This window comes from Marmota flaviventris, chromosome 12 (assembly GCF_047511675.1).
Source record: "Marmota flaviventris isolate mMarFla1 chromosome 12, mMarFla1.hap1, whole genome shotgun sequence".
Lineage (NCBI taxonomy): Eukaryota > Metazoa > Chordata > Mammalia > Rodentia > Sciuridae > Marmota > Marmota flaviventris.
The window spans coordinates 31,554,767-31,691,133 of NC_092509.1; the positions used below are offsets into that span (position 1 = coordinate 31,554,767).

At 42.3% G+C, this 136,367-nt stretch overlaps 2 protein-coding genes and 1 pseudogene across 3 annotated transcripts; all 3 read right to left on the reverse strand.

Annotated features, from left to right (window-relative positions):
- Positions 1–2,430: 2,430 nt before the first annotated feature.
- Positions 2,431–3,929, reverse strand: Ptf1a (pancreas associated transcription factor 1a). Its single transcript, XM_027928437.3, has 2 exons — positions 3,152–3,929; positions 2,431–2,731 (listed from the first exon to the last, which is right to left on the reverse strand). The coding sequence occupies exons 1-2, from the start codon at positions 3,927–3,929 to the stop codon at positions 2,529–2,531; spliced, it is 981 nt and encodes a 326-aa protein (XP_027784238.2). The 3' UTR covers positions 2,431–2,528.
- A 32,663-nt stretch (positions 3,930–36,592) lies between these two features.
- On the reverse strand, positions 36,593–37,127 carry LOC114087180 (large ribosomal subunit protein uL11-like; annotated as a pseudogene).
- A 6,228-nt stretch (positions 37,128–43,355) lies between these two features.
- On the reverse strand, positions 43,356–81,211 carry Msrb2 (methionine sulfoxide reductase B2). Of its 2 annotated transcripts, none has more exons than XM_071599848.1 (5): positions 81,058–81,211; positions 75,044–75,153; positions 70,223–70,299; positions 61,555–61,702; positions 43,356–43,520 (listed from the first exon to the last, which is right to left on the reverse strand). In XM_071599848.1, exons 1-5 carry the CDS (start codon positions 81,161–81,163, stop codon positions 43,515–43,517), a joined length of 447 nt encoding a protein of 148 aa, XP_071455949.1. In that variant the 5' UTR covers positions 81,164–81,211; the 3' UTR covers positions 43,356–43,514. The 2 variants fall into 2 exon arrangements, with proteins under 2 accessions (XP_071455949.1, XP_027784356.1); XM_027928555.3 differs by lacking the exon at positions 43,356–43,520 and adding an exon at positions 59,696–60,460.
- Between the last annotated feature and the right edge of the window lie 55,156 nt (positions 81,212–136,367).

Consider the following 136,367-nt stretch of genomic DNA (forward strand, 5'->3'; position numbering starts at 1 on the left):
TTGGCTTACTCAATTTTATTTTCATAGGCATTTTTTTTTTTAACTTGGAAGAAAAGTGTTGACTTAGAAGGACTGCTGAATACCTGTCAGTCAAACTGCCCCCACAAGGTCTTTCCAGTGCCAGACTGTATTTGCTGGCCAGAGATGCCTCAGGCCAGAGGCTCTCCAGCCTGGCGCTGCTACAAGGACGGCGGCTCCTGCACCCAGTGCAGCTCAGGCCTCCCTGACGCCAAAGTAGACTCTGAAATGATACGTTTGTTCTGCTTTTACTGCTGCATTTTTTTTTAAAAGAATTGCTACACTAGAATGAATGGATTATGAGTAAATAAAAAGAAACTGTCAGTCTCTTTGAAGGTTGTGCTTAAAGGGACTTGCCAAGTCAGGGCACAAGAGTGACAAGATAGAGACCCTGGTGTTTTGCATGCTCAGCTCGGCTCTTCCGCTTCATCTGCACCGCACTAAAGGATGTGTTGATGCATTGAATCACAAAAAAAGTGGCACGCAAAATAAAAGGTGCCACATCACAATGATTGTAGTGTTTTAACTACGAATTGCCACATCACCCAATCCAAGGAAATGCAGGTCTACACAGGCAAAGAAAACGATACAACACTTCCATAACTTATAATTAAGTTGAAGTCTGCCTAACATTTGACTTTCTAATGAGTGTAATGAGATTACATGCCTGATGGAAGCATTTGTGCAAAAGCAACTTTCGTGTTTAATGAGGCCCTAATACAGGACAAAATTGAATTATTTTCTCTCGTTCTCAAATTCTGTCTCCTGTGTGAAATCATCTTTTGGGGGAGGGGGCCGAGAGGACGCGAAGGCTGGAAGGGGTGTGAGGGTCCATGGCCAAGGCCCTCCTGGGAGCCTCGCGACCCAGAATCTCCGCATGTCTGGCCAGGCCGCGCTGCGGGGTCGGGCTCGCGGCCTCGCTTTAATTGCTCTTGGACGAGGGCCATGGCACCCGCGGCGCGCGGGGAACCCCTCGGTGGGTCTGAAACTAGGTTAAAGCAATTAGCATGCTGCCGGCATATTGTCCTTCCGCAAGGCCATGGGTACTGGGGGCGGTTCGCGATTGTACCTTGACTGACCAGGGGGACGCTAGGCTACACAGGAGCAGCTCGCCTTTGCCGGGCCTGAGCAGGGCCTGGGCAGCTCCAGGACCGAAGTTTCACGAAGAGGTGCGCGCCTCCTGCTCTGCGCCCGTGCGCTCGGGTCCTCACCATCCGCAGCCGCGCCACCGGGCTCTGCCCACGGGTGAGAGCGCTGGGGCGGTCGCCGCGGTGGATGGTAGCTGGAGCCCAGGCTTCCAGGGTCTTCCAGCTGAGCGACCCCTGGCCTCGCCTCCGCTTCTCCCGTTCGCTAGGGGGCGATCCTGTGCCCTCCGCCCCAGGCTTGTGTTCTCTCCAGATCTCTGGCGGAGGAAGATTAGGTTCTGGTATAGGCAAAACCAAGCCAGTTTTAGAAATAACCTGTGGATGTCGCTCAGTGGTAGAACGATGATGGCCTAGCATGCGTGGGATTGGATTCCATCCCCAAGCACCGAAAAAAAAAAAATCAGTTGTAGATATGCCAGGCAGAGTAGGCTCCTTCCTCCCTTACCTCGAAAACCCTGAATTTTGTTGGAAGCCCCCACCCCAGATATTCCCCCGGATCTCAATACCACCGCCTGACCCATACCCTCTGAGAGGAGTACGCCTGAGTTTCAAATATCTGATGCTGCAACTGCCAAAGGATGAGTGGCAGGGCAGCTCAAGAGCAACCCATCCTCCAGCCATGGAAGCAGAAAGACCCCTTCCCTTTCCCAGCCCAGGAATTAGCTCCCAATTTCCACCAGACACAGCGCCTTCACTTTTATACAATACGATTAGGCAGAATGAGGGTTATTTTGGGTAAACCAAACATGACCTGAGCCTCAGCCTTCCTCTCTGAAAAGTGGGAATAACAAATCCTATCACCTATTTGCCCCAAGGGTATCTGAAAGGTAGGCTAAATGTTACTATTTGGGGCAGATGATACAGAAGAAGGGCTGTAATGGCGAATTGGAGGTCATCTAAATAAAACACAGTTTCCTACTTGATAGCTACCTTTGAGTTTCTGATTTAGTTTTTACCAAGTTAATTATTTTTAATGACATAGTTGCCCCCGTCATGTACTAAACAAATAACTTGTAGAAAAAGGTGTCAATAGCATTTATTAACAACGCTTAGAAATAAACTGTATTTGGCAATAAATAAGCATGAAGTTTTCTGACCAGAGTTCTTCCAACAACGCAGAGTTCTGCTAAAGGTGCTGGGGGAATCATCCGCTATTGCATATTTTTAGAAAATCAGGATAAATTATATAAATTATATATATAAAGAGATCATCTATTTCATTAACTCAACAGGATAATAAATAGATAAATAACAGTTGATTGCCATTAGAAAAATTTGATTCTTAAATTACATTTACATTATAGGTATTTACATGTACAATATGCACAGAGACATAATCAGATCCTCAACCAAATATGAATTTTCTCAGGACACAAATTCAAAGGGCGGTTCGTTTTCTATGTTGTTAAATGAAGATTTGCTGTTGAGTTTTCTGGGGTCCTCTGGGGTCCACACTTTGGCTGTTCGGATAATATTTTGCTCTTTGAGTTGTTTTTCATCAGTCCACGAGAGAGAGTGTCCTGCAAGGGGAGGGAGACCATAATCCGGATCGCTAGGTGAGGGAGGCCCTAGGGAGGTGAAAAGAGAAAACAGACTGTGAATATCCAATTATATTCCCAGAGGCCCCCTCCGACTTTCAGGATGCCCTCATGTGCAGACTGAACAGGAGTCTCACAGTCATACTAGAACCACCCTCTTAGTCCACTTCTCAAGCCCCCAGCGCCCGCTCCCCGGGATCTTAGAAGCTGCTGGTGTGGCAGGGACGCTTGTCTTCCCAGCAGCAGTCAAAGCGTCAGGTGTGTGTGTGGGTGGGTGGGGGGAGGTACGCGAGAAAGAAGCTTGTGCTCCAGGTTGCCAGTGCCCACCGTCCATCTGCCCGCCCATCGGTCCCTCAGTCTGCTTGTCAGTCGGTTCGCCCTGCCTTTCCTGGGCCTTAGCGGGCCGGTGTCAGTGCCCCTCTCCCAGACCTGAGATGGGGACGCACTTACTGGTGCCACGATGGCAAATGATGACTTTCTGGGCCTGACTGCCCGGGCTGTCCCCGCCCAGGCGCCCGCCGCCGCCGGGTCCCCCGCATCCGCCTGCGCCGCCACCCCGCAGCGGCAGATCCGCCTGCACGAGCTCGCTGAGGAAGTTGATATAGCCGATGGCCAAACGCAGTGTGTCCACCTTGGAGAGGCGCTTTTCGTAGGGTAGCGTGGGGATGTGCGAGCGCAGCCCCTCAAAGGCGTCGTTGATGGACTGCATGCGCCTCCGCTCGCGGACGTTGGCCGCCTGCCTCAACTGCTGCAGCTCAGCCTCAGAGCGCACACGCCTCCTCCGCCGCGCTGCGGCCGCCGCCGCACCACTCAGACCACGCAGCCTAGCCCCTGGAGACAGCACGGCAGCCGCGGCGCAAGGGTAGGCCAGGCAGGAGGGCGGCGAGCCCGGCGAGTAGGGGAAGCCGCCGGGGGGCGCCCCTGTCTCGCAGCAATAACCGCCGCTGTCCTCAGGCTCGCCGGGACCCCCAAGGGGCGGCGGGGCGAGCGCGTGCGGGGCGACCGAGGGCGCGGGCTGCAGTAGCAGGCATGCCCCGTCGCGGTAACAATACTCGTGCAGCTGGTGGCTGAGGAACTCCACCTCGGCCTGCTCGTCTGCCAGCAGCTCATCGCCGTCCTCCAGAGGGTCCCGGGAGGACTGGTCGGTAAAGAAATCTTCCTCGTCAAAGTAAGCGGACGGGAAGGCGTCCAGGGCCCCGGGGAAATGCTCCAACAGCACTGCGTCCATGCTGTCCGTGGCCGCGGGCCAGGGGGCCGGCAGGATTGCCTAGGGTGAGGCTTTGTAAGTGCTGGGTTGTCGTGCTCTCTGGTCCGGCTGCCCCTCCTTCTGGGCCCTGCGCTGGGGGCGCGCGGCGGCAGCCCGACTGCCGGCCCCCGGGCCTCCCTGGAGTGCCCGCCGCCGCGGCGCTCTGGCTGGCGCCCGCGCTGCACTAGGGAGGGCTGGGACCGACTTGCTGAAGCTGAGGGCCGGCACGCGAGGATTCTTATAACTACATCCACAGGCGCGTGCCAGGGACCCGCTGCGCCAGCCAATCAGAGCGCGGGGCGCGGTGGGGAGGGGGCCGGGAGGCCCCGGGCGGTGGCGGCGGGTGCGCTTTCCTTCTTTTGGGAGCTCCTGGGGCGAAGGGAGGCGGGGTTCGTCCCGCTCCTCGTCGATTATTTTGTACTTACCTTCCCAGAACGCAGCTCCGGGGACACCTGTGACCCGCAGCTCCCTCCACCTGTCCCCGCGCACTCCGCACCGCAATGCCCAGTTCTTCTACTCCGGGGCTAGGGTTGTGGCGCGCAGTCATAAAAGATCCTAAGGGTGCAAGAGTTGACCCCCATCGGTGTTCGGTCTTCTTTTGGAGTCCAAGCAGAAGCCACCCACAGCCTGAGCAATTAGAGCGGCTGCAGTCAGGAGCTGGGAGGGTGCATTTCGCCATCCCATACCCGGGCGCGCTCGGAGCTCGGGCATGGGTTCTATTGGGGGCTTCTGTCCTATCACCCGGCCTTTCAAGGACTCTTGTGAAGTTTTCAGGATGTTCTAGTGGGGTTGGAAGGCAACCTGATCCCATTCCTAAAGAGCGCAGACTCAGCGCACTGTCTAGGAGCGCGCCTAGGGGACTCCGCTCTGGGCCGGACCAGCCTCCCTTGCCCTCCCCTGGGGCGGGGGGTGGGGTGGGGGAAGGGGAAGGGGAGAGGAGACACCGTTGCCTCGGAGAGCAGCTCAGTGGGGCGCATTTCTTCAGAGAGCAAATCGAGACCCTAGGGGTTCTGAGCCATAAACTCGGTACAAAAGGAGTCAATTGAAGCTCCTGCTCCGGAGCAGTCCGAAGCGAGGGCATTGAAGTTAAAGGGCAGAGTGTAAACCATTTTAAAAGCCTCAGTCTCTCACCTTTCTGACTGGCCACCGGGACCATTCCTCAGTGATTTTTTTTTCTCGACCTTTACACACACGCGCGCGCGCGCGCGCGCCCGCCGTGTGCAGTCTGCTCTAAGACATTTTATCGCAGGCTGTAGTGCAACTTGAATTCCTCACTTTAAGAGCAACAAAGAAACACTTTCAAGGTCGGGCAATTCCTATTAAAAGCCGGGCTCCAGTGCCATCCCGGAGAGTTAAGAAGCGCAGCTTCAATAGAGCAGCGGAGGAGTTGTCTTCCAGGGTCAGACACTTCCTATTTTAGACAGTTGTTGTAGCTGAGGTTTCTGTAGGTTATTCAAAATCCCTTCAAAATCCAAGCCCATGCCTCTGAAGAACTGTTACTTAAACACAGTTTACTTTCTTTAACTCTACGGCCAAAAGATATATAAGATTAGAAGAAGGAGAGGTTACTCTTCCTTGAACTGTCAAGAACCCCAAAGGTCCACTATTTTATAGCAGCTTTTTTTCATGTGGTCTTGTCTCCTTTACAGTGTTGTCATTGTCCATAAGTGGATGCAGATATGGTCCAAGTTTCCTGTGACAGAAGCTGAGCTACAATTTTCTTAATTTCGATTCCTCTTTGTGGCCTCAAAGGGAAGGAAGCTACGGGGATGTTTAGGGATGTGTGTAATGACCAGGGATCTAGCCAGCTGCCTGCGGTTGTGTACCCAATTCCTTGTACATTGGAAAGGTCCTCTCCTGTCCTCACTTGGTTAGAATACAACCAAATGGATCCATTTGACGACTTGCAAGAGTAACAGCTAGCCTGAATTCAGCACCTTATCCAAAATATTGATAAGCACTCACCAAAGAAAAGACTGACTTTGAGCCTACAATGGCCCTCTTTCATTGACTGAGAGATCTTCTCTGGTGGCCTAGGTGGTTCTCAAGAAAGTATGTTTGGGTCATGAAAATGGAGGAATGGTACTGGGAAGCTTGGGAGCGAGTGCATGTGAGTATCTTCTTATTCGATGTGATTACAAAATTGTCTTACATATGTTTGATGAGTTTATGAGAGAGTTCCAGAAATTTATCTTGGACACCCAGATGAGCTAATGGGAAACCAACTGTCGGTGGGAAATGTTGCTATCTTATGAGGTTGGGCAGAGTTCATTTCATGTTGGGAACTCTGGGCATCTCATGGATGAACAGAGTAGGAGGAAGAAAGTACTCGTCTGTTGTCCCCATAACATTCCCTCCTCTTTTTTTCTCCTCCCTACTCCTGGCTCCAGTATTTTCTCCTGGAGAACTGCTGGCTGTCTGCAGACTTGTCTCCTTGGGAAGCTACACAAGCCCTGTAGACAGACAGACACATACACACACACACACACACACACACACACAGTTCTTAAGTAAGACATGATCGTTCTTTTCTTTAATAAAAAGAAGAAAGACTTCTCTGATAATAAAGGAAATTTTCTCTGGGTCACTGGAGGTCAAAACAGTGTGGACCGGCTGCCCTCTGCCACTCAAAGCAACAGGTTGGGTGAGGAAAACACTGGAACTGAATGTTATCTTTCCCTACTAGTGGCCCCAACTCTCATTCCAGCCCTCCCTCCACACCCCAGGATCCTCTGGGCAGTGGGGGATCATGCGGAGGACTTCTGTTGAAAGGTACCGGTTAGCTTGCACACAGGAAAAGCTGGTCTCAGAGCTGTAAACTGCTCCATTCTCTGCTAAGCTCACACTTCCCTTCCTCTCCACTCTGTCCTCATGAGAGATGTCCCCTAATCTTGTAAAGAACCCCTACCTCATTCAAAGATGACATCCTTTCTGCTGAGATGTGCAATGGAGGGGACTTGGTTCCCCTAGTACCAAACCCTGGTAAGACCTTCAAGACTTTTTCAAGCCTTTCCACCGAGGTTCATTGCCAACCTGTTATCCTGGGCCTTGTGGACTCCCATACCTCCTTTGGGCTGCCTCAACCCTCTCCTGGGTTCTTAGTTCCAGGAAATGTCCTAGCAAGGGCCACTGAGGTTGAGCCTTGATCTCTTTCTCTCTCTACCTCCCCCAACCCATGACCAGTCCCAGTTCTCTCTCTTTCCCAGGAGTCTCAAGGACCTGAACATGTGTTCATTGTTTTCCAGCAGACATTTCTGAGCTTCTAGGAGTAGTGATGGTAGGGTTAGAACCCAGGGCCCTGGTCCTTCCTCAGATGGATCTGGGCAGAGACCACTAGTGAAGCAGGTACTTGTGGTCATGACTCCCAGTCTATTTCTAGCTTGAAAAATGGATCCACAGCAGGGTGTGGTGGTGCATGCCTGTAATCCCAGCTACTCTCAGCTGAGGCAGGAGGACTGCAAGTTCAAGGTCAGCTTCATCAACTTAGTGAAATCTTACCTCAAAAAAAAAAACAGGGGGGGGGGACTGGCCCCTACTCCTGGCTTCACTGCATGGGCCACAGCACTAATTGAGATCAAGGAATGATAACAATTAAGTGAGAATTTGCTAAATGTGTGGTTCCCAGAGTAAGACAAAGTATGCTAAATTAAATGTGGGATCGGGAACAATCTCTATCCACTATATATGGATGACTTTTCCACTTGGAAGAACTACTCTGATCATGTGATCATGTGGCATTTTCTCCCATCCCAGAAATGACTGGTATAGATGATGTTGAACTCTTGGTTGGTGCTGAGGATCAAACCGGGGATTCATGCATGCTAAGCACACACTATACCACTGAGTTATGTCCCCAGCCCTTTGAACTCTGCTCCCTCTCTGTTCTCACCATACTTGATCATATTCTGAACTATCTCATTTTATCCTAAGATCTATCTCAGAAGGAAAATTTGCTAGAAAAGATGAAAAAATAAACATGATGGACTTTCAGATACGTTTACATCCATTCTCACAATTCTGCAAGCTGAAAGGTGTTCTTTCTGAATCAACAGGTGACTGATTGAGGCTCGGCCTTCCATCCAAGGTCCTGAGCAGGTCAAACTCAATGCTGGGTTTGGTTGACTCCATAACAATATGTGTTACATGTCATCCCTCTGCCCTTTGTCTCCAGACTTAATGTATTTTGTTTCATGTGATTTTCACATTTCTCAGCTCCTACGTAAATCCTTTGAGAGAAATGAGGCAAGGACTTTCATCATTTCCAAATGGAAACAGATTGAGAATGGCTGACTTGCCCAGTGACACAGCTGGCACCAGGGGCCACGGGTGCAAATGAATGGACTTCTAACACAAGGGAGTGTGAGGTGGGGTGTCTCCACACCATATGGGAGGGTTTCCTCTGACATCCTCTCCATTCTGGGACTGGTCAAGCTAAAAATCATAGATAAAGCTGGGCCATGTCCTATTGGTGGGTGAGGACAGGTGGCACATGGCTACCTTGAGATAGAGCAAGTCCAAGGCTAAGCGCCCGCTTCCTTCCTTCTTGCCTTGAGTTTCTCAGTGTTAAACATTAATCATTAAAAGGAGAAACACCTGAATGCTGATGTAATGATCCAAATAAGTGTTTTCCATCATGTCAAAGTTTACAAAGCTCCTGAGCTTTGTCCTTCAGCCTTGTTATTCTGGAAGGTGCTTGAACTTTCGAAATGTAAACACTGCCCGTCATTATTATCAGACTTCTGCATCTTGGCCTCCAGAGTGAGCAGTGGAAAGAAAAAGAAGAAATTCAACAAAAACAGGAATTTATCCCCTTCTCTTTCTTTTCAAAGGTGTGTGTTTTCTCGCTTCACATCCACCAGTAGGGCCATTAGTGAGTTGTGTTAATTCATATAATGGAATATTCATCAGTCATGAGGTGAAATAAACAAGATGCTTTGCTAAACTAGCATGGTCCCACCTGCATTTTAAGAAAAGGACCGTGAATATCTGCCAGTGCGTCTGTGTACTCATCAATATCCCAAGAGGAACACACAAGATCCTGGTGGCATTAATTGTATCAAAAAAGGAAATGGGTAGTTAATGCATTTTTCATTGTGTACTTTTACATCTTTTGATTTTTGAAAGATGTGAACATGTACTCAGGAAGTTTTTAAAATTTTTAATGAACTTATTATTTTTAAAAATATTTATTTTTTAGTTGTAGTTGGACACAATACCTTTATTTTGTTTATTTATTTTTACGTGGTGCTGAGAATCGAACCCAAGGCCTTGCACATGTTAGGCAAGAATGCTACGGCTGAGCCACAACCCCAGCCCAGTGAACTTAATTTTTAAAAAAGAAAAATGTTGGAGTTTATGGTGTCTTCATATAGGTCCTGGAGGAACCTTCCAGAAAGACTGAATATTAATTTGTGCCATTTCCAACAAGTATCCTTTGATAGGCAGAATCATCAAGGGCTGGCAGGGACAGCCAGGCACAGGGTAGGTCCCTTGGGTAATTAACTTCTGCATGATGTGCGGTTAAAATGGGATGACATGGGATGAAATGTTATTTCCTACATGAAATCAACAGTGAAAAAAATTCAGAAGGATTCAACAATATAAAGGAAATTTAAAATTACTAATTACTCATGAAAACGACCTCATGTTCTACATTGTTTGTGGTTCTACAACCTCCAGGAGACTACTGCTATCATTTTGGTCTGTTTTCTTCCATTCATTTCTAGTTCTGTTTCTTGTATTTTTTACTTGATACCATCTCCCCATCATTTCCTCCATATCTGTACTGACAGGTTTTCATGGTGGCAGGATGGTTCATCATATGTCTTTGCTGTTGGATAATTTTGTTTTCACTTAGCACCACTCATTCCATCTGGGACTCACAGTTCATTCAGCTCACGTAGGAAACCTCTGTATTCTATATGTGTTCTGATCTTATTCCTTAACTGGTAGGCCATGATTTTGTTTTCCCTCAGAATTGTTCCACTTCTTTCCACTCATATCTGTGGTCCTGAAGATGTTAGGGTATTGCAGTGACAGTATCATTGTGGCTTCTTTAAAATCCCAGCTAGAACAAAAATGTTTACTCACCTGGGTGAATTTGTGCTTTAAAAGAATACATTGAATAATGCCTGTTTATTTCAAGCAGGGAAAGCACCCAGTATTATTTAAGAACAACAGATTTTTTTGGGGGGGGAAGTTACTTAAGACCCTAGGCACCAGTTTACATGTGTGAGCTTTCTAAGACATAAGGACCCTGTGAGTCCCTTCCTGTGGCTCAGGTTTTGTCACCCTAGTGTGCCTCTACTCCTACATATGCAAAAAGAAATTATAATATTTCATTTGATTATTTTGAGAATAAAGTGAACTAACAAATATAAAACATTTAAGCAGCGCCAGGCACCCAGTTGTAGCTGCTCAGTTAGCTGTTTAGTGATGGTAGATACTTAGTAAGTGGTAGAATGGAAGAGGGTATATAATTGGTGAGAAATAGGAACCTCCTTAATTGGACAGCTGTTCTTGTGATTGCCCACCTCTAGCCAACACCCTAGATTTCAGTGGACAAATAGCAACAAATACATCAACAAATGCTGAGCTTGATGTGCCACAGACATTGAATGCAGTGCACGGTCCAGCTCCTCTCCTGTCTTGAGAGCCATCAGGATTAGGTCACTTCTGGCTTTTTGCTAATTGTCATGGCTCAAAAGTACAGCCTGGAAAAGTAGTCCACGTACACCATCCAGCCCCTCAGAAAAGCAGTGTAGGGACAGAGCAAGACTTCAGCTTGGCAGGGGCATCCAAGCAAGCCAATCTTTCTACTTCTCTGCAGTGTCCCTCTCTGAGCCACTGCTAGACACACACCAGGGCTTTGAGTGTCCTTCTCATTCTCATCAGCCCTGCAGAGAAGCCAAGAGTGTTTTTCTCATCTGGAAGGAAAAATAAGCCAGGCTGGTTGTAGAAAACAATCGCATCCCCGTCTGCTCATTTTTCAGTAGTTTCCTCTTCACAAGGGGACTATTTCCATAACAGGATGGGTTTTCCCGGACCTGTCATTCCCATGGACTTCTCATTTTCTAGAACTCTGTTTCTTAAATTAAGACTGCATAACTTCATGAAAACAATTTCTCACTTTTGCAACATCATTTAGATGATGATCTTTAAAAACAATGACGATAAAGCATGAGCATATTCTGGCCCATCTACAGGACACCTTCTAACCTGTCCTGCCATTGGATGTGGGGCCTGACTCTGAGTTCACACTTATGCTTCAGACCGCAGTGGAACCAACCGGGCTACTGGAATTGGTACAAGCTAAAGAAATACACTGATATCATGCCTATGCCAAGAAAACCAGAGGACCACACAGGTGAGATGACAAAGCAGTCATGGTGGTTGAATTAAACTGGGAGTAAAGAGTGAATCATCACATGGACTGAAGACAGGGACCAACATTGTGTCAACTCTGTAAGATGCATGTGCCATTATGACAATGTCATTATCAGCTGTCACCTTGAGGATAATTTGAATTTTATTGATTAGATATTTTATTTTCTGTATTTGGGGGTTTGGCAGTTGCATAAAAGCAATGCATATATATTTTATATGTGCAAATATTTAAATGATTTCATATTAACAATAACTTACTATGACACTGAGGGCCCATAGAAGTTTTTGCCTGTTTTTGAGGTGTAAGGTATTGTATCAAGGGCCTTTTTATGTGCTAGACAAGCACTCTACAGGTGAGCTACATCCTCAGCCTCATAAATGGTTTTATTGGTCCATGTTTTGTTTTTCTATGACAAAGGTGGAGATTTTCGAGATAAGCACATGCACATGTATGTGTCAATACATGCATAAATACATAGCTACATATGTTAATGGCACAGTTTAAGAAACACTGTTCCAGATGATTATCTAAGACACGTGTCTGGCTTCAGGAGTTAGAAAGCAGGAAGAAGGGCAGGAAAGTAGAAAGGAAGTGAGGTGAGAGAAAAGAGGAGATGCCAGAGGAAGGGTCTCAAGGGTAAGAAACTCACATGGAAGAGTGGAGGTTGGAGCCATGTGGACCTTGGACTCCCACGAATCTGAAGTCACATTCAGCATCCGCTCCACCCCTTATGGCAGTTTGTTCCTGGATACATTATTTAATCTTGCTGAGCTCATGTTTCATTGGCTAGGGTGATGGAAAGAAGTGATCAGGTCCATCTGAAGGACGGCTGTGGAAAGTCAATGAAGTCATGCACATGGGCATTCTGCATCCACAGCAGGGACTCCATGCCACTTGCCTTCCTGTTTCCCTGCACGGGGTGGTTAATCTCTGGGTTTTTAAATGTCTATAAAGTGCAGAAGAAAAAGGCTTCCATGGGCAGTGGTATCACAGGCCTGTGAAGAGCTCAAGGCATTTTTCTCCTTGAGCCTCAATGTCTATGTAAAAGAGTCACCGTGAAAATGAGTTGTCTCCAAACTTTTTTGGCTGCACACCTTGTACTATTTGGGGTAAAAGTTCTGGCTTCTGTGACAAATATCTAAGAGAAGAGTGATGGGAACACAGAGGGTCTTCAACTTAATGGTGGTCTGACTCACAAATTCCTAACATTAGGCTGCTATGAAAGCAAGTCACATTCAGAAGAAACTGCACTTTGGATTTTTATCTTTTTCCAGGATAGGAAAACGTGGTGCGATACTCTCAGTGTGGGGCAGTGGCAACCAGGAGCGTTCAACCCATGGGATTATGAGGGTGAATGACAGTGATAGTCCTGTGTGGACGGCTTTCTGGGTGTTGTGTTTGGGGGTTTTGCACCCTATCATGTCTACAGAATGTCCGTGTGTGCACATCACTTTGTTAGACAATAGGCTTTTTGATGATTTTGCCCAACTCTTGTCCAATGCAAGTATCCTGAACATGTTTACAGCAGGCCAGGCTGAGCTACAGTGTTTGGAAGGTTAAATTGCATTAACCGCTTCTCTGACTTAACTATATGTTCGACTCATGATGCATTTATCAGAATGAAACCCTACTGTAAGTTGAGGAGCATCTGTATAATATTATGTCTCTCTCATATAATTGTCTGCGCATAACAAATCCAAAGTTTATACGGTGGGGGTTGGAGAACTAGCTTCCCTGTAACTTGTTTTTCTAAAATATGGCTTCTCATCCCTCAGTCCAATATGGCTGCTACTGCTCTTACCATTGTGTCTGCATCCCAGAGGAAGAAAAGGGCATCCTCTTTCCTCTTTTGGAATATGACCTAAAGGTCGCACTCATCATGGCTAGTCATATTTCATTGTTCTGCACCATTGTATGACCACAGCTAGTTTCAAGGGAAACAGACCAACATAGTCTTGAGCTATGTTTCTAATTAAAACTTGGAGCGTTATCAAAAACGCTCCATCCCACCCCCTACAACATATAAGATATTTTGCCATGAGAGCAACAGGTTTCCAAGTAGCTGAGCCTGACATAGCTAATTACCATTTTTGAGTATGTGCTCTTCTGATTCCTATATACACTTATGCGTTTAAAATAGCATACAAATAAGACTCTGCTAATACATTCGGTACATTTTTACACATGTGCAAAAAGAAATTTTAAGAAGATGAGTAAAAATATAAGCAATGTTCTAACACTTTTCCTGTATCCCAGTAGAACACCTTGGAGCTTACTAGTTCTATATAATGCCAAGCAATTGCTTAAATCTAATTTTAAGTCTTGTTGATTTGCATTTTTGTATATGAAGTTATAAGCAATGTAGAAATACTGAGGACCAGTTCTACACATCTAGATTTAAGTCTTAATTCATTGACTGATCCCTTTAAGAAATGTTTTAAGCACCAACTATGTCCAAGATACTATGTTAAAGGTGAGGGATACAGAGATGAATACGATGTAGTTGCCATCCCTGAACACATCCCTGGGGTAGGAGGTGAGAGGAGCAGTTAATTCTACTCCAGTGTAGTAAGAGGTGTAGTTGAGACTCTGCCTGTAAAGGGGTGATGTGGAGCTGATGGTGTAGCTTAGTGGTCTATCATGTGATTAGCACGTGTGAGGCCCTGGGTTCAATGTCCAGCACCAGAAGAGGGGGAGGGGGATGACATCGAGCTGAGTTAGTGCTGGGGGAACATGACGTCAGAGGAGAGAGAAAAATGTGAAACTAAACATCTTTTCCAAAGCCCAGAAGTGTGCAGTAGCCCTTGGACATTACGCTCTCCAATTCAAGTGACACCCAGGATCAGTGCCTTTCAAGAAGTCTTTCTGTACCTCCATCCCCACCTCGGGCAAGGAGTGGCCTCATGATGACCACATGGATACCCCACCAAGATCCATGTCTTCAAAGAATACCCCGTGCTCCAAATTATCCTTTTTGCCTTCTTTAAAAGCTGATTATTTCAGGGCCATTGATCCCAGCCAGAGGCCATAAAAGGACACATCTGCTCCACTAAGGTACGAGCAAAACACAGCAACCAAACTCTCTCTCTCTCTCTGGCACTTGGTTAGTACCCTTGAAAGGTAATGCCATAAATCACAGGAATGAATTTGTTTAAGGGAGCCATTGTGGCCCTCCTGCATTCATTTGAAAGCATTTGTTGGTGGGTGGGGGGCAGCCAGGGATTTTTCTCATGTCCCTTGAATCTCACTTTTATTTAGCCTTTGCCAGACTTGGAAACCTGTTGCTCTCATGGCAAAATATCTGTGTTCTCACATGCCCTTGATCCTTGGTGTCTTTTTTTTTTTTTTTTTTTTAGAAGCTTGGTGCTTGCCAGACTGGAACACAAACCCACTGTAAAAATCCATGGTGGAGCTTAGGGATACATGCAGCGAAAAGGGGTGTCTTCACTAGAGCCAAAGCTGCATGGATTTGAGATCTCCCTACCTTGATTTAGAAAGGTACGAGGGATAGTTTGTGTTGTTGTTGACTTTAGGTGTCCCCAGTGCATCAGGGGCACTTTGTCTCTTCAGCCTGACAGGTTTGAGCAGAGAAGAGAGGGGCAGGGGCTCACAGTGCACCCTTTGCATGCTTCACAAAGTTACTAGTAGTGACTAGAAGCTAACAGGAAAAGCTTCTAGAGAGCTGGGTGGGGTAGCGGTGGGCACTGACACTCCAGTCCTCCTTCTAGATGGATGAGAGCTTGTCCTTCCCTACATGTGACTTGCCCCACGGGGCTTCTGGAAGCCAGTACATAGTATGCTCTTGCTTCTCCTACAATGGCTGTCCAAAAGCTTGACACCAATGCCTGTCAATAGGGACCTCAAGGGACTGTGATGATCAGAGTCTCTCTGCAAATCATCAGAGAACAGGCAAAGGCTAGAGACAGACTGGTTGTGTGAAGCCACCAGGCTTTGAGGGTGGCTGCCATGGTATCACCTGGCCTGTCTGATACACCTGTGCTGTGGCACCTTGGTCGCTGCACACCCCTCGATACCTATGTGCACTGGTTTAACAACTTGAACTAATTCAAACATCAAATGGGGCTTGAGGCATGGGGTACACAGACCTACAAGGGCAGAAATGTAGTAAGGCTTTGAGAAGGCAGCAGTGCCCATGCTGCACGAACAAGTAATTCTCTGATGATATCCATCCTCTTCTTCATTTAGTAACAGAAACCCAGAATTTTAGCTCAGCACAGGGCCACCCAAAAAACAAAACAAAACAAAACAAAACAAAAAATTTCCTAACTTACCTTGCATCTCTATGTGGCCGTGAAACTAATTTCCAACTAATGGGTAGTAAACAGAAGTAAGGCTCATCATTGAGACTCTGTTTTTGAAAAAGAAATACATGTCCTATGTTGTCACTTTCCCTCTTTTCCCTTGTTGGAATGCTGAGGCAATGGGAGGAGTAGGAACAGCCATTTTGAGCTATGAGTTGAAAAGCTACATGTTGAGGACAGAATAATTACATAGAAGGAACCTGAGTGTCCGACATCATTTAGACCCCATGCCAAGCCTCAAGTATCTATTCAGTTGTGTGTAAAATCCTATCATTTATATCAATATCAATATTTATACCTATCTACCTATATATTATTTTTATTATGCAGAAGTCAAAATTGTTTCCCAGTTAACACACCATGACCTGGAAGGGTGTCCAGATGTTCTCTTCATCTATTTTGTGCTTCTTTCTGTTACCTTGTACCTCTTCATTCTTTTTATTTTCTATGGAAAGCTTTCTATGCTTTCCAGTATTTGTAGAGAAAATAGAAGTACTAAATTCACTTGTGCAGCACACATTTATTGAGTGCCTATTTTGTGCTGGAAACTATAATAACAACTAGTGGCATATCAATGATTGAAACAGATCATTTGTGGGAGGGGTGCAGGAATTGAACTCAGGGGCACTCGACCACTGAGCCACATCCCCAGTCCTATTCTTTATTATATTTAGAGACTGGGTCTCATTGAGTTGCTTAGCACCTTTCTTTTACTGAGGTTGGATCTGAACTCATTATCCTCCTGCCTCAGCCTCTTCAGCAGCTGGGATTATAGTCGTGAGCCACTACTCCTTGCTCATGCATCAGATCATTTTTTAATGGAGCTTCCAGACCAGTGAGAATGCAGAGCAAAAATAGAGATAAACTTGAAACAAGGAATGATTATTATGAATGATTATGATTATTATGATTATTATTATGAAGAAATAAAGGGAATTATTAAGGATAAAATAAAGAGATAAGATAAGGATGCAAATGAATATCCTCAGTTTAGAACGACGAAACCCCTATATCCTGTGTTATGGAGGTTGGCATTATATAGACAAGTCATTTCCAGAGTGGATAACCTCTGCTGGGATTATGGGAAGAAAATGTTAGAACTATCATTTATATTTTTATTTCATTTTCTTAAATTTGCAGCTTATGTATTCTTTACAATGCACAGGATTGAGTAATACAGTAGCACGTGTTTATAATTTATAAATAATCAGGGAATGAAAAACCACGAAAGATTTTAAATGGGGGAGCAGCATGCTAAAGTTTGCCATTTAGAAAGGCTATTTCGGCTGCAATGTGGAGAATGGATGGGCACGGAGCAAGACTGCATTGAGGAAGACCCATCAGGAGAGGAGCTGAGATTGCGGTGGCCAGCTGGCTGGGCAGACTGGAGCAAGATTTTGGAGAGAGACCTGTGACTACTGACTGTGGGGCAGTAAAAGAAGTGATAATTATTTATACAAGAAGTAAAAAATTAGACCTGGGAGTCTGCTTTTGACATGAAGACAAATGTTTGAACTATTTCTGCAATTTTAGGCAAGAAAAGGTTTGTAAATTGTCCTTAAATTGGGGGAGATGGAAGTTACTGGCAAGAATGACTAAAAAATTTCAGTGTGAGTGTGAGCTGAATGCAGAGTGTTGCGTACTGAATCCAGGTGAGGAGACCCAAGCAGCTAAACTCCCCCTTCTTCTCTCAATCTTTTTCAGAAACACAATCATCTTTTTTTTTTTTTTTTTGGCCATCCCTGGCTAACTTTTCTCTTTATGAAAATGACTCGGTTTTACTCAGTCAAAAGCTAATGATTAATGACACAAATAAAGTACTGATGGAGTCGGGCATGGAGGAGCACACCTGTAATCCCAGTGACTTGGGAGGCTGAAGCAAGACGATTGCAGCTCAAGGCCAACTTCAGCAACTTAGCAAGAACCTGTCTCAAAAAAAAAAAAAAAAAAAAAAAAAAAAGAAGGAAGGAAGGAAAAAAAATAAGTGGGGCATGTCTGTAATCCCAACTACATAGGAGGCTGAGGCAGGAGGATCATGATGGGAGGCCAGCATGGGTAATTTAGTGAGACCCTGCCTCAAAATAAAAAAAAAATATAAAAGGCTGGGTGTGTAACTCAGTGGTAGAGCACCCCTGGGTTCAATCCCCAATACCAGAACACAAGAAAAGTAATGTGGTGGTGACAGAGAAAAGAAAATTACCAGCTAAATTAGACACCTTAAGGAAACCTCTAGAACCGTTGGAAGTTCCTTTCAGACACACACAGAATTTGTCTTCTTCATCCTTTCTCACGTTAGCACTGAAAATCATCAAACACTCTTCCTATCAGGGCAGTATTTTGTGTACTATTTTTCTTTCTCAGTATTTGAATCAGGAAAGCCCTTGGTTCAGACTTCATTCACAATCTCCTCCCTAATAGGAAAAGCATTTTGAGGTTTTGAGTTAGAAGGCAACTTGAGGGGTTGAGTTCTTGGGCTTGCTCAGCCTTTCTGGGCAAAGAGAAGCATAGGAGTGACCCACTGAGGGCGTAGTCGCTGCAGCTTCCTTGGTTTCTTCTGGGCAGAGGGTGACTTGCGTTGGAGAGGGGATCACGGCTTTACACAAGACCAACTGCTAAATTCGTCCAGGATCCGGTCCATCTTTGCGTAGAAAGACAGACAAGGAGAGGGTGGGTCTATGTGGGAAGTTTATGACTCTCCGCTTTATTCTCTTCTCAAACAATCCATTTCAGACTCCCAATCTTTGGTCTTTTCACCATCCCTGGTCCAACTTCTCTCTTTAAGAAAAGCACTCAGCTTCACTTAGCCAGAAGGTAATGATAGATGGCACAAAGAAAAGTAGTGATGGCCTTGCACAGAGAAACAGACAAGGAGATGATGCATCTATCTGGGAAGTTCAAGTCAAGTCAAGGCAGGCCGCTGGAGGACCAAACAACTCAACATGTGGGCAAAAATGCCCCTTCCCTGACAGTACTGGCCAGGATCTTTCCTTTAAAACTGTGTCGGGGCTGGGGAGAAGCCCCAAACCACTCCAGACTGCCTTCTCCATCAAGCGACACCTGCAAATAACCTCCGGGAGGCCTCCCTCACCTCGCTGCTTTCTGTATCAGTCCCCAGGACCTCCTTCTACATGCCAGGCTTGGCTGCTATGGCCGCAGAGGAGCCAGAGGCCACCGCAGGAGTGGCGGGCGAGCCTGGAGCCCCCTCCCTGCCCGCTCCCTGCCGGCCCTCCCTCCCCCTCCCGGGGCGATTGTAAAGCAGACACCTGCAGCACGGGCGGCCGCTGGGGCTTCCCGACACAAGGCGCTGGTACCTGAGCCCTTGACTGGTAATGCACCATAAACGTCTCCTTTCAGGCCCTTTCACAACTGCAGCGCGGAGGTCACCGTGTCTACAAACCCCTCTGTGTCCTCCACGTCTCCCGGGGCCCGGCGCCCCGGCCTCCAGCCGCAGAGTACGCCGATCCGTGGGAATCCCAACACTTGTGCTCGGGCTAGGCCGGCGGGGCGGGGGCGGGGGACTGGGACCACCCGGCCCTCCCCCGGCCGGGCCTCCTGCCCGCCCCGCCGCTGGTTCTTAGAGCTCAGTGAGTGGAACGAATGGGGTGACGCGGTCCGCAGACGCTCGCGGAAATCAAATGATAAGGCTGGACCGGACCCCTTCCTCCCCGGTCCTGCGGCCAACGCCCACTCCGCCCCCAACATACAACGTGAGCTCCTGGACTGCCATCACTGGGCCCCAGCCTTCCTCTCCCTCTTTGGTCCCTTCGACAAGGCGGCTTTATTCCGTTTGGGCCCTCGAGCAGCTAAAGTCACGACTCCCTGGGACGCGATCCTGGCCTTGGGCCGGCCCCTGCTTGGCGCACCCAGTCATCCCAGGTTGTACCTTTAGCGCAAGTGACTTTGACCACGCTTGGGGCTGTCAGCAGGTATGCGTGTTCTGGGCCCGCGTTGGCGCCAGAGTCGCTGTTGCAAAGGGAGCGTCGCTGGCTGCAGGCGGTGGCCAAGCGGCCATTATCCGTCTCACAGACGCTGCAGTAGTGTGTGGGTCCTGCTTTACCGCACGAGGTGCTGATACGCCTAGGCGGATTAAGGGAAAGGTGTTCCAACATTTCCCCAAATTGGGATAAGGGGTGCCAAGTATCTTAGAGAACACCAAGTGTCCAACTCTTGGGCTATCCTGGCTCTGGAGACAGGCGGGAAGGGGCACAGCTTCCGAGAACTGATTGCGCCAGGGACATACAAGGGGCTGGCAGAGGCCACCCAGGCCTGGCGGGCAAGCCGTGGGTCACGGATAGAGTTGGCCCGAGGGCAGGGGGATGGCGGCGGCGCCGGAGCGAGCGTGCAGCCCAATGCGGGTGCTGCAGCGCCGCGCGCCCCCTCCCGGGGCCACAGGGTAAGGGGGTTACCTGGGGAGCCGGGCTTTGTCGGCCACGCTGGCTCTCCGCTGGCCCCAGAACTAATTAAACGCCTCTTTTGGCTGGGGAAGCCTCGAGTCGGACGGGGGTGGGACCGTGTGGGGGCGGCATGTGGGCACAGGAATAATCAGCCCCATTCTTGCGCTTCTACAAAACCCGCAGTGCAGCGAGAAGTGAACAGCGGCCGCCTGAATGGAGGTTTCAAAAGGCGACACCTGCAAGCGCGGCCGGTTGCGAATTGAATGGAGTCAAATGCGGCGCCCGCTCGTACCTGAGCCGCGAGCTATTAGCGTCAGGCACGCCCGGTCTCCCGGGCGGGGAAGCGCGCGGCCCTGCCGCCCGCGCTGAATGTGGCAAGCTGCGGCGCGGCCGCTCCATGGGAATGTCGCCACTTGTGCTGCTCGCGGTCGGGAGGGGGTGCGCTGCCCTTTCAGAGACAGACACAATTAGGCAAAATGCTCAATGAACATTATAAATGATGTGCGATCGCTCTGCAGATTGCCTGGCAAATCAAATTATATGGTCGCTCGCGGGCGATTTCCATGTGCTTTAAAAACTTAAACAGGTATTCGCCCATTAAATTAAAAAAAAAAAAAAAAAAGGCCAACTCAGGGATTCTGGAAAATAACAACTGAAAGACTCGGTGTTGAATATTCACACGTCCCCTTTGTTAGCGATTGACTTCACAATGGGCTTGGGAAGGGGGTGAGTTTGGACGAGACACATTTTTTACTGTCTTACATACTGCAGAGGAAGGCACCAGAAGTTTGCATTTATTACAACTCACAATTACAGTGAGACTGTCTTTTTTTCTTTTAAGACTAAAATTCTTCTCAAAATGAATGACTTGAAAGCTACTGTCATTCTAATCAGATGGAAGAAACATTCTAATCAGATGGAAGCACGCCCGGGCACACTTGGGGAGGGGGTAGGGAGAGCCCTGCTCTTCTCCCTGGCACTGACTGTTAACCCGCGAGGGAACTGGGGAAAGCCTTGGCTCCGCGTAGTCAATTCTCTGGGACTCCAGAGCGGCCCTGCGGTTCCTTGGCTGCCCACAAGTTTCCCTGAAGTCTGCCGAGGTCCGGGAGGAGCAGCCGCGCTCACAGAGATAGAGGAAGCAGCTTTCTGGGCGGTGCACCCAGGGAGGCTTTGGCACCGACTCCAGGGCCACCCTTGCTCCGCTCCAACTTGGCGGAGCTCTGCGTCTGGAGACCCCTCGGAGGAGAAGTGGCAGCTGGAAGCTCCTGAAATGTGCGGACCCCTGCAGACGCCAGGAGTTGCGCCGCGGGCTAGGGTCTGTCACCGAGCAAAGGGCAATGTCAATTTTGGCTTCTGAAAAAGAAAGCAAGGAATGGCAGCCATCCATGGCCCCACGTCCCCGCTGACCTCCATCTCATTTTCGATTTTCTACTCTTTCGGTTTTCAGATAATTGAGCTGGAGGAAGAGGTGCAGACTTGCGGACCCTGGAAACAGTCAGCAAATAGTCGTATCTAGCCAAGGAACAACAAACTGAAAAGATTGGAAACCCCGCTTTATTTATTTATTGGCTTATCTTTGTCAATGAGTCATTGTGTTATTTGGGGCAAGTGTGAAACTCTTAGGCTCAGTTTCTTCATCCATGGCATGGGAATCATTGTCTGATCTGTTTTCCTCACAGGATTTTTATTACTTTAGTTTTGGTAGATTGTTACTGGGATAAAAAGCTGTTTGGAAGAGCCAATCGCAGAAAACCAGAGTCCTGAGCATTGTGCTCCTCCTTTGCGGTTTCTGGGTCCTTGCATGGCAATCTCTCTGCAAGAGGACCATGGCAAGAAATGCTCTTCCTGCCTCGCGGTGCAAGAGTGGCTGGGTTCCTGAAGAGTGAGGAGAGCAGAACTCAATCAGCATACAGCCCATTTGGTAATGTGTATTTGTGTGCATGCGTGTTCATGTGTAAGGGAGCATCTCCAATAAATTGAACATTTTCATCTCTCCTTGTGAAACACTTTTCTTGCTGGTAGCAATGGCCACTCTGTGAAGAGCAATAAATAAAGTGCAATTCGTGAGTGGGAAAAGCAAGTTTCTTTAAGAAAGAATATTTATTGTAATTCTGTACATGGGAAGGTTGTGGGAGCCCAGGCAAGCCAGGTGCGCTGGCCTTGGTGCTGAAGGTAAGGCGGTGCCTGTGGAGGCAACCTCCTCCAAACTGTTAGCTATTGGCTGAAAGAAACTAGGTCACACCTTCTTAGCACATCTTGCCCTGTGTGTGCTTATCACCTTCGTGTGTGGGTGCGTGTAAGTAAAATGGAAGCAGCATACTAAAGCATACAGCATGGAATAAAAACACATCCTCAACATAATTTAGTTAATTGAATGGATATTTAGACATTTTCCTTTCAATCATCTTCATAACTTTCTTATTAAATTCATTGTTTGAAAAATTTACTAAACAGTGGTCTTACAAAGTCTTAAGAATGCCTGAATTCTTTCTAGTTTTCTTTTCACCATTTTATTTAAACATTATTATAGAAAAGTTTGGATAACAATTTATCAAAGCCAAAAGCTCTTCAATGAACACTACCCCCTGGTGGTATTTCGGTTTTTCCACTGCCTTTGGGCCCAGAAATGAGGCCTTTCCAGCTCAGTTCAAGGCCTGCCTCTGTGACTTAGTGAGACCCTGTCTCAAAATAAAAATAAAAAGGGTCAGGTATGTAGCTCAGGGGTAGAGGTAGGCCTTGAACTTGTGATCCTCCTACCCTAGTCCCCCAAGTAGTTGAGATTACAAGTGCACACTAGTGCATCCAGCAACATGTGATTTTAATTATTGAGTTTATTCTAAAATCTGTGAGAAAACTCAGTACTGGGTTAAATGATGAAGCCTTTCATGAATGTCATGACATTTTCTGTCATAATATAATATTTAATAATTACAATCTATAAACTGCTCATACAAAATAGATAGTAGCATATGCAATTATACTTCACTAGAATAAGAAAATAAGTAAATGAGAATGTTTGACTTACATATAGGAAAAATGAGATATAACTGGAATTTAGTTCTCTGTGCTTGCCAGAGATTATCCAGTTTTTGGCTCCGAACTCCCCAACAGCCAATACACAGGGGAAACACAATAAATCTGGTTTCTCACACAACAACTATGGGTGGGACTGTCACTTGATAGAAATTCTTCCATTTGTCCCCAGAAAATGATGTCTTCTATGGTGACATCAACAGTGTTCCTAAAACAAATAGATCTGAGTTCATGGTCTAGCTCCTCTTTGTGTCACTCAATATAGCCCTACAAAATCCTCTTTCTCTGAATAAGAGTAAAGTTGGTGAGAAAAAGACCTGGAAAATACCAGGCTCAGCCACGCCCCTGTGGGATGTTGGAATCTGAGTGTGTGTGGGGGGGTAACTTGGGAGCCCTTTCTCTATAATTATTACAGCTTCTGAAAGATTTTCAAAATTACTCTGAAGACTGAATCTGATATCTAAAGTAAGGTCAATGATAATGAAAATCCTTGGGAAAGAAAAGTGTTAGTTATCCTTAGTGCTGGAACCATAAAAGCCATCTCGGTGCCCAGCTTTAGGATTCATGAAAATCGAATGTTTCAACTTGTTATTTCTTGGTCCCAGAGCTTCTGATTCAGTCTAAGAAACATCAGGGGGAAAACACACACACACACACACACACACACACACACACACACTACATATATACGATTTTGGAAGAAATATATCATTTTCATATGCATTTACCCTATAATAAGGTCACTAAAATTTTTCTTTTTCTTCTTGGATAGAGCTAAACTAAGGTTTCCAGCCTCCCCTGCAGCTATGTGGGACTGTAATTGAGCCTTGGCTAATAAATACAGGCAAAAGTGATATACATTAACTCTTTAAAACCTTAAAATACTTTATGTAGTCTTTTTCTCTTCTTGTCATTTGCTAGAAGGTACAGAGGATCCCATTAAGGACTCTGAGATCTTGATTAATGGGATAAATATTCCCTTCATAAGTGATGGAGGGAACTTGGGCTCCTGAATGATTGTGTCATTCACCCCACCTATACAACCTGCCAATGCACATTCATCTGCAATCAGCAATAACTAAATATTTATGTCATTAAGCTACTGAGATTTGGAGACTGTTTGTTACAGCATCTAGCTTTACCTAACCTATTATACCAGATGATTTAAAAACAGTCCGAAGGGCTGGGGTTGTGGCTCAGTGGTAGAGCACTCGCCTGGCATGCGCGAGGCCCTGGGTTCAATCCTCAACACCACATAAAAAAAATTAAATAAACAAAATAAAAGGTTGTACAACTAAAAAATAAGTATTTAAAAAAATAAAATAAAATAAATAAAAATGGTCCAATAAGCACCTTTGGGAAAATACTTGACAAAACTGTCAAGAGGTACATGATTCAGTCTTTTGGCAACAATACTTATGATTCTAGGAATGACTAAAATGGTAAGAAATCCAAGTAAAGTGGTAATCCAAGTGAAGGCAAAATTCAGGGTAAGTGTCTCTTTAATCACACCCCAATATAAATGCTGCTTTCTCATAAAATAAATGGGAAGTTATGCTTTCTAATTTCTTTCTCCTTCCTTCCTTTTTCCCCTCCCTCCCTCCCTCCCTTCCTTTCTTCCTTCCTTCTTGTGCTGGGGATTGCACATCAAGGGCCTTGCACATCAAGGCAAAGTGCTCAACCACTGCGTTACCCCCTCAATTCTTCTTATTTTATTTTGAGACAGGGTCTAACTAAGTTGCCCAGACTGGCCTTGAACTTGTGATCCTCCTGCCTCCACCTCCCAGGTAAGACCCTGTCATGTCAGAAGCATGGCTTACTTCCTAGTTTGAAGGTCTCAGAACCAGGAAAGTTGATGACATAACTATCAGTCCAAGGATGAAGGCCTGAGGACCTTTAGGTGTAAACCCTGGAGTCCAAAGGCTAGGGAGCCTGGCATTCTGGTGTTCAATGGCAAGTGGAAGAAGAGTGTACCCAAGAGCACCAGGAGACAGACACATTTGCCTTTTCTCTGATCTCTTTGGCCCCTGACTAATTGGGTGGTGCCCACTTACTTGAGGGCAGATCTTCCCTACTCAGTCCACTGACTCACATACTAATTTTTTCCAGAAACTCCCTCATGGAAATAACCCCAAGTAATGCTATATCAAGTTTCTCTGTATTCCTTAATTCATCAAGTTGACCTAAAGTTAACTATTACAACAGCCAAGTTATGCATCTCAGTGGAAAGATATACAAAATGATGTAAGCTCATTTTTATTGATATCAGTAGACTAAACAACAGTTCTGGAAGAGCTGTGCTCCATACAACAGACCAACTGGCTCACCTCTCTAAGAAGCTCTTCTACACAGACCGAGGATTGACCTGTTTGAACACTCCTGAGCTCTGGTCCTGAATGAAGGACACACCTTATTTAAAGAGCCTTTAAGTGCTATATTTTCTAAGGTAACACCTGGAAATATGAAAAATAATGTACACAAAAAGCTTTGACACAACATTATTTATAAATAGAAAAAGATTAAATAATTATACAATACTAAATGTTACATAGTATTGCATTGTATGAATGGACTACTATTTTTCATTGTTCCATAGATGTTTCCAATATGGACTGTTATGAATAATGTCGCTACAAACATTCTTGTACATCTTAGTCCAAATGTAGAGATTTTGAGTATGAACATAGGAATGGACATTTTGGGTCACAGAATGTGCATACCCTTAACTTCAGTAGATTTAATGCCAAATTCTTTTCCAAAGTGGTTCTAACAGTTATGCTCCCATGATCAGGAAGCATGTGCTTTAACTCCATTTGGTCCATAAAAGGAAATTCCAGGGGATTTGCTTTTAGCCTTTTCTTTTCCAGGTACAGACTAGGGAAAGCCTCTATATCAGATCATGGGATTCTCCAAGGCTCACAGTGGATGCTGATATTGCTGGGCATTTGCCAGGCCAGAATCTAAGCTGATCTTGAAGTGAATCTCCCAATACAATAGGGGGAAAACTCTTATCACCCACAGAGCTGGAAGGCCCAGAAACAACCCTTGGATAAGGTTACATACTGAAGGGGTACAATTCTTGAAATATCTTTCCAAAATTCACAATCTGGAGCCTGTAGGAAACTATAGACATGGTAATGGGACTACAGGTGAGCATCCCTAATCTGAAAACTAAAAATCCATAAAGCTCCCAAATCTGAAAACTTTTAAATGCCGACCTGATACCACAAGTGGAAAATTCCACACCTGACCTCATGTGATGGATCACAGCCAAAATGCAGGCATATTAAAAATATTGTATAAGATTACCTTCAGGCTATGCATATAAAGTACATATGAAACCCAAATGAGCTTTTTGTTTATGCTTGGATCCTGTCCTAAGGGATCACATTATGTTTATGCAAATATTCAAAAATAAAAAAAATCTGCATTCCAAAGTACTTCAGATAAGATTTGCTTATCTGAAATATGGCAGATCTATACTGAATTCTTTTCATATATTATCTCATGCATGTTCAAATATATTTCTTTGAAATAGGCATTAACGTTCCTGTTTTACAATGAAGACTCTAAAACTTGGTTGAAATTGTGCGAGGCCTTTGGAAACTCACTGTTTAACCAAAACTATTTAATTCTTTAGAGGATCTCTAAATGGTTCTGTGTTTTTAATACTAAAACGTAGAGAAATCAAACATTTACTGAGAATAAGACTGGGCAGGATTTCTGAAAGTTCCTGGCTTTGTTTTGGCCTGAAGTTCTATGGACTCATTATGACAGTCCTGGCAATTTCATGCCAGTCACAGGTTTTGGTGGAAAGTCCAACATATCCTGATTAATAAAATTTAGAAAATTAGTTTAATTAATATATGAATACTCTCTTAAGCCTTGGGGTCTGTAGGGTTCCTGGCTAGGAAGGAACCAGGAAGGTCTATCAGGAAGAACATGAAGACTCTTGGCTACCCATGAACATGCCCACATCACCTGCTCCAAGACCTCCTTCTCTAAGCCATTCTGTGTTTCCTAGGACAGGCTTTCACTGATGGTCCCATGTGAGATTTCACCCCTGTATTTTCAGGGCACAGATGCCTTAGCAGCATCTGACCAGTCTGTTACACCAGTATGAAAGAAAGATTATAGAGGTAGCAAATGCCACTTCTTTAAGAAATATATTTTGAGAGGTAGAGTGGATATCACCAGATGATCAGAGGAAGACTATGAGTTTTCTGTGCCTGCCATAGCAAGTTATCACAAGCTGGTACTTGATGCCGTACAATCTATTATCATTCAGTTCTGTAGATCTGATATCTGACCTAGGTCTTGATGGGGATAAAACTGATGACGCAGGGCTGCATTCCTCTCTGGAAGCAGTGGGGGATAATCAGTTTTCTTTCCTTTTCCAGTTTCAGGAGATTGCTCACACTCTTTGGCTTGTGGCTCTGCTATGGTCTGAATGTTGGAGTCTCTCCAAAATTTATATGTGGAAACAATCCCTACCAAAATGGTATTGGGAGTCTTGGGGAAATGCTTAATTCATGATGGCCCTTATAATAGAGATGGAAAGAAGTGCATTTGCCCCTTCCACCATGTGACCACATAGCATTTGCCTTTTCCTTTCTATCATGCAAGATGCAGCAAGAAGACACCATCTTGGAAATAGTGAGCCTCATCAAGTCTACTGGTGCCTTGTGCTTGGACTTTTCCATCTCCAGAACTGTGAGAAGTAAATTTATTTTACTTATAAATTACTTAGTCTAAGGTATTCTGTCATAGCAGCGGAACAGATCAAGACAGACCTTCTTCCTCCATCTGCAGAGTTACTGACAGCACATCTCCCTGAGATTTTTTTCCCCTAGTCACATCTCCTACCTCTCTCCTGCACTTTTAATAACTCTGTGATTGCTTTGGGCTGCCAGGTTCATCCCAGAGAATCTCCCTATCTTACTGTCAGCTGATTAGTAACCTTAATTCCACCTTCATCCTTAATTTCCTTTTGCCATGTAACCTAGCATATCCACATGCTCCAGGGATTAGGGCATGGACCATTATCTCCCTACCATAAGCCCTTAGTTACAGAATGGTTGATTCTTGAACCATGGGGCTATGGAGGACACCCTTGGTGCAAGTAGGGAAATATAGGAAGCTGAATATCTGGGGTATAAGAACAGTTTTCTGTCCCCACCTCCATTACCTCCTATTGAGGCAGAGTGTAAGTGATTTCAATTCTGGAAACAACATCCTTGAGTTTTCTGAGCTCCGTGAACTTCCAAAGAGTTCCAGAAAACAGCTTGGCTTGTTGTTGAGACACTGGTTTGCTAAGTACTTCTTCATGGCTTCATGGTATTATATTTGAACCCTTCTCCCCTGGTATCTCAGGAAAGATATATTAGTCAACTTTGTGTCAATTTGACAAAATAACTGAGATAAATGACTTAGAAGAAAGAAAGGTTTATCCTGGTTCATGATTTCAGAGGTTTTGGGCCCTGGTCACTTGGCCCTGTTGCCTTGAGCCTGTGGCAGCACAGTAAGTCATGGCAGGAGCATGTGGTGAAGGAGGCCTCTTCACCTCTTGTTGGCTGGGAATCAAGGAGAGAGAGGAGAGGGGGCTGATGTATCAATATTCCCTTCAAGGGCATGTCCCCAATAACCTAACTTCCTCCCACTAGGTCCTGCCTCTTAACAATTTCACCACCTTGTGATAGCCCTACCTTGGGGACTGGGGACTGGGTTTTTAATCTGCTTGATTAGAAATGTAACAACTGCTTGCTTCCCACATATCATTGATATGTGGGCCTTTCGAGGACATTCAAGATCCAAACTATATCAAGAAATGTTTTTCCACCCCCAAAGGGTGGAAAAACTGAAACACTGGAACTCGACAGAGTTGTAACAGCTTACATTGGTGCTTCTATATGCCAGATATCAGGCTTGAGCCCTTGTCATTCATTGTCTCAATCTCTGCATAAGTAGATACTATTATAATGCCAATTTGGAAGTGAGGAAAAGAGACACATGGCTTCTACACTGATCACCACAATCCTGCTGTCACGACCCAATGAGGAGGACCAGGAAGAAGACCTGGGCACATATGTGCTTTTTCTAGCCAATGCATGTCATTGGAGGTTGCTTTTCAGTTGTGCTTCCTCAGCTTTTGCTAAGCTGCCCTGAGCACATGTGGCTGTGTGCACTTCCCCTGCCAGCCTGGCCAAAGGAAGCAAGCAGTCATTACATTCCTAATTGAGCAGATTAAAAATGCCAGTTCCCAGGAACCGATGGCAGCAGTGCCCTCCGTGCCACCTGGTCCCTCTGAGGCCCCAGCCATGCAGAGAGGGGTGGGAAGTCGGGGATGGCCAAGGGATTTAGCTCTCCTTTGTCCCCAACCTCTCTTGTTTGGGTAGGGCTGCATCTGTTGTGGGGGCCGGCTGTCCTGCAATGAGGCCAGTGTGGTGGCCGCTTCTGCCTCCTGGTCTTGTTGGCACAGGACCAGCCTGGCCTGGATGGCACAAGCCTCGTGCCCCTTGGTGGATCAGGGTGGTCAGAATCCTCAAGGACGTGTCTCCAGATCATACATCTGACCCTTCTTGATTCCCACTTGTGGTTCTTCTCAGGATCTTTCCTTCTGGAATTTCTATGCAATGAAGGTGCCGTGTCAGGCTGCTGCCCACATCGACATCTGAGTTTGTTTCATGTTTCAAGTTTTTCATGTGTTACCTGACAACTTTCTGAAACTTGTCCTACCCTAATGGAGACACTCCTCACCCCAGTGCTGAGTCCTACAAGGAACATAAGGAATTGGTGATTTATTATTCTTTGGGGGCTGAATTATAGCCCAAATCAGTTTAAGCTGATTTCTAACATATATGGGGCTTTGGTAGAAATAGTCAAAAGGTCAGAAACTTCTGAGCAACACACATAAATATAAAACTAAAAGTTTTATTGGCTTTGTTGAAAAATAATTTCCCATGTCTCAATTTTTGTCTTCTGGAACAAAAATTTGCAGTAGCATATTCTTTAGCTATTTTGTTGGTAAATCTTTCATGCCTTGAAAATTTGATATGCTTTCTCCCTAAATAGGAACTATTTAGATAGTTTCATTTAAATTAAGCAAATAATCATTTAATAATTGCTTACATAATTCCGTTTTCTTTCTGACAGGAAGCATAAAGGAAAAATCAAAATTGAGTTAACAGTAATAATAGTTCTTCCTGTAGTTTACATTTTCCAATCTGTCCTCAGGTTGTTTTTGGTAAGGGAGGAATGCATATGAGGAAAGGGAAACTCGATATTTTAGGGGCTAAAAGGAGTCAGAGACTGTTTTATGATACAGAAGCATAACTGGAAGGTTTTAAGAAATAGCACACCTATCACTATGTTGACTTTCTTCTTTCAAATCCATTGATTCCTGGCTCGCCCAGCCTCACTTCCTCCTTGGCTGGTATGCCCACAGGAAGCCTGGCAATATCCCTTTCCAACCAGTGGCTCCAAACTGGAGGGACCTCCCTACCTATTTAGCTCCAGTGACTGTTGTGGGCTTGCACCAGAGAGAGGAGTCACAACAGGCCTGACCCTGAGGCCTGATCAGATGACCACAGGCCATCTCCTGATGGGTCTGCCTTGGTAAGTAACAGCCCTTAAGATGTCAATTTTTTATGTCTATTTTTCTTAATAGTGTATTTCCTATTTTGTTGTCTGTTTTCCAGAGTTCCCAGTACCAAAACCTCTTATAAACTACCAGAAGTAAAATCAGAAAAGGACAACCTTCAATTCAGCATCCGGACTCTCCTGGCAGCAATGTCCCAGCACTGTCATTATGAGCTTTTGGGAAGCTGAGTCCTCCTGTCAGCCCACTGAAAGTTGGAGAGCCGTGACTCTCCCAATCTGCACTCAAGAGATGGGCTTGTAGGTACTGGAGCTGGGTCCTATGTGGAGCTGTAAGCATTCATCACGTTGGTCTGAGCCCTTTGTCTCAGCTGATTATCATTTTTAAGAAACTATATTGAAATATAATTAACAATTTATCTATCTGAAGTGTACAAGTCAATGGCTTTGAGTATATTTAATATATTTATTATGTACTATAACTATAATCACAATTTTAGAACATTTTTATTACCCTCCCAAAGAAACCCCACAATCCTTAGCTGTTACTCTCAGCATCTGCCTTTCCTAGCTTTGGAAACTACTAATCTACTTTCTATTTCTATATATTTGTCTATTCTGGTCATTTCATATCATTGGAATCATGAAATAATATGTGGTCCTAAGTGACTGGCTTCTTTCATCTTTTAGCTTAATATTCATCCATACATGGATGTGTCAACAATCAGTGTGTGCTGTTTAAAGTTGCTAAGATTGCAGGAATTTGTTATGCAGCAATAATAGAGAACTAATACAGTTTGAAAGTTCTTCACATAAACAGTCATGACTAATATGAATTTTACACATTCAAATAAAACTTTTCTTAAGTCAATAAGAGTCAGTGTTATTCCTTTTTTTTTCTTTTCTAGATAATATTTCCATTACACAGATATGCCATTTCAGCTCATGGACATTTGGGTTGTTTCCACATTTTGGCAATTACAAATTATACTGTTGTGAGTGTATGTGTACAAGTTTTCATGTGAATGTTTGTTGTTTTTTTTTTTTTTGGAGGGGAGCATATATCAAGGGGTAGAATATAGTAACTCTGTTTAACCATTTGAAGAGCTGTCTACCAGACTGTTCTCCAAAGCTCTGCACCATTTTGCACCACCAATGGCAGGTACGTGGGTTTCAATTTCTACACACCCTTGCTGACACTTGTAGTCATCCACATGAGTGTTGAGTGTTATCTCATAATTGTTTTGGTTTGCAGTTTCCTAATGATCAACGATCATGTGTTCTTTGATCATTTGGGTGTCATCTTTAGGAAAATATCTATTCAGTTTGCTTATTTGAAAATTGGGTTATTTTCTGGGTGCAGTCACGCACACCTATAATCCCAGTGTCTAAGGAGGCTGAGGCAAGAAGATTTCAAGTTCAAAGCCAGCCCCAGCAATTTAGCGAGGTCCTAAGCAATTTAGTGAGACCCTGTCTCTAAATAAAAAATATAAAGGGCTGGGGATGTGGATCAGTGGTTCAATCCTCACTACCAATGAAAGGAAGGAAGGAAAGAAGGAAGGAAGGAAGGAAGGAAGCAAAGAAGAAAGGGAGAAAATTGGGTTGTCTTTTTCTAATAAAGTCACAATGATTTTTTTTTATATATTTTAGAAAGGAGGGTTTTTGACATTCTGTGGGTTGTCTTTTCAGTTTCTCGACATCTTTGAAACAGAAGTTTTTAATTTGGATGATGTCCAGTTTACTTTTTATTTTCTTTTTTCTTATGGTGCTGGGGATTGAACCCAGGGCCTGTGCATGCGAGGCAAGCACTCTACCAACTGAGCTATATACCCAGCCCTACTTTTTCTTTTGTTGATTGTGCTTTTGGTGTCATAGTTTAGACACCATTGCCCAAAGTTATAAACTTTCATGCCACCATTCAAAAGGTTTTCCTCTCCTCCATACTATTGTCATCCTCTAATTCAATGAGCAGATGACATCTGTCCTCTGAGAGTGCTGAATAAAATGTTGGCTAGCACAGACTCAAGTACCAAGTGTGGCAGAAACACCTCACTTCCCATAACATCCCTATTTGCTTCTCCCCCTCCATTAAAGTGACTTGTAGCTATGGGCGTGGATGCCCAGCAAGATCTCATTTTCCAGCAGTTCAATGTGGCTATGTCACCAAGTTCTCCTCAGAGTTGGGGCATTTAAGGTGGTGAATGCGCCTTCCTACACCCTCTTCCACCTTCCTGTCAGGTGCAACCTGGACCCAGTGTGGTTCAGCCTCAGTCACACAAAGCATAAGGCCCCTGGGGATGGCAAGACTCTTGAATGGAGGAGTCCGATGTCTCTGGATGACCACATGGAGGAGAGCCACCCTGTGATCCAGAATGTTCACCCTCCACTATTACATGAGTCAGCAGTGTTTTTGATCCTTAAGTCACTGTATTTGGAGGAGGGTAAATGTCTTGTTCCAGAGGCTTAGTCTTTGGTCCTACTCAAGACATTGATGTAATTGACATGTTACTCTGATCAAGGTTTCATCAATTGTGAGCTAATCAGGTTGAACATGAGGCTCTGCCCTCAGCCTCTGGGCTCAAACTCCACTCTCAGCTTACACTACGAGACTGTGGGTGAGTTACTTAATCTTCCTTACCCATCTTCCAGGTCTTCTTAGTTTTATGCAGGTAATAGGAGTACCTGTTATCTGGTTCAAAGGGCATTTCTGCGGATTGAATGAGTTGACACATAGCTAGTACTCAGAGCGAACTAATGCACCAGAAATACTTGCTAGCTCTTAATTCTAATTATTATACACCTTGTTCGAGATGATATTAATTTCATAAACATTGTTTGGTTGTACTATTTGCCCTGCACCCTGGTAGGTTCTGGGACTAAGACAAAATTCTTTCCTCAAGGAGTTGACAGTTGACAAGGAAGTCAGAATTAAAATAGCTGTACCACAGAATTGGAGCAGAAACATGTTTCATAGTGTGTGGGGTCTTAGAGAAGGATCCATTGCTAACAGCTGTGGATGGAACATCGAGGGTGGGTATCAGGAAAGAGGGATAATATTTTGAGAATATGGCTGAAATTCAGATGTCATTTTTTCTGGCAGTTCCTGGACCATGGGCTGCCCACACAGAGTAAACACCAAAGGGCACTGGACAAATTTCCTCATCTGTTTGAAGTAGGACAGAGTGGGGAAGTCACATTTGCCTGTACAGTTCCCAAGACAGAGCTATCTGGCATCCCAGTGTAAAAAGAAAAATTCACTGTCAACTTTCCCTTTTAAAACAGATGTTTAAACCAGCTGCAGTGTCATTTGCTTATGATCCAGAGACTCTGGAGACTGAGGCAGGAGGATAGCAAGTTCAAGGCCAACTTGGGCAACCCAGCCAGACCCTGTCTCAAAATAAAAAATAAAAAGGGCTGGGTTGTAGCTCAGTGGCTAAGCCCCCGTGGGTTCAAGCCCCAGAACAAAACAAAAAACAAAACAAACAAAAGAAATGCTTAAAAGGTTAGTCGAAAGTATATAAAAAGCAGCCAGCTCAGTCTGGTCAGGTGGTTTATAATCATAAACCCCCGGCTGGCCGGTAGACTTGGCTGGGTTTATTCCTCACGGTGTATCCACCATATCCCTTTTCCCCTAAGTTTCCATCTCTAATTATTCTATTCTCTTTTATTTTGACAATCATCACATTTTATCTAAACAATATTGTCTGTTTAATGTCTGTAAAGTAAGACAATACGGAATGTACATTTCTAATGCTATGATTACTTCTGATTTTAAAAAATGTCTTGGGCGGCTGGAGGAGGGAGACAAGAAGAGGGTAGTTCAAGCAGAGACCAGAGAGGAAAAACCAAACCGACGGCGAAGGCGCTAAGGCAGTCATTTGGCTCCCTCTGGTGGAATTTTTCAGAATTACTCATTCCCCCAAGACAACCCCGTCTTACGTAAACTCACTAGTTTGGAAAATAAGAGAAATGCAACCACACAGTCAATCAGCCCCAAACCTTGGTTCTATGCTAAGGGTGGGGGATTGGCTAAGGACTTTAAGTCAATCTGGCGGATCTAACTTAAGGGATAAAATGAATTCGACTCTTTGCAAAAAGAGGAGGCATTTCCGCAATATTCTTATGTTAATTTTGGTAGCTACCATCAATCCAATGCCTTGGTAAAAACAAAAAGCCCATTCATCTCAGGCGTAGCACTCTCCCTCATCCCTCGCCCCCCAACGAAGCGCTCAAAAGACTTGTAAAGGTGAAGGACGCCCTCTGTTGGATTGGATAAGTCCCACAGGTAAGGTTTTTGTACCCCCCTTCCCCCCACCCCTCGCCTTGGAAGTCAAAGGAAATAGAAACCTGAGCTGGAGCTATGGTTCTCAGCTTTTTAGGATTCGTGGGTCCTCCCCCATCACGTGCTATTAACTAATAGCACTTTATTAACTAATAGTACTAATAGTACGTTTATTATTATTATTATTAGTAGTAGTAGTAACTTTATTAACTAATAACTATTAACTAATAACTATTAACTAATAGTACTAATAGTACGTTTACACTTGGTTAATACAATGTGTTTATTAATAAAAACACACTTGAGTTAATGCATACTTTCGCGTTCCGTTAACCGTGTGCGCGCACCTGCGTGTACAATTTCTACACTCCAGCTGGTCAGTGGGCTTTGGCTCACCGAGGTTTCCCTGCGCTGGGTGTGGAAGGAGACACGTGGCTTGGTGGCTCAGTTCAGCTCTGCCGGTGCACTGCGATGCCAGGATTCTCTGGAGTCCAGAGAGCCCGCCCCCTAGAGGACAAAGCAGGAGCCGCAGGATTCCGCATGTCTCCACGTTTCCGTTTCCCGGTGGAACAGCTCTATTCCTCGGCGTGCCCCCTTGACCAAAGGTCGTTTCCCTCCTGTCTTTTAATGACGCTACATTCATTAGTGTGACTTCACTTGCCTCGAGCTCACTGCTCTTTGTGATGACAGAGTCACGGGACGTTGGGGGAAGAGACCTTAGTTTTTTGGATGCATCTGGCTGCCCACAGACCTCCGGTTCAGTGGACCGTGCTCTGAGGGGCATTGGAGGCTGATTTCTCGTGATACCTCGTCTCCTCGGCCCCAAGGGGCCTCCTCTCACCTGACTGCGCAAGGGTGGGTGGTTTACAGCAACTCAAGGTCATTTCACCAGTGACCTCATTAACCCAACTCTCTGGGGGTCTCCACTTAGTTTTTGTTTCCTTTCCTTCTTTCTTTTACTACAACAAATTTTGTTATAGCGAACAAAAAAGAGTCTTAGCATGTGTCTGGAGCCTTCCATCCCTTCTCCTGCACCAGGTACAGGGCTTTCGCTGCTTTTTCTGCTGCTCAGGAATCCGCCTCAATCTTCCCAGGGTGAAACTTGGGGCTCGAGCTGCTGCTCCGGCTCCCAGGCAGCACACGAGACCACGCCCTCCTTCCCGCTCCTCCCCGCAGCCCGGGAGGCTGTCGAGCTGGCTCCAGCCTCTGCCTTCTGCTGCTCAGGCCTGGCCCACCCAGACTTGCCCCAACAGCTCGCTCCCTCTTTACTCAATCTCAGCTTCCCCAACTCTACGGCTTCTTTAAGGTACAACTCTTTTTTTTTTTTAATGCAAAAGATGACTTTTCATTTTCACAAGAGCAGTTGAGAACTGATTAATGGTCAGGATTCCTTCAAAGACTTTATGGGCCATGCCCCATAGATTGAAGGGGGTTAGAGTTACTTTCCACGCACGTCCATGTGGAACTAATTTTTTTTTTCTGTCTAAGAATATTCAAGCTTTCCAAGTGTCTTTTCTGAGCTCATCTCATATAGGGCAGAATTTGTGACCAGAATACTTTACAGGTTCTGTCACTGGGGCCCACACTGACCACCCAAGCAAGGAGCCAGCTCATTCAAGGATGCAGCCCACTGGTTGTCAGATGATCCTTTATTAAAATATTCTCCCATGTACTTCTTAACTAGCTGGGCACTCCACTGCACCACTATAGATGTCATCTATGATGTCATGAGGGTGGTGGCCATCAACATTACAGCCCACAGACTGGGTAGTCCCCAGAATCTCCTTAATGGTTCCAGAAAGTTCTCTGGCTAAAGATCAGTGACGCATCTGTCGTGCAATGTTGACAATTTCATCAGAAGTGATATTACCACTGTGTTTAATGTTTTTCTGTTTCTTTCCATCTCTTGGTGGCTCCTTGAGGGCTTTTGTGATCAGGGCAGAGGCAGAAGGTACCACTTCAATCTGAGCCTGTCTGTTCAGAATAGTCAGTTTCACTGTAATCCTCAGACCCTTCCAATCACCAGTTGCTTAGGCAACATCATCACCAAACTTTTTGGGAGACAGACCGATCTCGGGGGGTCAGGGCAGACGTGGCACCGTCCTCCCGGCTGGTGCACCTCAGGTACATGACTTTGATTTCACTGGGGTCAAACTTGGGTGGCATGGTAGGGGTGGCTGGTGTCAAATGAACCCCGATTCTGGATGACCAAGAGAGTTGCACCTTGACCTCCTCTGAGCCGAAAGCTAAGGTACAACTCTTAATTGGACTGTTTTTAAAATTTGTTAAAAACTAAAAGCAGATAATATCAAGCATTTTGCCTTTTTAATATATTTTTAGTGATCCATTCTGAGTTGTAAATTGATCTCAAATTCAAAAGAGAGAAAGATTTTAAAGTAAATGCACTCTTTATATTTTATGAATATATATATATATATATATATATGTACACACACACACACACACACAAACACGCATATATTAATACATATATTTCAACCAAAAAGGTTGAACGGGAGAGGAATTTTTTTGATTTATCACAGTATGAGTTCTAGCGCTTATTGTACCATAAAGAACACTGGCACTGATTAACAGTTTAGTGATTCACAGGTTTCTAGAACACTCCTAGATATCCCAGCATAAGGATATAGGATTGAGAAGACTCTCCAGAAATCTCAATCATATTGGCCATATTCCTATATTTGGAAATTGTTCTGGAAACACAGTTGATTTACTCTCAAAACTATATTTTTTGCTTTTTCAGAAGTGACCCTGTTGTCCATCTCAGTGATAAAAGCCCAGGAATTATTCCAAAATGGAAAAGAGTGAGTCAACGGGGTTGGAGGAGGTTCTCCATGGACATGAAGATCTCCAGCTGGGGTGCTCACCACCAGGGCTGCAGGCAGGGTCCTGCTATGGGGACCCCACCCAGCTGGCTATACCCACTGTTGGGCCTGGCCAAGGCCTGGAACCACGGAGGGCAGGTGTGCCCCCACTTGCTGTAGGTCAGATGATAAATCATAGAACAGCAACAAGCCTTAGAGTCAGAGGGGCCACCTGATATCTTAACCATGCCCACCCTCCATCACCCCCTGAGGATTCTCTAACAGACAATTAGAGTCATTGATTTTAGTAGCCACAGTCATGGATCATGGTCCCTACAAGGACGTGAAGACAGGCTGTCCTGGTAGCAGGCTCCAGATTTCTGGCAGGGAGCAGAATTCACGGGCCTGCGCATCTCAAGGCCTGGCATTCAGGTGTGGCGGCAGAGTCCTGCCCTGGAACAAATCTGCATTCAGCCCAGTGACTGGCAAGCCAGCAAATGCTACTACAGTAGGCACTTGAAGTCCAGTGGGAGTCCAGAACCGGGTGTGCTGAAGGACGGGACTTGTGTGTGTACCTGCTTGTCACTGCATCTTCCATCCATCCCTCTAGGGCTCAAGCACCTGTTGGCCACCCTCATATTATTTCCATTCCTTCAACTGACAACAAATAGCTGTGGGACCTCAGGCCAATCCTTAATTCCTCTGGGATTTATTTTCTCCATCTAAGAAAATTGAAATTAATCATAAATATCCTGTTCAGTACTGTATTTTGTTTCAACCAGACATGAATAGTATGCATATAACGAGCTCTAGGTGCCATTATACTTCAGGCACTGTGCTAAAGCCACCCATTATATTGCATACTCTTTCCAGTAATCATCTGAGAGAGTCCATCATGTTACCATCATCCCTGATTTTACATACAAGGAACTGGGGCACAGAGAAGCTAAAGAATCTTCCTAAGGTCACACCAGTCAGTACCAGAATCATAATTTATACAGCAGCTGGTTTTAGAGGCTGAACTTCAACCACCATGAGACAGGGAAGGGACAATGTTAATCCTGTTTCTCTCTGAAAGAACAACCCATGGCTGCACAGCTAGAAAGAGGTGGGTCTCTGATTGAAAACCAGGGTTTGTCTGAAAATAAAATCCACCTCCCTCACTGCCCTGCTGTAATATGGCCCATGTGCTGTCTATAATAGCAAATTCTTGGAAGCGTAAATGGAAATGTCCAATGATGGGTCATTTGTTGAATAAGCAGTAGTATAATCATACAAAATAATATGCCTTAAAGTGATATGGAAAGATGTTTATATGGGAAGGTGTTCAAGACACGAGTATAAAAAGCAGTTACAAAACAGTGTGCAGCATATTTTTATGCGGAAAAGGCCACAAGAGAGAAAAATGAAATACAATTCTATTAGATCAGCAGCATTGGAAATGTTCTGACCATGCCGAGGCTGATGGAGATGTGTGGAAATGAGGACTTTCTCCCTGAGGGAGGGAGTGTGTGTTGGCAAAATTACCTTGGAAATCAACTTGGTGATCTTAAAATGCATATGCCCTCCAACCTAGCAATTTCACTTCTCAGTTTCCATCTTTATTTAAGAAGTGTTCAAGATGGGGCTGAGGGTACCGCTCAGTGGTAGAGCATACTCAGCATGCCTGAGGCCCCGGGTTCAAACCCCAGCACCAAAAGGCATAAAAAAAAAAAAAAAGAGATACAGAAGGAAACTTGTATGGGGGATTTTCTTGCAGCATTGGTTGTCATAGTGAAATACGGGAAAAAACTTAAATTTTGACAATAGAGGAATTAATTAAAATGTGATATATTGATACAACAAAATACCACACAGCTGTTTAAACAAATCAGTCAATCCCACATGTAATTACACAGAGAGATCTGAAAAATGTAGAGTGGAAGTAATAGATTATAGATCAATATGCACAATGATTACCGTTTATGTAGATAACACACACACACACACACACACACACACACACACCTCTATTGCATTCCCATTTACTCATTCCACTGGTGGGTTAAATTCTCTGCACTTTCTGTATTAAACTTTTTCAACATCTCCTCCCAAGTGTCCTTTTGTTTTTACAAAATCAAAGTATGTACTTTTTTGGGGAAAAAATGGTCTTCCAATATTCATAGTGGCTAACTTTGGGGGATAGGATAACAAAAATTTAGATTTACTTTTCTTGGAATTTCTAAAATGTTCAAATTGAACATCTCTTACCACTGGGCCACAACCCCAGCCCCAGAGGTGGAACTCTTAGATTAGATCATGAGGGTTTTAACCCTATCAGGGGATTAATGCCTTTGATAGGTTAATAATTATTTTTTTCTTCTGGTACTGGGGATTGAATCCAGGGGTGCTTTATCACTGAGCCACATCCCCAGCACTTTTTAAAATTTTGAGTCAGAGCCTCACTAAGTTGCTGAGGTTAGCCTTGAAGTTGTGATCCTTCTTCCTTAGCCCCCTGAGTTGCTGGCATTATAGGACTTGCACCATCACACCCAGCTGGACTAATGATTTGAATGGCCTATTAGGAGGTGATGGACACTGTTCCAGGAGGTGGGATGTAGTTGGAGGTCACTGGGGGCAAGCCCCAGAAGGTGTGTTCTATGTTTCAGCCCCCCCCTTCCTGGCTGCCATCAGCTGACATGCCCTCCACCATGATGTTCTGCGCCACCTCAGGCCCAAAGCAATGGAGCAGTTGATCATGGACTGAAACATTTGAAACCAAGAGCCAAAATAAATCTTCCTCCTGTTCTAGCCAGTTCTTTCGCTGCTGTGTCTAAAGGACCCAACCAGCACAACTGCAAAGGAGGAAAAGTTTATTCAAGGGCTCACAGTTTCAGAGGTCTTAGTTCACAGACAGCTGGCTCCACTCCTCGGGGCTCAAAGTGAGACTGAACACCATGGTGAAAGAGTGTGGCAGAGGGAAGGCAGGTCACACAATGATCAGGAAGCAGAGTTTCCACTTTCCAGACACAAACACATATACCCCAAAGTGACGCCCCAATTCACACCTCCTCCACCCACCACTTCAGATAATACTCAGTTAATCCCATTAAGGGATTAATTAACTGATTGGGTTAAGACACTCATTTCTCCTCTGAATCTTCTTGCTTTGTCTCAAATGTGAGCTCCTGGGGGACACCTCACATCCAAACCATAACACCTTTTTTTTTTCAGTTTTCTTTTCAGTGATGAAAACAGATTAATACAGCATCTAAATGAATTGTTATCTAAACTAGGCTATTCTTGAGAGAGAAAGGACAGTTGCTGTGGATCAGGATTATCCCAGGCAAGGGACATGAACTCGTCCTAACTATGACCACTTGGAGCATTTTACCCAGCACATAACTCAGGTTGCCATCTGTCCAATGGTCAATCATCCAATGAGTATTTAGGAGTGCCTACTGAGAACCAGGCACAGTGCATGTCCTGGAAAAAAGCAGTGACCATGACATATTTAGGTGGTCCCCACTGAGCCCATCACCTCCACCAAAAGGATCAACGCTGTTTGTGGAGACTCCTCCCTGGCTGGTAAGTGTGTGTGTGGGAATTTGGCCAAGGAGGAGCTGAAAAACCATACTGGGATGCTCATAGCCAATCAAGAGGGAGGACTGCTGTTAAATAAGTGACTACAGTTTATGAATTGCAAGTGTAGTAAGTGACTGGCAAGTCCAGGGTAGATAGCAGGAGGATCTGACCTGGTTCAGGAGATCACAGGTTTTTCCCAAGTAAATGAGTTGAACTGAGGCGTAAGGAGCAAGAGGATTTAGCCTGAAAGACAGAGGGAAGAGGTGCCAGGCAGAGGCCCTGCATGGGCGAAAGCACGGAGCACTGTGCATCCATGGATCTGGTGTGGCTAGAGAATAAGACATGCAGTACTTGGCTAACTTCTCATTTCTTTTTTTCACATCCTGTTCTTGAAGACCACTCTATAAGCCTTTTACACAGCACCGAAGGCTCTCTGAAGGTCTGGGGTAAGGTGATCTACAGGCACACTTTGACCTGGGAAATGCACAGGAAGTGGTGTCCTGGACAGGAAGCAGTCTTAACAGAATCCCTTCCTAGTGCTGGTGACAGGAGAGAAGCCGCCTGTGAGACCCAGCCCTCCTGGGGGAGCCATGCTGCTGCTGGGTTCAGCTGCTCAATCCTGGGATGGCAGCTGTGTTCCGTCTGGGTCCTCTGCACATTTTTATGAGCACACTTCTTTTGATATCCAAGACTCCCTCTTGCTGTTTCCTGGGTTAGGGTTTTGTATTTCAAGTGACCTAAAAATCCTGTGTATGGGGGCAGAAGGGCAATGGGGCCCAGTCCACAGGGACAGCCAGACAAGGGGACAGCAAGTGCTGATAAAAACAGGCGTCTTACCTCTGCGTGGCTGGCTTTGCCATTTCCCCCTGGGTACTAGTTTCCCTCTGGGTTTGGCCTTGACTGTGTGTGCCATGATCTGGTAAGGTTGACCTGCCATGTTTGATTCATGACACTTAACTGGATGGAGACAGAGCGTCCAGCAGAGGGATGAGCAGAACTCCAGGAGCTGGCACCTGCATCCACATACTGATACCCACACTCTCGGTACCATTGCTGGGTACGAGGACCAGCTCTACAGTCATCGTTCCCACCTAGCACCAGGGTGGGTTACAGGGGTGGGCTTTGGAGAAAGGTTTGTTAATGTGTATTACTTATTTATCTACTGAATTTTCTCCTTTTTATTATTAAATAAATACTTTCCCCATTTTGTCTTTTTCTTTTTAATGCTGTTGAATAAAAACATGTTGCTAAATCTTTCTTGCCTCCTGCCTTGACCTCCAGGCAGTATCTCCGAGAGGGACCATTTATGGCCTCTCTAGCTTTCCTCTGCCCGTGGTTCATGACCTCACACTACCCTGATTTTCCCCCTCCTTCTTTTGCCAGTTCTTTGTACTCTCTTGTGGGATGCCTCCTTCTGCCCTTCACTTAACTGTTCAGGACCCCCAGCTTTTACCCATGGCTTGTCTCATCTGCTCTCCCCCCAGGGGATGCCCGTCTTCCCAGACTTCCATTATCCAGTTACCACTATGAGCTGATGACTCCCATGTCTATGGCATCACCTTAGATCTCCCTCCTGAGCTTCAGACCCATATGTCCAAGTGTCTGTTAGAAACCTTTCCCTGGGTGTCTCCCAAAACTCCAAACTGGAGAGAAATCACCATCTTCCTCCTTCTCATAATTCTCCTTTTTCTCTCTTCCTTAAATTCTTAAATGGTCCCACCAGTCATCCAGTTGCCCAGTTCAAAATCCTGAGTTCCATCCTTGACTCCTCCCGGAACAATTCCACACATTGAGACAATCAATGAGACCGAAGATTCAGCCTCCTAAACTTCTCCAGTACCGTGTTCTCCACCCCACACCTGCAACCCCAGTCCAGATAATGCTCATCTCCCTCTGGATTATGCCAACACTCTCCTACATCATCTTCCCATGCTCCCTTCCAACCCATCCTCACTATTAACAGAGTTATTTTCTAAAATATGCAACCTGATCAAGCAAGTCCCCTGTTAAAATCCTTTAATGGTTTCCGATTATATTCAGGACAAAATCCAAATTCCTAACACAGTCTGCCTGATTTGCTCACCGGCTGAACTCTTCAGCCTTTATTCTTCTCGCTTCTTACTTGGTGCTTTTCCTTCAAATTGAGCAGGATCATTGTATTTCATTAAACCTGAAACATTGTCAACCATAAGATACAAAATTATTTTATGTGATATTAAGAAAAAAATTATAAGGCATATCAAATTTTAAAGATAATGAAATGGGGGGAAATATGGGCTTGGTATTGATGAAACACTGTTCTTCCATTAGCTCCATGAAACCAGCTTCAATCCTACCTGAGCCTTTCCATGTACTATTTCCTCCTCCTCCTTCTTCAGGCTCACTTCACCTCTCATAACACAAACACTCTCTTTTTCCTGTCATCAGCAAAAATTAAACATTAGGGAAAATTCATCTACTGTACCCATATTTTTTTTTTGGTAGCAGGGATTGAACTTAGGGGCACTTAACCACTGAGGCACATCCTGAACCCTATTCTGTATTTTATTTAGAGACAGGGTCTCACCAAGTTGCTTAGGGTTTTGCTATGTTGCTGAGGCTGACTTTGAACTTGAGATCCTCCTGCCTCAGCCTCCTGAGCCACTGGGATTACAGGTGTGCACCCCACACCTGCCCCAATCTTTCTTTTGTCTTCTTTTTTACTAAAATCCCATTTCCTTACCCTCTCCAGTCAAAGTTTGCAAGGGATCTTGTTGATTTGGGGTTTTGACAGGAAGCATCCTTATTCCCAAGGCAAGGTCTCTCTGGAATCTCAGCTGGATGCCACAGGTATTAACAACAGGTAAGGAAGTCTCTCTCTCCTCTCTGATAGGTCTGGAACTCCAGTCTCTCCCCGAATCCTTCTCGGTCTGCTTCACCCTCAATGCTACAGAGCAGCTCTCTGGTTACCAAGCCAGTAGCTTCCACAATGGGGGAGCAGTGCTTTTCACATGTGCCGCCTGGTCCCCACCACACCCTCTCAGTGGCACCATTTTGCACACTTCCCCCCTTCTGTTGCTCTTCTCTGCAGATTCCAAACATTTCAGGTCACCCAAGTCTTGCATTATGATCTCTGCCTCCTCAGCTCAGCAAAATCACCATGTTCTGCTTAGGATCTGTGTCTCTTCTGTGTCATGTGTAGAAAATTAGTTCTATCTGGAGTTTCTTAATAAGACTCCTTCAGATGCCTGCTTGTCTTTTTGTGATGTTCCTTACCTAAAGCCAGTTTAATTTTTTCCTTTCATAGTTCTTTTGTTCTAGGTAAGTAACTCGTTATGGATATATAGACAAATAACTATGTTTTAAATTACTCCGTTCTGGGTGGCTATGCCACTGAATAATATAAAATTAGGTCCACTGTATTTGTCCTTTATTGCTTGAGGATTGCTTTTTAAAATTTAATTTAGTTGTATAATTATGTGAACTATTGCCACGGCTTCAAAGACAAATCTACAGAAGAAGGTTTATTTGAACAAATCTTCCTTACTAGATGAATAGCATATTACACACACTTATCTCCATTTTGCTTTTTTACTCCAATTAACAATGTATCTCAGAGTTCTCTCCATAGTGTCATCCTTCATTTCTTCTTATATCATTAGGAAATGCTCCATCTGGGGCTAATCTACTGATGAACACTTGAATGGTTCCTTGACTTTCAAATTTACAAACAGTATTGCAATGAATATCTCCTTGTACATTCTTTATAAAAAAAATTTGCCAAAATACCTTCAGCATCTATTCCTAGACGTGAAATTGCCCTCTATAAGGGCTGTGCCATTTTGTATTCTGACTGGTGATTCACAGGAGTTATCTGCTTTTTCCCTGGTGTTACCAATGAAGTATGTTAGCAGACTTTTAGACTTGTGCCAACCTCCTAGGTGAGAAGTATCTCAGTGACATTTCAATTTGCCTAATGTAATTTTTACCATTGAAATTAGAATAAAGGTAAGAAATGTTCTGTCTGGGGGCTGTGGTTGTGGCTCAGTGGCAGAGTGCTTGCCTAGCACACATGAGGCACTGGGTTCGATCCCCATCACCACATTAAAAAAAGTAAACAAAATAATGATATAAAAATATTTTTTAAAAAAAGAAAAAGAAATGTTCTGTCTGGCTTATTTTCTCTTGCGTTAAGCAGAAATAACCTTCCCAGATACACAGGCTACATCCAGGTTTCTCTAGCCTGTGGCTACAACATGAAAGTCCATTTACTTTTTGTGTGTATATGTGCGTGCATGTGGTGGGGGGGAGGGGTCCTAGGGATTAAAGCCAGACCCACATACTAGGCAAGTGCTCTACTACTGAGCTACTTTGCCGGCTACCCACCCTTAATGTCCAGATTACAACAGACAGGACTGTGGTTGTAGCTCAGTGGTAGAGTGCTTGCCTAGCATGTGCGAGGCACTGGATTCGATTCTCAGCACCGCATATACTTAAATAAAACAAAGGTCCCTGGACATATGTATATACCTTGAAAGTAACATACCTTGAAAGGAACACAATCATCGTATTACTCCCAGGTGTTTGGTGGGGTTTCCAGAGAGGAACCCAAAGGCAGCCACCACCAGCCAATGAATAGCCGTCACCACTTGCCAGCCCATTTCCTCTTCCTTACAATATAGCGCCCCCTGGCGCAGAGTCTCTAGCTCTGAGGATGCCTCAGTGGGGTTACTTCTGCCACAGGAAGGCGGCTTCTGTGAGACCACCAGTGCTTACCACCTTAGCCAACGTCCTTGGAGATAATGGGATAGTGTGAAGCCACCTGAAAAGTCTGGGAATGGTTGTCCTCAAGGCTAGGCTGTCCCATACCCCATTCCCCTAAAGTGTCTCCTGAAGAGCTCAGACTGTCTGCTTCTGGTTTCTGATCCTTATCTAGTATTTCACAGAGATGTTCATGAAAAATCTTTCTTGGCTCAAATCCCATCCAAGGGGCCAGAGGAGAACTGAGACCCTCTTGAACTCCACTGAGCACAAGTCCCCCTGGGTATCCATGGGGTAAACAGACCCAGGGCCACAATGAGTCATGAGAAAGGGTCTGGACTACACCAGCAGCGTCAGGTTAGCCAAAGTGTCTTGTCACTCTGGCCTTTCTGATCCTCTCACTAGCATACAGGCCTGCAATTAAGTGATAATGGTAGAGCAGGCACCAACAGGAACTAAACTTAAGCCAGTTGAAGAGGAAAAAAACAGCAGAGAGTAGATAAAATTACTTGAAACTACACTTAAATGTAAAATCATCTTTGAGTGCAAATGTTTACAAAACAAATAGTAGGGATTTGAAAGGTGAGTTTTTGATGGATATACTTTCAGAAATTTACTCAGAAACAAAAGGAAAATTAAGAACTCATGAAAAACACTTTAAGCAAGAAAAGTAACAGTGATTTAAACAAACTTGAAAAATACATGCCTTAATCTGGAAACATGTTTTAAAGAAATATACAAAATTTAGAAATTAGCTCTACAACTCAAATGTTACCATTTCTCCCCATATTTAAATAAATCAATAGTAAGGTTTTAAAGTGCTCCAAGACACATAAAGGTTGCTAGAAACTTTTTTTTTTTTAATTTTTACTATCTTCTTCATCACTTGGTTATTCTGTTACAACCTATCAACCTATTCGCTTATTAATGAGTCAGAGCCACTTTTGGTAAGTGCTAACTTATGGAGGGTCCCCGGCCTCCTGGTAGTTTATTGTCCATGGCAAAATCATGTGACATGTACCTCAGCATTCTGTGTGGTTAAGCTTAGTTTCAGTTTGAATTTTATCAGCCTACTGAAGACATTTTGGTGAGAGTGGTGCAGAGGGTTGTATGTTAACCAGATCCCCAAAGTGACTTGGTAATAAGGGATCCTCAGGGTGTTCTCTATCCACCTTGTTTATGGATTGCCCAAGGTACCCTGCCTGACCCCAGGGGAAAGATGTCAGGGAGAAGCTCCATCCATTGTTCTCGTCCTGGGATGATCATTTAATACAGGGTCCAGGGTTGGCAAATGTCTTCAGGAAATGGAAATTGTCACTGCAGACCTTATAAAAGGTGATCCTCTCTCCTATTCGTAACACAGACCTGGGGGCCGGTAGCAGTGGGCTCAGTGTCTTCTGGGGATGTTTTTCTCCATTGTACTTCATCTTGGTGGTTCCTCAGTACCAATCCCCGCCTTGCCCCTCACTGTTTCAATCCTATGCCCTTTGGATGCACCTGTGGGGCCAAGAGTGAGGCAAGAGGTGCATAGGATACAAAATTTAAGATACTCTCAGGTCTGAGAGTGAGTGTCTCTCCTGCCCATCCTAGTGGTAGCTCTGCTGCAGGAACCCAGCCCTGATGGCCAGTGTCCCAGCTCCTGGAAGGTAGGTGGGGAATGAGGTGATGCAGGACAGTCACCCACTCATGGGGAACATCACCTTGTTTTCTGAAGCTCTCAGAGAATCTTGGCTGTCAGACAGAAGTCATTAAGACCATTCCTCTGCCTCAAATCAGGGTCATACTCGAACTGTTTTGCAGATATAAACAGCTTGCTTTTCCAAAAGAGAAACCACCTAACTCGACTTCTACCCATAAAATAATGCTGGGGAGAAGCCGGTGTGAGGACTTAGGAACCTGGGGTGCATGACAGTCGCCAGCCAGTGAAAGCTCTCTGGGATTTAGCTCCGATCTGCAAACTCCACAAAGGTTGTGCTCTGTGACTTTTCATCCCTTTCTACCTGGGTTGCTTCATAGTTCTGAGTCTGCAATGGAACCGTACTGTTAGGCAACGAGCATCGTGGGCTGTGGCTGGGGTCAGAGAGAAAGCAGTCACACCTGACATTTGCCCTGGCCAAGTTCTTATGAAGATACCAGTCCTGAGCATTGGAGATGGGATGGCTGAACTGGGGATCCTGAGTAGCACCTTCTTAGGAGAAGCAGCTTTCCAGAGTTCTATTCTAAAGTTAATGATGCACTAATGAGGGCTGAGAGCTGCTTTGCCTAACACTTAAGATGCCGCAAAAAGTCTAAGGGCTGTGAATTAGTGAATCCGGGTGCTCAAGAGCAAAGCAGCACCCTAGACTGTGAAATCAATCAAGCAGCCATGTTTATAGCAAAATGTGGAAAATAGATTATTTTAATTGCTAATTGTTCTTGAGACCCCTACCAAGATTTTTTTTTTTTTTAATGTGGCCTACACGTTCTCCTCGGCAGGCACAGTGAAGGAATTATAGTTTATTCAGAGGCTGCCACGATGCTGATTGAAGTACAAAGAGGAGTAATCAAGGTTGTTGTTTTTTTTTCATATGGCTTTTAACATTTACAAAGAAAATGATTTCAAGGGGTACACGCTAGAGAGAAACACGTCTGTAAACAGTTTCCAATCAGCAAATACTCCGATTACAAGGAATATTCCCTCCACCCTCTCTCCTACCAACCCCCACACCTCATAATCAGCATCTAAATGCAACATGAATTATTCTTTTGTTCCTAACTCAAGGAAGGGGATGAAGGGTCAGACTTAAGGGCATTCTGTGCTCTGAGACTCCAGGACCACAACTTGGATAACTTCACAAAGGCAAGTCACCACACAGTGACAGGCCAGCAGCCTTGAGGATGCCTCCAAGGTGAACAGAGGAGAGGCTGCAGGGACAGACCTCCTCAGAGGGGTCCCACACACGCCAGTTTCCATCTCTGCTCCTCAGACCTAGGCTGGGGGCCTCAGGGAGTGTGTTTTAATGTGGGTGAAAGTCCAGAGACGCGAGGAGAGGAAATGGGACAGGTGTGGAAAGCAAGCCTGTGGACCACCCATTCTTTATGCACTCTGCATTCACATGCCTTTCCCTTCAGTCCTGAAGCCCGAGGGGTGTCTCAAGGGACAGCCTGCCATGTCACCTTGGGATAGATGGAAGAATCTGGAGGTCACTGTTGTGTAATGGGTTTCAACCATTCTTACATCATTGGGGATGGACGATGACGTTAGGTTCTGTTCTGGGGCAGAGTCGAGACATGATGACCTGTGAGGCCCACCCATAGGAAATTTTAAAAATTGACTTCCTTAGAAATCCCTCAGAATGGTGGTGAGTTCCGAAATACCTACAGGAAGAACACCTTCGGGGGCCATTGACCGGTCTACAGACTGAGGTCTCCTCCTTCTTAAGGGCACCACTGCCTGTTGGACCTGTTTTAACCTCAGTGACTCAGGACATTAGCAGCTGTGCATCCAAGCTCCATGATTTTATTTTTAAAATCCGAAATCACTGTTTCCAAATTAACTCATATCTGCCATTCCCCTTGGGATGCTGCACTGCTTCTCGTTAACTCCCTTGGCTGAGGAGAAACCCATTTGGGCGGCTTCCTGGTGAAACATCTTGTCACAATTGTCCTTACTCCACAAGTCAGGGAAATCCTGTAAAGTCTCACCAGTGGGGAAATACACCCATCTTGACTGTGGCCTCAGGGACCAGCAAGATGACCACAGGATGGGTCCATGGACTCAACGGCTCCTCTGTGAGATGAATTTGGACCAGGCCATTTGCCTCTGTATAGTACGCCCCCACAGGAAGACTAGAAGCACGATGCCTTATAGATTCCTTGGAATCAGTGACGATCTGATCCAACAGAACTAAAAACTTCTAGACCTTTCTCTTCTCCTTAGTGTAATTACTCTAGTAAAAGAATAAAGCTCTCTTTGGAGAAACGATTGAAGGAATTGTTACCACCCTTAAATACTTAAAGGATATGGGGGATGTCCCCAATTATCTCCTTTAGCTCACCATATTGGAAAGAGCAGATAGGTCACTATACTTGTTCTGATCTAATACTGTTCCCCTCAGTAGCTCCTCTTCAGCCATACTGTCCCCTCATTGTTCCTAAAGCATTGCATGCACACTGTCCACGAAACTTTGCTTGTGGCTCCCTCTACTGGTATGTCCTTTCCTTGTCTATTTGCATGGCTCGCTCCAGCATCTCCAAGCCTTTTCATGAAAACCTTCTCAAGGAGTTCTTCCCCTGACAAACTTATCTAAAACTGAAATCCATTCAACAATCCCTACCTTTCCAAGCTTAATTTTTCTCCATAGTATTTAGCACTATCTCAAATTTTATTATATTTCCCAACTTATTTATTGCCTCTCTCCCCTACTAGAAAGTAAGCTCCCCATAACATCAGGGTCTCAAAAGATTTTCTTGTGTTGCTCACTACATTTTCAGCACCTCGAACAGAGCCTCATGTATGGCAGGTGCTTCATAAATATTTGTTGAATAAGTGACTCCAGCATCTCAGGATGCTTCAGGTTCCCACTGCCCGCCTCAATCTACCCGAAAGAGCTCCCTTATTTCCTGTAGGTCCAGCAATGCAACTGGAAAAGATAATTTGCTTTAGGCAGGTTTTATTTTTGTTCTGTTTCAAACTGGAGGGTCCTTTGAAGAATCTAATTCATTGTCCTGATCAAAGTGAAGGCTGAGCCAGGTGCAGTGACTCATAACTGTAATCCTGGTGACTCGGAGGCTGAGGCAGGAAGATCTCAAGTTTGACAAGTTGGAGGCCAGCCTCAGCAACAACTTAGCAAGACCATGAGTCAAAAATAAACGAAGTAATTAATTAATAAAAATAAAAAGAACATACTTTATATACAACCAGAGATATGAAAAATTGTGCTGTATATGTGTAATAATTATTGTAATGCATTCCGCTGTCATTTATTTTTTTAAAAATCAATAAAATCAATAAATAAAAAATAAAATAAAATAAAAAGGACTGGGGATGTAGCTCAGTGGTAAAGCACTCCTGGTTCAATCCCCAGTAATACATACACACACTCACACATAAAGTAAAAGCTGAATTATTCTTTTAACATAGTGTTGAATTCATTTTACTAATAATTTGCTTAATGTTTTTCACATCTAAGGCCTTAGACAAAACTGGTTTTCAAATCCCCTTCTTTTGTGTTATCTTCTACCATGACAGGATTTGATGTCATTTGTTAAACTATTTTCCCAATGTTATGGTGAGATTGCAATAAATTACCAACTCCATCTTAAAGCAGGAGATGGAACCATCTTTATACACCAGCTGGTGGGCCAAGAGGCAGGCTGCAAGTCGATACCTTTTGACCTCCTCCAGGGTTTTGAGTACACCTTTTATACCCTTAAGTAAGATGTGTCAGTACATTAGTCATAAGTGGCTATTGCTATGATTCAAGACCATAAACAAACATCATGAGATCTAAAATCATAAACAGAAGGAGAAGTGTACTAGTTGAGTAAAAGTTAAAGAATGGTTACTAACCTGTAGACAATCATTCTCTGACAGGGTACATTGTCCAAGAAAAATGGGAATCAAAAAGAGAACAATCTTATATTGTATTGTATAAGAATTTCCATTTTGTGTTGCCAAACATGCTATGCTAAGCAACTGTTGATGGGTACAGAAGTGGGGTGTTCCCATGGGAGAAGCATTTCTTACACGACACGGAGTCTCAGGGTAAAATGGAGTCTGTTTGGTCATTGCCCACATAGTCTAGCCCTTAACACCAAATATTAAAATTGCTTTCTTCCTACTACCAAGCTACATCCTCAGCCCTTCTCATAGCAATTTTGATAAATGGATATTTTCTGCAAAAATCATGTATTTTATCCATACTTTTCCATGGAGCTCTATTTAAACAGTACAATTTTCCATATTTATTATTATACCCCATATTTCATTTCTAGTTTTAATTCATATATTCTTTTCTTCTTGATTAAAATTATCAGAAGTCTGCTTTATTACTGCTTCTCAGAGATCCAGTCCTTTGATGTTTTATTTTATTTATCTAATTTATTAATGTCTCTTTTTGCCATGTCTTTATCCTATTTTCCTTAAGAATACATTATTCTTTAAAAATTTCTTTAATTGAATCTTTTACTTCATCTATTTTCTTTTGTAGATAAAAACATAACAAATACCATATAGGGTGCGTTGTTTTGGGGTGTGTGTGTGTGTGTGTGTGTGTGTGTGAGAGAGAGAGAGAGAGAGAGAGAGAGAGACTAGGGATTGAACCCAGGGGTGTTCTACCACTGAATTACATCCCTAGCCTCCCCACCTTTTTTTTTTTTTGACCCAGGGTCTGGCTAAGTTGCCCAGACTAACTTCAAATTTGCAATCTTCCTGCCTCAGTCTCTTAAATAGCTGGGATTACAGCATATGACACCACACCTAGCTTTTTCTTTCTGTATTATCAGTGCTAGTGATGGAACTCAGGTCCTTTAATATGCTGGGCAAGTGCTCTACCACTGAGCTACATCTATAGTCCTTTATATTTTTCACTTTGAGACAGGGTCTTACTAAGTTGTCCAGGCTGACCTTAAACTTGAGATCTTCCTGCCTCAGCCTCCTCAGTAGCTGGGATCACAGATGTGTGCCACTATACCCAGTGATATCCTACATTTTTTTTCTATCACATGGGGAAACGACTGTACACTACCCACATATTGTGTTGTTAAATTATGATGTTTGGTAGGTCCAGGGTATTAAATGCATATTCAAATGATATTTTTGATTCATGGGGTTATGTTTATTAGAACATAACCCCACTGAAAACCAAGGAGCATCTGTACTGGCAAGTAAGAGTCCTACTTTTCCACTTGTGGGTATAATGACCGAGATTCCTCCAACTCCTGTGCTCCTATAGAACAACTGCAGACCCTGGGCACTATATGAAAGCAACCATCAGCAGTACTGCGAAACAAACAGAAGCAGTCTCTGGTGAAGAACTTGAGCTACCTAGAGGGAAAAGGGTGGTGGGGAGCTACACAGTCAGTTCTCATCTCTCCAGACCTTATCTTAGGCCGAGTGGGGTCTGTGGGGCATCAGGAGGCAAGCAGGAGAAAACCCTGCAGCCTGTTTGTTGGGTCTGGAAAACCAGAAGTGTGGAGTCAGGAAACTGTGAACATTAAAAAGAGAAGGGGAATCTTACAAGGGGAAAAGATAGAGCAAGGATTCCAAAATTTAATCTGCCCACAGCTCTGAGCCATGAATTATGGATCATGAAATAGACTCAAAAGTATCCCCGCTAAAGACAGTGGCAACCACAGACAATGTGAATGGAGACGGAAGCCTCTATTCAAGAAAAACAGTTGGAAGTTCAAGTCCAGCTAAGAATAGTTCCTGCTACAACAAAAGAGGAAAAAAACCACATGTTTTAGAGAATAAAAAATCCATCATATCCACAAATTAACCTTTATACTACCCAGGATACTATCCAAAATTACATGATATATGAAGGAAAAAAAAATTTAACACTCTGAACAGAGAAGAAAATCAATCAAGTCTAAACCCAAGATATGAAATAACACAAAACATGTCTTCAGTGAATGAAAATGCCAGGAGAGAAATAGGAAGCCTCAACAAAGAAATAGAAACAGCAAAGAAGAAAATAGAAGTTTTAGAACTAAATAATATAATTTCTGAAATATTTTTATATGAAATAAAAAATTCACATAGACTAAAAGCTGAAAGGCTACAACAGAAAAAAGAATAAGAGAACATGAAGAGAGATCAATAAAAACTACCCAAGGTAAAGAAAAGAGGACAAAGGTACTGGAAAAAAAAGAAAAGAGATGAACAGAGACCCAGTGAGCGGCTCGATGATATCAGTGGTAAAACGTGTACCTGGGATACCAGAATAAGAGAGGAGAAAGAGTAAAAGACCTACTTGGAGAAAAAAACTGAGTTTCCTAGATTGAATGGCAGATGAAAATTCAGACACAGAATGCAGTAAATAAAAAAATAAAAGCACCCACATCAAGGCCCATCTGTTGGTCCTCCAAAATTTGTATGTTGAAACTTCATTGCAAGTGTGAAGATATCTGAAGAGAAATGATACCAGGCAGAAAAGCATTAGAAATATAAGTATCTGACTAAATGCAAAGGAAGTTTTTTTTCTTTCTGTACTTTAATTCCTTCCATAAACCATGTTTAATAAATAATAAATACATTATGAAATAAATATAAATATAACACAGTCTATGGGATTTAAAATATATGCAGATGCCAGGTATGGTGGCTCACGCCTGCAATCCCAGCAACTCAGGAGGTTTAGGCAGGATAGTTACAAGTTTGAGGTCAGCTTGGGCAACTTAGTAAAACCCTGTCTAAAAGAAAATTGTATGCAGATAATTATATATAAAATCTATAAATAAATAGGGATAAAAACTAACAGAGATGTGAATTTCTAAATTTTATGTGAATTAGTGCGTTACTCATTGTAAGTTCTCAATAAAAAGATTATCTAGCTATCTATCCATCTATCTATCATCTGTCATCTGTCTTTGGCAGCCAATGTACAGTTGTCCCAAATGCAACCATATCAACGTTTGTAGTAAATGTTGATAAACTATTTAGTTAAGAGGCAGTATTTCAGTCGGCTTTTGCATCGCTGTGAGCCAAATAGCCAACAAGAACAACTTAAGAGGAAGAAACATTTATTTTGGCTCGTGGAAGCAGAGGTGAGGCACATCATGAGGTCCACAGAGGAAAGATGCTCAGTTCATGGCAGGGTCAGGAGATGGTAGCTGGGGGGAGCCACAGGGAAGCTGCAGCCTTCCAGGGCATAGCACCAGGGACCCACCTCCTTTAGCCATTCTCCACCCACCCATATTCCAGCTAGGATGGACTGAGTAGGTCATAGCTCTCACAGTCTAATCATTTTACCTCTGAATATTCCTGCATTAACAGGAGCTTTAAGTGGGCCACTTCATATTCAAACTGTAATAGGCAGATTGCTAAATGGACTAAAAGATAAAAATAAAACCCAACTATATAATGCCTACAAGAGATAAAATGTAAATATAAAGATATGGATAGTGTGAAATAGCCAAGTGTGGTGGTGCCTACCTATAAGTCCCAACTTCTGGGGAGGTTGGGACAGGAGGATGAGTTGAGGCCAGGAATTGGAGGCCCAGCCTGGGAAGCATACAAAGAACCTGTCTCAAATAAAAACAGCCACAAAAAAACAGACAGTTTGAAAGAAAATGGAGAAAAAAAGCCATATTGTCACATAGCAGATAGAGGAGGCTGAAGTGGCTATATTGATATAAATTAGAAATGGATTCAAAACAAAATATGTTCTGTGTACTTTCACATGGTGAATTTTATGTTTTGTGAATTATATCTTAATCAAAATGTATTACTAGATAATTTCATTACTTCATAATGATAAAAGGTTCAATGTCAAGGAAGATACAACAATTAAAATTTGTATGTGCCCAATACATGAAGCAAAAAGCTGACAGAATGAGAGGAAAAGAGAGAAAAATCTACAAATATCCCTGGAAATTTTCACATCTCCATTCTCTGTTAGAACAGTTAAGACCAAAAAAAAAAAAAAAAAATCAGTAAAGACACAGAAGTTGCTGAGAGCCATTGCCAAGTAGGAATGACACATGGCAATTTCTTTGTCAGCCTACCCAATGTTGCTTAGAGGAAGAACTCTCCATATTGACCCAGGTCATTTGCAGTGACATTGCATGTAAGGTGACCTTGCTCAAGGACCAGGGCGGATCCAGGTTTAGGGTGTATCCTGCTGGGATTAGGGAGTATCCCGCTCCTTGGGTTTAGGGCGGTTCCAGGTTTAAGGTGTACCCTGCTGGGAATAGGGCGTATCCTGCTGCCTCAGGCGCCCAGCTCCTTGAGTTCCCCTTGAGTTCTCGCAGGATTCAGAGAGTATTTGTGATTTTGGCCCAGAACGTGGATTTGCCCAGAAACGTGTGTAGAGTGCTGGTGTGAGTTCAGGAATAAAGAGTTGCTGTTTGAATCTACAAGGTGTGTGGTGGCTCGTGATTTTGTGCCCAGCCAGACTGTGGCAAGAAGTTCTGAACATTTCAGAATGCTACCCAAGAATAACAGAATAGATATTATTTTCAAGTGCACCTGGAGCACTTCTGTCAGGACAGACCATACTGTAGGCCAAAAAACACATCTGAAAATCTGAAAAATTTTATATCATGCAGGCTATCTATGTTCCCCAACCACAATGGGATTAAGTTAGAAATAATTACAATGAGAAGCTCAGGAAAATCCCAAATATCTGGAATTTAACATACTTCTCCATATTTACTAGGCCAAAGAGGAATCATAGAAAATGTTAATATATCATATAAACATGATGATGAAAATATACATATCAAAATTTGCGCAGTGTAAGTAAGGCAGAGTGCATTGGGAAATTTATAACTTTAAATGCTCATGTAGGAAAAGAATAAAAGTATAAAACTTGATGTTCTAAGTTTTGACCTTAAAAAATTACAAAAGGAAGCATAAGTTATTTTTTTGTTTTATTTGTTTTTTATTCTTTTACTCTCTTCTCTTCTCACAAAGAAATGGATCATTGGTAACTTCAGTCAAAATAGCATGTAATAAAAAAATGTCCTAGGCCAGGGGTCACCACCTTTCTGAAAAGGGCCAGATGGTAAATATTATAGGCTTTGTAAGACTGTCCTGTCTCTGTTTTAACTGCTCAACTCTTCCAGTTTAGTACAAACACAGTAGCTGTGTGGCACAGGTTTGTCATCTCCTTCTGTATCTTAGTTTCTCATTTACAAGGAAGGATGGTTAGTTCCTGAGGATTCATTCTATAGATGGCTGACTCCATAGCTTTGGGCCCAAGGTGAGGCATCATGGCGGAATGGCGTGTAGGAGAACATCTCAGGATATGGAAACAAGAAAGTAGAGAGAGCAAGAACCATAAGTTGTATCCAAAACAAACAAGAGGAACAAAAGAATAAAGAGTAGAAATCAACCGAACATAAAACTGAAAACAATCAAATCAAAAGCCATTTCTTTGGGAAAAAAAAAGATCCAATAAAATTAATAAACTTTTAGGGCTGGGATTGTGGCTCAGGAGAACATCTGCCTGACATATGTGAGGCACTGGGTTTGATTCTCAGCACCACTTATAAATGAATGAAAAAAATAAAGCTCTATCAACAACTAAAAATATAAAAAAAATTTAATAAACTTTTAGCTAGATGAATCAAGAAAAGAGAAGATATGAATTCCCAATATTAGGAATAAATGAAATGGTCTTACTGAACCTCCCTTCAGAGAGTAAAAGGATAAGATGGGAATAAGTCTGACAATCTAGATGGAATATTTAACAAAACTGACTCAAGAAAACTTGACAGCCCTATATAAGTTAGAGATTTAATTCATAATTAAAAACTTTCCACATAGAAAATTATAGATTCAAGATAGCTTCCCTGATGAATTCCATCAAACAATGAAGATAAATACCCATCTTGCATAAACTTTTTTCAGAAAATAAGAGGAAGCATTTCTAAACTCATCATTAATTTGATTACAAAATCAGAGACATCACAAGAAAAAAGCATTCAGAGCAACATCACCCATGAACACAGATGTAAATGTTCTTTAAAATACTAGCAAATAAGAATCAATATTATGTAAAAAGGATGCTGTATGCCATATTCAAGAGAACTGTATCTCAGAGTATAAGACTGGTTTAACATCAGAAAATCAATCAATGTAATTTACCAAGATAGAATACAGAATGTTAAATCATATCATTATTTCAACATATGCAGGAAAAAAAAACATTTCATAGAAATCAATATTCCTTCATGATAAAAATCTTTCAACATGTAGAAATAGAAGTCCTCTGCATCTGATTGTTCATCTATGAAAAAAATCTACAGCTAACACTACACTTAAGAGTGAGAGGTTTGATGTTTTCTAAAATCACAAATGAAGCAAAGATATTCACTCTGTGTTGATTTAACTTTGTACTACAAAGCCCAGGTAGTAACTAAGGGAGGGGAAAGAAAAAAGCAGATTAGAAAGGGAATGGTAAAAGTGTACTATCTGCAGATAAAGTGTGTGCAGAACACTCTAAGGCACCCGGGTCCGGGGAGCAGGGACGAGGATTAATAAATCAATTTAGCAAGATTGTAGGACACAAGTTCAAAACAAAAATTAATTGTATTTCTATATAATGGCAACCAACAATTAGAAAATGAAATTTAGGTAAATCAATTTAAAACAGCATTAAGAAAATTAAAATACTTTGAGATAAATTGAACAAAATGTATGTGAGACCCAGATGCTGAAAACTACAAAATATTTTTCTCTCAAGTAGAAAAACTGAAGGAGAAATGAAGAACTCATGGATTGGGGATACAACATTTTAAGATGTCAATTCTCCCCAGATTAATGAAGATTTTTAATGCCATCCCAATAAAAATCCCAGCCAAATGTTTTGTAGACATACAAACTAATTCAAAAATTTAGAGTTGGGGATATAGCTCAGTTGGTAGAGTGCTTGCCTCTCACGCACAGGCCCTGGGTTCGATCCCCAGCACCACAAAAAAACTTAATTCAAAAATTTATACGAAAATGCAAAGGAACTAGCCTAGCCCAAATCCCTAATTTCAAGATGAGCAATTAAGCTACAGTCAGTCAACACAGCATGGTGTAGCGCCATCAGGCAGACATATTGATGGAATAGAACAGAGTTCAGAAATAGAGTCACATTTATATGGAAATTGATTCTTGATAAAAATGCCAAAGAAATTAAAGAAAGATTTCAAGAAATGGTGCTGGGCAACTGATTATCTATAGGTATTTTTAAAAATTTTCCAAATTAGAATTTCATATCCATGAAAAATATTCTTAAAAAGTAAAAGGAGAGCAGAGACATTTTCTCTCCAACAAAAACTGAAGAAATTCATCACCAGGAAACATGAACTAAAGGAAAAATAAAAGTAGTTCTTCAGGTAGAAGAAAAAATAATCCCATAAGAAAATAGAATTTGGGAAAAAATAAAGAACAACAAAAAATGGGAAAATAAGTAAGTAGGAAAGTATCAACTCTACACTTAAGTAATAATTATTACTAGTCATTGAGTCTAAAACGTGTGTAAAATTAAATACATGGAAATAGTAACATAAAATGTGGAAGAGTGCTCATGGAATTCATGTTCTAAGGTTAGCATTCTTGGAGAACCAAGAAAAGCTATGATTTGCACATAATAGTAACAAGGTAAGGGAGCATGTTGTCATTTACAGAGCAGCCACTAAAGAAATGTCAAAGGATGTATAATAAGGTAATGAGAAGAAAATGGAATAATTGTTTCCTTTCTGCTCATAAAATCATATAAAAGATAATCTCATAAATACTTTTACTAATACCTTATCTGAGACTCTCAATTTGTGAAATACTTGAGTTGCTGTTCCTCTGGATATACCAAATGTCTACTAAGGTGTGTTCTGGTTCTTTTTTGTCATATTAATTGAGAGCCATGTCTATGAAAGAGCAAATTCACAGACTTAGACAAAAAGCAAACATCAATATCAGTAAATATTTTATTTGAACATTTAAGGTTGAACTTTGTAGCCAGAAGGTATAAAGATGAACATTCTTCATAATCACCAAAATCTAAGAAAAATCACATTGGAACTGATTTGTGGGTAGTGAGATTGGAAGAACTTTGAGATACTCAAAATTCTGAAAGAAAATTACACAGCTCATTCTTCAACATGTCCCTCCAAAGCACAGCTCCTCCCAACCCAGCTCTTTCTTCAGTGCTGGCATTTCCATTCCTCTGATCCCATATCTTCCTTCCTCTTTTCACTTGATCCTTTACCTACACATGTCCATGAAGGACTTCACTGCAATGGCAAGTTCAGGGTCATCATGAAAGATCTTTTTGGCCCCAAGTCCATAAGTTCCTGACATCCCCCAAGAGTCCTGCTCTGAGGTCCCACCCAAAGCCTATGGAAGCCAGTTGGTGGGAATGGCTGCCCCCGCTGTCATTTTGTAAAATTCCAAAGTCCAAGCTTGAGTCAGGTTTGAGTTGATGCCAGGTGAGTAAGAGAAGCTGTGACTCCCTTCGGGCAACCAGAAAACTTAGTCTAATTTAGAGTAAATAAAACAAACCATCCACCTGAATTATGAAAATCAAGGATATACGTGGAAGAGTGGCCAAGCAGGGACTCTTAGAGATGTCAGTGTTCGCTTGGCTTGAACTTGAGGGCCACACTGTTGATGCAAAACCTCTGTCCTGTGGGTGCAGGTCCATCAGGAAACACATGGCCAAGATGAGCTTCACACTGCAGCACAGAGAAGCCTTCATCACTCCCAGTGGAAACAGAGCCCTTTACATAGAACTAGACAGATAGACCCCGTGTGCCACCGAATTCCAGAGTCTGATATCTTTGTGTCTGTCACATCCAAATTTGATTAACGCATGGAATAACTCAGGACACAATAGTGGTAAATAGTCCTACTTTACCAGTAAGAATGTGTGCCAACTATCAAATTTATGCCTTGATTTACTCATCTATAAAGTAGGGATGATAATTATACCTATTTCATAGAGTGTTGTCATGATTAATTAAGACAATGTACAGAAAGCAGCAGCACAATTCCTGGTGAGTACTGAATAATGTTGCTGTGGACAGGGTATATATATATATATATATATATATATATATATATCAAAACTATGCTATCTGAATCTACTTGCCTCTGACATTTTACAAAACCTGGGCCTCAGAAGATGAGAGCACCCAAAAATGGCAAAATGATTTTTCTGTCTGGATTTAAGTCACTCCCTCCTACGAGGCTCCCAGAGGAGTAATGTGCTGTTGTCACCTGGAGTATCCCTTTGCCTGTCAGTGACATACTTCAGAGTGGGGAAGGAGATAGAGAGATGCCAACCACATGGGCTTGCCTGCAGCCTGTCCCTGCTCAAAAGAATGTGACCTGCCAGTTTTTCAGACCCTAACTCTGTTCCTATCTCTGTGGAAGGTGAGAACCAGGAAAGGCCACTTGAGAATGATGGGAGAGAGGGGTTGGGCATGAGTTTCTGCTAATATATTCTTCTACTATATTTATTTATTTATTAAGTATTTGTGATGCTGGAGACCAAGCTCAGGGCCTATCACTTAGCTGTACCCCCAGTCCTTTTTATTTTTTATTTTGAGACTGGGTCTCACTAAGTTGCTAAGGCTGGCTTTGAACTTTCGACCCTCCTGCCTTGGCCTCCCAAGTAGCTAGACAGGTGCCATAGTGCCCAGCTTCTCAATGCCTTTTGATGACAAAGTGCCTCCATGGAATAAGAAAGCAGATGCCAAGCACAGGAGAGTTCCTTGTAGCACTTTTAGCCACATCAGAGAAAATAATATAAAGCACAATACACCACCTGCTTGCAGACCACCTCTGTGCGAGTTTTTCCTGAGGAGGTGTCCAGACGTCTCAGGATTCCACTGTTACTTTCATCAGAGTCCAAGGTGCCATGAGCCTCAGAAAATGAAGGCCACCCGGTGCCAGAGCAGAACTTCTTCTCAGAGCTGTGGAAGGCAGTACCAACACCATGACCAGTAAAGACGCTGTTATTAACATACCAGGAACATTTTTTTTCGCTAATTCGTTTTTCCAATGAGCCAGACCTGATTCCCACTTTGCTCTATCAGATCGCAAGCTTGGCCAGGTCGACAGTCAGTTCCACAGACTTGTTCCCACTGCTCCCCTTCGCTATTAAGAACATTGCCTGGCCACAGTGAAAGGATGTCTTGTGCCTTTGATGCTAATGGCTTCTTTCTATGTCTGAGCTAAAGGCCTGAAAAACACTTGAAGCTTTGTGAACTCTGTTGCATATTAGAAACCGCAAATCAAATCCATGTGTTCCGAATGCAGAAAAGGGAGAAATCAAACAGAAATAACAGTGGTCAAAGGGGGTCAATGGGATCTCGGCACATCAGAGAAGCACCAGAAGCAACCACTTTTAGCACAGGGAACTTCCAGTTATCTAAACACACGAGGTTGCCTGCCTGAGGGGACCTAGTAGTATGAAATCAGACAAGCTGCTCAACCTCCCAAGGCCTGGTTTTCTCATCTGTGAAATGGGAAAATCAAGCCTATCCCAAAGGGGATGCTCTGCAGAGCATGGTATAAACTGAGCATACTGCTGGGCACATATACTCACTATGATTATTTTTATTAATATATAAGCCCAGGTACTCTGTGCCAATCACTCCAGTGAAGCCTGAGCTTCCAGGGGAGTCTCCAAGGAAATAACAATGCTGAAGGCTAGAATGGGCCAAGAAAGCTGGAGAGGGGAGCAACTCGCAAATCTGCTCACCAGAGACCCCATTCTCAAGGCTGCGGGTGCAGCTGAGAGGCTGCTTAGCATGCACCAGGCCCTGGGTTCCATCTCCAGCACCACATTAAAAAAAAATTAACAAAGAGCCCATTCTCTAAGAACTTGGACAGATAAGCTCTTGCAAATGGCTCTAGGAAAATAGATTTTTAAGAAATTGTAGATGGCAGGGAGATGACTTGCTCTCCACCTGAGAAAGAAATAATTGAAAGTTAAACCCTCCAAAAATTGAACAAACAAGAAAGGAGTAGTGAATAATGGAATCCTTGACTCTAAACACAAAGGAAGTGAGCAGAGAACATAAAACCCACTAGGAAGAGGACATCATGACACAGTGAGCTTTAGACATTTTGGTTCTGGGACCTCCTCCATGCCCCCAAATGCCTAAGAATTCCCTAGAGTTTCTGTTTCCATGAGTGACAGATGTCAATACATAACCAATTAGAAATGATAACTGAGAATTTTATAATATATATGTGTTATATTACTTTTTAAAATAATAAATTATTACATATTAATATTTCATGACAATACTGTTTTCCAAAACAAAACAGACACTGAATGAGAAGGATTGCATTGTTTTACAATGTTGCAGATCTCTTTACAGTCTGGCTTGGAAAAGGACAACTGAAACTTCCTATGTGCCTCTGCACTTACTCTGTTGCAAGATTGTTTTGACACAGGAAGGGGACAGAACAGCTCAGTGTGTACGGTCCTAGGTTGGATTCCCAGCATAAAAACAAAAGGACTTTGTCTCACATGGATGGATACATCTTGGGAAAGGGATCACCTGGTAGATCCCTTAGATAGGTCCCAAGGATCCTCAGGAATCCTCTCTGAGAACCACAGGCATGCCCCTTAGTGATAAGGGCTTGACTTCCAAAAGATGTTGGTGTGAAGCCACACTGTTATATCTGTGTGCTCTTGGCAAGTTATTTAATAGTTATTTAATCTTTTAAAGAAGAGAATTGGTGTCCTAAACTCCAGAATAGCAACAGCATTATTAAATCACATGCTTGTTGATAGAATTCACTGAGATATTTCTACATATGGTGTGTTTAGAGCAGCGCCTCCTGACACATAGTATGTAAGTTTGTAGCTATTCTTTTTAATATCATTACTAATAACAGACATTCATAAATTTGAGCAGCCATGGGTCCAACTAGAAGTCTCTGCACACTCAGGTTGGGTTCTTTGCAATCCTTTTCTGAGAGTTCAGAAATACTCACATGGCACTGAGGGTGTAGCTCAGTGATTGAGCACTTCCTAGCATGCATGTTCAAGGGTCTGGGTTCAATCCCTAGTACTGCAATAAAGAAACAAAAATATCTGCCTTGCCACTATGTCTTGGGAAAAAACATCATAAGCATCTTTTAATCAGCATCTTTCCATCCTCAACATTGTATAAACTACTGATCATGAAAGGAATTTTCATAGAGAATTACGAATATAATAAATTTTTTAAATGAATGAATTTTAGACCAATAAAAAGTCATTAAACATTTTATGGGAAACAATAAACCTTTATTGATGCAATTAGCAGAATCTGGAGATTTTACCAAGTAATATGATAGGGTCAACATATATCACTTAAGACTGAGAATCTAAATTTTTAAAATTGTAGATGGACATAACAAATAATCATAACTTTATTTTGTTTATTTATGTTTATGTCGTGCTGAGGATCAAACCCAGTGCCTCACACATTCGAGGCAAGTGCTCTACCACTGAGCTACAATCCCAGCCTGAGAACCTAAATATTAATGCTAATTAGAAATCATACATTTTAAATTATCATAAGGCTCATCCTTGGAAAACTAAAACTATTCTGTATCATGTACTCAAGAAGGTATTCTCTTGTTTATCTGGTTTGTTTTTCTTCCTTTTCTGGATATTCCACAGCCCCCAAAGTAACAGTAGAGGCACCAGAGATAAATGACATCCCTAACCCCAAATTCTTAGAAGAATCTGCATTCAATTGAAGATAGAGGGCACATCAGAGATTTCTAATGTTATTTAGTTACTCAGGACATTAGAATGTCACATAAAAAGTGAATTAGCCCTCCATTTTCTCCTGTTTTAAGATTTATGACCAGAAAAATATGTGATCTCACAAAACTTTTTAATAAACTCTACCAGAAGCAGCCTGGAAGAGGGAGCAGACAGGGGCCAATGTCACTTAATTCCAAGGTTATCCACAGTATGGAGTCCCTCAGGAGTGGTAACATCCTGGAAAGCACTCATGACCTTAAAACCCTCAACCCACGGTCTCTCATTAGAAGAGGCAGCACTTTCCACAAATGTGCACTATGATCATTCTCAAGATGATGGAGTTGGGAGGGGAACTACATTAAGTGTGACAGATGTGTCTGGGAAAGAGGCTCTAGGCAGGAGTCTGTGGCTTACCCTGGCTGGGCATATCCGCTAGAGGCTGGTTATGTCTTCCCAGGGACCTATGGCTGTAATTTGGATGGCTGGCACTAGAAAGTGGTGGTGTCTGGTTCTATAGCACTGCACAAGTGGCTGATGGAAACCCAGGTGATAGTGTGGGCTTCAGAGCCCAAGTGCCATGGCCTGGGGCTTTGTCTGGCTGCTGTACCGCTCTGGACAAGTCAGCCCTCCTAATACTGTTTCCTGGAATGAAATGAAGGTAAGGACAGCACAGAGAGCTGCCAGGAGGTCTGATGTAAGGCTGGGTGTGAAGAGCCTGGTGCATGGGTGGGTTTGTTGCTGGACCTTCCATCTCTGAGGAAGGGCACGCTCAGAGGCTCCTGTAACATGAGTTCAGCGCTATCACTTACTAGATGTGTGACTGCTGTGGTCTGAATATGGTTTGCCCCTCTGAAACTCAAGTTGAAATTTGACTGCCATTGGGGTGGCACTGGGAGTTGTGGCCTTTAAGAGGTAACTAGTTCATTAAGAAGGAATATGGGAGTTCTCATGGGACTGGATTAGTTATAAGAGCCAGTTGCATTTTGCTTCTTTCCAATGCTCCTGTTTGACCTTTGGCTTTCCCACCATGTTATGATGCAGCAGAAGACCCTCACAGAAGCCAAACAGATGCCAGTCCCATGCTCTTGGACTTCCCAGTCTCCTGAACCATGAGCCAAAATAAATTTATATTTGTTATAAATCACTCAGTCTCAGGTCTTCTGTTACAGGAATAGAAAAAGGAATGAAAACATGAGCAAGTTACTTAAAGAGAGAAAATGTCAGTTTTCAAATCTGTTAAATAGGGTACTAACAGATCCTGGAGAGCAAGAGCCATTTACAAAGTACTGAGCCCAGTTCTTTAACTGCTTAAGAAGAGCCAGGTGTGCTGGCCCACACCTGTAATCCCAGCGACTCGCGAGGCTGACGTAGGAGAATTGTCAATTTGAGGCCAGCTTCAGAAACTGAGACCCTGTCCCACAATAAAAAGTAAATGGGGCTGTGGATATGGAGTGGCTCAGTGGTTAAGCGCCTCTGGGTTCAATCTCCAGGACTGAAAACCAAACAAAAACCCCACACTCATGAAGTTGCAGCTTCTCTCACATTTCCACGGTGCTTTCCATCATCACTGCAACACCCTTAGATAGTCTCGATATTGCTACTGCTGCTAAGCACTAAAGCAGATGTCATTAATCAACCAGTCAAGAGGTACTTGGTGAACACCATGCCAGTTTCCCAGTACAGCTGCAGAACGTTACCAAAAAGTAATTGGGACAAAATCAAGATGCCAGCAAGGGCCATGTTCCTTGAAGACCCTGAGGAATCCCCCTGTGCCTCTTCCTAGCTTCTGAAAGTGGCTGGCATCCTGTAAAGCAGGTAAACTCCAGTGACTGCCTTCTATGTGTCTGTGATTTTTTTCCTCTTCTTATAAAGACATCAGTTATATCAAATTAAGGGCCTGCCCAACACCAGTGTGACTAATGGCCCTGTTTCCACTTACAGGTTCCAGGGATGAGGATTTCAATGTATCTTTCTTGAGACACAATTCTACCCCTAACAACCTCCTTGAGGTATGTACAAGAAGTATAATGGCTAAGGAACTTGAGGAGCTTGTCAGTTTTATTTCCTCAACTAAAGAAAATATTTGAGCCAGTAGAACAGCACACAGTCCTAGATTGTGTGCTACTGACAAAGTAACAGGAATCTGCAGCAGAAAAAATAAATCCAAAAATAGCGTGTGCTATCAGAGAAGGCCTCAACCAGCAATCTGGGCTCCAAGATAAATGAAACCTAAATCACACACAGAAGGGACAAGCAGAGCCAGGAAGGGAGGCCTAGCTCGAGAGTCTGCAGGTAGGAAGCCGCCTGGCTGGGGCAGGAAGCAAGGAGGTGGTTGATCCCTGCATGTACCTTTTAATTTAACTAGGATTTAGTTCTGGCTGACCAGCTTTTCACTTTGTTTTGACTCTTTATGAATGTTTTAAGAAATTATTTTTTCTGTTCCCCTACTTCCTATAGTAAAAGGTTAAGAATAGAAAGAGAGAGAAAAAATGGTGCCAGGTTGGCAATATAGCTCAGTGGTAGGACACTTGCCTAACATGTGTGAGGCCCCAGGTTCAATCCCCAGTATTGTCAAAAAAATAAAAATAAGCAAGTAAATAAAGGCTTGGGTCCCAGCTTGGTGTTCTGGGAGTTAGTAAAACCTTTAAGAGGCAGGGATTACTGGAAGGTCTTTAGGCCCATGGTGACATGCCCTTGAAGAGAATAGTGTGATTCTAGCCCCTCCCTCTCTTTTGCTTCCTGGCCATGAGGGGAGTGGCTTTGCTCTACCAGACACTAAGATGTGCCACTGTAGGCCAAAAGCAATGTGACCAATCAATCATAGACTGAAACCTCTAAAATTCTAAGCCAAAATAAACTTTTTCTCTTTATAAGTTGATTATCTCAGATATTTATTATAGTTATGGAAAACTGACCAACACACAGATATACTCTTATTTCCCTCAGTCTTAGCTACAACTACAGGAGCAGCAGGAAGATGGAACAGAAATTGAAAAGTTATTGAAAAGGAAATGGAAAATTTTTAACTAAAATTAAATGCTTACAAAGAAATAATTAAGGTTTCATGAATTGACAGTTCAGTTCACTGGCCTTATGGTTAACAAGCTTTCCCCGCCCCCTTGGCTGATTTTCCTATTCGTTTTGACTGTTTCAGCTCCTCAACCTGGAGTTGATGACTTAACCTTCTAAATTTGAACTACCATTGTGCTAATACAACACACATATATATAATTCAGCCACATTTCCAATGTTTAATAGTCCCAAGTGAGTCAGAGCAGGTACAAAACATGTGCCCCATTCTAGAAAGTGAGTCTTCCTGGACAGAGCCTTCTGCTCTGGTCTCTCCCAGCTCCAACCTTCTGTGACTCTGTGACAGCCTGTGTGATGAGGGGACAGGACATTGGGCGGTGAGACGGCCTCCTCTTTGCAGATGTGGAACACCAATAAAATCAAAGAAGGAAGACTAACACTGAGTAGAGTACTCTTACAAGGATGACTTCTCATTTTTTGTGGTCACAGTGGTTAACAGTCCAAATATAGAAACAGGACATCTTCTGGTGACTAGGTAGTAACAAAGTATACTTTCACAATATGGTCCTCTGGCTGAAAGCAAGTCAGCCAACTGAACACTCTACTTCTCCTCTTTCATAGAACCAAAGGTCAAGGAATAACAAATATCTCCAAAACATGAGTCTCATATTTTATTGCTGTGATACTGTGAAATACATATTTGGCTTTCCTCCTATTTCCTGGCATATACAACTTCTAAAGTTTTGGAATCTTAAAAATTAGAGTCTTTTTATATGTTAATGAGTTGGCCCCTGGCAGACAGCCATAAAGAGCTTCAGGGTGGGACTAGTCACCAGAAAGAGCAAGGCATGGTCAGAGGATTGAGACTTTCAGCTCCACCCCCAACTTCTGGGGAAGAAGAAGGGCTGAAGTTGACCATCAATGATCAATGATTTAGTCAATCATGCCTATGTCATGAAGCCTCCATAAAACCCCAAATGGATAGGGCTGGTGAGTTTCCTGATAACTAAATATGTGGAGGTTCCTGAAGGATGCACCCCTTCCCCCAAACTTCATTCTGTGTCGTCATCAGTATAAGTGTTTTCCTGAGTTCTGTAAGCTCTTCAAGCAAATTAGTGGAACCCAGGGAAGGATCTGCAGGAAATCTGATTTATAGCTGGCTGATCAGAAGCACAGGTCACAATCTGGAGCTTACAACTGGCATCTGAAGCAGAGGAGGTCCTTGGGGACCAACCCCTCAATCTGTGGGGCCTGATACCATCTCCAGGTAGGTCGTGTCAGAAGAGAGTTGGATTAGAGGACATTCAGTTGGTACCCACCATGGAACTGACTAGCTTCAGGGTAGAAAACCTCATGACTTTTGAGATCACAAAAATCTCCTGTGTTGATTGCTATGGTGTGAAGGGGGAAGGTTTGTTTTTTCAACACGACTATGCAAAAATTAAATTCCTTCTAGCTCCCCGTAAGCCATCCTGGGCTGACTGTCTTCCCGATATCTGCTCATCAGCCACTGACAATGTGAAGGCGTCTGGACCAGGGCTGGTCCCCTTCCCTAAGCATGAAGGGAAATCGATCCTAATGCCCCTTGTCCTTGCAGGCAGGGTCTGGCTTCCTAATGCTGCCCGCATTAGCAGCCAGCCAACCAGGAAACCCCGTCTGCTCAAAGCCCAGAGGACAGAAGGAAGTGCTGCCTAATGGAAGATTTGCAGAGCTGGCTTGATTTATATTTTATTCTAAACCAATTTAGGGTTGATGCAAAAGAAAGGAAAACATCTTTGAAGTTCTGAAAAACAGGACTTCAAAGATGTTTCCTTTCTTCTTCATTGAATCTCCTTTTTTTAAAAGACTGTTTCCTGCATATCTAAACAAAAAAGACTTTGTTGAGAGATTTTAGATCCTGATTGACTTAAAAGAGGCTTTGAAATCAAGGGACAATTAAATTTACTTTTAGCTACATAGAAGAGGGCATGGTATTTACTACTGTCAAGCACTGTGGGGAATCTATTCTCATAAAATTCTACATTTCCTAAATTAAATTATAAACCCATTTTCCCGGGGAGAGGTATAGTTTTAATCACATGCCAGAGCAAATACTATTAGGGTTTAGATTTCTTTAAAATACTTTCCTCTAAAAAAAATTCTAATAGCTTTATTGTAAGAAATAGCTTAACTGGTATTTCTCAGGGATACATAAAGGAAAAATATAAGCCAAGAAGTCTTTTTAACTGCTTTACATGTGAGAAAAAAAAATCAAAACAGACAGGTATCTTCTAGAAATAGCTCTCTTTATGCAACAATGCCAAAAGATAAGGACGATCAAAAGACAACATGCCCAGGAGGTACAGGCCTGTAACCCCAACTACTCAGAAGGCAGAGGCAGGAGGACTGCCAAGTCCAAGGGCAGCCTGGGCAACCCAGGGAGAGCCCATCGCAAAACAAAAACAAAACAACAAAAACCCCACGCAAAAACAGAGCATAAAAACAAGATAGGGGGCTGAGGGTATAGCTCAGTGGTAGAGCACACACTTAGCATGGTAGAGCACACACTTAGACTCTGGGTTTGATTCCTACTCAATAAATATCAATAAACGAATAAATAAATAGCAACGTATTTATCCAAAACCTCAAACGAGGAGTGTGGAATAGGTAGGTTTGCTCTCCCTCACTGCCTCTGGATCCTTCGTCTTACCTGAAGAGCGGACTATCACAGCACACACAGTGATACATTCCTGACTCCTTGTTGTCCAGGTAGATCCCGCTGAAAGGCTGTAAGGAAATGAGATACGTCATGTGCAGGTTTCCCACATAGAAGTGATATAGCACATTTTAAAACAAGATAGGGGTTGGGGGTATAGCTCAGTGGTAGAGAAATTGCTTAGCATGCATAAGGCCCTGGGTTCCACCCCCAGCACTGAAAAAGAAAAAAAAAAAAAAAAGGAAAGAAAGGAAGAAAGGAAAGTAGGTAGGAAGGAAGGGAGAAAATACATAAGAAGCATAGCTGGGTGAGGGCAGGGGTTTGTGCCTTTCACATGCTTCACATGGTGCTGAGGACACTACATATTTATCGGGTTCCTGGGGTGCCAGGGCCACTGCTTAGATGAAATTACTACATTCATTATGGCTTAAAGAGCTTTCAGGTTTGTAAAGCTATGCCAAGAGGAATACAGGGAGGCTAAGGCAATGCATGAGCTGAGTCAGTATTTTTTTAATGTTATTTTGCAAACTGAATCTCAGTTAAAAAAAAAAAGGCAATTTTTGTCCAATTCCTTTTGTCATCTTCTCTGTCAAAGAAAACTATAAAGAGGAAACTGTGACAATCACATCACAGCACTCAGTGGCAAGCATTACCCAATTCCACAGGATGGAGAGGCCAACGTCAGAATAGCTTATCAAGTAAGAGGGTTGACTCAAGAAATAAGCTGGGGGCTGGGGATGTGGCTCAAGCGGTAGCGTGCTCACTGGCATGTGCGGGGCGCTGGGTTCGATCCTCAGCACCACATAAAAATAAAATAAAGATGTTGTATCCACCGAAAACTGAAAAATAAATATTAAAAAATTCTCTCTCTCTCTCAAAAAAAGAAATAAACTGGACTCTTCTGCCAACTCCAGTTTCCCTAACTCAAAAAACTCCAGGTTTGCCAGGTCAAACCTTCAAATTCCCAGGGGTGGTACTAATGGTCCATTTTCAATGAGATGCCCAGCAGTCACTTTCAAATTAACCTACTGAGCCTCCCACATGGATACATATGGATATTTTCCCTCTTTAAAAATCCCGTGTTTAGGAGGATTGCGAGTTCAAAGACAGCCTCAGCAAAAGTGAGGCGCTAAGCAACTCAGATCCTGTCTCTAAATAAAATACAAAAGAGGGCAGGTGATTGAGTGCCCCCCAAATTCAATCCTTGGTACCAAAAAACCCCCCACAAAAACCACAAAACAAAAAAGTCCTGTGTTTACCTACAGAAGTCCTAACAGTAGTCATCTGGTCTTTTATGGCCCAACCCCATGAATGCTTGCTCCCAACACTAGCACTGATGAGCATCTGAAACCAAGAGGAAGTTTTACATCCCTCCCACTTGTGCTGACAGTACACACATGCCAAAGAGCTACCAGCCCCAAGGCTGATCTAGAAAAGCCTATCTGTAGGAACCAGACAGCTTGATAAGATTCAAAATGTAATCTCATCTTTGCAGGGAAAGGTTTGGCAGAAGATTATCACTGCTATCACAATAAGTTAAATAAATATAAATAATTCAAATGAAGAATTCTTAGCCAGCATATTTTATGAAATGACATCTACCTGCTGCTTCTTGCCTGACTTCCTAATGTATCCCTCCCCACATCCCAATTATATACAAGTCCTCTCTTAATTAGGACCAAATTCAGTTTCTATCTTATTTGTTTGGTTTAGCAGTTGTTGATGACCCCTTATGTACTCGGTGCTGGGCTGGATGTCAAAGCTGCAGAGACCAGAAAAAACTCACATTTTCCCTTTCTCAAAGAGTTTGCCATCCAGGCTAGAAGAGATGGGAGTTAACAGTTATATCATGTAATGACAGCTATGACAAGACACTAGCATGGAGTCTGGTGGCATGTGACCCTTTAATATGAGGGGAGTTTCCATTAAGGATTTTTTGCAATATAGTGTTTGAGATGGAAGCTTTTTGCTTTGGGTTTTTTTTGTTTGTTTGTTTGTTTGTTTTTTTAACTTTTTAGTATGACTTTGCACAGCTAATTGGTGTTTATTATAGAAAAATGCTAAAGTGCTAAAAAAGCTCAATTTTGAAGGATGAGTAAGAGTTAATCAGATGAAGAGGTGGAAGAGTGTTTCAGACACAGAACAGCCCACACTGGTAGAGAATGGAGAAGACCATCCTGGGAAGTCAGGAGAGGCCAGGTCACACAGGGCTGTGAGTAAACAGAGCAGACACTCTGTCCTGCCGAACACGGGGAGCGTTGGAACCTCTGGAAACTTGCACACTGGGTGTGCACATGATCAGAGTCAGCTTTTAGAAAAGTCACTTGACATCCAGGTCAAGAATGGATTGAAGGGACTAGAGATATAGCCCAGAATGCTTATTTAGCATATGCAAGTCACTGGGTTTAATTTCTGACATTGCAAAAAAAAAAAAGGGCTGGAAACTGAAAAAAGAAGAGAGAGTCAAGAATGATTTAGAAGAGGGAATTGAAATGACTGCCTGCACAGAAGAGGGGGACAGGGTCAGAGACAGAATGAAGTTCAAGCTACCTCTGGGATTTCAAGGTCTGTCTGGACCAATGACAATTCTCCCTTCTTTGATTTTGTCAATACAACACACCTACTGGCAAGAGGACACACTCAAAAGGAATGACCGCAGATAATTTCACATGGGACTGTTTACAGGGGTGGGAACAGGGTCAAGGGATACCAACACAGGGGGATGACACACCCCCGAGTACTATGAGAAGACACAACCCACTAAGCCTGTAGGACAAAGGAAGGGGATGGTCGCTGGAACCTGTGTGTAGGGAGGGTGCCTGCAGGAGCTGCCACCTGCAGCGGAGGAACACAGCCACTGCTGACCGGCTGCTTCACACAGAGAACCTGGATCCAGATGGGTTTCTCTATCTTCCTCTGATCTGCCCAGCATCTGCTGCTGCCCAAACTAAATCAGCAGCCAGAGGTCAAGAAAGCTGGTCCCCCCTCCTAGAGCTTGGAACAGGAGAAGCCGATGGAGACTGGATCAGGAAAAGACAGAGAAGGACCTGTGCGAAACCTCCCTCTGTTGATGCTTGATTCTTAGTTATTGCTCAATTAGGCTGAAAATTCTTTTGTTGGTTGCTAGCAGAGCACTAGAATATTACTGTAGCCCAATAAAAAACACATGTAACTGAATTTTCATGTGGAGTCACAGAATAGGAGTCGCTATCTTATCTCTTCCCTTAACATAATGGTGCTAAGACTTCCAGTTCTGCAATATTCTGAAAATTTCCATGTGGAAACAGAGCGACTGAAAGGGATTTATAACATTAGTTAAAATAATGGATGATGCTCATTTTGTAAAATGGCCAAATGCACAGTGTATATCGTACCATCTGTTTCAGAAGCCCACAGATTTATTTTCCTAAACATCTGGCAGTGCATCTCCAGGCTCTACGTATACACCAAACCCTGTCTGGCTCTGTACCTGAGAAATCAGGCCTTGCTTTGAGCGTTCTGGGGATTCACATGACTGCTCACGGAGTATCATGTGTGCCACTACAAAAGTGGCAAATGTGGTCTCTTTCTCAAAAGAAGGCTCTAACAAAATTTTCACCCACAGGAAGTTGTGAAAATAGCATTTTACAAGAATTCATTGGGATCTGCCAGCCTGTCTGATGACTTTAGCATCTGAGAAACTGAAGTACAACCATGATTATAATGCCACATGCACTTCATTTAATTGATTGAATGCATAGGTACTGACAAAGTAAAAATGCAAGTACTGTAGACGCTTGTAAAACCACAGTGCCGTGGTCCAGATTCAACAGATTTGTGAATCTGCTTCACAAATGAAAATATCTAATAATAAGTTTCAATAGGTAGTTGACAGCAGTTGGATTTGGATTTGAACAAGATTCCTGGATAAGAACCACAAATGGTGTTATAATGAGGAATCACTGGGGGCTGTTGTCTCAGGAAATAAATGAAAGTTGAGACTGTTGAATGCAGCTTAAGTGATGTTTCCACCTCTAAGCCCACAGTCATTCAACACTCACAGAAATTGATTTTTTGAGTGCCTACGACAGTCAGGCACCACGTTAGGTGCTAGAGGATAGAACAATGACGGCAAATGCTATGAAGAAAAAGCATGGTAGAAGCAGAATCTGTGAGGGCCTGAGAAAGTGAGATGTGGACTAAGGTAAAAGGTAGGCTTGAATTAATGAGTAGGAGGGGTGATGGGCAAGAGAAAGGAACCCGGATGCAAAGGCCCTAAAAGGGAAGGGAGCCCAGGTTGTTTGAGAGCTACAGAAGGCTTCAGAGGGAAAATGGCTGGATTTAAGAATGGGATGGGATGCAGGGGACTTTAGTACCCAACTAACCCTTCAATACTCTCCTTTTTCCTTGAAAGCAGTGGGAAGTCACTGCTGGATTCTGAACTGGGAAGCGGTATGGCCAGCTCTGTTTTCAAAAGACTCTTTGGCTGAAGTGCGGAGGTGGCTCAGCAAGGAGCAAGAATGGCTGTGCTCACAACAGCTAGAGGTTACGCGGGGAGAGAGATGGAGTAACCTGGCCCAGCTGGAAGCCAAGGACATGGGAGGGCACTCAAGTGACTGGAAAGTTACTTAGGACAAAAACTGGGCACTCTGGACAGTGGCGGGCCATGTGTCTAAGGAAGGAGTTGGTTCCTGGATGGACAGTGATGCCCTGAGCAGGGGAACCAGGGAGGAGGACAGGACCTGGGCAGCAGCCAGTGATGAACTAGAGTTGGAAGCTGGATCTCTCCAGACTCTACCAGCACCTCTAACCAGAACACTGATCCAATCTCCTTACCGGTTCAGTTCCTTTTTCTCTTGTGACATGGAACTGCTCTGGAGTCAGTTTCTCTTGCCACTCAGCCTTGGTGAGAGACGGCCCACATGGCTCACATTTCATCACAGACTCTGTATTATCAAATAGAGGGTTTTCTTTTTATTAAAATGAAAAGGCATGATTGATTTTTTTCCTTGAACTTTCTCCCAAAGCACACTATTGCCCAGAGGAATAATCCTGTCCCTTCCTCTGTCTGTCATTTCATTCTTCATAGGGACTAGATAGCTCAGGTACAAAATGCTCTGACTATTTAATTTAATAAGAAATTAGTCATAAATAGAGAACCGGTTTCCAGTCCTCCCAGGGCACCTAAGCCGAAGAGGTAGCAGAAAAAGGAATTAATGTGGAATAAATTCTCCCCAGGTCCCTACGGGTGGGAAATTGATCCTCTCTTCCATTCTGACTTTCAGAGAAGCACTTCCTGTCAGGACACAGCTGGGAGCATGGGAGAGATGGGATGGGAAAGAACCTTGAGATAGTGGGTTATTAAACTCCTCTTCCTTCCTGGTTTATAATGATATCTCTGCTTTTGGTGGTCAAGAGAGGTCTTTATTAACAAAATCCTCTTGCATGGAGAAGAGACTCCTGTTGTATTTACACCCAAGGGAAACTGAGACCTACCATAGTCTATTTTAATGCTTCGTGAGTTTTGTCCATGTTTTGTTTTTCTATTCCCTTTAGTTTCTGTCTTATTACTTTTATTTGGGTGACTACAAGCAAAATAATTAGGACAATACTCTTTCACTAAAGCAGGTAGAAAACCCAATTCTCATAAAAATATTTTAATCATCCAATATGAAAAATGTGGAAGGATTTTATAATCTGACCAACTCTTCAACTGACAAATGAGGAAACAGAGGCTCTAAGGCTTAATAACCAGCTGGTGACACTGAAGGTGAAAAATCAAATACCTGTGAAAGCCTGGTGATAGATAAGTGGTTGGGAGTATGAGCTTAGCATGCATGAGGCCCTGGGCTCAATCCCCAGCACAAACAAGAAACAGCACCTGCCACATCTGCACCCATAAATCAAATAAGCCATAAAATTATTTTTGAAAAAAATTTCTGGTCACAAAAAAATAGTCCTACATAATCCTATAGCAAGAAAAGACTTATTTTTATCACCAGCTTATAAGACTACACCATAATGAATTTTCAGTGATATTTACTGTAGATTGCTTGTGATGTTTACAGTCTGAAAATTTTTTTTAATTGCTAAGTATTAAAAATCATGTTTTCTTAAATATTCCTTTTATAAGGCTATGGGGGGGACTGGGGATGTGGCTCAAGCGGTAGCGCGCTCGCCTGGCATGCGTGCAGCCCGGGTTCGATCCTCAGCACCACATACAAACAAAGATGTTGTGTCCGCTGAAAACTGAAAAATAAATATTGAAATTCTCTCTCTCTTCTCTCTCTCTCTCTCCCCCTCCCTCTCTCTAAAAAAAAAAAAAAAAAAAAAAAGGCTATGGGGATTTCCTTCTTAGCATGGAAACAGATTTCCGAAATTTTTCCTATGAAAATATACCTCAGTTAATACAAATTTTCAGGAACTCATCTTTTTGGGAGCAAAGCAAAATATATTTGTGTGACAACTCTTATCATCCAGGAGAGTTATCACGCAGAAAGTCAAGGAATGGGGAAGGAATGATAGGAATTTAAAAATTATTGGTTTTACAACTAAAATAATAACTGATTTGAGCAGGAATCACCAGAAGATTCTAAAACCACTGGGTGAAAGACATTTTCTCTTAATATCCTTCAGTTATTAAGCTCACTGGAATCTCAATGAACCATGGTGATTTTTGTATTTCCTTACCAGCTCACTTTACGTTTCTCCACAATTGGTTTTTAAAGCCTTTGCTGTTCTCCTTGAAGCACTGTCTCCACTACCTCCCACCTTACTCTCAACAGATGACTCTACTTCACAGGGATCAAAAAACCACAAAGGAAAGCCCTCCAATGTGCTGTTCAACTTGCACTTATCTCCCTCCATCCCTCTCCTGTTTTATTGCAATGAAACAAGCGACCTCCACTACTGTTCATATGCTGCTGCTGTTTATCTGGGGTGCACCTCCTTCTGCCTAAGGACCAAAGTCCACTGTTTGCCTTTCATAACCATCACCTTGCACTCCACCGGATGGCTGCCATTTGCACCTAGACACACTGAGACACAAACCTTGTTTTCCTCACATGGCCCCTCCCACCAGCTCCTGAAAGAGCTGTTTTTATTTCCTTACCTCTCTCAGTCATGCCTCAAAACATTAGCTTCTATTCCTACCAGCACACCAAATCTGTTCTCAGAGAGCCAAGGACTTTCCTGGTAAAACCCATTAACACTTCATCCTGACCTCACTGACTTCTCGACACTATCTGACACTACTGACACTTGTTTCCACAACACCAGGTTCTCTCACCTCTCCAGGTGCTTCCTTCCTCTCAGTGTCCTTTTCCAACTCTCCTTCCTCGAGCCATCCTTGAATACCCATGTTCTTCAAAAGGGTCTTTTGTCCTAGGCTTTCTTCTGTCCTTATTCCAGGTCTGCCCCATGCGTGACTTTATCCATTTAGTGGCTGAAAGCACAGTACATGATGAGGACTCCCAAATCTACTTTTGCCTACATTCTAGATCTCTCTGCTATTTTGGTTCCATAAATAATCACCACTGGGATGTCTCCACTGGGATGTCCCATCTCAAACTCACACAAAAGGACCTCACATATTTCCTTACTCCAACCTGAATCTGCTTTTCACATTTGCTCCAGCTCATCCACCATGTTTCAAGCCAGAAGCCTGGGCCATCATCCATGGCTGTTGTCTTTTCCTGCACCAAATCCTCTTGGCTCAACTTTCCAAAAGAACTCCAGAATCTGCTCATTGTCACTTCTCCTCAGCCATGACCTTGGACCATGCCACTATTATCTCCACCAAGTTTCCTAATCTTCCTTCTATCTTGACCATTTCTGATTTTTTTTTTCCCCTCACAGTTCAAATGTGATATGATACTCTCAAGGTCAAAATCAAACTTCTTAATGTGACCACCAAGGTCTCCTTGTCTCTACCATGGTTCTACTTTCCAATCCTCTCTTGTGCTACACTAGTTATCCTGGGCCAGTCTTCTCACACACACCCCGTCTGACCCGCACACATTGTTTCTGTGGTCTCTTCCATGTTTTGTTCCCTCTGCGTCAACACCTCTTTCCTTTTCTTTTCCTAACTCCAACCTGTCTTTCTGGATGAAGTAGTCTATAGATGTCAACAACTGATCCATGGTGTCATTGAGTTCAACCATGCCATTACTGATTTTCTGCCTGTTGGGCCTGTCTTCCTGAGAGGGTGTTGAAGTCTCCAACTGTGACAATGGATACTAGCATTCTCTTTGCAGTTCTATCATCTTTAGCTTCACATAGTTTGATGCTCTGCTATTAGGTGCATATACATTAAAGACTGTTGTATCTTCTTAAAGAAAAGATCCCTTTATCATTACATAATGCCCTTTTTAATACTGATAACTTTCTCAGCTCTGAAGTCAGCTCTGTCTGACAATAATATGGCTACTCCTTCTTTCCTTTTATTAGCTAATAGTGTATCTTTCTCCATCCCATTATGGGGATTGAACCCTGGGCCGTGTGCATGGGAGGCAGGCACACTACCAACTGAGCTATATCCCTAGACCCCCTTTACTTTTAATCTATATGTGAACTTCTTTTTAAAGTAGCTATGCTATATTCCCAGTTTTTCAGGAGGCAGAGTGAGGCAAAAGGATCCCAAGTTCAAGGCCAGCCTCAGCAACTCAGGGAGAATAAATAAAAAATAAAAAAGGGCTAGGTGATGTAGCTCAGTAGTAGAGCACCCTTGGGTTCAATCCCTAGTGCCGCAAATAGAGTACGTTAGGTCATGAGAGTGGGGCCATCATGATGGGAACCAAGAGTCTGCTCTCTCCATGCACACACATCATGGTAAGATCATATGTGCACAAAGCAAGAAGATGGACACAGGGAATCCATTGCCACCTTTATTTTTGACTTCTAAGCCCCCAGAACTGTGAGAAATAAATGTCTGTTGTTTAAGCCACTCTATCTATGGCATTTTGTCACGGCAACCCAAGCAGTCACAGAGCCATCAAGTGACAGGGAGCCAAGACACAAATATGGGTCCATCAACAATCAAGCTTTTAACCACAGAACGATTACCTGCTTATCATTTTTAATGGATGTCTAACAGTTTGTTGAATTGAACTTTTATGATTTACTTAAGCATTCCTTAACTGATTTGGATTGAAGCCATTTCCGGTTCTTAAGGGTAATGCTGTTAAAACTGTTTTTGCACATATAGCTTTGTTCTTCTTTTGAGTTACTTCCTTAGGATAAATTCCCAGGAGGGGGTATCTGAGAAGTTACATAGCTCCTGTTATGTGTTGGTGTCTGGCCAATTTTTAATGTGGCTGAAGAACTTCCAATCCCAGGGCAATTCATTAGGCTGCTTCTGACCATATCAAGAACAAGCATTAAGAAGTTTCCACAGAAACCACTACCCTATCAAGGGGTCAAGGAGAACTCCAAACCCACAATTATGTTTCCATTGCCAGTGGTTCTCAGCAAAGTAATGCTTACAACATAGTAGGCTTGCAGCAAATATCCTCAGTCTGGCTGACTAAGACATTGAGGGGTCGGAAAATCCATAATTGGAAGTCCTGCTGGATCAGCTACTACTCTACATTGTCAGTGCTTTTATTTATTTATTTAACACTTAAGTTTGAAAAAACTTCATGTAATTAAAAAGAGTTCCAAATAACTTGGTTCATATTTAGTAGTTAGGAATCCCTTAATGTATTCAATAGACCCATAAAATTGGACTCAGGGCTGGGGGTACAAGGTGCTCTAGATCCTGGGTTCAATCCGCAGCACAGCAAAAAAAGAAAAAAAAAAAAAAAAAAAAAAAGCACAGTTGGGCTTCTTGCGCAATTTCCCAGGTGGTTAACCCACATAAGCAATAAATTTCCCTGAAATATATGTGAAATACAGTGCTAGCTGAAACAGTTCTCTGGGTCCTAACTGGTGAAATGTCCCCATCTGAAAAAGGGCTAACGGTATTTAGCAAGCACATACATACAAACACAGACACATTACACCCCATCCTCCCTGTCCTGGTCTCCAAGTCATTAATAATGATTGTTAGACTAGTGGTGGTGCACACTCCCAGAGGCTCAGGAGGCTGAGAGGAGGATCGCTAGTTGAAAGCCAGCCTCAGCAACTGCGAGGCACTAAGCAACTTGGTGAGACCCTGTCTCTAAATAAAATACAAAATAGGGCTGGGGACATGACTCAGTGATTGAGTGCCCCTGAGTTCAATCCCCGGTACCCAAAAACAAAACAAAAAAGACCCCCTGTCTCAAATAAGGGCTGGAGATGTGACTCTGTGGTAAAACGTTTCTGGGCTCTATGCCTAATACCAAAAAAAAAGACTGCCAGACCAAATGATTAGCCTGCACATCTCCCTGAGTCTTAGGTACAAACTCTGGAGCACAGAATCCAAAGTCTGCGCAGCATGCTTCTCACAGGCGAAAAAAGCAGTTCTCTGAAGTGGAACAGACCAACTGCCAGCGCAGGAGAGGGCGCGCAAGGTCCCCCTGAGCAACCACCTCGTTCTTTACCTGGAGTCCAAAGGTCCGCGGCTCTCGGAACTCACATGTTATGCAATAAATGAACTTTAAGAAATAAAAGAATTGTGTGCACATTTGGTGAGACAGTCTGACCTTTCCTTGGGTTCTCAAAACGCCGGGCGCCTCCCGCTAACCCAAGTTTTCAAACAACCGTCCTAGACCGCAAAGATCGCGCGGGGACTGGCGGGGACCGGCGGGGACCGTCAGCAGCGCACGGAGGAAGGTTTAGGAGAAACGGGGCGGTGAGCACCAGGCGGCGAGCCGCAGCCCGCGAGAGGAAACCGCAAGCCGGAGACGGCGGCGGGGCCTGCGTCCTACCTGCGTTCCCGCGTCCGGCCCCCGGGCCGCCCGCTTGGCCCCGCACTGCCAGTCCAGGCGCCTCTTGGGAGGACCGACCCCAGAGCGCTCGGAGAAAACGCGCCATGACGGCCTCGGGCTAGAAGCCTAGGCCCAGCTCTCCGCGACGGCTCCGCCCCCGCACTAGCCCCGCCCCGCCCCAGCCCCGCCCCAGCCCCTCCCCTAGCCTGCTTGCCCCTGACCTGCCCCGCCCCGCCCTGCGCCCTTTCTGGCCCGCTCCACAGCTTGGCTTTCTAACCCGCTTCCCACCTCCCGCTGCTCCTCTTCCTCCCGCTGTCCCCGCGCCTGGATCCCACTCCACCTCCACTCTCCTCGTCCCTAGGGCAAACAGGGATCTGGTTTATTTTGCATTTTCCAGAGTTGTATATAAATGGAATCATTACATTTTGTACTTGATTTTTGTCTGGCTTCTTTCAGTCGGCACAATTATTTTGACGTGCCTGCGAGTTGTTGCACGCAACAAATTGTTCATTCCACCTTAGTGCTGACTAGTATTCCATTTATGGGTATACCAAACTGTATTTATCTAGACACCAGTTGATTCTGGCAGCTTCTAGTTTTCCCTTATTAAAACCAAAGCTGCCAGGAACATCTCTGTACAGATCTTTGTGTGGATATGTGAGTTCTTTTCTCTTGGGTGAATACCTGGAAATGGAATGACAAGGTCAAAGGCAAATAAATGTTTCCTCTTGTAGTCTCACGTGCAGAATGTGAGAGCTTCAGTTCTCTCTGTCCTGGCTCTCTCTTGAATGTTCAGACTTCTCTACTGCAGCTATTGTATAATTAGGCAGTGACCTCTTACTGTGGTTTTATTTCATGGTCTCTAATGGTTAATGTTAAAATATTTTTTTTTCTGCAGTGAGTATATTTTCTTTAGTGAACGTCCAAGTTTTTTACCCATTTATTCTTAGATTATTTATTATTGAGTTTTGAATGTTCTTTATATTTTCTGGATACAAATCCCTTCTCAAATGTATGCTTTACAAAGCCCTGCCCCACATGTCTTTTGGATGGCCTAATAGTATCTTAGAGCAGTTTTAAATTTTTATGAAGCTCAAATCAATTTTTTTTATGGATAGTGTCGTTTGGTATCATATTTAGGAAATCGTTGTCTATTCCAAGATCACAGAGATTTTCTGTGTTTTATTCTGAAAGTTTTATGGCGTTAAGCTTTACATCTAGGTCTACTAGATTAATTCCATTGTTGTTGGAGTCTGTAAACAAGTCAAAATAACACCTGGCATTTTGCCAGGGGAATGTTAGAGTTCCTAAACAAGTCTGGATGGTGCCTGGCAAAATGCCAGAGGGAGTGGTTTGAGAAGTAACAAAAGCGAGCCATTAAGTGTGGAGATTCCTTATTGGTTGACTGCTGTATCTAGTTTATGCTAATTAGATAAGCTGTGTGGAATGTATAAATACTGCTCCTGTCCTGCAATAAATGGCTTCCACTCCTGCTGTATCAATCTACACAAGTTGTTCGTCACCCCCCCCCCCCTTAGTTTGCTGCAGCCGGACTGCGGCAATTGTGAGTTAATTTTTGTGTATGTCAATATTTTTTGTTTCCTTTTTCTTTTCTGTTTTTAATATACCAATGCCTAATTTTTTCAGCACCATATGTTAAAAAGAGTCTTGCCTTCTCCACTGAACTGCCTTTGAATCTTTGTCAAAAATCAGTTTTTTAATCAAAGTAAGGTTCTATTTCTGGACTTACTGGTCAGTCCCATTAATCCATTTTTCTGTTTTTAAATGAATTAACACAATGTCCTGATCACTGGACTTGGAATCAGCTAACATTTGTTCTGAATTCTGTTCTTTTTCAAATTTATTTTGGCTATTTTAGGTTTTTTGCATTTCAGCGTAAATTTTAGATTCAGTTTCTCAATATTTGCGAACAAACTTTCTTGAATTTTAACTGTAATTGCATTGCAAACTTTCTTGAATTTTAACTGGAATTGCATTGACTCTTTCATAAATTTGAAGAGAATTGACACCATAACAGTATTGAGTCTTCTGACCCCTGAATAAGATATGCCTCTTGATTTATTTGGGTCTAACATCTATCAGCATGTTTGGGAGTTTCCACTGTACAGGACTTGCACATTTTTTGGCAAAATTATACTGAAGTGTTTTATATGTTTGATACTGTTAGGTTGTTTTATTTATTTCACTGTAGATTTTGTATATTGATCTAATATTCTGAAATCTTGCCAAACTTGTTTATTAGTTTTAGTAATATTTTAATGTATTTTATGTGATTTTTCTTCCTAAATAATCATGTCATCTGTGAAGTGTTTTACTTCTATTTCTTTTTCTTGGTTTTTTTTTTAATATTTATTTTTTAGTTTTCGGCGGACACAGCATCTTTGTATGTGGTGCTGAGGATCGAACCCGGGCCGCACGCATGCCAGGCAAGCGTGCTACCTCTTGAACCACATCCCCAGCCCCGTCTTTTTCTTGTTTTATTGCACCAGCTGTACAATGTTGAATAAATGTGGTGAGAATGAACATTCTTATGATGGACCTGAACTTAGAGGAAAAGCATTCAGTATTTCACAATTAAGTATGATAATAGCTATAGGTTTTCTTAGATACTCTTTAACAGATTGAGGAAATTCCCATCTACTTGTAATCCTCTGAGAGTTTATCAGGAAGAGATGTTAGATTTTTGCTTTAATGTAGCTACTGGTATAATCCTATCTGTTTTTTCAGTTTTCTTTTGTAGTTTTTTGATTGATTTTTAAATGCTAAACTTAGTAATCCTGCAGTAAAGCAGGCAATTTTATTTCTTTAAAAATTGTTAGAAATTATTTCTTTTATGTATTGCTGGATTTTATGAAATAAAATTTTTAGAATTTTTGCATCTTTGTTCATGATGAACACTGGCCTATAGTGGGGTTTTTTTCTTGTAATATTTGTCTGGTTTTTAAGTCCCAGTAAAAGGATATCGGCAAGATGGGCGTGGTGGCACACGCCTGTAATCCCAGCAGTTCCCAAGGATGAGGAAGGAAGGAGGATCTGGGTTAAAAGCCAGCCTCAGCAATTTAGCAAGGCCTTAAGAAAGTTAATGAGACCACATCTCTAAATAAAATATTAAAAAGGACTTATGGCTCAGTGGTTAAGCACCCTGGGCTCAATCCCCAGTACAAAAAAAAAAATCCAAATCCAGGAGGTAAAGTATTTTGTTCTTGTCCAAGATCATGCTGCTGAAGATGATTCTTCAAACTCTTCAACTCTTATTCAATAAGAGTTTGTAAAATCCCTCTAAGTTTAGGATTAAAAAAAAAAAATGTTAGGAAAAAGCAGAAGTCTAACCCCCTCAGCTTCACTCCCAATCCCAAAATGGGAAATGAATTTAACATTGTGACAGTGTGAAATAAGCATGGAGCCTGGTCTCACACAAACCCAAGTACAAATCACCATCGATCTGAAAGATGCATGACCATGGTGGGATTATCCCATCTTTCTCAGCTTCAACTTCCTTATTCCTGAAATGGGGTTATTGTAAGGATTAGAGATGACATATATTAAGATTTTAGCAATCCTTCTGGCACACACAGTTGGGTTAAATAAAAGTTATTGTTATGGTGATTTAATGAGGCAAACAGTGATTAGGTGAACAGTTGAGGACCAATTCATTCTGTATTTCTGTGTATTCCCACACTCCCAGGGAGACATTCCAAACACAGAGGAAGTCCTTCTTCCCTACCACTATTCTCCCTTAAACCTGATATGAGAACCCTTGCCTCACCTTTCTGGTCTTGAAATACCCCCTCTGCCCACCAACATTTGTCTAAATTCAGTTTACATAGTAAGAAAGACCATGCACTAGTATCACGTTCTTGGCCATATGTTCTTAGCCTAAACAAAATGCTATTTTAAAATGACCTTTAACTTAATTTACTCAACTGTACAAACTACTAGTTGCCTGGATAATCACCATTCTTCACTCCTTATTTATAGATAGATCTTTTATTTTATTGAGAGCAACAATGTGCCTAACTGAAAATTTACACCCACCAGCTCCTTTGTGGTCGGTAGTTCTCATAATATTACTTTCTGGGCAATAATGGACTCCAGAACATCACTGGAATGCTGCTAAAGAAGTAGTTAGAGAGGAATACCAGCATTTTCCTCTTCCTTTTCTTTCTGCCTGGAAATTAGTCATGATGGCTGGAGCACTAGCAATCTTACAGTATACATGAAGATGTGACTCATGGCTTGATATTAACATAATAAAAGACATAAGGGAGCCTGGGTTTTTTAAGATAATAAACTCACCTGAATTGCTCAACCTTCAGATTTCACAGTATGTAAGAGAAAAACACATCCTTATTTTGTTTAAACAACTGCTATTGGGGTTTTCTGTTTTGTGAAGCTGATATAGTGTGTATCTGATGTTCTACATTTGATTGTGAGAATCTTCAAGAAAGACAAAGTTCTATAACTTTGGCTCGTACTTCTCTGAAAACTATAAGCATGAGAAAAAAATATTGAGCATAATAAAAAAATTTTAGGGAAGCAAAATCCCTAAAAAGATAAGATATGGTGACCTCCAAAACAGGAGATCAGCTCAAAAGCCGAACTATTTCTCTCCACCTAAAACCATTTGGGAAAGTATGGAATGGATAAACCTTGCACAATTTCTCCTCAGTGAAGAACTGTAATCTGCTGTTGTCTACCCAGAGTTAAACATCGGTGCTCATTTTTCTATCATAATCTGGACAATTCCTAGAAACCAATAGGATATATCTAATTAATATTGTAAAAGACAGTTGTAAAGCTTTAAAGATAGATTGAATGAAGACTTGAATAAATGGTTTAATAGAAAAAGTGTAGCATATCTGGGTATCATGGTGTGTGCCTGTAATCTCAGCAGCTCTGGCGGCTTAGGCAGGAGGATGGCAAGTTCAAAGTCAGCCTCAGCAATTTAGTAAGGCCCTAAAGCAGTTTAGTGAGACCCTTTCTCTAAATAAAATATTTAAAAGGGCTGGGGATGTGGCTCAGTGGTTAAGCGCACCTGGGTTCAATCCCTGGTACCAATAAACAAACAAACAGAGCCATAGTACCTAAATAAAAAGAAGAAGAAGGAAAAGAAAAGAGAAAAGAGGAGGAGGAAGAAGAAGGAAAAAAAAAAGAAAAGAAAAAGGAGATAGGCTCTGGATTCTATCTTCACCTATTCCCCTACAGGATATAGGTATTTGGACAAATCAATCCTTGCCCTTGGGTTGGTCATCTGGGAAATGGTATGAGTGTCCAGGAGGTGGCCTATAACTGAAACTCAAATATCTAAATTCTTAAGTCTGTTATTATACAACTTTTGGTGAACAATAGAAATACACACCCTTCTGGTAACCAAAGAGTGAAAATAGTGAAGATTAAAATAACGTTCACTAGTAGTGAGGGGACTCCTCTCTGACTCACCACCAAATGTTTGCCCTTCCTTTTCTTTCTCCCTGGACTCGACTGGCATGCGTGTGGCCCGGTTTCGATCCTCAGTACCACATACAAACAAAGATGTTGTGTCCGCCGAATACTAAAAAATAAATATTAAAAAAATTGACTCTCTCTCTCTCTCTCTCTCTCTTTAAAAAAAAAAAAAAAGAAATCAGTCGTGATGCCTGGAGCTCTAGCGATCATCTGGTATACATACAGATAGACTCACAGCCTGGTGTAAAGGAAGTAGAAGAGATATGCTCCTGGATTTTTTATGACACTCTGGAGCCAGTACTCTGGCATTGTATTGCCAAAAAACAAAACAAAACAAAATAACTGAAGATAAAAAGTGTATTTGGGGTCTGGAGGTACAGCTCAGTAATAGAGTGAGTGTTTGCTCAGCACTGGGTTCAATTCCCAGACCACAAAAAATAAAAAATAAGTAATCAAATACACATATTTATAATAAATGAAATCCCTAAAAGGATAATGATTATCGATTTATCAATATGGGGAAACTAACCTTAGTGTCTAAGGCTTAGACTGATGAGTCACTTCGACCAAAAGAAATTTTGATTTAATGTAGTATGTACACACACACACACACACACACACACACACACACACTAAAACAACACTATACATATCTACTTTGGAACAAAAATGATTTTCTGACAATGGTAGCAATAAGAGGAGTTACTAAATGTGATGGTTAATAAGCCAATCTCCTAAATCCCCTTTTATAACTATATATCTATATCTCCTGGTTATTCTGTTCCTCCAGAAAATCCTGCAATTCAGAGAGACCAAAAATACACTAATAAACAAATGGTAAGGTTGACAAGTTCAAGGGAATAAAAATTTAAGTACAAACAAACATATATGTAGCACAAAATAAGGAACAAAAGTGATTAGTGTCAAATTGGAGAAATCAAAAGGATCACAAGGAAGCATTGTAATAAACACAACAGATAAACAATGTTATGCATACAAGGAAAATTAATGTTATCTACATGGGCAGTAGTCATCTCTGACTGGACAGATGGTGTAAAGGATATGAGCAGATGGCTTGCATGGGGAAAATACAAATAGTGAACAAACACTTGGGAAAATGTTCAGCTTCCATAGTAATGAAAGAATCGCAAATGAAAATAGCTCAATAGTTGAGGGTGTTGGCACACATCTGTGATCCCAGCAACTCCGAAGGCTGAGACAGGAGGACCGCAAGTTCAGAGCCAGTCTCAGCAATTCAGAGAGACCATTAGCAAGACTGTGCCTCAGAATTTAAAAACGAAGATGGCTCAGAGGTAAAGCACCCCTCGGTTCTATCCCCAGTACCAAAAGTAAATAAGATAAAATATACCTTAATATTACCTCACACTTATTAAATTATTAATAATGGATTTTTAAGGAACCAAAGCTAACAGAGGTTTGGTGATTGAGCTTTCTATGTTGCCTGTGGAAATCGTGACATAGTTTTTCCATAAGAAATGTGACAGTATGGACATAGACCATAGCAGGGTTTCACAGCCTAAGCCCTGTGGACATTGGGGGCCACATAATTCACTGGTGTGGACTTTGGTGGGAGCAGGGAGATTCCGGCTATAGTTATTCTGTGCATTGTAGAATGTTCAATGGCATTCCTGGCCTCTACCCACTGAATGCCAGTAGCTTCCTACTTCAAAATTACAACCAAAAATGTCTCCATACAATGCCAAAAGTTCTGTGGGAAGTGAAAGACCCTTGGTTGAGAACCACTGATCTAAACACAGACTTTGAAGGACAGTATAGAGCTGCCTCTATACTGTCAACCCCAGGATTTGACCAGAGATGAGCACTCAGCCAGACAGAGCCACCAAGGAGCAAGGAATGGTTGGCTGAGCCCATCCAGAAGGGTAAGCTTTGTCTTTCTTATCCTGACAGTGCAGCTTGAGGCACAGAATTGAGATCCGGAGGCCCCAGGAAAGGGAATGTGTCATTTTGGAGGCTGAGTTGGGGGCACAAATAGAATTCACAATGAAGCCAATAACTTGGAAAAATACAGAGTGTGAAGAATCTGAGCCATGGAAATTGTTTGAGCTTTTGGAACCCATCTAAAGGTGACATCTTGATTTTTACTTAACTTTATAAATTCTTCAACCCCTTTTTAAAAAGGTTACTTTGAAGTGAATATTTTATCTTCAAAAACCTATAAGTCTAACCAAAATATTACACACGTATTTCTCATTTAATGCATCAGAAGTATCTTTGTATAAGTATTTATACAAAATGTAATTTTAATGTAATCTATACAAAAATGTAATTATGAGACACTTAAAATATCTAGAAAACAAGGATTACAATGTAACAGACATCAGTGTAGCCAGAATAGCATGTTTATATACAAATGTTAAAGAATTTTATATTTGCTTTCAGATTTTTTTCTCCCTCTATTGACCCTCCCCTATAAAGAAACTAAACATGGGATACATGTATATTTGCATTCTCCATCTTCTCTTCCATTTCCATATGTGTTCTTGTATTTTTAGAGCAAATAACTATATTCTGAAACAGTTTACATTGCTGTTTAGTGTACCTTAAAATCTCACATTTGAGGTTTCATACTGTCAGTATACTTGCGCAACTTGATCTTATCAATCGTATCGTGGTTTTTAAAGTTTTCATGAGAGACAGAAAAATAATTTAGTTCATTGATTCTTTTTTTTAGAGGTGGGTTGTGGTAACGGAACCCAAATCTTCTGCTTGTTAGGCAATTCTCCACCACTGAGCTGCACCCCCAGTTCTTGGTTCATTTATGTTAATTGCTGAATAGAATCTACTGTGTCAATAAACCAGAGAATCTCTCATCCTACTTAGAGACAGAGGGTGTTTTTGTTCTTTAGCTATAATAAACCATGCTGCAATGCTACAGTGAAGAATTTTGTACAGATTTTCTTAGGTCTGCAAGATTTCTCTAGAAACACCTAGAAGAGGAACTAGTGGATCAAAGAATAATGCTCTTCAGTTTTCCTAGGGTTCCCCCAATGCTTTTCCCACTGGTGAGCTCACCAACTCCACAGTTTTACCATTATTCAATGTTATGCAATTAATTACTACTTTTGGCCAATATGATAGGTACTAAATAGCGTCTCATTGATTTTTAATTTTCATTTCTCTGATCATTAATATAATTGAGGATCTTTTCATTTACTTGCCACTAAAGTTTTTCTGTGAATTATGGGCATCGTGTCTTTTTTCTTTCAGGTTATTTTTCTTTTATTGTATCTTGCTGGAATATTTAATTGTTACGTATCCAAATAGTTGTTAACTATATGGGGTTTAAATATTCTCACCTATTATGTGCATTGGATTTTTATCTTGATCCTGATATCTTTTGTATAAATATTTTATAATTTTTTTTCATGCTGAGGATTGAACTCAGGGCCCAGAGCACGTGAGGTAAATGTCTACAGCTGAGCCACAGCTTTAAATTTTTAATTTTTAAGTAGTCAAGTTTATCTATCATTACCTTTAATTTATGCTCATTTATTGTGTTTATCCCCATGTTTGTGTATAATTTTCCACAAACAGTACACACTATTATCACCATTCTGCATGTATCCTTTTCCTACTTCTTTTTCTAATTTAATATTTTGTTTTAAAATTTTATATCTATGGGTTTTAGATCTATTTTAGTAATCTTAATGAATCTTAATGTCATAATGATTTTTTCTTATGTTGTCTTCTGAAGTTTTATAATTCTGCTTTTCAAATTTTAATTTTTAGTTCACTTGAAACTGATTTTTGTGTACAGTGGGAGGTAAAAATCTAATTTTGCCTTTTTCTACCTTGAGATCCAATTTTCAGAACCACTTCTTATATGTCCATTTATTAAACCATATTAAAGTGTATATTCTGTTCCATTGCCCTAATTTGTATCTTTCCCCAAACTACATTGTTTTATTTTTATAGACATTGTTTTATTTTTATAGTTTTATATTAAGCCTTGGTACTTGCCAATGTAATGTAAGTAAGTAAGTAAGTAAGTAAGTAATGTAAGTTTCTTTTCTTCAAAAATTTACCGAATATTCTTGGCTTTTCATTCATCAAATTAAGCATAGAATCACTTTCCAATAAAATTTACTGCCATAAAAACAACTATTGAAATGTTGATTGAACTTGCACTGAATTTATGTATTAACAGGCACACAGTTGCTGTTTCTTATAATTTTATTATAAAAATAAGTTAATAAGCAATACTGTAGTTTTCCATTTATGTGTGTTTTCATTCATGTTTTTCTATAGTTTTAGGCTATTATCCATAAATGACTTGTACATCTTTTGTTAGATTTTTTTGTTAGATGTATTGGTAGAAACCTTGTAAGTTTTATTGTTTTTATATGTATGTGTGTTTAATTATGCAATGTTTTAGTCTTTTTTTTTTTTTTTTTTTTTTTTTGCCTCTGTGACCAAAAGACCTGACAATAACAATGTAGAGGAGGAAAAGTCACTTTGGGGCTCAAGATTTCAGAGGTCTCAGTCCATAGGCAGCTGACTCCATTACTTTGGAGCAAGGTGAGGCAGAACATCATGGCGGAAGGGTGTGGTGGAGGGAAGCAGCTCAGGACATGACACTCTGAAAGCAGACAGAGACTAAGCTTGGTTCACCAAGGACAAAGTATATATTCTAAAGGCTCACCTCCAATGACTCACCTCCTTCAGACACACCCTACCTGCCTATAGTTATCACCCAGTTAATCCCTAACTGCAGATTATTGCACTGATTAGATTAAGGCTCTCTTAACCCAATCATTTCACCTCTAAACTTTCTTATATTGTCTCACCCATGAAATTTTGGAGGAGATCGCATATCGAAAACATAGCACACAATTTGATTTCTAATTGTGTGTTGTTTATGTATTTGAGTGCAACATATTTTCATCTAATAATCTTACCAAATTCTCTTCTAACATTCAATAGTTTGTCTTGAAGCACTTCTTGAAATTTTCTATGGAAACAATCTTATCATCACATTAAGTATCTTCCTTTTCTGTTGTATTCATGTAATTTCTTACTATGCTAACTTGGACATCTAATAAACATTGAACAGAAGTAGTGATACCAGTTTTGTTCCTGACACTAAGAGAAATGCTTTAAACAGTTCCCCAATACATATAGTGTTTGATGAAGATTTCTGGAAGTTAATTTTAACATACTAAAGAAGCTCCCTTCTATTCCTAGTTTATCAAGATTTTTTGATTATTGGATTTTATTTTTTTAATTTTTTATTAGATTTTATTTGTCACCTTTTCTGCACCCCATGCAATGATTGTATAATTTTTTTTCTTTTACTACATCAATGTTGCATATTTTATTAATAGATTTTCTACTAATGTTAAACCACCATTGAATCTTGAGATCAACCCTGGTTGGTCATGGTGTGTGGGTTATTTTTATAAATTTTTAGATTGGGTTTGTCAATATCTTATTTAGGATTTTTGTATTTATGTTCAAAACTGAGTTTAGTTTGTAACTCTCCTTGTTCATAGTGCCATTGCCTGGTTTTAATATCAAGTGTATACTAACCTCACCAAATGTCCTAGAAGCCTTGCTTGGATATATCATCATTTATTTGCAAGTAAAAGAAGATACTTGGTGTACAATTCGTGGGTAATTTTGAAACTCTGGCTTGGACCTGACTGACTGTTCATCAGCTAGGCTCATGTCTGGGCTCTCTTGTGTTTATCTGCAGATTCTGCCAATTGGTTTTCTTCCATTAAAATATGAAGGCTTTCTCTATCTCTAGTGCTTCTCTGGGTCCTCTGCTTTTTGAAGTTCATTTACATTTGTTTCTTTATTCCTCAAGAGAGATAGCCCATATCTTGCTAGAATTTATCTAGAAAGCCGAATTCTGATTCAGTCATTTCCCTTGTACTCCCCACTCTAACCTATTTGCCTTTTTATGAACTTTTCTGCTCACTCATCACAACAGTTTCAGGACCCTTTCCAATGGCCATTTGGTCATGACTTTGCAAATACACAAACTCCTCCTTGAAATCCAAACGTTACCCTCTCTTAGCAGGAATATTTCAGCACAGAAGGAGGTCTAGGTTTTCCCCTAGTTTCATTTCAATTTTACCAGGTCAACTGAACAGAATTTTGGAGGAAACATTATTTGTGGCTTTGAGCACCAACTTTCTACAACTTCTTCAAAATCATGGTGGCAAATCTCTGAACATATTTACGGGAGATGGTGAGTCTTTCTCTCCAGATGGCTCTCCACAACAAGTTAATCCCACTTCATGTTGCTGGTAATTGAATTCTCCCCTGAGAAGGAAATTGTATGAGATCCATGAACATTTGATGTATGGATATTTCTAAACAGCCTGACTTGGAAAAGATTAAAACAGCCTTGTATTCCCAATCTCTCAGACCTCCTTACCGGCAGGACCCAGATTTTAATCTGCTCCAGGTGGCTAAACTCAGGAAGGCTTATATCTCTCAGCATCTTCAATTAATGCCAAGTGCAATCATAGTTGGCAGAGTTCAGGGTGTTCTGGCACATTTAGGGGACGGGCATGGAATCTCCCTGCCAAGTCCTCAGAGTACAATCTTTTGGACTGCACTTTCTGCAATCAAAAGTTACGCTGATTAATGAGCTCCAGGCAATGAGCAATCCCTTATACTTAAAAATCAGAACCATGGGTTGGGGGGAGTAAGAGCAAATTTTTCTACATAGCCTTGGGTTCCTTGACCTCAAAAGCTTTGGCATATCTCTCTTTTAGGACCTTTGCCACATAAACAGCTGAGTTGTTTGATTGAGTTGTTCTGTTTCTTAGTGAAGGGTTGCTGTGACTCTCCCTCAGTGTGCATATTTGTTTTAATGTTACTCATGAGCTCAGAGGTGTTTGGAATTGGCCACTTTTAAAAGTAGAACAAAGCATTGAAGCATGGGGTTTAGGAAACCATCTCACAACTGGACTTGCCTGATTGACTTCTAGTTCCAGTGATAATGAAGCAAATATTTCTAAAGGAACAACGTAGGTAACATCTTGGCTTTTATGACTTTCAAGAGGTCATTCAGGACAAGAAAATAGTATTCATTTTGTTGGACTAAAGTAAAGAATTTATTAAATCCTTTGCATTTTTTTTCAATTTTACAAATGACTAAAGTTTGTATTTAAATTCGATTTCATTAGTCATTGTAAAATGGCACATTGACTTCATTACACATTGTTTTAAAGGCTGGAGAAATGGAGTCAATTATATTTTATCACATGCAACATAAAAGTCTTTGTAATTACTTTGTTTTATGAGACTCCCCATCAGCTGGGTATATTGTAAATACCCTCTTCCACATTTAGAGATGGAGAAAACGAACAACGTGGCAGTTAAGATGTTGCCGTTCACATTATAGCAACAGCAATGGAATTAAATTGGAGACATTATTTTTAAAAGAAGAAGCTGCCTCCACTTGTGAAACCCAGAGCCTTCCAAGTGTGTTTTGCAGACAGAAGCTCCAGAAAGGACATCCCCAAAACTGGAGAGGGTGAGGGAGTCCACATGTGCCTCTTAATTCTGTCCCACTGCGGGGGGTGGGGGTAGGGGTGGGGGGGTGGGGGGTACCTTTTCCTTTAGAGAAACTGGTGGCCAGTGCCCTACTGTGTTGTCAATGACAACCACTGAATTTATTGTCCAGGAAGATTGACAATTCCTAAAATACTCCAATAAATGCAAAAGGAAAATGGAAAAGAAATAAACAGAGAATCAAGCCTTCTCCATTCATCTGTCCTGTTTTATAATGTGAATTCTTTTTACTCCAGATTCACCCTTCCTCCCATGGCTGCCCTTCCACATCACCTTTTCCAGAATGCCCGCTGGAATGCCTGTTGGATCACAGACTGCAGCTTTGAGGATCAGGTTACTGATGTGTATGTACTCATGACCCGCTTCTCAGTCCAGCCATCCATTAATCTTCAGGTCACTCCCACATTCAGTGAGGACATTTGCACCTGGCTCATTCATCACCTCTCTCTCTCCAAGCACCTTACAGTTCTTGCGGGGGATTATTCAACACTCTAACTGCAAGTCTTTTTGATTCTAAAGTCTAAGCTCTTCCACTGTCCCCTTTAGAGCCTCTGGTATCAGATCCTCAGGTTTCCTGGTGAGGTGACATGCACAAAAGATGACACCCAAACCTTTTTGTATCAAGCAGCCACATAAAACTCCCAGTCATAGAGTTGGAAATACCTCAATCACTGGGGAAATAATTCTTAGCCTCAAAATGGATTTTATATGTGACAATGCAGAATTTCCAGGCCTCTTGTTGAAACTGCTGAGTGTAGAATTTCTAATATTTTCTCGAGTACAAGATAGTAAATAGAAATTATTAATAACTCAAACTAACTTAATAGGTATGAATTATCATACATATTACTGCAGAGTTTGTGCACTGCCATGATTGTGATTTTTAGTGAATATAACAGTACTTGTAAGGGATTTTCCCACATGAACTGAATTCCCTCAGGAATTGTTATATGTGGCTCAGGAGTTTATTTACTATTGGTGTTCCATTTGTTCCACCTGGGCATTTTTAGTTTTATCTCCTTCTTTAATGTTTTTTTTTTAATTTTTTTTTTTGTTTTTTAGTATTCCATTTTTCTCCTCTGTAAGATTTTTGAGTAATTCCTGTTTGTTTTCATTTTTAATGGCTGCGCTAGAGATTACCATCACATCCTTAACTTATCAGCCTAGTCTATCACTTCCCAATAAAATCTTAGACCCTATCCCCCATCTTTGTGTTTTTGATGTGGTTATCAGGTTACTACCCTCTCATCTTTGTGTTTTTGTGTTACACATCTTCAATATGTACTATAAACACTACAATACAGTGCTTTATTTTTGCTTCAAACAGTTAACTTACCTGTAAAAAAAAATTTTAAAACAACAACAAAAATGTCTTTTAGGGACTGGGTGTGTCACTCAGTGGCAGAGGGTATGCTATCATGCAGGAGGCCCTGGCTTCAATCCCTAGCATAAGAAAAAAAAATGTTTTTATATGTGCCCATATATTTACTGTTTCTGGTGTTCATTCCATTGTGAAGATTTTGATTTTCAACTGGTATTGTTTCCTTTTAGCCTGAAGAACATTCTGTAACATTTATTGTTGCAGGACTTCTGGAAACAGTCTCTCTCTCTCTCTCCTTTTGTTTTTGCATTCTTTTTTTTTTTTTTAATGTCTCTCTCCACTTTCATTTTTGATAGATGCTTCTAGTTGTTATTGAATTCTAGGTGGACAAGTCCTCTGCTCCACCCTTTGCCCCTTCCAGCACCTTTAAGCTGTCATTCCACTGACTTCTGGCTGGCATTGTGTATTCTGAGAAGTCAACAATTATCCTGTTCAACTCCATGTCATAATGAGATCCTCTCGCCGTCCCATTGGCTGATTTTAATGTTTGGTTTTTAGCCTTTTGACTATGACATCCTTGATGTGGTTATCAGGAAGTTTATTCTACTTGAGGTTTGCTGAGATTCCTGGATCTGTGGGTTGAAATTTTTACACAAGTTTGGAAATTTTCAGCCATTATTTTCTTTAAGTACTTTTTTCTGCTTCTATCTTTTTCTTTCTCTTATATGACTCTAATTTCAGGTTCATTAGATAACTTGATGCTGTTCCATAGGGTGTTGAGTTCTGTTTGGAAGTTCTTTTTTTCCCTCTGTAATCTAGTTTTGATAGTTTTTATTATTCTGTTTTCAAGTTCACTGTCGTATTTTTGGTGCAATGTCTAATCTGCTGCTAAACCAATATAGTAATATATATATATTTTTTTTTTTTTTTTTTGTTGTTGTTGTTTTTTGGTTTTTTTGTACCAGGGATTGAACTCAAGCACACTCAACCACTGAGCCACATCCCCAGCCCTATTTTGTATTTTATTTAGATACAGGGTCTCACTGAGTTGCTTAAGTTTTCTCACTAAGCAACCTCCCAATTCTAGCCTCCCAAGCTGCTGGAATTACAGGCATGCACCACTGTACCCAGCGGAAATTTTTAATTTTATACATTTAAATTTTCAAGATATATATAATTTCCATTGGGCTTCATATTTTATGTTTCATTTCTTGATTGAGATGTTAACTCCTTATGTTCATTTTTTCTTTAATACCTTTGAATAAATTTATAATACTGTCTTAAAGTTCTTCCTGTGTCATCACTGAGTCCATTTCTATGAACTTTCTTTCTTCCTGGTTCTGGGCACTGTTTTCCTGCTTCTTGTCACATCTAACAATTTTTTAATCTGTGCTGGTCTTTGAGAATGCTATTTAGTGCTGAATTTTGATGCTTTTCTTTAAAGAACATTGCATTTACTTCTGCTGTTTGGTAAATTTACTGATTGATCAATTTGAATTTCCTGAGAATTATTTTAGGTTTTGTTAGGGTAGGACTTGAATTGTCTTTATTCTAGGTATGCCCTTTTTTGGTTCTTAATGGAATGCCTGAGTTGTTCAGCAAGTTCCGTCCACTTTGGCAAGTTGGAAACTCCAACATCTCCCAGCCCTGCATGACTTCTGAGAACTCCATTCTGCTCAGAGACCTCCAGGAGCTGTTCACTGTCTCAGAGGATCTTACCTTGCACATGCAGAGCTTAGTCTTCAACCAAAGACTCAAGGATTTGAGGCACTCTAGGAATCCAAGATTTTGGTGGCCCTTCTCTGAGAAACTCCTTTGTTTTACAGTGTCTTAATCCCCCACCACCCCCAAATCTAGCTGCCTTAATAGTCTTTAACCAATCTATTTCCTCAGCTCAGTAAGACCACTGCTATCTGTGTGGGCTTCATTTTCCTTTGCCACAGTTTGGAAGCTGCTGCTAGGTAAGATGTCACAGTGAATGGACTGTTCCCTTTCCCTCAAAGATCACATGCCATCTGTTGTCTACTGCCTGAAAAGAGTTGCTTTGGGTATTTTATCCTTTTTGTTGTTTTTGTGTTTTGGTGGGTGAGTCTGATACTTGAAACTTCATCATGACCAGAACTAAAAATTGTCAGGTGTTTTTAGAAATATAAACCTTTATGTTTTGGAGAAAGAATATTTTATTTTCATTTGTTCATTCATATGTTTTTCCCTAGATGACACAGAAAAAAAATTCTACTTCTCTTTAAAAAATTTTCCTGTTCCTCTTCTCTAGATCCAGATCTTTCTTTTTCTAATTGTCCTTAATAGGAATGACTCAAGGGTTGCTTATGTGCAAACTGGAATTCTGGCAATTACAGAAAAGTTTCAAACAACAGTAAGTCTGCCTAAAGTAAAATTTTACTTATGATGAAGAAAAGGGATTTGTGTATATGAAGCATATGAACAGCTAAGTTTCAAAAATCCAGGTAAATATTCCTTCATACAACTTGCTTCCTTAATTTCCTCCCAGTTCCATACTTCTGTCCTGAGGAATACAGTCTTCTTTCTCACTATTCAAGTGGAGTCTCTAGAATCCTGTCTCCCAGACAAAGTCAATGAACTTCCATTCAAACTCCCTAATTTCCCTGAAGCTTCTGTTCATTTCCTAGTCTAGCAAAGAACCTGTTTCCAAGTGAATTGCAGAACTTTCATAGTCTGTAGTGTGATTTTAGTCATGATTAAAGTGAAACCCCACCTTCATTTCTACCTACAGCAGGCTAGAAATCAGTCAACCCATTATAGATGCGTGAAATGAGAATGTTTTAAGGATTCAGTAATCTTAATATTCATAATTTAGAAATGAACATATAATAGGAGTTTACCCTTCCAAGGCTATGCTAGTATTGTGTTGAATGTTTGAGAAGAAGAAAGAAGGGAACTTATTGGACATCAAATTCAACCCCTTCATTTGCATTTTAGTGAAATGAAATTCATGAAGGCTGCACTTTCCCAAATTCCCCTACAGGATCAGAAGTAGATTTTTTTAAAAAAAATTGTTACATGGATTCAGGGATTGAACTCAGGGACACTCCACCACTGAGCCACATCCCCAGCTCTCTTTTGTATTTTATTTAGAGACAGGATCTCAGTTGCTTAGTGCCTCACTGTTGATGAGGCTAGCCTTGAACTCACAATCCTCCTGCCTCAGCCTCCTAAGCCACTGGGATTATACACATGGCCACCATGCCCAGCGAAGCAGATTTATGGCTTCTGTTTTCTGACCTTGAGTGCAGTATTTTGGGGGTGCTGGGATCAGATCTAAGACCTTGCACATGAGAGGTGAGTGCTCTCCCACTGAGTTACACCTCTGCCTCCTAGTGCAGATTCTTTATGCTTCTCTTTGCTAAGGAAGGAGGCAGGTCTGTTTTATCAATAGGTTCTGTGAACCACAGAAATCTGTAGGAGGGCTACAGTGAACTAGAGATGACTAAAAGGATCATATTCATTTTGTATTAATTATATCACTGCATTCTATTTCTTAATGCTCAGTTTATTGCTCTAAAGACCCATGTTTTAATTAAAAATATTCATTTTATGTTATAATGAATGCATACTTTTTATTTAAAACTATCCATTTTACTGCATGTCTTCACAGCTGAATAAGCAGGCTATGGTAACCTGCTTTGATTACATTTTACCTCTTCTCTTTACTTACCTAGATGCTCCTGGGCTTTGGATGATTGACTTACAAACTGAAAAGCAGAACATCACACACCATTTCTCTGAAAGTCAAGTTCACATGGATCTAGCAATTATCTCCACAGGGCATCATCTATTTTCATGCCTTTGCAAATAAATAATCTTCACTTGAATAAAAATCATTTGCTCCTTGATTCCTTATTATTTATAATTTTGTTGAAATTTATACTTCTGAATTATGAATTAAAGAGGCCTCCTCTGTAAAATCTTAAGACTATATAAATGCTGCCTCATTTAAGGACTTAAGACTACAAATATTCATGAATTGATTGTGAAAGGTCATTAAAATAAAAACCGTGGTATTGTTTATCCTCATGATATGTCCAAATTTGGTAGTCAAGATGGAGATCCACATAATGGAAACACAAATGTGGGTAAGTTTCATAGAAGAAGTTAGTTTAAGGGAAGAACAGGAAGAGCTAGGAAATTTATGAGACTGGAAAGAAATTATTCAAAGCAACAGTAGCCAAGCAGATAGATGATGAGGAGCAGATTATCTGTAGGAGTTACACTAGGTGATACATAAGAACCACAATCAAACACTGCTCAACTTCTAGGAACTCTTTTGATTCTGCATGTCCTGGATTTTATTTAACCTTTCAACAGTGATTCAGAAGTTGTCACCCAGCTCTAATAGAAAATAGGCATTATTACTATCTGCTATAGTTGGGATCTGGAGTGTACCCCAAAGGCACATGTGTTAAAGGCTTGGTCCCCAACTTGGTGCTATTGGGAGGTGGTGACAACTTAAAGAGGTAGGGCCGACTGAGAGGATTTCCCGTCACTGGGCACATGTCCTTGAAAGGGATTGTGAGATCCTGGTCTCTTTCTCTTTTACTCTTTTGCAGTCTGACCCTGAAGTCAATGGTTTTGCTATGCCAGGCATTTTCATCAAGATGTGCTGCCTCACCACAGGCCAAAAACAATGGGGCTGGCTAATAGAGCATGGACTAGACCTTCTGAAACAATAAGCCACAATAAATCTTTTTGCTTTATAAGTTGATTATCTCAGGTGTTTGTTATAGTGACAGAAAGCTAACATGCTGTCCTGGATTCACTGATGGAGAAGCTGAAATTCAGAGAGACATATGCAAATATTTGAGGGTTCAGGATTCGATGGTCCAATTGGCTCCATTTCCCCTTGTTCTTCATCATTGTGCTCTAAATCTGCTTTTACAGAGAAGTCAGAGATGGTAGGAACCAAATGTTTATGTATTTTCTGATCAACTGTGTGGCAGTCTGGGACTGCCTTTGATTCAGGATTTTGCAGATAGTACCCATCTTCTATGTTCCTACCTGCCTTGCAAACTGGATGGTTGAAGACTTATCCCCACTTAATAATATATCCTAGTTCTAACTCAGTGCAGTTCCTTAAATCCAGCTCACTGCAGGTCCTAACCTCAGCTTCATATTATTCAGAATTTAATATTTAGCTATGAATAAGATTTTTGCCATAACTATGACTATGATAGCTTCTAATACTGAATTTTTAACTTCTGTTTGAAATGGGAGGTGAGACATGAAGTCTTGAAAACATCAAGTTGAAGGTATAGAAGATATATGAGGGGAAAACTTCACCAAATCCCAGGATCATGAAAAATAATTTTTCTGAGTTCACATTCCATTGTTAACTGTTTCAAGTTTATTGGACAAGTTTGTATCTGAGTGAAAGTGTGCAATTTTTTTTTTCTGTTGATTAGATGGTTAGAACTTTTTGCAGCTAAAGTTCAACTTGGCTTTAGCAGAACTCTAGTATTCTGCTTTATTCTGTTCTGGTAAAGAATAAAACCAGGGCTGGGGATGTAGCTCAGTGGTAGAGTACTTGCATGGCATGTGTGAGGCCCTGGGTTTTATCCCCAACAAATGAACAAATAAAAAAAATTACAGAAAGAAGTTTCAAAAGCAGGTCAGGCAAGCTAATCAGACCAATCAAACTTCTGGACCAAGATGGAGCCTGCGCCACTTTTATTTATATCAGGAAACATCAAAGAGATTCTATAGAATGTTTTTCTCCAAAAAAGGTTAAAGCTGGGCTGTTCAGCTCCTAATGGGTTAGGCCCATCTCCGGAGCTACTATGAGGCACTTTCCTAGCAGAGTGGAGGGAAAGGTCACGGGCATTGGGCAATCTATTGCCATGGGTCAGCCACGGAAAGTTCCCAAGGCCAGGCCTAACTCCCCTGACTCCCATGCTTGGAGAAGATCCTCATGTATTTCCCGGATGGCTTCCCGAAAGATGTGGTCATACCTGAATATCTATCTATCTTTTACAGATGTGTCACATTAAGTATTAACAAAAAACATTGAACATTCAGATGGGATATCTGAAGATAATAAAATTTCCAATCAACCAAAAAAAAAAAAATGCAGTAACCAGCATCTAAATACTTTCTAAAAATCAATAGATCAGTTAACACTTTCATCCTTCAATTTCTTCAGCACTTATTATATTGAAAAACAAGAAGTCCTTATCTGTAAGAGAGCATCAATATGAATTAATAATTAGTTAGCCACATTTATGGAGTGATGCACTGTGCAGTCAGGCGTTTATAGTTGGTATGTTTATATTTGCTAGTTGATACAAAATATATTATGCCTCTATTGACTGTAATTTGTTAGGCCATCTCTTCAAGGGGGAAGTTCTGTTATTTAGTTTTCTAACAAGACTGTATCATGGGCCAAATTAAATAAGTTAAAAATAATTTCATGCACCTCCCCCTCCCCCCAGCCACCAATGAAATGCTTTATTCATGTATATTCATTAACTTCTCCTGAGGAATGCTACATGAATCCTACACATCAATCAATGCCTGACAAGTCAAGACAGCTAAAGGTTCTCTTTGGTCCAGGAGGTGATATCTTCCCGTGTGGTAAGACATGATGCTTAAGGAGCTTCCTCTTGTAAGGCCGAGAGGTAGGGTGATTCCTGGACAGCAATACAGAAAAGTCACTGTGCTCGTGTAACGGTGAACAGTGGGAATCTGGAAGGTTGTGCGTATGGGGGTTTCTTTTTCTTCTTTATGTAAACTTTTTAGGAACTAAGCTTTCTGAGAGCTCCACTATGAGGAAATTAGAACCTAATCCTAGTTTAAGTTAATATTCTAAGAATGTTGAGGCACAAAAACATCTTTGAGCAGTGAAGCAATCCTCTGTTTCATGAATTGAAGATTTTTATTTGATTCCACTTCCTGATTGGGTAAGATATGCAATCTTACCCAACGTAAGCAAACCCTGCTTTTCTTATCTCAAGTTGAACTGCATCCTCTCCTTTTCTTCGAACAATCACATATGGAAATTGGAGGCTTGTTTCTGATCCCCTGCATGAAGACTTAATGAGCCAAACTAAAGGAGAGAATTCTTTATCAGAAGTGACATGACATGAATTCTCTGAGCTGGGGCACACAAGTACACAGGGACTATTGCCGCTTTTTGGTCCAGAGTGTTCTGAGGGAGGAAGGTCTGGTGGAGTCCTCTGCATCAGCAAGTCTTAGACCATGGTAGTACCCCGGAAGAGTGCAGTACAGCTCTGCCCCAACCAACTTCTCTCTGTTCCTTGGAAAGAATGGGAAAATATCCTAGTCATTCCCATGGTTCCACATGAAAAAGGACGGGACTTAGAGAAAGGTGAGAGCTGAAGAGTGTCTCAAAAGCCACCAAAACAAACAATAGAGTGTGCCATTGTGAAGAATTGTTGGCAATGTGGGCTGCTGGTGAGGTTAAAGGGAGATCAGACTGCTGGTCTCTGAGGTCTTTAGTGATGGAGGAGACTGAGATGAAACTAAAAACACCATCTGAGGAAAGAGGATGAACTCTCTATACATTAGATTAGATCACCAAAATTGAGGAAATAAAAGGCAGGCCAGAGAGCCATCATTCTGTATTCTATAAAACAACATGTGAAGTTCATCCGTTCACTTGTACTTGGATGAATATCCAGCTATCTGTCGTTGTATTCGTTCATTTTCCATAGCTGTAACAAAATACAGAGGTTGGATACCTTAGAGAGAAAAGAGATTTATTCAACTCGTGGAGCTAGAAGTTGAAAATCCAAGTAGTATGGTACTGGCTCTGGTGAGGGCTTCCTGGCTGTCACATCATGGCAGATGGCAGCATGGAGGGAGCATGTAGGAGGAGAGATTATAGTAGTGAGACAGAAAGCCAGAGAGTGAAGAGGGGGCCAGTCTTGCTTTTCTGTAACAACCCTCTCAAGGGAACTATTTAGGATCCCATGAGAACTATCTTAATTTCTTCCAAAGGTGGTGCTCTTAATGACCTAACGACCTAAATCTCCATGACTTGGCCCCATTTCTGAAAGGTCTCACCATCTCTTAACATCACTATGCTGAACAACATGGACCCTTGGGGGGATAAGCCACATCCAAACCATAGCAACAGTGTTATTGCACACCACCTATTACCATACCCACTGCTATCTCCATGTGCCATGGGCATGCTGCTGTGGCTGTGGTACTTCCCCATCCTTTTTCTACCTCTTCCCTGTAGAGCTGCTGGACCCTGGAGTAGGGCAGGATCCCTTCTGCCTGCTAACCAGATGTAACTTACTGGGGTGAGAAGAAGAATGAAAGGACAAACCTGACTCCATACTATACCCCAAGCTCTTGGTCCCCCTGAACCTTGCCTGTATCAAGAATTGAAGGACCTATGAATTTAGCAGATTATCTTTCAGTAGCTGAAAATAACCAGGAATTATGGATTCTGACTGAGATGTCATTAGTAGAGTGAAAAAGTCTTATTTGGGATTGTACCACTGAAAGCCAGGGTTAAGGGAAGAATAATACCTTCATAAATTCCTTGATAAATCAGTCACACATATAATTCATTTTAGAAAGATTGTCATCCCAAGGAGTCTGATTTTTTTTTTTCTAGGTTTGGGATTTTAAGAAGGAAAGTTAGGGCTGGGGATATCACTCTGTAGCACAGCACTTACCCAGCACGCCTGAGGCCTTGGGTTTGAAAAAAAAAAAAAGCAAAATTAATTTGTGAGATATCACAATTTTTCAGATACATCAAGTATCAGTATACTTTTGATTTCATACTTTGTTCTCAAAAAAAAAAAAAAAAAGAAAAAGAAAAATTCTTAGAATCTGTGATGGAAATTTTCATAAATAGAAAAAGTGCCTACCTAGGAGGTATCTTCTGCCTTTAAGTATGAAGAACGCATCACTGTCATTCATCTTGGTTAGTGCCTGAGACTACAGTTTTCCAAATGGAGACCTCATGCATAATACGCACTCGCATATCTTACAAACTCCTGCCATCGAGTCCCTCTCACCTGAAGGTCTCTCCCCAGGTGTCATAAGACAAGGAAACCGAGCCGATGAAAAATAACAGACCCCCAAATAGGTAACCCGTTCTCCTTTTGTCCTGTCTGAGCCCCTTTGTTTTAGTGAGAAGGTTTTTATCACCTTACACAGCTCAGCCACCACCTGTCACCAAGATCAAAGTACAGCTAGACAAATTCCAGTGAGGCCAGCAAATCATTTACAAGTTGCTGTCCCTGTTTTTGATGTTCATTTGGTAAAATTTTCACCTCAACTTGGAACGCTTTTTCCATCTTTTGCATTTTATCTTTAGTACTTGGGGACTGGGGATCAAAAACAATCTTTCATCATACCAAACCTTTTAAAGTAGGCAATTAAATAAAGTGGCTTTAGGAACAAAAAGTGACTTTTTAAAAAAGTGATAAATGACTGCAAGATCTCTTCATTGCCAGCATTCTGCTTCAGACCTTACTGCGTTCATGAAATGTTGTGTAGGCTCTGTTTGTAAGAAAGGATGGTGAGGAAGGATGGATGGAGTGGGCGGGGCCAAAAGTAGAAATTGTGACAAATGAGTGCAAGAGTGGATTATTCATATTAATCTCTGGCTTACTGATCAAGCGATTGAATTTGGGAAGAGCTGGAAGAAATCAGAGACACTTCAGTTACTGAGCAAGAACAGAGAGCCACGAGCAAGGACCCTAGAGTAAGTCAGCATTCCAGGATGTAGTCAGATGTAGCCTGACTTTTAAAACCATATATTTAGATTGTGCTGATGAACCATTGAAACTCAAGAGTGTGTGGGAAGGTCTGACCCTTACATCTAGGATGAGCAAAACTATCATAAAAAGAAGCACAATTTTAAAATGGCTTACCTTAAATAGCACATTGCAATCTTTATCTTAATACTCATGCTAATTGTTCAGTATATTTTCCTTCTTTATATTAAGTGACTGACCCAACAACACCTAAGGAGCCAACACTCAAACCCCAGGTCTTCTGACACCAACTCCTGTTCTGTTCCTAATGGGCTCAACCAGAAGGATGGGGCTAAGCCAGCAAGGTCAGGGCATCTCCCGTAGGAATGTACATGCATAAAATTGATGTTGGAAAAAACTTTTCTTCTGATGAAATGGTATATTTTCTCTTCACAGACAATAAGGATTTTGCATTGCTCCTGTTTTGCTTTGGTACAACTCTTCGGCCTTAGTTAATGGTATCAGTTACTACTTGACTATTGAAAAATTAGATAATGGCGCCAACAAATTGGGTGGTTGGTAGCCAGTCTCGTGGAGAGATGCCTGAATTTGAATCCAGTCCACAGCTAATTACCCAACCATGACAAAAGAGCATATTAAAGACAAGCAATTAAATACTGCAATCCATATTACTTCTTAAACTACAAGCTTGATACACCATACAAAATATTTTAATGCTCAAGACACAAAACCTCAGCCTCTTCCCTATGCTTCCAGGTGCGTTAGTGAGTCTCCAGGGCCCCCATTTTCAATGCAGTGTCTGCGCTTTACAATGGCCTCTATGAAATTGTAATAATACTCTTACAGCAGAATATGCAACTCGAAGGTAAGCCCTAGGGCTGGGGCTGAAGCTCATTGGCAGACACTTGCCTAGTATGTGTGAGGCACTGGGTTCAGTTCTTAGCACTGCATAAAACAAAACACAACCAAAACAAGTAAAATAAAGGCATTCTGTTCAACTACAACTATAAAAAAAATACAAATAAATTTAAAAAAGGGTAAGTGCTGGTATCAGCACTCATGATAGATCTTTCTGGGTCTTAAACTTCAAGTATAGCTAGAAGAGTGTGTATACTTAGCCCACTCAGGAAAGAGCCTTTCCCCTTACCGTCTGTGTGTGTGTGTGTGTGTGTGTGTGTGTGTGTGTTTCCAATGAATGAAATGCATAATTGCCAAGGAAAAAGTTGGTGCCAGGATATTGTAGCCCCTGGTCACCTTCCCTGGTTTCTCCCCATGCCTGAAGCAGCCATCACCACCCTGGCCCACGATGGCTGGTTCTTCCTCTGGGACAGCCATGGGAATTGTTCTTTCTCAGGAAACATCACTATTCCTCTTAGTTTCCCTGTTGTCACTATGAAATCCAGGGGCCACGAATCAAATCAATTGAGCAAGGTAGGAATTAGCGTGGATCAAATAAGACAAAGGAGTAATTACTGCTTGCACGAACCTATTAAAAAGCAATCATGCTGGCTGCATATTTATGTCCTGCCATTTGTCAGAAACATTAGAGTCTCTATTACCGTTATCTTAAAAATGTCTAAGTGGAAATACTATTCCCAACCTACCCTGAACTTGAGCCTGCTGCTGAGGAGCGGTCTGCTCAGCTTCTTAGAACAAGCAGACAGTTACTAATAGGGATGTTCTACCAGCTCATGTCTGTACTAACATCTGTCAAAATTGTATTTGTATGCAACCACGTGAATTATTGATACAAGAACACACCACTTTAGCCAAGATCAAGATTTTATGATTTCATGATGATGCTTCCCAGAGTTCTAGGTTATGACAACCTGACTTTCGAGGTTACAAGATAAAGCAACCTGTACAGAGGAGATTTTTCTGGTGGAGCAATCTGCCATTTAAAAAGAATAAGTTCTCCAGCAATCCAGGGAGTTGGAATCTGTAGTTAGGACTTGTTCTCACTCTAGGGTCTCCTGAAGAAGCTGCACAGCCTGGCCCAATTTGGCTCTTCAGAGGAAGGAATATTATGCTCAGAGTACAGAATTTGCTCATGAGCATTCTTAAGTGCATCTAAGTGTAAATTAGCAAATCAAAGGGCCAGCACTGGGTCAAGGTTCAACCATGGCTAGATCTATCTCTTCTGCCCTTTGCTTTTTCCATCCCCTGCCCCCGCCCCCCCCATCATTATTTACTGCCTAGTCTGTTGTATCCTGCTTTGGGGGTTCAGAATTTTTCAGGGAGCTCTGGATGGGTTAAACTTCATTGTAAAATGCAGCAGCTCGATTTTTAACAATTTTCTTTTTACTCTACCTTCTCATAAAAAATGTTTTAAAGAGTGAGGGACCAGAGAAATGTTCACTGATGCATTATTAGTACAAAGTCATTATTGTTCATGTTTTTATTAGTGTATTTTAGCATTACATAATAGTGGGTTTCATTTTGACATAATCACACAAGTAGAATATAATTTGTTCCATTTTGGTCCCTGGTACCTTCTCCTCCTTCCCCTTCCCTACCCCTCTCCCCTGTTCATCTACCTATACTCCACTGGCCTTCCCCCATCCATTTATTGTTTTTATAAATTAGTATTTTGTAGGTATCCATAAAGGTGGAATTCACTCCAAAAGCCTAAGGAAAGTCATCCTTCCCCTCTGAAAAAACAGGTCTTTGAGACTGTAGGAGTTGGCGTAATGAAGTGACCACTAGGGGGTGCACAATACCTTGGAATGGTTTACCTTTGCTAAAAGATGAGACCAGTGGAACTCTGGCCCCAGGGCTGGAGGGCTCTAACTCCTCAGGGCTCCGAGGTTGTTCCTGGATGGCCTTCATCTGTCCATGAAAGATTGAATAGAGAAGAGCACCGTCAGACCCCAGAGGAAAGGTGGAGGAGGGGTGTTTGGAAGAAGGGAAAGGAGCAAGAGAAAACTGAAGAAGAGGAGAGCAAAGGACGGAAGGGAGGAGAAAAGGAATGGAGAAGGGAGGGAGAGAGAGAAGGGAATGCTGCTTTTAGTAGGACTGGGGAGCTCCAGAGGCATTGCAGTGTGGCGTTTCTAGGACCATATGGTGTGGCAGGGGACAGGGAAGAAGCCAGGTTTGGGCTTCTTTAGGGGATGCTGGATGTGTCCCAGGTCGGGGGGCGGGGGGTGGGGCATCTTAGGCATCCTTTGTGCCTGGCTGTCTGGATTTTTCCAGACCACAGCAATCTTAGAATATTTTTGTTGCTTTTGAGTCACAACTTGCCTTGATATTTTGTCCTCCTCCTGGAAAACAACAAGGATCTATTGTGATGTTGGCATCTCCCTAGTGGAAGCAGGAGGCGAGGATGGAGGAGGTGGGTTTAGGAATAGTTTCCAGCCCCTTTAGAATCACATGTTATTGTAACACAGGTCATGTGAGTACTGTCTCATGCACTAGAAGAAGGAAGTACCCAGACAATGGGGGGGAGAGTTCAGTGGTTTATATTTTACGTAATCACATGAGTGGAATAGAATTTGTTCCATTTTGTTCCCTGGCACCTCCTTTGGAGGCAAGCAAGGGGAGTTTCCACAGCATGGGAAGGGTCCCAAGAGGGTACCATCAGTGCCTCTCTGTCTAGGGGTTTTTATACTGTTTTAATAAAGAACTAATCTTTCATTGGAGAGTCCCCTTTGATTGTCTGTTTCTCTGACTCACCTATAATGGGACAATCTGATGTGTTTTTTAACCTGAGTTTGTCCTGTACATGTTCTTTAAAACAAAAGAATTGAGTGGGTTCCAAACAACTTCCTGAGGTTGACTCATGTTAGGGAAGTCAAGGAAATGTCAACACCTTGTGGCCTTGTCTTCCTGGGGCAGTAACAGAATGTATGGGTACCCAAGCATGAGTGGGACTTTACAGTCAGACAGTCAAAAACAAACAGGACAGCAAGCTTTAACCTAGAGTTTTAATCTGGGGTGGTGGGATCCCATTCTCTGAGGTCCTCATTTCTACCTATAATAAATCTATCTCCTGCTTCATTATTACTGACAACTTTGAACCATGAGATGATGAAAAAGAAAGGGATGTTTTCATATTTGAAAGGCATCTTCATATTTGTCAGGATTTACTGAACTCTTCCTGTGTTTTGAGTAGAGTTGTAAGCACTTAAAAAGTCTAATACCATTAAAGGCTCACCACAACCGGATAAAGCAGGTCCTATAGTCCCTCCTACAGACAGAGATCAAATGACTCACTCAAGGTCATGCTGCAACAGGGACTTAGATTGTTCACTTTTTCCTGCAAATGTCTGTTGGGTGGCTAAAAGCAGCGTTTAAGACTTGACATCTCTGCTCCGTTTTGCATCCATCTACTTTGTTCCAAGATACCTGGGTTCCAGCGACAAGGTCTGAACTAATAAACCTCTTGTGATGAGTAGAAGCTACCCTCCCGGGGTAACTTCCCAGGGTAACAGCAACTTTCTTGACAGGGAAAAGGTCCTACCTGACCAATCCTGAGATAATGATGGACAGGCCATCAAGATCACTGTTTTCTGGGCTGGGGATGTGGCTCAAGCAGTAGCGCACTCGCCTGGCATGTGCTGGGCACTGGGTTTGATCCTCAGCACCACGTAAAAATAAAATAAAGATGTTGTGTCCACCAAAAGCTAAAAAATAAATATTAAAAAATTCTCTCTCTCTGCCGCAGTCTGGCTGGGCACAAATCACGAGCCACTGAAGCAGGAACAAACTTTATTTTTAAACTGCAGGAAAACACTTCACACAGCTCCCGGGGAATCCTCCCGAACGCGCCACGAGGCTTGTCCAGGAACCCCCAGCCGGAAAAATCTCTCCCGGAAATCCCTCCTCCTGCACTTCCCCAACCAATGGGAACTCTCGGGGAATCCCCGGAAATCCCCACGAGAACTCCAAAATAGTGCGAGAACTCAAAAGTTGCGGCAGAGGCGGATAGTAATGCCTCGCCTGTCAATCAATACTGTTGGCAAAATGCCAGGGGCCATACAGACTCAGCCGTGGCTCTCAGCATCTCTCTCTCTCTCTCTGTCTCCCCCTCTCTCTCTTTAAAAAAAAAAAAAATCACTGTTTTGGCAACTGTTCAAATCCCTTAACCCTTGCCATCATTCTCCTTTTTATAAAAGGAGAATGATTTTTATAAAATCCCAAAGTCATTGTCAGCCCCTAGAAGACAGAACCAAGATTATGGGTCCCCTTGTCTTCATGGTGAAGCTACGTTGATTAAAGTTCACCATTACTTTTTCTGTTTGGCTTCTGAGGCCGGTAATCAGACCTGCTTAGTTGAATGCCCAGAGTCAGGCCTCTGGCCTAAGACCTGGTAAAACCACCAGTAAGCAGTGGAGCCAAAATTATGAACTAGGACAGTCTGACTTCAGAACCTGAACCGAAGCAACTTCATTAAAATTAATGTCAGTTAAATGATAGAATTGGAACCTGAGTTTAGATTCTTCATCTCTGAATCTTACTGTAACTCTCTCCCATGGACATGGTTCTCAAATTTTTTTGGCATCATGACCCCTTCATACTTATTGAAGACTCCCTGAAATATTGTTTCTGAAGGTTTTTTTTTTTAAAAATATATTTAAAGTTGTAGAAGGGCACAATACCTTTATTTTATTTGTTTATTTTTATGTGCTGCCAGGGATCAAACTCAGTGCCTCACATATGCTAGGCAAGCACTCAACCACTGAGACACAATCTCGACCCTTCTGCAGGTTTTATCTATCTCTTTTTACAGTACTATAAAATTAAAACGGGAAAATTTATTTATTAATGTATTTGAAAATGACAGAAATAAGTCCATCCCATATAGATACAAATAATATCTTTATGAAAAATAACTATTTCATGAGAAGAACAAAATTACTGAGAAAAATAGCAATTTTACACTAAATTTCCACTAAATGTAGTATTATTTGATATTAAAAAAACCTTAATACAGAAATGCATAAAGAAAAGATAAAAACATGCCAGGCACAGTGGTACATGCCTATAATCCAGCAGCTCAGGAGGCTGAGACAGGAGGATCCTGAATTCAAAGCTAGCAAGGCCCTAAGCAACTCTATCCCAAAATAAAAAATAAAAAGGGTTGGGATGTGGCTCAGTGGTTAAGTGCCTTTAACTCCTGGTACAAAAAAAAAAAAAAAAAAAAGGAAGAAAGAAAAAAGAAAAAGAAAGAAAACTCACTAATAATCTCACTACTCAAGGAGAAAACCACCATGAATTGTATATTGTTCCAGCCACTTGGAAAGACTATTGAACAGGTAGGAAAGTCAGATATAGTAAAGAAGAGGCAGGGGGTTAGGGTGACAAGCCCCATGAATTTCTCTGTAGAAACATTCCAAACACTAAAACGCTTTGACCCAGATAAGTGGAAAAGGGGAAAGCTGGATAAACCTGAGTGGGAGCTACAGGGAATTTCAAACTCAACAGCTAAAAGGGTACAACCAACCAACTGGGGTGTCATGGACCCAACCAATGAACAAGTCACCTTCCCGATACCTAATTATCACAAAAATTAGGCAGTTTCCCCAGCCATGCAGAAAAAAGTCCTAGCCCCAATCCTTCCTCAGCAACCCTCTATCAGGACCCCTCTCGCTTAGTGAGAGCTATTTCTTTTCTTCTCACTTGAGAAAATCTTACTCTTTCCCACCTCACCTTCCCCTGTGTATGGATTTAATTCTTGGAGTTTGTGAGCTGAGAACCTGGAAAGGAATCGCTGGCAGTCTGTGGCTGAACATGACACCAGCAGGCACTGCCTGCTGCAAAAAGAGCTATAACAAATAGACCCTGCCTGCTGCCATCGAAAACCCATTTTTACTATGAGTTCCAGATATTGTGCTTTCCAGACATGAAAATAGTAACCTGAAATTGTAGCAATTTAAAAGTGCCTATAAAATGAGAATAGGACATCACAAGTCTTCACCATGACTTAGAGGAGAAAGTGGGTGACCTTGACCACATATTTCCACACTTTACTGGATAGAGCACAGAACTTGGAGCATATTCTGCTTTATTAATAGTATAAAGCTCACACCAAGGTGAAATGATCTATCCCCCATAAATGTTTCTTTTGCCAGGAGTCAAAGGTAGGCCCTTTGTTGTTTTAGGCTAAATATATACTAAATTGCTGGGAGAGAGGCAGGTTCCTTGTGTTTTTCTGACACAAATAGTCCGCGCCTGCCTGTTTCACAATGTGAGAGGGTATGGCTATTTACACTTGAACTTTGGGTTAAAGAGAGCTGGGCATGAGTGGGTGGGAACCAAGGAAGATGAGGAGAGCCAGCCAAGCACCAACCAGCTGCCTAGTTGAAAATCCTGCACATCCATTTCTTATTCTGTGTCTGGGCAACAGGACAGCTCTCAGGACACCACGTGATGCCTGTACTCACAGTGCTCACCCAGAGGCCATCTTGGGGAGAAATTAGGCAGAAGGCCTTGTGGGGAAGAAGTCTATAGTATGGAGCATATACCTGAAAGAAATTGGGTCATCCAAAGAGAAATACTGAATGACAGATGACCAATCTAAGCCTTTGGAGTGTAGATGCCTAGCATGTGCAAAGCCCTGGGTTCAATTCCCAGCATACCAGAAATAAACAATTTTTTTCCCCTGGCTGCTCTGGACATTATGGTGTGTGCACTTAAGGAGTTTAAACCAGCTTCAGAGAATGGTTTATTCTTTCTTAGAAACTCATTTCTTCTCATATTGTTTTTTCTGAATGGTAACAAATGTAAGGTTTCAGGTTACAGAGGGAATCAAGTGTTCTAAACCACCCAAGACTTCCGCCTACAAACACCTGCTCTCTGCTCCCAGGGCCAACATCTTCATTCAGCTGTTGGCTGTCAGCAAGTTTCTGCAGACTGGATTCAGTTGGGTAGGAATGGCTGTTAGGGAAAGCTATGGAATCAACATTGTGTTTTTCATGCAGGGAGAGCAGACGCAGGATTCTAAGTGGGTCTCACAGACCAGTTCCTCATTCTCATGCTCAGACCTTAGACCTGATTTCTTCATTTGTTTTATGTTTCAACGAAAGCCAGCGCCTTGCTATCCCAGAGTTTATTTGGCCAATGTCATCTAGGAATGCAACAGGGTGATTTGTGGTGGGAGAGACGTGTCAACTGGGTCCAAACTGCTATCCAATATCCAAAACGTAAAACCTCTTCCTGCAGGGTTGAAAATGGAGCCAAGCCTTTTGGAAAGTTTCTGTTTCATTTCCAGAGGCCTTCCTTGGTGGCAGCTGGAAGGTGCTCTCAGAGAGAACAAGATGCCCTGGGAAAGCAAAGGGATGCCCTGTCATCCAGCCTAGCTGGGGGCAGGGAGAGCTGGAATCTTCCAGGGACAGTACCCCCACTGCTGGGCTCCAATGCTGGGACTGGGCACAGCCAAAGATGGCGGATCCCTAGGCTGATTGGATTCTCCAGAAATAGCCTCACCCTACAAAATTACTGTGCAGTTTCTAAATATATTATTATTCTACTAAGCATCCTTTCATACGTATCTATTAAGCACCTACCATGTGACAGACACCATGTTCAGTGCCAGGGACACATTTGCCAATTGTTTCCTTGAAATTCATTTCCCAGTTAAAAGGAGATGTGGAGGATTAGCTGCAAGAAATGCTTTTCTAAAGTATTTCTTGACTTTTGCTCAGCTCTTGGAAAATTCTCCCTTTTGAGACTTTAAAACCAACATCCAGAGTTTATTTATGATGGACCGAGTTTGATTTGTTCCAAATAGAGAAGAGAGCCGAGGGAATTTGTAAGAAATGCAACTTCTACTTTCGATGTTCTCTCTCCATGATGGGGAAGGAATTCTGATAGGTTAAGTTGGAGCCTCCACAAATGTGAAAGAAGCAGTTACACAGGAGGGAGGGGCCAAGGTGATTCCTGGCACTGTGGCTTCTGGGTGGCATCTGCATGAATCACAACAGAGGGACAAGTGCAGCCAATGCCCACCCACAGCCCCAGCCCCGGTGACTGCTGCAGATTTATCTCCTAGAACCATGGCCTCCCCATCTGTTCTAGCTTCCAATTACAAATGCAAAAAATAGCTAATTTGCAATGGCATCGCATAAAAGGGAAGTAGATGTGATTTAAGACCGCTCTGAGTAACATTGGTCATGTTTTACATACTCCAGCCAGAAAGATTCCCTCCCATCAGCCAGTTTCTGACTTGGCCTGACCCAGGGAGAATGCCTACCAAGTTGCAAAGGAGGAGGAGCTGGCTCTGAGGATGGGACACTCCTATCTTGCTCCCTGAGGAAGAGGCAGGCCACTTGAGTGTCAATTGATCAAGTTCAATTACCTGCCATGGTATCTAGATTTTTTGAGCTCCTTGGGAAAAAATGTAATGTACCCACAGCATGAGCGTCTGACTATGACCACCAATTATTTCCATTTTGAGAACAATTTAAAATTAATTTTATATTTTCAACCTGTACAAAAAAATAAAAATTATACATATTTGTGGGTGTTTTAATAATGCATATATTATGTAATGTTTAAATTGGGTTAAAAATATCCATATCCTTAAACATTTATAATTTCTTTATGGCAAAAATTTTCAAAATCCTTTCTGAAATACACAGTCCATAGTCTATTTTCTATCTACAGTTACCATACAGTACAACAGCATACCAGGATTAGTATCCATCAATTAATTTTTCCCTGTTCCTTCCTCCCCCATTTTCTTTACAGTGGTACCATTATGAAATGATGAGGTAATGGGTAGAGGATGTGCTATCCCAAAATATGGGTACCTTGGAATATTGAATATTTTAAGCTGAAGGAATCTGAGAAAATGGCAGAAGCAGGAAGTTCTCTCTGAATTTCTCCTGTTGTTCTTCCTTAAAAAAGATCATGAAGCCTAGGATGGATTTTCTGACCATCTGCTGAAGCTGGTCCTAATAACTCCATGTGAGAGAGGGCCCTCCTATTACTGGAGGAAGGAAACATCCTTATCTCTGGAGATACATGGACATAAGAAGAGTACCACTGGGGCTGGGGTTGTGGCTCAGTGGTAGAGTGCTCGCCTAGCATGTGCTAGGCACTGGGTTCGATCCTCAGAACCACATAAATGTAAAATAAAGATATTGTGTCCACCTAAAACTAAAAAATAAATATAAAAAAAAGAAGAAGAATCCCACTAAACAGGCTTGCTAAGTACCTCCCGCCCCCATTTATTACCTTTAGATCAGACCCTTTTGTCCACTCACACTTCTTCACAATTATCCACTTCTTAATCAAACCTAGCTTAAGAATACACAGGATTAGCCATATCATGGCTTCATGTCATTTTCTCATGAAGTGTCTCCTGTCATATAAAACTTATCAAATAAATTTGTTTCCTTTTCTCTTGTTGATCTGCCTGTTGTTATAAGGTCCTCAGCCATGAACCTGGGATGGGAAGAGAAAATAGGTATTTTTCTTCTCCTAAAAGGGTTTTGTTACCGCTGTTGACCGGTGACGAGTTCTTGCTTCCCCAATGTTGAAGAATAACACCAAAGAAGCACGCCGAGGCAAGGTCAGAGTAGAAATTAGAAGTTTATTAAAGGACAGTAGAAAAGACTTCTCCTGGAGGAAGAAGGGGACCCAAAAGGTGGAATCCGTGGAAGGGATGTTGTCTCCCCTTTTTATAGTTCTTTCAGTGATGGAATGTAGGTGGGAAGGACCGAGGGGTGGGACACAGGTGGGCCAAAGAAGTAATCTGGTCAGGAAGGACTTGAGTCAGCACCTTTTTGCTGGGGGCTGTTCATTAACATTTGAGGTGGACTTTGGCCTAGGGCCTTTTCGGGACTTCATTAACATTCCATGAGTTGTCCTGTGTTTTCCCTGAGTCATTCTCCGCACGGCCTCCATTTTAGATTTCACTCGATATTAGACCCGATTTACCTAGCTACACTGACTACCTAACTTTAAATCTGGCTTCAGTTTATCATGAATTTTCTTAGAAAGGAGATGTACAAAGATACATGTACCCACAGAGCCATAGTTTTGAACTTCCTTTTCTTCCTCTCCTCCCTATGCCCCCATCTCCTGGACCTTCTCTCTACCATTTACCACAGGGGACCTTAGAAATTACCAGCAGCAACATGGGATAGAGCGGGGAGCAAAGGGGCTGGAGTCAGGGCTGACTGAAGAGTCCTGTTGCCCTCTGCTGCTCAGCGGTTGTGTAAAAGCCATGCAGGAAAGACCCTCCCTGAGCTCCACTTCTCTTAGGTGTGAGTGGGATTGAGTGGCACCTGCTTTGTCTCCCTGGTCCTTATAACCATCATGTGGGTCCTGATGTGACAGTATTCAATAAACCTGGAAGCACTTGCAGGACTGTTTGTTTTCAGCTCCAACCTTTTATTTTGCACCTCAGGAAAAAAATGGTCCAGGCCCCTGAAGTGCCAAGACAAGAACACGGCCACGGTCACCTCCATATCCAGGTGGTAACAGACTTGTTCTTGGCATCCAACACTGTGCTGGTTCTGGGGGGTCAGGCTCAGGTGGAGGCCACAAAAAAAGAAGACACTGTTTTTGCTCTTTTGAAGAGCTAGTCGGTCCTGCTTTGCCCCTCCCTAAGTTATGGGCAGACAGCTTCCCTGAGACTGCCAGGGCAGGGTTCTGAATCTACATTGCCACAAACATAACAAATACCTTGGGCAAATCATTTTGTTTCTCTGGGCCTCAGGTTTTCTCTTGGACAATAAGAAGGTTGAACAAGATGATTTTGAGCTCTAAAACTCTGTTGTTTTAGATCTGGCTCAGTAATACAGCATTTGCCTAGCACATGTGAGGCCTTGGGATCAATTTCTAGCACTGAAAAATATAAAAATAAATGAAACTCTATTGTTATAATATTATTGAGTCGAAAGGGACAACAGCCTTTGTTTTATTAACTTTAGATTTGAAAAATGCCCGAGGGATCCATATGATGGAACATGTGCAATATGGAAGAGACCGTATAAAAGTTGTTTCTGGAAAAAAAAAAATCAATGGATAGTTCATATAGATGAGCTCAAAATAAGCCTTAAGTAGATTATTTGCAGGTGGGAGCATAATCTATTATCTAGGACAGTATAATCCTTTTAGGTGAACTTTTAGTGCAATTATCAGATGATGAGTTATTCATAGCTGTTTTGCAAGAAAATTGAACAGGGAAGGAGGTGGGTGGGGGGGAGTGGAGGGGGTGCAGTGGGAAGACATCCAGAGTCTCCTTTTGGTTAATGATACACAATCCTCAGATCTCCAGCTTGGTGAGCACTTGTCGTCTGCAGGGAGTTTGTTCAGAAACCCTGGATTACACAATAAAGGGTGAAACCAAGTCTGAGTGGAGTACTTAGACTAGGCTGAGCTATATGAAGAATGGCTGCCCCTTCATAGTGCTTAACAAGTGATTAACATAGTGCTTAACAAGTGCTAGAATGTTTCTTCCATTACTTACAGTTTCATTATTTGCACAAAGAAAGTTAAAAACCTGTGTATTACTTAGTTGTGTTCAATACACACTCAGTAAATCTCACTTATCACACTTGTCTCCAACACAAGCCTGCATGACCTATCTTCTCCCTTCCTGCTCTAACTCCATACACACTGAGATGTTTAGTTCTGAAGTTCAATGAGACAGTTTATAGAGCAGTTTAAACACATTTAATGTATTTATTTATTATACGTGCAAAAGACTTGGTTCCCAGCCTGTGGCGCTATGGGGGGAGTGGTGAAACCTTTAAGAGGCGGGGCCTAATGGGAGACAATTAGGTCATTGAGAGGCGTGCTATTGAAAGGGATATTGGACACCATCTCCTTCTTGTCTCTCTTTGCTTTCTATCAACATGAGCTCAGCAGCTTTGCTCCACCATGTGTTCCCCACCATGTACTGCCTTAAATCAGGCCCAAAGGCAATGAGGCCAAGCAACCATGGACTGAAACCTTTGAAACATTAAGCCAAAATACACCTTTGATATTTATAAATTGATAATCCCAGCTATTTCTTATAGCAACAGAAAGCTGACAAATACAGCCTCACACCTTGAAGTTTCACTAACAAAATGCCTATCACAGGAAGGATGACTGAGGAATGTCACCATACCTGGACAGGCTTTTCACAAGTTATTGTCTGACTCTAGGCCCATTCAGTCTCCTAAAAAGAATTATTTGCAAACTAGTGTCTCTCCTCTTGCTTCATTCATTCCCTTGATAACAACCTACTACCTTTCAAAAATTGCCTATATCTCCCAATTCCAAGTATGTATGGATCTGAATCTCGCTGGGTTATGGGATGCTTACCTTTCTGTGATGCCCCTGTGCATGTTAAATAGATGTGAATGCCTTTTCTCTTACTAGTCTGTTGCCAGTTCATTGCAGTGATCCCTCCATCCAGGCCTCTGGTCCCTGGGACTTAAGTGGGCAGGTTTGGACATACTGCCTTAAGGTGCACCAATCACTAGGGACACCACTGTGTTAGGAAAATTCAAAATAGAAGAAAGTTTGGCACAAATGGAAAAATAAATCAAAGCCTAAAACACCACTAGTCAATTTAAGAAATAGAAAGGAAAATTTTCACTTCCATTTAGCATTCTTAGAATTTCAAAACCTTTCAGAAGCAAAACAGGAATAAAAAAATGGCAAAACAAAAGAAATGGCATCTTCCTCAAAAGGGAAAAGGGAAAAAAAATATATTTTTTCATTGCATTCACCCTCACAATATAGACGGTAGAGAAAATTAAGAAAATCAAAAGGCTTATTTTACTTCTCATTTATATGTATGAGTAAAAGTAGGTCCCTCATTTTACCTTGTTGTTTTCAATAAAAGAAAGCAGTTTTCAAATTGTATTCACAGATTGACTTTGCTGAATAGATGTAGCTTCATTTGATTCCAGCAGAAGAGAATTCTTTTCTATTAGAACACTATTTGAAAACAATACGTTTTTAGCTATGGAACATAGATTTGGAGCTATGGGCAACTGGTTCTTTGGAGCAGTCCCTGAATTGAGATTTTTGTGTTGATGGGATGCAGGACACGCTACCCCAAATTATGGAACCTTGACATTTGAGAAAACAGCAAAATTAAAAAGGTCACTCCTTCCCCTTGCCTTTCTCCCCTGAAGTGGGTCATAAGACCTTCATGTGAGAGGTGCTCATGCCATACCCTATATCTGTCCTTACCTCTGAAGACACATGGACCCAGAGAAGAATTTGACACCAAGTCTTGCTGAGTTTCCCATTTCTTCCCTTCCCTCATCCCCCCTTCTCCCTATCATACCTCTCCATAACTGGTAGGTAGTACACGGACATGAGCAGTTGCCACATGAAATTAAGGGGACAATTCTATAAACAGGACCTCCGTGCTGGAGTTCTACAAGTTTTCTCTTAAGAAGCAATTTACCACAGTTTAGCTATTGTGATTTGAGCTGCTATAAACATTGATGTGGCTGTGTCCCTGTAGTATGCTGATTTTAAGTCCTTTGGGTATAGACCGAGGAGAGGGATAGCTGGGTCAAATGGTGGTTCCATTCCAATTTTTCTAAGGAATCTTCATACTGCTTTCCAGTGTGGTTGTGGGCATGGAAAAATGGAAGAGTTTGGGAAAAGAGGAGGGGGAAGAGGGGAGGGGGTATGGGGGCAGGAAAGATGGTGGAATGAGATGGACATTATTATTCTAGGTACATGTATGACTGCACATATGGTGTGATGCTACATCGTGTACAACCAGAGAAATGAAAAGTTGTGCTGCAATTGTGTACAATGAGTCAAAATGCATTCTGCTGTCATATATACCTAATTAGAATAAATAAATAAGGAAAAAAAAGCAATTTACTTAAGGCCACTCTGACCCTGATTGGGCTTAAGTCAATAGGATGTTACATTTCTTGACAATCTGTGATCCTTAGGGTTATTCTTTCAAAGATAAGGAATTTAAGACCCATCCCTGCTGATAAGACCACAAATTACTCTCCTTTGTTGATTTTACAGTGGTGTTTTAGTCAGCTTCTTCACTCTAAGACCCAGGAAAACAGGACAATTAAAAGCAAAGCCCATGAACATAAAACCTATTAAAAAAAAAAAAAGTTCCAATTAGAATGGGTAGTGTGGACCAAGGTGATCAAGAGTTGCCTTTATATATTTAGTATGTGATTTAATCTCATTATAATAGTAAAATCCTGCCTCCATCCCCTTAGGTTTCACTTGGTTACCTATGGGTAAGGCCCATTTCTAAGCAGGGACTTAGAAATCTGAAGCAAGAGGTAAGATGTGGTACCTGGACTGGACTCTCTAAAACTTCCCCCCAAAAAAACTGGGGAAGAATTTCTTTCAGAGATGATCTACTCTTTCCCTCCCTCTTGAGAGTGCTTTCTTTCCTAATAAACTTTGCTATACTTTTTCTACATTTTGTGTCTTGCCTAAAAGTTTTTCAAGTAAGAACCCAAGAGCCAAGAAATACAATGCAACCCCAAGATTCCCAGGACCACCACCAATAACATAACTCACCCCCTCCCAATCAAAGAGCAGAAAGACCTGGGCTTGGTGGTGCACACCTTTAATCCTTGGGAGGCTAAGGTAGGAGGATTGTGAATTTGAAGCCAGCCTCAGCAAAAGCAAGGCAGTTAGCAACTCAGTGAGACCCTGTTTCTAAATAAAATACAAAACAGGGCTGGGGATGTGGCTCAGTTCTTGAGTGCCCCTAAATTCAATCCCTGGTACCAGCCTCCTCGCCCCGCCCCCACCCCAAATCTTAGCAGAAAGATATACTTGGCTTCTCTGTGTCTTTGGATCTTAATTTCTTATGAAATACCTCACATCATGGAAAACTTATATTCAATCCATTTGTGTGCTTTTCTTTCATTCATGTATCCTTTGCTGTTGGGTCTTAGTCATGAAACTAGCAATGGGTAAAAAAGATAATAAAAAAAAAAAAGATTTTCATGTCCCCTACAGTTTTTTCTTATATTCAGGCACATAGACTTCAGGAACTCAGTAAAGAGATCTCCCTAAGTGGTAAATGACACAGAAAAAAAATAAATTGTTTGCTTTTGATACAGAAATCCACCATCAGAACAACCCAAGATCACATTCTCTGGTTAATCTGACATGACTAATTCAGCTAAAATGGATCTTTTTAAATGACTTTAAAAATAGACTGTATTTCAATTGCTTCTGTGGAAACCATCTGCATTTCCCATTCCTCTACTCAGGCAGGCAAAAGCCCTTGGAATTCTGACCCAGCATTTCCATAACACCTCAGTGAACTGAGGAGCTTTCTGGGAAATTAGCATGCAAATGCGCATTTCAATGCATGATCATAGACAAGCTTTCAACTCTCCTGCTGAGGAATTGATTTTGTTAGAAGGCCTGGGAAGGTGTGTTTTTTCATTTAGACATGCTTGTGTGACTATGAACACAAAGAGTAAATTCTATCTAGGCAGCAATTGATAAGGAACCACACGTGAAATGAGATATGTCACCATAGCAAGTAAAAAATATCTGGGCCTCAGGTTGGTCAATAGAGGCTGGCAGGAAAGTGAGGGCATCTTAAGGAATATTAATTTTCAGCAATTCTACTTTTCATGTGCTTAAAATATTATAAAGGGACTTTTAAAAATGTCTAAGTAGTTACCTGCAAAATAGCAGTGGTAGAATGTATTAAATCATATAAACTCAACTTCATTTATTATTTCTAAATGGAACTCTCTTAAGAAAGAATGAATAGGGCCTTTTTCCTTCCATTTTTACTAATGTAAGGGTAAAAGAAATTGAAGTTAAAGCGTAAAAGTTAAAGGGTAAAAGACCGGGTGTTGAAAAGTTTCTAAGCTGCAAGGTCTGAGTTAAAATGTAAAGGATTAGGTATTGTTAGGTTTCTATGTTACCTGCAAAACCTGAAATTTTGGTAGCTGTTAAGACAATGCTTAGAACCGCCCAGTAAACATTTCCCCTGATTGTCTGGTTGTTTAATAACTGAAGGGGTCTGTGTGGTTGCACGCAGGCCTTGCAGGGCCTGAACCAATCAGTTTGAATGTGTACTCTCCTTAGGAATGACCTATCACTCCAGCCTGACCTGTTCCCGCCAATGAATGAACTAATCATGTTTAGGAGTTGTTGTTCAATTTTCCCGCGCCTCATGATGATTTGTTCTGATGTATACAAAGCCCTCTGCCCTCCCCAAAAAGTGTACTTAAGCAGTGCTCAGCCCCTGCTCGGGGCTCTGGGCTGCTTTCCCTTCTTGAGTGGGCACGGAGCCCCAGCATGCTGGTTCAATAAATCCCCCTTCCCAATTGCATGAGTGGTCACTTGGTGGTCTCTTTCTCCGACGTTTCACAGGACCCTTACACTAAAAGAGGTCAGTAATGATTTATTCTGGCAGCATTTAGAAGAATTGTGAACTATCCTGTTTTTAGAGGGCCTTTGGTTTGTTGGTTGCTTTTACAGTGGTGTTTTAGTCAGCTTTTGCACTGCGGAGACTGAAAGATCTGACAAGAACAATTAGAGGAGGAAAAGTTTACTTGGTGCTCACAGTTGCAGAAGTCCCAGTGCATAGATGGCCAGCTCCATTCCCTAGGACCTGAGCTGGAGAAAGGTGTGGAGGAGGAAAGCCTTCAGGATACGGCACCAGGAAGGGGAGAGAGGGAGAGAGGGAGAGAGAGAGAGAGAGAGAGAGAGAGAGAGAGAGAGAGAGAGAGAGAGAGAGAGCTCTCCTCCCCATGACAAATAGAAACCCCAAAGGTACACCACCAATGACCCCTGTCCTCTAGCCACACCTGCCTATGGTTATCACCCAGTTATTCCCTATCAGTGGATTAATGCACTGGTTAGTTTAAGGTTCTCACAATCCAATCATTTCACCTATAAATTTCTTGCATTGTCTCATACATGAGCTTTTGGGAGACACCTCATATCTAAACCATAACAAGTGGTAAAATATATTTCATTTTGGGTGGGTGTTTTGTGACTGAGATGGCACCTCTCTTATTGTCTGTTATCTGAACAGGGAGGATTTTACATCTCATAAGCCACCAAGGGAATTGCAAGATTTGGGAAGGAAATTGGGTGCCTGAAATTTGAGCTCTCTGCCTTTTGGGCAAGGGAGAGCTGAACCTACCCAGGAGACAGGTTAGGTAGAGAGTGAAGCCTTGTCCTTGAGGAGGTGGTAATAGAGGCTTAGGCTGAAAGTAAGCCTTTTCTAAGCATCCAGTCTATAAAGGGACCAAATGTTAATAGTAGTTAATTACCGCTGGCTGTGGGGCTGCGGATGATTATAAGTTGTTTCTTTATACATATTGAATTGTTTAAAAATTCTCTACATGGTTTAGCAGTTGAGTGCTTGCCTAGAATGTATCAGGCACTGGTTTGATCACCAGTATGACAAAACAAAAACAAAACAAATTTTACACAATGGGCAGTTCTACTATTAGAATTCTGAAGCTTCCATTATTTTTGAAGCTTCCCATTCTGGAGGAGGTCAGTGCAAGCCAAAATAACCAACACGGTTTCAGCACCATTATGAAAACACAAACCACGTGCATGGAAGCCGACCTCACAGGGATCAGCAAGCTTTCCTCTATTCCACAGTAGAGTCAATCAGTCAGGCACTGAGTGGTGGCCAAAGATCTTGTTCCAGGGCTCAATTTCAGGGTAGAAAATGGCTGCTGGTTACAGAGGCGCTGAGTTTTTTAGGTGACAATGAGGGTGAATTAACCATTGGAAATTGAGGCAGAATGTCAGGAAAAAAGTTGTAGAAAGTCTGAAACTTATTGTTACTGGGAAGCGATGAAGGCTCAGAACGGTTGGAGTTCACTGTTGATCTTCTTCTTCTGGGACCCACTGTTAGCCAGAGCCTCACTATTTGCCTTTCTCCTCCCAGGATTCACTGGCAATGGGAAAGGGTGAAAGTCCAAGGCCCAGCTTTCAGTATCCACCTCCTCCCTTCAGGACTCACTGTGGCTGGGAAGGGATGAAAGTTTCCTTTTTATTCCCTGGGGGCCCATTGTTACTGGAAAAGGATTTACTGGGAGAGGATTAACTGATTGCCTTCTTCCTCCCTCGTCCTCTGGGTCAGCTAGTTTTGGGGAATCCTCATTTCCCTGCCCTGGGGCAGGGGTGGAGTGGGTTGTCATTTTCCATATCCTTCAGTCAGGAGGTATTATTACTGAAATCCCTGGGCAAAGGACCCAGCCCCAGTCGTCCCGACAGACCAGGCTCAGCATCTGTCCCAATATGACAGTGAAAGAGACTAGCAATGGTGAAGGGCAGGAAAGGAACTTTAATTAACACGGCCATGCCAGGAAGAACAGATAGAGGAGAATGGTGGCCAAAGATCTTGTTCCAGGAAAGCTGTCTTTGAATATGGATCTGAGGAGTTCGTGCACAGAAGGGGGAGTCCAACTCAGGACAAGAGGAGCTTTTGGCATATGTGATGGAAAAGAATTTCAGTATGCGCCAGTCAAAACCTAGATACAAGTTTATTTAGGAAAAGAGTTACATATTCAAGGGAGAAGAGGGGTGATCTCTAGATGACTTTGGGCTACAGTAAGGAATATCCATTGGAGGAAGAACATGGGCTATCTCCAGAGGAAGAGACAACAACCATCGTGTGGGGTGTTCATATTTATGGTGGGACGGTTAGTGGGTGCTGGACGAGAGGCGGGGGCAGGGCAGAGCTGCACATTTCCCTGCACTTGCACACTGTCCTTGTGTTACAGACAAGGGACTGGGCTGTCATTCAAGAGTTACAACCGTTCATGGGTGCCTTCTGCATTTCAGTGGTCCAGGGGTCTTTCCTTCACTTCAGTGGTTCATGGGTGCTTCCTTTGAGACTCAGTATCTCTCCTTTTATTCCCCAATTTTTATCTCAATCTGTTCTCAAGGAGCTGACAGAAACTTTAGAAAGGGAGAACCAAGGCGAGGGTTGAGAGCTTGCATGGCTGGGGGTCTGCACATCTGGCAGAGCAGGTCACCCTGGTCAGGCCAGAGTCTGGTTGATCATTATCTCTGGGCTGGTTTTGTGAAGCCCTGGGAGGGTCATCACTGCTTGAGGTTTCCCATTGTGAGACAACAGTGCCTGTTTGGGGGGGTCAATCTCATCATGGGGTGATCTGTTCTGGGAGGCTCACCATTGCTTAGGGGTAGTTTTGGTCCTCTGTTTATCACTCAGGCCTCTTGTTTCTGAAATCCATAGTGACTGCTTAAGAAAGTGGCATGTAAGGAAATAAAGTTAAAAAGGCAAATGGAGTCAGAGAAGGCCAAAATGGAGTTGGTTAAGTCAGGGATTGGGCCCTCCTTCAGTACCATGGGGCTGACTGTCAGCAGGTAGTTTGGCTGGACATGACCCTCAGCAAGCCAACCTGTCTTCTGTGGGGTGCCTTGCTTTCTGTGGGGGTTGCACTGGTCACAGCAAGATGGGAGCCGGGGAGCCTGCACCTCAGGAAGGAAGGCTTCCTTCTCTGCCAGGTGCTCAAGAGAGTTGCCCCTGCTCCCCATCTTCCCCTTGCAGGGCTATGGGCCTGCATCCTCTTACAGCTGCCCTGGACTGTGCTACCCTTCAGGCAGGTTGACATATGGAGCTATTTTGTGTCAGATAATTGCCCATCAATATCCTATTTATCACCTGGCTTGTCAGGGGTTATGGCTGCTATCCCAGAAAGCCCAAGGTCTTTGAGAAAGGACCCATGACGCTAAGGCTAGGAGAAGGACCATCCAAAATTTAACATGTCTAAGATCTTTTCTCCTCCGTTTGCTTTTTATGGCTCAGCTTTTCTTTGAAGGAGGGCAGTGACCCAAACACTTGGGGCTGGGGGAGTAGCTCAGAGGTACAACATTTACCTAGCTCACCTAAAGCCCTGAGTTTGATCTCCAGCATTACAACAACAACCCCACAAATACTCTGTGGTTATCAGAAAATGTCTTCTTTCTTTATATATTTTTCATATTTATATAAGGAGCATGTATCTCTTCAAAACAGAGTAATCCATTTCATACATGTTCATCAGAACTATTGCACAATTAAAGGGTCAGTCACTGGGCAAGTTTTTCATGCTTTCAAAATGCAGATTCTCTAAGGAGGAAGTGTCTCTTGGAGTCAGGCTGTGGAGTTTTTACTTCTAGAAGGATGGCATTGGAATTCATGGGCTGGAAGAACAGGTTCTGAAGTTCCTGCAGAGTGTTGGGGGCCGGGCCAGGAGAAGAGGGTGGAAGTTGAGTTAAAAGACCAGCTTTACCCACTACAGAGTTTTCCGGGAGAAGAAACCGGAAGGGCTCCCCTCCACCGCCCCTCCTCCCTAACAAGTGCTTGCATTCCTGGAAAGCCCAGCTCCAGTCTGAAACCCTGGCGATGAGGAAACACTGCATCTTCCCAACCTTCCGGTGCCCTTGAGCTTCAAGGTCTGGTCTTGAGCTCCACCCCCATGCTGCCACAGCCTTGCTCTGGCTCTCAAAGGAGAAAAGGAAGGTGGAGTCTCCAGTTGATTCACAACAGAAAGCCTTGGCTCCTGACGCTGAGCAATTAAAAGTGATTTTCGTTTTAAGAAAAAGAATCCTTTTATCCTACTTTTAGGTCTGTCAGAAACTGTTTAGGCACATTTTCCTACTCTTGTTCTTAAATGCAAACTGGGAAATGTTAGAGGAGGGGAAAAAAAAACAAAAACCAAAAAACAACCAGCCAACTTTTCCTCTAACTACCTGTCTTAGGCTCATTGGCAGGTGCCCTGCAAATTAGACGGTTAAAGACAGACTCTTACTCGAGGAAAACATACTGATGTAAGTTTTACATGGCACAGAAGTCTCCCTATGGAAATGAAGACCCAAAGGAACCTTGAACTTGAGCATTTTTAAACTTGTTGGATAAGAGTGAAACCTTGACCAGATTGTGACAGGACAAAGGTGGCTGAGGTTAGGCAGTGAACTGAGGGAAGCCCTGAGGCCTGGTCACCCTGATCCTGATGAAGCCTTTCTACCCAGATTCCTTTGTATTTCCCTTTCCAAATCTGGCTTCTGGGGGCACAGATGAATGGGCCCAGGAGAGGTGGCATTCCATGGGACTTTCCCTGGACCTGCCTTCATTCATTCACTCAATTTGCACAAGAACCTACAAGAAGGAGCTCTTGTCATTGCCATTCTTTCAGGCAAAGAAACTGAGGACCAAGAAGTAACTTGACCAAGGCCACTTCTGGAAGTATTAGCATTTTATTTCCTTCTGAGTCAGCCACCATCTTCCTGACCGAATCACTCTTTATCTACACTGACTGTCCTTTTGCCCTGGTCTCACTGGACACTCTGGGCTGTGAGCAGAAAACCAGCGCACCTCTCACCTACACCATGGTGCTTGTGAAGGGTCATTTCCGCTTTCGCTTGCTCTGTATTTGGAAGTTGTCTTAAGTCATTATAAGAAAATATCTTTACCCGCAGTGTGATCATGGTAAAGTACTCACAAATTTACACCTGTAATTTTGAGACAGGACTGAGAGACACTGAAGCTTGAAAGAGGAGGGGCCACATATTTCTTCCTGTGAAAATCAAATACTGAGGGAAAGCACCAAACTAACAGGCACTGGTGCCCAAAGGGAGCCCACATCTCTATATATTCAAGCCCCAGGATTTCGATAATTAAACATCCCAAAGACATATGCACATAGGAAAAAGGAAGTGGGGCCAGCCCACTCTGTTCCCTCCTTAGCAAACAAGGAAACTGGAATAACAAAATCTACAAGATGATGATCTTGCGCCACAACATGGGTCTCAAATTTTTTAGGCAATGTGTTTTTTATTGTCTTTTTAAATAAAAATGTTCATTTTTTATAAAGTTTGATTATAATATTTTTAAGCTATTAAAGAACAATTCCACACCGAGCACGGAGCGGCTGAGTTCCGGCTCCCGGAACTGCTCTGGCCCAGGGCTAAGGAGCCCACGGAAACTGCTTCTCGGTCCGGGTCCTGCTGAGTACTGTGGAGGTAAATACCAACAGAGCCTTCGTGGGCAGTGGCAACAGGACTGAGACCGGGCCTGTGAGGGCCGGTCAGGACTCACCCATTGCTTTGGTTACCCGGCAAAGGGAATGAAATGCTGCCATTCGCATAGGATACCAACATGGCAGAGATCTGATGTCATCAGAAAGCAGCGGAGGAGAGAACTTCATCAATACCAGCGGCGACAGAAACAGTTGGTCTCCTGGTAGGGAGGGTGAGTCACAGACACCGGAGTCTCTCTCACTTTGTCTTCGAGCCAGAGGGGAGGAGCCGGGCCGCCGCCCGCGCCCAGAACAGGCCCAGCGGCTTGCGGGCGTGATGGTCGCGTGACCCCAATTGGAGAGGGGGCGGAGTGGAGCCACCACCCGCGCCCGCAAGGTGGGCAGACCTGGGACCCAGTGGTACACGGGCGTGGTAGGAGGGGCAGGGCAGAGCTGCCGCCCGCGCCTGTAAGGTAAGCAGACCTGCGACAGACTGGCGGGTCAGGCCCAGCGGCCTGCCAGAGTGGTACACATGTCACCCCAACTGGAGTAGGGGCAGAGCAGAGCCTTCACCCGCGCCCGGATCAGGCCCCTCCGGTGTGGTGGTCACGTGACCCCAATTGGAGTAGGGGCAGAGCAGAGCCACCACCCGTGCCCGAAAGGTGGGCAGACCTGCGACCGACAAGCGGGACAGGCCCAGTGGCCTGCCGGTGCGACAGACACGTCACCCCATTTTGAGTAGGGGCAGAGCAGAGCCGCCACCTGTGCCCGCAAGGTAGGCAGACCTGCGACCGACCGGTGGAACAGGCCCAGCGGCCGGCCGGGGTGGTAGGCACGTCACCCCAATTGGAGTAGGAGCAGAACAGAGCCTTTGCCCGTGCCCGGAACAGGCCCAGCGGTCCACGGGTGTGGTAGGCAAGTCACACCAATTGGAGGGGGGCAGAGCAGAGCCGCCGCCCGCGCCCGGAACAGGCCCAGTGACCTCCCGGCGTGGTAGTCACGACACCCCAATTGGAGTAAGGGCAGAGCAGAACCGCCTCCCGCGCCTGGAATAAGCCCAGCGACCCGATGGTGTGGTAGACACGTCACCCCAATTGGAGTTAGGGCAGAGCAGAGCCGACGCCCGCGCCTGCAAGGAGTGTCCATACTCATAACAAATAAAATAGATTTCAAGCCAAAGTTAATCAAAAGGGATAAAGAGGGACACTACATACTGCTTAAGGGAACCATACACCAACAAGACATAACAATCATAAATATATATGCCCCAAACAATGGTGCAGCTATGTTCATCAAACAAACTCTTCTCAAGTTCAAGAGTCTAATAGACCACCATACAATAATCATGGGAGACTTCAACACACTTCTCTCGCCACTGGACAGATCTTCCAAACAAAAGTTGAATAAGGAAACTATAGAACTCAATAACACTATTAATAACCTAGACTTAATTGACATATATAGAATATACCACCCAACATCAAGCAGTTACACTTTTTTCTCAGCAGCACATGGATCCTTCTCAAAAATAGATCATATATTATGTCACAGGGCAACTCTTAGACAATATAAAGGAGTAGAGATAATACCATGCATCTTATCTGATCATAATGGAATGAAACTGAAAATCAACGATAAAAGAAGGAAGGAAAAAGCATACATCACTTGGAGAATGAACAATAGGTTACTGAATGATCAATGGGTTATAGAAGGCATCAAGGAGGAAATTAAAAAATTCTTAGAGATAAATGAAAACAGACACAACATATCGGAATCTATGGGACACATTGAAAGCAGTTCTAAGAGGAAAATTCATTGCTTGGAGTTCATTCCTTAAAAAAAAAAAAAACCAACAAATAAATGATCTCATACTTCATCTCAAAATCCTTGAAAAAGAAGAGCAAAACAACAGCAAAAGAAGTAGAAGGCAAGAAATAATTAAAATCAGAGCTGAAATTAATGAAATAGAAACAAAAGAAACAATTGAAAAAATTGACAAAACTAAAAGTTGGTTCTTTGAAAAAATAAACAAAATCGACAGACCCTTAGCCATGCTAGCGAAGAGAAGAAGAGAGAGAACTCAAATTACTAGCATACGGGATGAAAAAGGCAATATCACAACAGACACTTCAGAAATACAGAAGATAATCAAAAATTATTTTGAATCCTTATACTCCAATAAATCAGAAGATAGTGAAGGCATAGATAAGTTTCTTAAGTCATATGATCTGCCCAGATTGAGTCAGGAGGATATAGACAACCTAAACCGACCAATATCAATTGAGGAAATAGAAGAAACCATAAAAAGACTACCAACCAAGAAAAGCCCAGGACCGGATAGGTATACAGCAGAGTTTTACAAAACCTTTAAAGAGGAACTAATACCAATACTTTTCAAGCTACTTCAGGAAATAGAAAAAGAGGGAGAACTTCCAAATTCATTCTACGAGGCCAACGTCACCCTGATACCTAAACCAGACAAAGACACCTCAAAGAAAGAAAACTACAGACCAATATCTCTAATGAACCTAGATGCAAAAATCCTCAATAAAATTCTGGCGAATCGGATACAAAAACATATCAAAAAAATTGTACACCATGATCAAGTAGGATTCATCCCTGGGATGCAAGGCTGGTTCAATATATGGAAATCAATAAATGTTATTCACCACATCAATAGACTTAAAAATAAGAACCATATGATCATCTCGATAGATGCGGAAAAAGCATTCGACAAAGTACAGCATCCATTTATGTTCAAAACTCTAGAAAAACTAGGGATAACAGGAACATACCTCAATATTGTAAAAGCAATCTAGCTAAGCCTCAGGCTAGCATCATTCTGAATGGAGAAAAATTGAAGGCATTCCCTCTAAAATCTGGAACAAGACAGGGATGCCCTCTCTCTCCACTTCTGTTCAACATAGTTCTCAAAACACTGGCCAGAGCAATTAGACAGACGAAAGAAATTAAAGGCATCAAAATAGGAAAAGAAGAACTTAAATTATCACTATTTGCAGATAACATGATTCTATACTTAGCAGACCCAAAAGGCTCTACAAAGAAACTATTAGAGCTAATAAATGAATTCAGCAAAGTGGCAGGATATAAAATCAACACGCATAAATCAAAGGCATTCCTGTATATCAGCGACAAACCCTCTGAAATGGAAATGAGGACAACCACTCCATTCACAATATCTTCAAAAAATAAAATAAAATACTTGGGAATCAACCTAACAAAAGAGGTGAAAGACTTATACAATGAAAACTACAGAACCCTAAAGAGAGAAATAGAAGAAGACCTTAGAAGATGGAAAAATATACCCTGTTCATGGATAGGCAGAACTAACATCATCAAAATGGCGATATTACCAAAAGTTCTCTATAGGTTTAATGCAATGCCAATCAAAATCCCAACAGCATTTCTTGTAGAAATAGAGAAAGCAATCATGAAATTCATATGGAAAAATAAAAGACCCAGAATAGCAAAAACAATGCTAAGCAGGAAGTGTGAATCAGGCGGTATAGCGATACCAGACTTCAAACTATACTACAGAGCAATAGTAACAAAAACAGCATGGTACTGGTACCAAAACAGGCGGGTGGACCAATGGTACAGAATAGAGGACACAGAAACCAATCCACAAAACTACAACTATCTTATATTTGATAAAGGGGCTAAAAGCATGCAATGGAGGAAGGATAGCATCTTCAACAAATGGTGCTGGGAAAACTGGAAATCCATATGCAACAAAATGAAACTGAATCCCTTTCTCTCGCCATGCACAAAAGTTAATTCAAAATGGATCAAGGAGCATGATATCAAATCAGAGACACGCCATCTGATAGAAGAAAAAGTTGGTTACGATCTACATACGGTGGGGTCGGGCTCCAAATTCCTCAATAGGACACCCATAGAACAAAAGTTAAAAACTAGAATCAACAATTGGGACTTACTCAAACTAAAAAGTTTTTTCTGAGCAAAAGAAACAATAAGAGAAGTAAATAGGGAGCCTACATCCTGGGAACAAATCTTTACTCCTCACACTTCAGATAGAGCCCTAATATCCAGAGTATACAAAGAACTCAAAAAATTAGACAATAAGATAACAAACAACCCAATCAACAAATGGGCCAAGGACCTGAACAGACACTTCTCAGAGGAGGACATACAGTCAATCAAAAAATTGAAAAAATGCTCACCATCTCTAGCAGTCAGAGAAATGCAAATCAACACTACCCTAAGATACCATCTCACTCCAGTAAGATTGGCAGCCATTAGGAAGTCAAACAACAACAAGTGCTGGCGAGGATGTGGGGAAAAGGGTACACTTGTACATTGCTGGTGGGACTGCAAATTGGTGCAGCCAATTTGGAAAGCAGTATGGAGATTTCTTGGAAAGCTGGGAATGGAGCCGCCATTTGACCCAGCTATTCCCCTTCTCGGTCTATTCCCTAAAGACCTAAAAAGAGCATGCTACAGGGACACTGCTACATCGATGTTCATAGCAGCACAATTCACAATAGCAAGACTGTGGAACCAACCTAGATGCCCTTCAATAGACGAATGGATAAAAAAAATGTGGCATTTATACACAATGGAGTATTACTCTGCATTAAAAAATGACAAAATCATAGAATTTGCAGGGATATGGATGGCATTAGAGCAGATTATGCTAAGTGAAGCTAGCCCATCCCTAAAAAACAAATGCCAAATGTCTTCTTTGATATAAGGAGAGTAACTAAGAACAGAGTAGGGACGAAGAGCAGGAGAAGAAGGTTAACATTAAATAGGGATGAGAGGTGGGAGGGAAAGGGAGAGAGAAGGGAAATTGCATGGAAATGGAAGGAGACCCTCAGGGTTATACAAAAGTACATACAAGAGGAAGTGAGGGGAAAGGGAAAAATAATACAAGGGGGAGAAATGAATTGTAGTAGAGGGGGTAGAGAGAGAAGAGGGGAGGGGAGGGGAGGGGAGGGGGGATAGTAGAGGATAGGAAAGGCAGCAGAACACAACAGACACTAGTATGGCAATATGTAAATCAATGGATGTGTAACTGATGTGATTCTGCAATCTGTATATGGGGTAAAAATGGAAGTTCATAACCCACTTGAATCAAAGTGTGAAATATGATATATCAAGAAATTTGTAATGTTTTGAACAACCAACAATAAAAAAATTAAAAAAAAAAAAAAGAACAATTCCATACCCAAGGTTCAGTGCAGATATGATGTTAATCCAAGCAGAGATTTGCAAGTAATCCTGACCCGAGGGAATAATTTGGAGTTGACAAGGTCCAGAATATGCTATAGTGGCATACAAATTACTTTGGTCTAATTTCTAGTTCACTGATCCACTTTGAGTTGAGTTTTGTGCATGACGAGAGATAGGGGTTTAGTTTCATTTTGCTGCATATAGATTTCCAGTTCTCCCAGCACCATTTGTTGAAGAGGTATCTTTTCCCCAATGTATGTTTTCGGCTCCTTTGTCTATTTTGATATAACTGTATTGATGTGGGTTTGTCTCTGTGTCTTTTATTCTGAAACATTGGTCTACATGTCTATTTTGGTGCCAATACCATGGGGTTATTTTACTATAGCCCCAAGAAGGAGGAGCTGAAGGGTTAGAGATCCGTGTGGAGGAGGGAAGAAAAGAGAGAGGGGAGGGGTTTGGGCGATGATGTGGCACTGGCGCAGTGGCTCCTTGGCTGGATCGAAATCCATGGATGAAGAGGCAGAAAGAGAAGAGGATTTATAAGCCAAGAGGACATGCTTTGGGTTGCAAGAGGTATGGAGAGATGAATATGAGCAAAGAGGAAGAAAGCCTGAATATATAAAATCTCTGCCCATTTTTTTGATCACCTGCAATAGTTTCAGATCCTGCAAAATGGTGGGGTCTTTTGTTATCTAAGGGATAATTGGGCCAATCCTGAATAGAGAATTTTATCAATTTTGGGTTTTTTTGTGTTTTTTTTTTTTTTTTTTTTGTTGTTGTTGTTGTTGTTTTTTCCTCTGGGGTTAGGCTGAGCGTGTCCAAATTGTTGAGGAGGCATTCCAAAGGGGAGTCGGCCCCCCATGGGCCTATGAGGAAGAGTATGATATGTTGACTGGAGAGGTGTCCCACTCCAGCCAAATATCAGAACGAGACCTCAGGCTGAGGATTCGGTTGTCACCAATATCTGCCGGTGAGGGGACCCCGGAGGACCGTGGGAACTATGGGTCTTCTGGTATCAGGCTTTTTTGGAATGAGAGGAGGGAGGAGGAGATCCAAGCTCGAGGAGGGGAGGGGGTTTGCCAGTTCTTATGTCAGCTGAGACCCGTAAGGAAGGGGAAGACTCCAAGAAGACCACTGTGCCCATGAAGGTCTGGGGGGTGGGGTATATTCCTCCCCGCGACACACCACAGGGGCTGCTGGACGAATAATGGCCAGTTCCCTGTGACCGTGCCTCGGTGGGTTTAGGAATCTGGAGAGGGAGACTCACCAATTTGTAGGCCAATGTGGATGCGAAGGAGGCGATCAAGAAGATGGGCGCAGGTTGGTCACTGCTCAGGTGGTGATCTCCAATGGGATGGGGGTCCTGCTTAAAGGCAGGGGAGCCCCATCCGAGTCGCAGAAGGGGAAGAAAAGGAGAGGAAGAGAGCAGCAGCGTGAGCCTTCCAGCTTCAGCTTAAGAAGGATTGCTTTGGCGACGTGGTGGGTGCTGATTGGAAGGGTGACTCAGGAACAGACGCGGGGACACTCTATCCCGTGGGGATTGGTCAGGAAAACTTTTGACTTTGTCGCCCTTAGGCTTGAAGCCCTTTGGAGAGGAGGGGGAGGGGTAAGGGATTAGATGATGTTCTTCTCCCTAGATGGAACCTTAACTTCAGCCAGGAGAAACCCAATGGGGGAAATAAAACCCAAAGGCAAGGTCTCGGACGCCCCCAGTAGAGGAGGAAAAGCTTATTTAAGGGCTCAGGGTTAAAGAGGTCTCAGTTACATACAGCCAGCTCCTTTCTCCTGGGGCTCCAGGTGAGGCTGAATATCATGGCAGAAGAGTGTGGTAGGGGGAAGCAGTTCACATAACAATCAGAGAGAGAGAGATATTACCAGTTGCCAGATACAAATATATACCCCAAAGCCACATCCCCAAAGCCCCACTTCCTCTAGCCACACCCACCTGCCTTCAGTTACCATTCAATTAATCCCATCAGGTGATTAATTCACTGATTGGGTTAAGGCTCTTGTAATCATTTCTTATCTGAACCTTCACATATTGTCTCACACTTGAGCTTTTAGGAGACAGTTCACAACCAAACCAAAACAGCAAGTTTTGGCTTTTTTCCAGCAGAGACTTACATTTATGGCTCTGAGCTGGGGTTCCCAGTGGAATTTCATTCCCCCACCACCCCCACCCAGCCCAGGCTTTCAGGACTTGGAAGAGAGTGGAAACTTCAGCATTTTACAACTAAGCCAACGCCTTGATGGAGAGACTAAACTAGACCTAAAAGGAATCCAGTGGCCTCACATGGCCAGTCTTAAGAGATCTGCCCAGGTTTCCCTCTGTTCTTCATTTCCTTTCTGTGGGATTTTATATTATATATTCTTCAAATGTCACAGTGCAGCAGCTTCGGACAAAGCAAACCTGAGTTCAGGGCCTTCATTTTGTGGAGGACAATGCTTTTTCATTATCCTGTAAATGTTTTCGGCTCACTCACAGTGTTGACCTGTTAGGGTCTGTAAACAAGTCTGGATGGCGCCTGGTATTTTGCCAGGGGAGTGGTTTGTGAGGTGGCGCCAGCGAGCCATTAAGTGTGGAGATTTCTTATTGGTTGACTGCTGTATCTAGTTTATGCTAATTAAGATAAGTTGTGTGGAATGGATAAATACCTCTGTTGTCCTACAATAAACGGCTCCTACTCCTGCTGTATCAATGTTCACAAGTTCTCGTCACCCCCCCAGTTATTTTGCTGCAGCCGGATTGCGGCATTGACCTAGCTGGTGATCATGGCTCTTGGGCCTGGCCAGGGCTCGATGTGGCTAAGTGCAGCCAGGTATCGAGATGTTCCTTAGAGCCACCTAGAAAGGTTTCACATTATCACTTCTGAGAAGGACTCTGAAGTCTATTTCTAGCCATTTTTAGCTCCCCCTTCCTTTTTATTCTTTTTCTTTTTCAGTGTTGGGGTGCAAGTGCTCTGCCACTGAACTATATCTCCAGTCCTTTTATTATTGTCTTATTTGGCTAGGGAAAATAATAACTACATAAGGAAAATCTCCTCATCTAATTTAGTAGTTAACTTTTTCCTCTCACCCTAAGTCTTAAGG

Bases quoted from the DNA above. Each gene is read 5' to 3' on its own strand.
- Msrb2 (XM_027928555.3), bottom strand. From the start codon at position 81,163: ATGGCGCGTTTTCTCCGAGCGCTCTGGGGTCGGTCCTCCCAAGAGGCG. The intron at 70,300-75,043 runs GTAAGGAGATTG...ATTTCCTTACAG, and splicing joins GAGAAAAAGGAACTGAACCG to CCTTTCAGCGGGATCTACCT. The intron at 60,461-61,554 runs GTGGTGTATTGT...TCTGTGCTGCAG, and splicing joins CAGAGGTGGTCTGCAAGCAG to TGTGAAGCTCATCTTGGCCA.
- Ptf1a (XM_027928437.3), bottom strand. From the start codon at position 3,929: ATGGACGCAGTGCTGTTGGAGCATTTCCCCGGGGCCCTGGACGCCTTC. The intron at 2,732-3,151 runs GTAAGTGCGTCC...TCACCTCCCTAG, and splicing joins CATTTGCCATCGTGGCACCA to GGCCTCCCTCACCTAGCGAT.